We start from the raw sequence: 121,896 nt of genomic DNA, 5'->3' as shown, positions 1-121,896 counted from the left end.
ATGTGGCAGCCAATTTTGCACACAGCAAGCTCCCACAAAGAGCAGCTCGAAATTGTTATATTTTTGCTGGACAAGGGTATACAAGGATATGGAGTGAAGATGCAGATCAGCTGTAATCTCACTGAAGGGCAGAATAGGCTTGAGGGGCTGAATGGTCTCCTCCTGTCCCTAGGTTAAACAACCATGAAGAACTGAATCATTCATTTACCATAAAAGTACATCGAATTTAGCTCAGTTGCCTAGATGGCTAGTGTGTAGCTCAGTAGAATAACAATCGTGCAGGTTCAATTCCCATTCTAAGCTGAGGTAGGAAACCACCTCATATACTCTCTTCCCTAATCATACTCATCTCTCCTGGGTAGAGGAGAAAAAGGGGACTTGCTTTGGGCAGACCACCACTGCAGCATGTGCATGGAAACAGGATGCTTGGCTCAAATGGTGCTTATGCTCCGCACGAGCCTCTAACCCTATCAGCATAACCTTCTTTTCCTTTCTCCCTCATGTGTTTATCTAGCTTCCCCTTACATGCATCTAAGCTATTCACCTCAGCCACTTCCTGTGGTAGCGAGTTCCACATTCTAACCACTCTAATTATTACCATCCCCACCAGCAATCCAACAGTCCTGGCCAGGCAGTGGGGAAGATCTCGTTAATATTTAATCTGAGCTTGTTGGGGGGAGGTGGAGGTCAATGGTTATCAGTGAGAAAGGACTGAGGCGTGAGGCAGAGAAATGTACACCAGCTAGTTTAACATTAGAAAAAGGTGCTGAGTGCTTAGTGCAGGAGTCTGCATACCTTCACATGCTCTGGGTTGTGCCTCACTGATTCCCTGGAATTCTGTGAGGCAGCAGCCAAGGAGAGCGGTCTTGGGCCTTGCTACTAATGGGGATCTTCAGAAGACTTTCTATCCGTTCGCCCTCAATGACTTTGAAACTCTGGCCACGTTCTTCCACCCCATTCCCCGCCTGCACCCTGTCCCAGCCTCAAAAGCATTGAGGCTTGTAAACTGTACTATCCAAGCGCCCATTCTTCATGCCCGAACCCTGGATGCTGAGTGTTGTCCGGCTATTCGACAGGGACGGGCTTCACATCAAAGGCCTCACTCGACACCCGGCCAACCGGCACCTCCAGGAGCAATGACTTGCCTGGGATAGCAGTCTGTTACTGCAATGTCCCCAGATTTATTTGTTTCTGAGATTCCTGCGGTCTGTCTCACTGCAACTCAGATGCATTTCAACGCCTGAATTTCACACACGGAGACTGCATCCCTATCACTGGGCATCTTCCTGTCCCGAAAATAACCAGTGCCCAACTACAACAACAACAACAACTACAACAACAAGTACCTTAAACAGAATAAAAACATCACAATTTGCTTCATGGAAACATTTTCAAACACATAAGCAGATATTAAGGCAGGTAACCAGAAGCTTTTAATTTGTTCATGGGATGTGGGCATCACTGGCTAGGCCAGCATTTATTCCCCATCCCTAATTGCCCTTGAGAAGGTGGTGGTGAGCTGCCTTCTTGAACCGCTGCAGTCCTTTTGGGGTAGGTACACCCACAGTGCTGTTAGGAAGGGAGTTCCAGGATTTTGACCCAGCAACAGTGAAGGAACGGCAAAATAGTTCCAAGTCAGGATGGTGTGTGACTTGGAGGGGAACTTGCAGGTGGTGGTGTTCCCATTCATTTGCTGCCCTTGTCCTTCTAGTTGGTAAAGGTCGTGGGTTTGGAAGGTGCTGTCTAAGGAGCCTTGGTCAAAGAGGTAGACTTTAAAGAGCGTCTTAAAGCAGGACAGGGACGTGGGGGGTGGGGGGAGGGGGTGGTTGAGGGAGGGCATTCCAGAGCTTAGGCTCTCAGAGCTGAATGTAGAACTGTCAACAGTGAGTGATTAAAATCAGGGATGCAAAAGAGGCCAGAATTAGAGGAATGCAGATATCTCGGAGGGTAGTGGGGCTGGAGGAGATAGGGAGGGGCGAGGCCATGAGGGATTTGAAAACAAGGATCGAAATTTTAAAATCAAGATGTTGCTGAACCAGGAGCCAGTGTAGGTCAACAAGCACAGGATCGATAGGGGAACAGGAGCTGGAGCAAGTCAGGATATGGGCAATTCAAAACTAGCTTCAGAGTGCTTGGATTAGGGAGGAGAGATGATCAACCAAGAAGTTTCTGTTCATTAACTTACCCAACACTTTGTGTGGTCAGAGAACAGGGGGAGAAACCTGGACTCAGTTACAATGCCTTGCATAATAGATTTGCCACTAGCACTGTCTGGAACAGGAGGAGGCCATTCAGCCCCTCGATCCTGTTACACCAGGAACAGGAGGAGGTCGTTCCACCATTCAATTAGATCACGGCTGATCTGTAACTCAACGTCATTTTCCCACCTTAGCCCCATATTCCTTGGTACACTCACAGGTATGAAAGGTCCAATCATCTTCCAGATTCCGCTACAATTTGGTGGGAGAGAGAGAGTTCCAGATTTCCACTACTCTTCGTGTGAAAAAGTATTTCTCAATTTCCCTGCTGAACAGCCTGGAATTAATTTTAAGATTGTACCCCCTTGTTCTGCAGCACCTCTCTGGGCTGTCCATTCCACATCTTCACCGCCCTCTGCATCACCCTCTGAGCTGCCAGTTCCCCCTTTCCTTCCTTTAGATGTGTAGCCCGTGAACCTGCAGCAGATGCATTACTTGGTGCCAATCCCAGTGCGGGAGGGGAGCTGTTTGCAGGAAACAGGAGTCTCCTTCAGGAGAGCTGGGTTGAGGTCTGACAGAGGAAGGGACAGCAGGAGTCTGTCCCAAGCTTTCCCTGACCTTCTCTGACCGACACGCTGGAGAATGCAGTCCTACCCGGCCGAGATAAAGATCAAAGTTTACAGTAGAGAGCAGAATCCCTGCCTCAGTGCTTACAGTAAACAGATGCTGCATTTCAGTGACAGAACCCAGCAACACAGCTACACAGCTACAAGTTACAGGAGCCCGGCGGCATCAGACATAGCACAAATCCCACTGTTAAAAGCAGGTATCAGTGCAGCCAGAATCAGAGGCTCCTTCTGCATGATCATGGCAACTAAGGTACGCCTGAGAGTGAATGAACAGCAAGGAGAGCTGACTGCAGCCAGGGAGCATGTGTGTGCAGTGAGCAGGAACTACATCAATCAGCCCCGGCTCAGTAAGTAACTCAGAGAGAGAACAACAATCAGCGTGGACTCCAAAAACTCCACAATCTGTGTCAGGTTATGTGAAGGAGCGGGGAATGTGTTACAGGGTAACAGGGAGCTGGGAGTGTGATACAGGGTAACAGGGAGCTGGGAGTGTGATACAGGGTAACAGGGAGATGGGAGTGTGTTACAGGGTAACAGGGAGATGGGAGTGTGTTACAGGGTAACAGGGAGATGGGAATGTGTTACAGGGTAACAGGGAGCTGGGACTGTGTTACAGGGTAACAGGGAGCTGGGGGTGTGTTACAGGGTAACAGGGAGCTGGGAGTGTGATACAGGGTAACAGGGAGCTGGGAGTGTGATACAGGGTAACAGGGAGCTGGGAGTGTGATACAGGGTAACAGGGAGATGGGAGTGTGTTACAGGGTAACAGGGAGCTGGGAGTGTGATACAGGGTAACAGGGAGCTGGGAGTGTGATACAGGGTAACAGGGAGATGGGAGTGTGTTACAGGGTAACAGGGAGCTGGGAGTGTGTTACAGGGTAACAGGGAGATGGGACTGTGTTACAGGGTAACAGGGAGCTGGGACTGTGTTAACGGGTAACAAGGAGCTGGGAGTGTGTTACAGGGTAACAGGGAGCTGGGACTGTGTTACAGGGTTACAGGGAGCTGGGAATGTGTTAACGGGTAACAAGGAGCTGGGAGTGTGTTACAGGGTAACAGGGAGCTGGGACTGTGTTAACGGGTAACAAGGAGCTGGGAGTGTGTTACAGGGTAACAGGGAGCTGGGACTGTGTTACAGGGTTACAGGGAGCTGGGACTGTGTTACAGGGTAACAGGGAGCTGGGAGTGTGATACAGGGTAACAGGGAGCTGGGAGTGTGATACAGGGTAACAGGGAGCTGGGAGTGTGATACAGGGTAACAGGGAGCTGGGAGTGTGTTACAGGGTGACAGGGAGCTGGAAGTGTGATACAGGGTAACAGGGAGCTGGGAGTGTGTTACAGGGCAACAGGAACCTGGAAGTGTGTTTCAGGGCAACAGGGAGCTGGGAGTGTGTTACAGGGTAACAGGGAGCTGGGAGTGTGTTACAGGGTAACAGGGAGCCGGGAGTATGTTACAGGGTAACAGGGAGCTGGGAACATGTTAGAGGTTAACAGGGAGCTGGGAGTGTGTTACAGGGTAACAGGGAGCTGGGAATGTGTTACAGGGCAACAGGGAGCTTGGAGTGTGTTACAGGGAGCTGCGAGTTTCTCACAGGCTAACAGGGAGCTGGGAATGTGTTACAGGGCAACCGGGAGCTGGGAGTGTGTTACAGGGTAAAAGGGAGCTGGGAGTGTGTAACAGGGTAACAGGGAGCTGGGAGTGTGTTACAGGATAACAGGGAGCTGGGAATGTGTTACAGGGTAACAGGGAGCTGGGAGTATGTTACAGGGTAACAGGGAGCTCGGAGTGTGTTACAGGATAACAGGGAGCTGGGAATGTGTTACAGGGTAACAGGGAGCTGGGAGTATGTTACAGGGTAACAGGGATCTGGGAACGTTTTACAGGGTAACAGGGAGCTGGGAGTGTGTTACATGGCAACATGGAGCTGGGAATGTTTTACAGGGTAAAAGGGAGGTGGGAGTGTGTTACAGGGTAACAGGGAGCTGGGAGTGTGTTACAGGACAACAGGGAGCTGGGAATGTGTTACAGGGTAACAGGGAGCTGGGAGTATGTTACAGGGTAACAGGAATCTGGGAACGTTTTACAGGGTAACAGGGAGCTGGGAACGTGTTACAGGGTAACAGGGAGCTGGGAGTGTGTTACAGGGTAAAAGGGAGCTGGGAGTGTGTTACAGGGCAACAGGAACCTGGAAGTGTGTTTCAGGGCAACAGGGAGCTGGGAGTGTGATACAGGGTAATAGGGAGCTGTGAGTGTATTACAGGGCAACAGGAACCTGGAAGTGTGTTTCAGGGCAACAGGGAGCTGGGAGTGTGTTACAGGGTAAAAGGGAGCTGGGAGTGTGATACAGGGTAACAGGGAGCTGGGAGTGTGTTACAGGGCAACAGGAACCTGGAAGTGTGTTTCAGGGCAACAGGGAGCTGGGAGTGTGTTACAAGGTAACAGGGAGCTACGAGTGTGTTACAGGGTAACAGGGAGCTGGGAGTGTGTTACAGGGTAACAGGGAGCTGGGAACGTGTTAGAGGTTAACAGGGAGCTGGGAGTGTGTTACAGGGTAACAGGGAGCGGGGAGTGTGTTACAGGGCAACAGGGAGCTTGGAGTGTGTTACAGGGAGCTGGGAGTGTCTCACAGGCTAACAGGGAGCTGGGAATGTGTTACAGGGCAACCGGGAGCTGGGAGTGTGTTACAGGGTAAAAGGGAGCTGGGAGTGTGTTACAGGGTAACAGGGAGCTGGGAGTGTGTTGCAGGATAACAGGGAGCTGGGAATGTGTTACAGGGTAACAGGGAGCTGGGAACGTGTTACAGGGTAACAGGGAGCTGGGAGTGTGTTACAGGGCAACAGGGAGCTGGGAAGTGTGTTACAGAGCAACAGGGAGTTGGGAGTGTGTTACAGGGAGCTGGGAGTGTGTTACATGGCAACAGGGAGCTGGGAGTGTGTTACAGGGCAACAGGGAGCTGGGAGTGTGTTGCAGGGTAAAAGGGAGCTGGGAATGTGCTACAGGGTGAGGGAGCTGGGAGTTTGTTACAGGGCAACAGGGACCTGGAAGTGTGTTACAGGGTAACAGGGAGCTGGGAATGTGTTACAGGGTGAGGGAGCTGGGAGTTTGTTACAGGGTAACAGGGAGCTGGGAATGTGTTACAGGGTAACAGGGAGCTGGGAACGTGTTACAGGGTAACAGGGAGCTGGGAGTGTGTTACAGGGTAACAGGGAGCTGGGAGTGTGTTACAGGGTAACAGGGAGCTGGGAGTGTGTTACATGGCAACAGGGAGCTGGGAGTGTGTTACAGGGCAACAGGGAGCTGGGAGTGTGTTGCAGGGTAAAAGGGAGCTGGGAATGTGTTACAGGGTAACAGGGAGCGGGGAGTGTGTTACAGGGCAACAGGGAGCTTGGAGTGTGTTACAGGGAGCTGGGAGTGTCTCACAGGCTAACAGGGAGCTGGGAATGTGTTACAGGGCAACCGGGAGCTGGGAGTGTGTTACAGGGTAAAAGGGAGCTGGGAGTGTGTTACAGGGTAACAGGGAGCTGGGAGTGTGTTGCAGGATAACAGGGAGCTGGAAATGTGTTACAGGGTAACAGGGAGCTGGGAATGTGTTACAGGGTAACAGGGATCTGGGAACGTTTTACAGGGTAACAGGGAGCTGGGAGTGTGTTACATGGCAACAGGGAGCTGGGAGTGTGTTACAGGGCAACAGGGAGCTGGGAGTGTGTTACAGGGTAAAAGGGAGCTGGGAGTGTGTTACAGGGTAACAGGGAGCAGGGAGTGTGTTACAGGATAACAGGGAGCTGGGAATATGTTACAGGGTAACAGGGAGCTGGGAGTATGTTCCAGGGTAACAGGGAGCTCGGAGTGTGTTACAGGATAACAGGGAGCTGGGAATGTATTACAGGGTAACAGGGAGCTGGGAGTACGTTACAGGGTAACAGGGAGCTGGGAACGTGTTACAGGGTAACAGGGAGCTGGGAGTGTGTTACAGGGCAACAGGGAGCTGGGAGTGTGTGACAGAGCAACAGGGAGTTGGGAGTGTGTTACAGGGAGCTGGGAGTGTGTTACATGGCAACAGGGAGCTGGGAGTGTGTGACAGGGCAACAGGGAGCTGGGAGTGTGTTGCAGGGTAAAAGGGAGCTGGGAATGTGTTACAGGGTGAGGGAGCTGGGAGTTTGTAACAGGGCAACAGGGACCTGGAAGTGTGTTACAGGGTAACAGGGAGCTGGGAATGTGTTACAGGGTGAGGGAGCTGGGAGTTTGTTACAGGGCAACAGGGAGCTGGGAGTGTGTTGCAGGGTAAAAGGGAGCTGGGAATGTGTTACAGGGTAACAGGGAGCGGGGAGTGTGTTACAGGGCAACAGGGAGCTTGGAGTGTGTTACAGGGAGCTGGGAGTGTCTCACAGGCTAACAGGGAGCTGGGAATGTGTTACAGGGCAACCGGGAGCTGGGAGTGTGTTACAGGGTAAAAGGGAGCTGGGAGTGTGTTACAGGGTAACAGGGAGCTGGGAGTGTGTTGCAGGATAACAGGGAGCTGGAAATGTGTTACAGGGTAACAGGGAGCTGGGAATGTGTTACAGGGTAACAGGGATCTGGGAACGTTTTACAGGGTAACAGGGAGCTGGGAGTGTGTTACATGGCAACAGGGAGCTGGGAGTGTGTTACAGGGCAACAGGGAGCTGGGAGTGTGTTACAGGGTAAAAGGGAGCTGGGAGTGTGTTACAGGGTAACAGGGAGCAGGGAGTGTGTTACAGGATAACAGGGAGCTGGGAATATGTTACAGGGTAACAGGGAGCTGGGAGTATGTTCCAGGGTAACAGGGAGCTCGGAGTGTGTTACAGGATAACAGGGAGCTGGGAATGTATTACAGGGTAACAGGGAGCTGGGAGTACGTTACAGGGTAACAGGGAGCTGGGAACGTGTTACAGGGTAACAGGGAGCTGGGAGTGTGTTACAGGGCAACAGGGAGCTGGGAGTGTGTGACAGAGCAACAGGGAGTTGGGAGTGTGTTACAGGGAGCTGGGAGTGTGTTACATGGCAACAGGGAGCTGGGAGTGTGTGACAGGGCAACAGGGAGCTGGGAGTGTGTTGCAGGGTAAAAGGGAGCTGGGAATGTGTTACAGGGTGAGGGAGCTGGGAGTTTGTAACAGGGCAACAGGGACCTGGAAGTGTGTTACAGGGTAACAGGGAGCTGGGAATGTGTTACAGGGTGAGGGAGCTGGGAGTTTGTTACAGGGTAACAGGGAGCTGGGAATGTGTTACAGGGTAACAGGGAGCTGGGAACATATTACAGGGTAACAGGGAGCTGGGAGTGTGTTACAGGGTAACAGGGAGCTGGGAGTGTGTTACAGGGTAACAGGAGGCTGGGAACGTGTTACAGGGTAACAGGGAGCTGGGAGTGTGTTACAGGGAGCTGGGAGTGTGTTATAGGGAGCTAGGAGTATCTTACAGGCTAACAGGGAGCTGGGAATGTTTACAGGGCAACAGGGAGCTGGGAGTGTGTTAGAGGGTAAAAGGGAGCTGGGAGTGTGTTATAGAGCAACTGGGACCTGGAAGTGTGTTGCAGGGCAACTGGGACCTGGAAGTGTGTTACAGGGTAACAGGGAGCTGGGAGTGTGTTACAGGGTAACAGGGAGCTGGAAGTATGTTACAGGGTAACAGGGAGCTGGGAGTGTGTTGCAGGAAAACAGGGAGCTGGGAATGTGTTACAGGGTAACAGGGAGCTGGGAGTATGTTACAGGGTAACAGGGATCTGGGAACGTTTTACAGGGTAACAGGGAGCTGGGAGTGTGTTACATGGCAACAGGGAGCTGGGAGTGTGTTACAGGGCAACAGGGAGCTGGGAGAGTGTTACAGGGTAAAAGGGAGCTGGGAGTGTGTTACAGGGTAACAGGGAGCTGGGAGTGTGTTACAGGATAACAGGGAGCTGGGAATATGTTACAGGGTAACAGGGAGCTGGGAGTATGTTACAGGGTAACAGGGAGCTCGGAGTGTGTTACAGGATAACAGGGAGCTGAGAATGTATTACAGGGTAACAGGGAGCTGGTAGTATGTTACAGGGTAACAGGGATCTGGGAACGTGTTACAGGGTAACAGGGAGCTGGGAACGTGTTACAGGGCAACAGGGAGCTGGGAGTGTGTTACAGAGCAACAGGGAGCTGGGAGTGTGTTACAGGGAGCTGGGAGTGTGTTACATGGCAACAGGGAGCTGGGAGAGTGTTACAGGGCAACAGGGAGCTGGGAGTGTGTTACAGGGTAAAAGGGAGCTGGGAATGTGTTACAGGGTGAGGGAGCTGGGAGTTTGTTACAGGGCAACAGGGACCTGGAAGTGTGTTACAGGGTAACAGGGAGCTGGGAATGTGTGACAGGGTGAGGGAGCTGGGAGTTTGTTACAGGCTAACAGGGAGCTGGGAATGTGTTACAGGGTAACAGGGAGCTGGGAACGTGTTCCAAGGTAACAGGGAGCTGGGAACGTGTTACAGGCTAACAGGGAGCTGGGATTGTGTTACAGGGTAACAGGAGGCTGGGAACGTGTTACAGGAAAACAGGGGGCTGGGAGTGTGTTACAGGGAGATGGGAGTGTGTTATAGGGAGCTGGGAGTATCTTACAGGCTAACAGGGAGCTGGGAATGTTTACAGGGCAACAGGGAGCTGGGAGTGTGTTACAGGGTAAAAGGGAGCTGGGAGTGTGTTATAGAGCAACTGGGACCTGGAAGTGTGTTACAGGGCAACTGGGACCTGGAAGTGTGTTACAGGGTAACAGGGAGCTGGGAGTGTGTTACAGGGTAACAGGGAGCTTGGAGTGTGTTACAGGGTAACAGGGAGCTGGGAGTATGTTACAGGGTAACAGGGAGCTGGGAGTGTGTTACAGGGTAACAGGGAGCTAGGAGTATGTTACAGGGTAACAGGGAGCTGGGAGTGTGTTACAGGGCAACAGGGAGCTTGGAGTGTGTTACAGGGAGCTTGGAGTGTGTTACAGGCTAACAGGGAGCTTGGAATGTGTTGCAGGGCAACAGGGAGCTGGGAGTGTGTTACAGGGTAAAAGGGAGCTGGGAGTGTGTTATAGAGCAACTGGGACCTGGAAGTGTGTTGCAGGGTAACAGGGAGCTTGGAGTTTGTTACAGGGTAACAGGGAGCTGGGAGTATGTTACAGGGTAACAGGGAGCTGGGAGTGTGTTACAGGGTAACAGGGAGCTGGGAGTGTGTTACAGGGTAACAGGGAGCTAGGAGTATGTTACAGGGTAACAGGGAGCTGGGAGTGTGTTACAGGGCAACAGGGAGCTTGGAGTGTGTTACCGGGAGCTGGGAGTGTGTTACAGGCTAACAGGGAGCTTGGAATGTGTTGCAGGGCAACAGGGAGCTGGGAGTGTGTTAGAGGGTAAAAGGGAGCTGGGAGTGTGTTATAGAGCAACTGGGACCTGGAAGTGTGTTACAGGGCAACTGGGACCTGGAAGTGTGTTACAGGGTAACAGGGAGCTGGGAGTGTGTTACAGGGTAACAGGGAGCTTGGAGTGTGTTACAGGGTAACAGGGAGCTGGAAGTATGTTACAGGGTAACAGGGAGCTGGGAGTGTGTTGCAGGAAAACAGGGAGCTGGGAATGTGTTACAGGGTAACAGGGAGCTGGGAGTATGTTACAGGGTAACAGGGATCTGGGAACGTTTTACAGGGTAACAGGGAGCTGGGAGTGTGTTACATGGCAACAGGGAGCTGGGAGTGTGTTACAGGGCAACAGGGAGCTGGGAGTGTGTTACAGGGTAAAAGGGAGCTGGGAGTGTGTTACAGGGTAACAGGGAGCTGGGAGTGTGTTACAGGATAACAGGGAGCTGGGAATATGTTACAGGGTAACAGGGAGCTGGGAGTATGTTACAGGGTAACAGGGAGCAGGGAGTATGTTACAGGGTAACAGGGAGCTCGGAGTGTGTTACAGGATAACAGGGAGCTGGGAATGTATTACAGGGTAACAGGGAGCTGGTAGTATGTTACAGGGTAACAGGGATCTGGGAACGTGTTACAGGGTAACAGGGAGCTGGGAACGTGTTACAGGGCAACAGGGAGCTGGGAGTGTGTTACAGAGCAACAGGGAGCTGGGAGTGTGTTACAGGGAGCTGGGAGTGTGTTACATGGCAACAGGGAGCTGGGAGAGTGTTACAGGGCAACAGGGAGCTGGGAGTGTGTTACAGGGTAACAGGGAGCTGGGAATGTGTGACAGGGTGAGGGAGCTGGGAGTTTGTTACAGGCTAACAGGGAGCTGGGAATGTGTTACAGGGTAACAGGGAGCTGGGAATGTGTTCCAAGGTAACAGGGAGCTGGGAACGTGTTACAGGCTAACAGGGAGCTGGGATTGTGTTACAGGGTAACAGGAGGCTGGGAACGTGTTACAGGGAGATGGGAGTGTGTTATAGGGAGCTGGGAGTATCTTACAGGCTAACAGGGAGCTGGGAATGTTTACAGGGCAACAGGGAGCTGGGAGTGTGTTACAGGGTAAAAGGGAGCTGGGAGTGTGTTACAGGGTAACAGGGAGCTGGGAGTGTGTTACAGGGTAACAGGGAGCTTGGAGTGTGTTACAGGGTAACAGGGAGCTGGGAGTATGTTACAGGGTAACAGGGAGCTGGGAGTGTGTTACAGGGTAACAGGGAGCTGGGAGTGTGTTGCAGGGTAACAGGAGGCTGGGAACGTGTTACAGGGTAACATGGAGCTGTGAGTGTGTTACAGGGAGCTGGGAGTATCTTACAGGCTAACAGGGAGCTGGGAATGTTTACAGGGCAACAGGGAGCTGGGAGTGTGTTACAGGGTAAAAGGGAGCTGGGAGTGTGTTACAGGGTAACAGGGAGCTTGGAGTGTGTTACAGGGTAACAGGGAGCTGGGAGTATGTTACAGGGTAACATGGAGCTGGGAGTGTGTTACAGGGAGCTGGGAGTGTGTTACAGGGAGCTGGGAGTATCTTACAGGCTAACAGGGAGCTGGGAATGTTTACAGGGCAACAGGGAGCTGGGAGTGTGTTACAGGGTAAAAGGGAGCTGGGAGTGTGTTATAGAGCAACTGGGACCTGGAAGTGTGTTACAGGGCAACTGGGACCTGGAAGTGTGTTACAGGGTAACAGGGAGCTGGGAGTGTGTTACAGGGTAACAGGGAGCTTGGAGTGTGTTACAGGGTAACAGGGAGCTGGGAGTATGTTACAGGGTAACAGGGAGCTGGGAGTGTGTTACAGGGTAACAGGGAGCTGGGAGTGTGTTACAGGGTAACAGGGAGCTAGGAGTATGTTACAGGGTAACAGGGAGCTGGGAGTGTGTTACAGGGCAACAGGGAGCTTGGAGTGTGTTACACGGAGCTGGGAGTGTGTTACAGGCTAACAGGGAGCTTGGAATGTGTTGCAGGGCAACAGGGAGCTGGGAGTGTGTTACAGGGTAAAAGGGAGCTGGGAGTGTGTTATAGAGCAACTGGGACCTGGAAGTGTGTTGCAGGGTAACAGGGAGCTTGGAGTGTGTTACAGGGTAACAGGGAGCTGGGAGTATGTTACAGGGTAACAGGGAGCTGGGAGTGTGTTACAGGGTAACAGGGAGCTGGGAGTGTGTTACAGGGTAACAGGGAGCTAGGAGTATGTTACAGGGTAACAGGGAGCTGGGAGTGTGTTACAGGGCAACAGGGAGCTTGGAGTGTGTTACCGGGAGCTGGGAGTGTGTTACAGGCTAACAGGGAGCTTGGAATGTGTTGCAGGGCAACAGGGAGCTGGGAGTGTGTTACAGGGTAAAAGGGAGCTGGCAGTGTGTTACAGGTTAACAGGGAGCTGGGAGTGTGTTACAGGTTAACAGGGAGCTGGGAGTGTGTTATAGAGCAACTGGGACCTGGAAGTGTGTTGCAGGGTAACAGGGAGCTGGGAATGTGTTACAGGGTAACAGGGAGCTGGGAGTTCGTTACAGGGTAACAGGGAGCTGGGAATGTGTTGCAGGTTAACAGGGAGCTGGGAGTATGTTACAGGGTAACAGGGAGCTGGGAGTGTGTTACAGGGTAACAGGGAGCTGGGTGTGTGTCACAGGGTAACAGGGAGCTAGGAGTATGTTACAGGGTAACAGGGAGCTGGGAGTGTGTTACAGGGTAACAGGGAGCTGGGAACGTGTTACAGGGTAACAGGGAGCTGGGAGTGTGTTACAGGGAGCTGGGAGTGTGTTACAGGCTAACAGGGAGCTTGGAATGTGTTGCAGGGCAACAGGGAGCTGGGAGTGTGTTACAGGGTAAAAGGGAGCTGGGAGTGTGTTATAGAGCAACTGGGACCTGGAAGTGTGTTGCAGGGTAACAGGGAGCTTGGAGTGTGTTACAGGGTAACAGGGAGCTGGGAGTATGTTACAGGGTAACAGGGAGCTGGGAGTGTGTTACAGGGTAACAGGGAGCTGGGAGTGTGTTACAGGGTAACAGGAAGCTAGGAGTATGTTACAGGGTAACAGGGAGCTGGGAGTGTGTTACAGGGCAACAGGGAGCTTGGAGTGTGTTACAGGGAGCTGGGAGTGTGTTACAGGCTAACAGGGAGCTTGGAATGTGTTGCAGGGCAACAGGGAGCTGGGAGTGTGTTACAGGGTAAAAGGGAGCTGGCAGTGTGTTACAGGTTAACAGGGAGCTGGGAGTGTGTTACAGGTTAACAGGGAGCTGGGAGTGTGTTATAGAGCAACTGGGACCTGGAAGTGTGTTGCAGGGTAACAGGGAGCTGGGAATGTGTTACAGGGTAACAGGGAGCTGGGAGTTCGTTACAGGGTAACAGGGAGCTGGGAATGTGTTGCAGGTTAACAGGGAGCTGGGAGTATGTTACAGGGTAACAGGGAGCTGGGAGTGTGTTACAGGGTAACAGGGAGCTGGGTGTGTGTCACAGGGTAACAGGGAGCTAGGAGTATGTTACAGGGTAACAGGGAGCTGGGAGTGTGTTACAGGGTGAGGGAGCTGGGAGTTTGTTACAGGGCAACAGGGACCTGGAAGTGTGTTACAGGGTAACAGGGAGCTGGGAGTGTGTTACAGGGTAAAAGGGAGCTGGCAGTGTGTGACAGGTTAACAGGGAGCTGGGAGTGTGTTACAGGTTAACAGGGAGCTGGGAGTGTGTTATAGAGCAACTGGGACCTGGAAGTGTGTTGCAGGGTAACAGGGAGCTAGGAATGTGTTAAAGGGTAACAGGGAGCTGGGAGTTCGTTACAGGGTAACAGGGAGCTGGGAATGTGTTGCAGGTTAACAGGGAGCTGGGAGTATGTTACAGGGTAACAGGGAGCTGGGAGTGTGTTACAGGGTAACAGGGAGCTGGGTGTGTGTCACAGGGTAACAGGGAGCTAGGAGTATGTTACAGGGTAACAGGGAGCTGGGAGTGTGTTACAGGGTAACAGGGAGCTGGGAACGTGTTACAGGGTAACAGGGAGCTGGGAGTGTGTTACAGGGCAACAGGGAGCTGGGAGTGTGTTACAGAGCAACAGGGAGCTGGGAGTGTGTCACAGGGAGCTGGGAGTGTGTTACATGGCAACAGGGAGCTGGGAGTGTGTTACAGGGCAACAGGGAGCTGGGAGTGTGTTGCAGGGTAAAAGGGAGCTGGGAATGTGTTACAGGGTGAGGGAGCTGGGAGTTTGTTACAGGGCAACAGGGACCTGGAAGTGTGTTACAGGGTAACAGGGAGCTGGGAATGTGTTACAGGGTGAGGGAGCTGGGAGTGTGTTACAGGGTAACAGGCAGCTGGGAATGTGTTACAGGGTAACAGAGAGCTGGGAACGTGTTACAGGGTAACAGGGAGCTGGGAGTGTGTTACAGGGTAACAGGGAGCTGGGAGTGTGTTACAGGGTAACAGGGAGCTGGGAGTGTGTTACAGGGTAACAGGGAGCTGGGAGTGTGTTACAGGGTAACAGGAGGCTGGGAACGTGTTACAGGGTAACAGGGAGCTGGGAGTGTGTTACAGGGAGCTGGGAGTGTGTTATCGGGAGCTGGGAGTATCTTACAGGCTAACAGGGAGCTGGGAATATTTACAGGGCAACAGGGAGCTGGGAGTGTGTTACAGGGTAAAAGGGAGCTGGGAGTGTGTTATAGAGAAACTGGGACCTGGAAGTGTGTTACAGGGCAACTGGGACCTGGAAGTGTGTTACAGGGTAACAGGGAGCTGGGAGTGTGTTACAGGGTAACAGGGAGCTTGGAGTGTGTTACAGGGTAACAGGGAGCTGGGAGTATGTTACAGGGTAACAGGGAGCTGGGAGTGTGTTACAGGATAACACGGAGCTGGGAATGTGTTACAGGGTAACAGGGAGCTGGGAGTATGTTACAGGGCAACAGGGATCTGGGAACGTTTTACAGGGTAACAGGGAGCTGGGAGTGTGTTACATGGCAACAGGGAGCTGGGAGTGTGTTACAGGGCAACAGGGAGCTGGGAGTGTGTTACAGGGTAAAAGGGAGCTGGGAGTGTGTTACAGGGTAACAGGGAGCTGGGAGTGTGTTACAGGATAACAGGGAGCTGGGAATGTATTACAGGGTAACAGGGAGCTGGGAGTATGTTACAGGGTAACAGGGAGCTGGGAACATGTTACAGCGTAACAGGGAGCTGGGAGTGTGTTACAGGGCAACAGGGAGCTGGGAGTGTGTTACAGAGCAACAGGGAGCTGGGAGTGTGTTACAGGGAGCTGGGAGTGTGTTACATGGCAACAGGGAGCTGGGAGTGTGTTACAGGGCAACAGGGAGCTGGGAGTGTGTTACAGGGTAAAAGGGAGCTGGGAATGTGTTACAGGGTGAGGGAGCTGGGAGTTTGTTACAGGGCAACAGGGACCTGGAAGTGTGTTACAGGGTAACAGAGAGCTGGGAATGTGTTACAGGGTGAGGGAGCTGGGAGTTTGTTACAGGGTAACAGGGAGCTGGGAACGTGTTGCAGGGTAACAGGGAGCTGGGAGTGTGTTACAGGGTAACAGGGAGCTGGGAGTGTGTTACAGGGTAACAGGAGGCTGGGAACGTGTTACAGGGTAACAGAGAGCTGGGAGTGTGTTACAGGGAGCTGGGAGTGTGTTATAGGTAGCTGGGAGTATCTTCCAGGCTAACAGGGAGCTGGGAATGTTTACAGGGCAACAGGGAGCTGGGAGTGTGTTACAGGGTAAAAGGGAGCTGGGAGTGTGTTATAGAGCAACTGGGACCTGGAAGTGTGTTACAGGGCAACTGGGACCTGGAGGTGTGTTACAGGGTAACAGGGAGCTGGGAGTGTGTTACAGGGTAACAGGGAGCTTGGAGTATGTTACAGGGTAACAGGGAGCTGGGAGTGTGTTACAGGGTAACAGGGAGCTGGGAGTGTGTTACAGGGTAACAGGGAGCTGGGAGTATGTTACAGGGTAACAGGGAGCTGGGAGTGTGTTACAGGGTAACAGGGAGCTGGGAGTGTGTTACAGGGTAACAGGGAGCTAGGAGTATGTTACAGGGTAACAGGGAGCTGGGAGTGTGTTACACGCTAACAGGGAGCTTGGAATGTGTTACAGGGCAACAGGGAGCTGGGAGTGTGTTACAGGGTAAAAGGGAGCTGGCAGTGTGTTACAGGTTAACAGGGAGCTGGGAGTGTGTTACAGGTTAACAGGGAGCTGGGAGTGTGTTATAGAGCAACTGGGACCTGGAAGTGTGTTGCAGGGTAACAGGGAGCTTGGAGTGTGTTACAGGGTAACAGGGAGCTGGGAGTATGTTACAGGGTAACAGGGAGCTGGGAGTGTGTTACAGGGTAACAGGGAGCTGGGAGTGTGTTACAGGGTAACAGGGAGCTGGGAGTGTGTTACAGGGTAACAGGGAGCTGGGTGTGTGTTACAGGGTAACAGGGAGCTAGGAGTATGTTACAGGGTAACAGGGAGCTGGGAGTGTGTTACAGGGTAACAGGGAGCTGGGAACGTGTTACAGGGTAACAGGGAGCTGGGAGTGTGTTTCAGGGCAACAGGGAGCTGGGAGTGTGTTACAGAGCAACAGGGAGCTGGGAGTATGTTACAGGGTAACAGGGAGCTGGGAGTGTGTTACAGGGTAACAGGGAGCTGGGAATGTGTTACAGGTTAACAGGGAGCTGGGAGTATGTTACAGGGTAACAGGGAGCTGGGAGTGTGTTACAGGGTAACAGGGAGCTGGGTGTGTGTTACAGGGTAACAGGGAGCTAGGAGTATGTTACAGGGTAACAGGGAGCTGGGAGTGTGTTACAGGGTAACAGGGAGCTGGGAACGTGTTACAGGGTAACAGGGAGCTGGGAGTGTGTTTCAGGGCAACAGGGAGCTGGGAGTGTGTTACAGAGCAACAGGGAGCTGGGAGTGTGTTACAGGGAGCTGGGAGTGTGTTATAGGGAGCTGGGAGTAACTTCCAGGCGAACAGGGAGCTGGCAATGTGTTGCAGGGCAACAGGGATCTGGGAGTGTTTTACAGGGTAAAAGGGAGCTGGGAGAGTGTTCCAGGGGAACAGGGAGCAGGTAGTGTTTTGCAGGGTAACAGGGAGCTGGGAGTGTGTTACAGGGCAACAGGGAGCTGCGAGTGTGTTACAGGGCAACAGGGAGCTGGGAGTGTGTTGCAGGGTAACAGGGAGCTGGGAGTGTGTTACAGGGTAACCGGGAGCTGGAAGTGTTTTACAGTGTCACAGGGAGCTGGGAGTGTTTTACAGGGCAACAGGGAGCTGGGAGTGTGTTACAGTGTAACGTGGAGCTGGGAGTGTGTTACAGGTTAACAGGGAGCTGGAAGTGTGTTACAGATTAACAGGGAGCTGGGAGTGTGTTACCGGGTAACAGGGATCTGGGAGTGTGTTTCAGGGTAACAGGGAGCTGGGAGTGTATTACAGGGTAACAGGGAGCTGGAAGAGTGATACAGGGTAACAGGGAGCAGGGAGTGTGTTATAGGGTAACAGGGAGCTGGGAGTATGTTACAGGGCAAAAGGGTGCTGGGAATGTCTTATAGGGCAACAGCGAGCTGGGAGTGTCTTCCAGGCTAACAGGGAGCTGGGAATGTGTTACAGGGCAACCGGGAGCTGGGAGTGTGTTACAGGGTAAAAGGGAGCTGGGAGTGTGTTCCAGGGTAACTGGGAGCTGGGAACGTGTTACAGGGCAACAGGGAGCTGGGAGTATGTTACAGGGCAACAGGGAGCTGGGAGTGTGTTACAGGGTAAAAGGGAGCTGGGAGTGTGTTACAGGGTAACAGGGAGCTGGGAGTGTGTTATAGAGCAACTGGGACCTGGCAGTGTGTTGCAGGGTAACAGGGACCTTGAAGTTTGTTACAGGGTAACAGGTACCTGGAAGTGTGTGACAGGGTAACAGGGAGCTGTGAGTGTGTTACAGGGTAACAGGGAGCAGGGAGTGTGTTGCAGGGTAACAGGGAGCTGGGAGTGTGTTGCAGGGTAACCGGGAGCTGGGAGTGTTTTACAGGATCACAGGGAGCTGGGAGTGTGTTACAGGGTAACAGGGAGCTGGGAGTGTGTTACAGGTTCACAGGGAGCTGGAGGTGTGTTACCGGGTAACAGGGATCTGGGAGTGTCTTTCAGGGTAACAGGGAGCTGGGAGTGTGTTACATTGTAACAGGGAGCTGGAAGTGTATTACAGGTTAACAGGGAGCTGAAAGAGTGATACAGGGTAACAGGGAGCAGGGAGTGTGTTATAGGGTAACAGGGAGCTGGGAGTATGTTACAGGGTAACAGGGAGCTGGGAGTATGTTACAGGGCAAAAGGGAGCTGGGAATGTCTTACAGGGCAACAGGGAGCTGGGAGTGTGTTACAGGGTAACAGGGAGCTGGGAGTGTGTTGCAGGGTAACAGGGAGCTGGGAGTATTTTACAGGGCAACAGGGAGCTGGGAGTATTTTACAGGGTAACAGGGAGCTGGGAATGTTTTACAGGGTAACAGGGAGCTGGCTGTTTCTTACGGGGTAACAGGAAGCTGGGAGTGTGTTTCAGGAGAAAAAGGGAGCTTGGAATGTGTTACAGGGTAACTGGGAGCTGGGAATGTTTTACAGGGTAACAGGGAGCTAGCAGTGTGTTACAGGGTAACAGGGAGCTGGCAGTGTCTTACGGGGTAACAGGATGCTGGGAGTGTGTTGCAGGATGAAAAGGGAGCTGGGAATGTGTTACAGGATAAAAAGGGAGCTGGGAATGTGTTACACGGTAACAGGGAGCTGGGAGTGTGTTACAGGGTAACAGCGAGCTTGGAGTGTTTTACAGAGTAACAGGGAGCTGCGAGTGAGTTACAGGGTAACAGGGAGCTGGGAATGTGTTACAGGGTAACAGGGAGCTGCGAGTGAGTTACAGGGTAACAGGGAGCTGGGAGTGTGTTACAGGGTAACAGCGAGCTTGGAGTGTTTTACAGAGTAACAGGGAGCTGCGAGTGAGTTACAGGGTAACAGGGAGCTGGGAATGTGTTACAGGGTAACAGGGAGCTGGGAGTGTGTTACAGGGTAACAGGGAGCTGGGAGTGTGTTACAGGGTAACAGGGAGCTGGGAATGTGTTACAGGGTAACAGGGAGCTGGGAGTGTGTTACAGGGTAACAGGGAGCTGGGAGTTTGTTACAGGGTAACAGAAAGCTGGGAACGTGTTAGAGGTTAACAGGGAGCTGGGAGTGTGTTACAAGGCAACAGGGTCCTGGCAGTGCGATACAGGGTAACAGGGGGCTGGGAGTGTGTTACAGTGTAACAGGGAGCTGGGAATGTGATACAGTGTGACAGGGAGCTGGGAGTATTTTACAGGGTAACAGGGAGCTGGGAGTGTGTTACAGGGTAACAGGGAGCTGGGAGTGTGTTACAGGGTAACAGGGAGCTGGGAGTATTTTACAGGGCAACAGGGAGTTGGGAGTATTTTACAGGGTAACAGGGAGCTGGGAATGTTTTACAGGGTAACAGGGAGCTAGGAGTGTGTCACAGGGTAACAGGGAGCTGGCAGTTTCTTACGGGGTAACAGGAAGCTGGGAGTGTGTTTCAGGATAAAAAGGGAGCTTGGAATGTGTTACAGGGTAACTGGGAGCTGGGAATGTTTTACAGGGTAACAGGGAGCTAGCAGTGTGTTACAGGGTAACAGGGAGCTGGCAGTGTCTTACGGGGTAACAGGATGCTGGGAGTGTGTTACAGGATGAAAAGGGAGCTGGGAATGTGTTCCAGGATAAAAAGGGAGCTGGGAATGTGTTACACGGTAACAGCGAGCTTGGAGTGTTTTACAGAGTAACAGGGAGCTGCGAGTGTGTTACAGGGTAACAGGGAGCTGGGAATGTGTTACAGGGTAACAGGGAGCTGGGAGTGTGTTACAGGGTAACAGGGAGCTGGGAGTGTGTTACAGGGTAACAGGGAGCTGGGAATGTGTTACAGGGTAACAGGGAGCTGGGAGTTTGTTACAGGGTAACAGAAAGCTGGGAACGTGTTAGAGGTTAACAGGGAGCTGGGAGTGTGTGACAAGGCAACAGGGTCCTGGCAGTGCGATACAGGGTAACAGGGGGCTGGGAGTGTGTTACAGTGTAACAGGGAGCTGGGAATGTGATACAGTGTGACAGGGAGCTGGGAGTGTGTTACAGGGTTACAGGGAGCTGGGAATGTGATACAGGGTGACAGGGAGCTGGGAATGTGTTCCAGGGTAACAGGGAGCTGGGAGTGTGTTTCAGGGTAACAGGGACCTGGGAATGCGATACATGGTGACAGGGTGCTGGGAATGTGATACACGGTGACAAGGTGCTGGCAGTGCGATACAGGGTAACAGGGAGCTGGGAGTGTGTTACAGGGTAATAGGGAGCTGGGAGTGTGTTACAGGGTGATAGGTAGCTGAGAATGTGTTACAGGGTAACAGGGAGCTGGGAATGTGATACAGGGTGACAGGGAGCTGGGAGTGTGTTACAGGGTTACAGGGAGCTGGGAATGTGATACAGGGTGACAGGGAGCTGGGAGTGTGTTACAGGGTAGCAGGGAGCTGGGAGTGTGTTACAGGGTGACAGGGAGCTGAGAATGTTTTACAGGGTAACAGGGGGCTGGGAGTGTGTTACAGGGTAACAGCGAGCTTGGAGTGTTGTACAGAGTAACAGGGAGCTGCGAGTGTGTTACAGGGTAACAGGGAGCTGGGAATGTTTTACAGGGTAACAGGCAGCTGGGAGTGTGTTACAGGGTAACAGGGAGCTGGGAGTGTGTTACAGAGTAACAGGGAGCTGGGAGTGTGTTACAGAGTAACAGGGAGCTGGGAGTTTGGTACAGGGTAACAGGGAGCTGGGAACGTGTTAGAGGTTAACAGGGAGCTGGGAGTGTGTTACAAGGCAACAGGGTCCTGGCAGTGCGATACAAGGTAACAGGGGGCCGGGAGTGTGTTACAGGGTAACAGGGAGCTGGTCATGTGATACAGTGTGACAGGGAGCTGGGAGTGTGTTACAGGGTTACAGGGAGCTGGGAGTGTGTTTCAGGCTAACAGGGAGCTGGGAATGTGATACACGGTGACAGGGTGCTGGGAATGTGATACACGGTGACAGGGTGCTGGCAGTGCGATACAGGGTAACAGGGAGCTGGGAGTGTGTTACAGGGTAATAGGGAGCTGGGAGTGTGTTACAGGGTGACAGGTAGCTGAGAATGTGTTACAGGGTAACAGGGAGCTGGGAATGTGATACAGGGTGACAGGGAGCTGGGAATGTGTTACAGGGTTACAGGGAGCTGGGAGTGTGTTACAGGGTCACAAGGAGCTGAGAATGTGTTACAGGGTAACAGGGAGCTGGGGGTGTGTTACAGGGTAACAGGGGGCTGGGAGTGTGTTGCAGGGTGACAGGGAGCTGGGAGTGTGTTACAGGGTAAACAGGGAGCTGGGAGTGTGTTACAGGGTAACAGGGACCTGGGAGTGTGTTACAGGGTAACAGGGGGCTGGGAGTGTGTTACAGGGTAAACAGGGAACTGGGAGTGTGTTACAGGGTAAACAGGGAGCTGGGAATGTGTTACAGGGTAACAGGGAGCTGGGAGTGTGTTACAGGGTCACAGGGAGCTGAGAATGTGTTGCAGGGTAACAGGGAGCTGGGAGTGTGTTGCAGCGTAAACAGGGAGCTGGGAGTGTGTTACAGGGTGACAGGGAGCTGGGAGTGTGTTACAGGGTGACAGGGAGCTGGGAGTGTGTTACAGGGTAACAGGGGGCTGGGAGTGTGTTACAGGGTAAACAGGGAACTGGGAGTGTGTTACAGGGTAAACAGGGAGCTGGGAGTGTGTTACAGGGTAACAGGGGGCTGGGAGTGTGTTGCAGCGTAAACAGGGAGCTGGGAGTGTGTTACAGGGTAACAGGGAGCTGGGAGTGTGTTACAGGGTAAACAGGGAGCTGGGAGTGTGTTACAGGGTAACAGGGAGCTGGGAGTGTGTTACAGGGTGACAGGGAGCTGGGAGTGTGTTACAGGGTGACAGGGAGCTGGGAGTGTGTTACAGGGTAAACAGGGAGCTGGGAGTGTGTTACAGGGTAAACAGGGAGCTGGGAGTTTGTTACAGGGTGACAGGGAGCTGGGAATTTGTTCTTCTCGCTATACTCCATACCGTGTTCCCCTCGCTGTACCTAGCTGGACTAACACACTGCTGTTCCTCAGGGGAAATCGTATTGAAATGTTTTTACGTCTGCGCTGTTGCATTCACTCACTGAAAGAAGAGTTAGGATGTGCTGACAGAGACAGTGTGAATCATTGTTGAGGGAACCACAGCATGCTACTGTGCCTTTTAGCTCAATTAGTGACTGCCACATTGGGACTGAGACTCCAATGAAGAATATTCATCTGAAAATCTGTGAGTGTGTGCAGTCAGTCAGAAGTGTAAAACCTCAACAAAATCATCTTCTTTGGCCTCCTTGTCTCGAGAGACAATGTGTAAGTGCCTGGAGGTGGTCAATGGTTTGTGAAGCAGCGCCTGAATTGGCTATAAAGGCCAATTCTAGAGTGACAGACTCTTCCACAGGTGCTGCAGATAACATTGGTTGTCGGAGCTGTTACACAGTTGGCTCTCCCCTTGCGCTTCTGTCTTTTTGCTTGCCAACAGCTAAGTCTCTTCAACTCGCCACTCTTTAGCCCCGCCTTTATGGCTGCCCTTCAGCTCTGGTGATCACTGGCAACTGACTCCCACGACTGGTGGTCAGTGTCACAGGACTTCATGTCGCGTTTGCAGACGTCTTTAAAGCGGAGACATGGACGGCCGGTGGGTCTGATACCAGTGACGAGCTCGCTGTACAATGCGTCCTTGAGGATCCTGCCATCTTCCATGCGGCTCACATGGCCAAGCCATCTCAAGCGCCGCTGGCTCAGTAGGGTGTATATGCTGGGGATGTTGGCCACCTCGAGGACTTCTGTGTTGGAGATACCGTCCTGCCACCTGATGCCAAGGATTCTCCGGAGTGAATGGAATGAATTGAGACGTTGCTCTTGGCTGACATACCTTGTCCAGGCCTCGCTGTCGTAGAGCAAGGTACTGAGGACACAGGCTTGATACACTCGGACTTTTGTGTTCCGTGTCAGTGCGCCATTTTCCCACACTCTCTTGGCCAGTCTACATATTCTCAGTATAACACAAGGCCTGAGGGAACCGACAGCAGGACTAGTGAGCTGGGCAGAACAGTGGGAAATAGAGTTCAATCTGGAGAAGTGTGAGGTAATACATTTGTGGAAGGCTAACAAGGCAAGGGAATACACAATAAATGGTAGGATACCGAGAAGTACAGAGGAACAGAGAGACATTGGAGTGAGTCTCCACAGATCCCTGAAGATGGCTGGACAGGTAGATAAGGCAGTCAAGAAGACATACGGAGATCTTACCTTTATTAGCCAAGGCATAGACTATAAGAGCCGGGAAGTTATGATGAAGCTGTATAGAATACTAGTTTGACCACAGCTGGAGTACTGCGTGCCATTCTGGTCAATGAAATCTGTGATTGCATATAAGAGGGTACAGAGGAGATTTACAACGTTTTGTTGCTGGACTGGAGAATTTTAGTTCTGAGGAAAAATTGGATAGGCGAAGGTTGTTTTCTTTGAAACAGAGGACGTTGAGGGGAGACCTAATTGAAGTGTATAAAATTATAAGCGGTTTCGATAGAGTCGATAGGAAGGCCCTTGGTTGAGGGGTCGATAACCAAGGGGCATCGATTTAGGGCAAGATGTCGGAGTAGAGGGGGTTCAAGAAGAAATGTTTTCACCCAGAGGGTGGTGGGGATCATGAACTCACTGCTTGAAAGGGTGTTAGAGGCAGAAACTCTCAACACATTTAAAAAGTCCTTGGATATGCACTTGAAGTGCCATAACCTATTAGACTATGGACCAAAAGCTGGAAAGTGGGATTAGACTGGATGGCTCCTTGTCGGCTGGCATGGACACAGGGTACAGAATCCCAATGGACCCAAACCCCTTTCCATTCACTCCCCACTGCACAGAATCCCAATGGACCCAAACCCCTTTCCATTCACTCCCCACTGCACAGAATCCCAATGGACCCAAACCCCTTCCCACTCACTCCCCACTGTACAAAATCCCAATGGACCCAAACCCCTTCCCATTCACTCCCCACTGTACAGAATCCCAATGGACCCAAACCCCTTCCCATTCACTCCCCACTGTACAGAATCCCAATGGACGCAAACCCCTTCCCATTCACTCCCCACTGTACAGAATCCCAATGGACCCAAACCCCTTCCCATTCACTCCCACTATACAGAATCCCAATGGACCCAAACCCCTTCCCATTCATTCCCCACTGTACAGAATCCCAATGGACCCAAACCCCTTCCCATTCACTCCCCACTGTACAGAATCCCAATGGACCCAAACCCCTTCCCATTCATTCCCCACTGTACAGAATTCCAATGGGCCCAAACCCCTTCCCATTCATTCCCCACTGTACAGAATCCCAATGGACACAAACCCCTTCCCATTCATTCCTGTTGTTCTGTCTTGCAATGAACAATTATTGGAGGAATAAACATTCGTAGATTGGGATTGTTTTACAAAAAAGCAGAAGGAGTCTTGGTTTAACGTCTCATTCGACAGTGCAGCACCCCCTCAGTACTACACTGTACTCCAGCACCAGTGTGTCATCATAAGTTTGGATACTTGCCTTAGGTTTTCAAAGGATCAAAATGTGGCCAATGACAGTTTCTCAGTGGCCAATTTATTGACCAAATCTACCATCCAATGTGGTACACAGGGATCTGTCCTTGTATATGTATCTCAAAATGTTAGTATGCAGGTATAGCAAGTGATTAGGAAGGCAAATGGAATGTTGGTGTTTATTGCAAGTGGAATCTAGCATAAAAGTAGGAAAGTTACTCTACAGTAGGGCAGTTGTAGAGGCCTTAGATCACATCTGGAGTACCTTGTACAGTTCTGGTCTCCTTACTTAAGGCATGATATAATTGCATTAGAAGCAGTTCAGAGAAGGGTCACTCAACTTATTTCTGGTATGAAGGGGTTGTCTTATGAAACAAAGTTGAGCAGTTTGGACCTATACCCATTGGAGTTTAGAAGAATGAGAGGGGACTTGACTGAATGCTGAGAGGATTTTTCCCCTCGTGGTGGAGTCTAGAACTAGGGCACACCGTTTAAAAATTAAGGCTCTCCCATTTAAGACAGAGATGAAGAGAAATGTTTTCTCTTAGAGGGTCATTAGTCTGTGGAATTTTCTTCCCTGGAGAGCTGTGGAGGCTGGATCATTAGGTATATTCAAGGCTGAGTTAGATAGATTTTTGATAGACAAAGGAGTCAAGGGTTATGGGGGGCAGACAGGAGAGTGGAGTTAAGACTACAACCAGATCAGCCATGATCTTATCCAATGGCGGAGCAGGCTCGATGGGTCGAATGGCCTACTCCTGCTCCGAGTTCTTGTGCTCTTCTGCTGTGTGCTTGTAGCCAAAGTTCAACCTGTGCCGAGCTAATGAAGATAGCAGCCTGTGATTGGTCTTACTGACCAAAGCTCATCCAGGGTTCCTGATCCTTGTCACCATCCAGTGATGGTGGACACTGTCTGAGGACAGGATTGGGGGAAGCGGGGGCGGGGGGGAGGTCAACTGTGATATTCCCCCATGGTTAAATAGCTAACACTCGGTCTCGGGATGAGAGGAGTTATGAAACTATAACCACCCCCCCACCCATCAACTCCCACACCTCTCCGAGCCAGACCCGGCACCTTCAAGAGAGGAGTGAAGAGCAGAGGGTGCTCGATGGGTCAATGTCAGTGTACAGGAGAACTGTACGGAGTGCGTGGGGGGCTGGGAGTGGGCAGCGAGGTGATGGGCTTGGCTGCTCTCTGTTTAACTGGTCTAATGGCTGTTTGTTGGGGGAGATCAATCAGCCCTGTCATTGTGCTCTCTGGCATACCCTGTCACTCAATAGCCAACACTGAGTGACCGACACAAGGAGAACAGAATACTGCCAGCCAGGGAGCAAGACTTTTTCAGTATACATCCTCACTGCTTTCCCCAGAATCCCAACAAAAGCATCCTCCCTCATAAAGGACTGAGGTGGGAACACAGAGATTGTGCAAGTGAGGAGCTCGTAATTAGGAGCATACAGGGGACAGGATCTGTTCAGAGAATGGCTAATACACATGCCTCTGCTTCCTCTTAATACAATCATCATTACAGGCCCGTGTTTGAAAGGAATTGCTGACTGTTCTCTTTTTAGAAAAAGGGAATGTTCACAGCCATTGTAATTCACTGTGTGGAACATTTTAAGAAAGTGTTAACAACACACTGGTGCTGGAGTACAGTGCAGTACTGAGGGAGCACTGCACTGTTGGAGGTGCCGTCTTTCGGGCGAGACGTTAAACAAAGACCCTTTCAACCCTCTCAAGTGAATGTAAATGGTCCCACGGACACGATTTCAAAGAGGTTTATGGAAGTCCGCACCAATATTTATCCCTCAGCCAACATCACTAAAACAGATTATTTGGGAATGATCAAAGAAACATAAAAAAATAGGAGCAGGAGTAGGCCATTCAGCCCTTCGAGCCTGCTCTGCCATTCAATAAGATCATGGCTGATCATCCAAACTCAGTAATAAAAACAAGAAATGCTGGAAATCCTCAGCAGGTCTGGCAGCATCTGTGGAGAGAGAAGCAGAGTTAACGTTTCGGGTCAGTGACCCTTCTTCGGAACTCTTCCGAACTGTTCCGAAGAAGGGTCACTGACCCGAAACGTTAACTCTGCTTCTCTCTCCACAGATGCTGCCAGACCTGCTGAGTATTTCCAGCATTTCTTGTTTTTATTTCAGATTTCAAGCATCCGCAGTATTTTGCTTTTAATCCAAGCTCAATAACCTGTTCCCGCTTTCTCCCCGTATCCCTTGATCCCATTAGCCCCAAGAACTATATCTATCTCTTTCTTGAATATTTTTAATGATTTGGCCTCAACTGCTTTCTGTGGTAGAGAATTCCACAGGTTCACCACTCTCTGGGTGAAGAAATATCTCCTCATCTCAGTCCTAAATGGCTTACCCCTTATCCTTAAACTATGACCCCTGGTCCTGGACTCCCCCGCCATCCGGAACATCCTTCCTGCATCTAGTCTGTCCAGTCCTGTTATAATTTTGTAGGTTTCTATGAGATCCCCTCTCATTCTTCTAAACTCTAGCGAATACAAGCCTAATCGACCCAATCTCTCTTCATACGTCAGTCCTGCCATCCCAGGAATCAGCCTGGTAAACCTTCGCTGCACTCCCTCCATAGCAAGAATATCCTTCCTCAGATAAGGAGACAAAAACTGCACACAATTCTCCAGATGTGGTTTCACCAAGACCTTGTATAATTGCAGTAAGACATCCTTGTTCCTGTACTCGAATTCTCTCACTATGAAGGCAAATATACCATTTTCCTTCTTAACTGCCTGCTGCACCTGCATGCTTACTTTCAGCGACTGGTGCACAAGGATACCCAGGTCTCTCTGCACCTCCCCCTTTCCCAATCTATCGCCGTTCAGACAATAATCTGCCTTTCTGTTTTTGCCACCAAAGTGGAGAACCTCACATTTATCCACATTGTACTACATCTGCCATGTATTTGTCCACTCACTCAACCTGTCCAAATCACACTGGAGCCTCTCTGCATTCTCCACACAGCTCACACTCCCACCCAGCTTTGTGACATCTGCAAACTTGGAGATATTACATTTAATTCCCTCATCTATATCATTAATATATATTGTGAATAGCTGGGGTCCTAGCACTGATCCCTGCGGTACCCCACTATCCGAGCCTGCCACTCGGAAAAAGACCCTTTTACTCCTACTCTTTGTTTCCTGTCTGCCAATCAGTTCTCTATCCATGTCAGTATCTTAACCCCAATCCCATGTGCTTTAATTTTGCGCGTTGATCTCTTATGTGGGATCTTATCGAAAGCCTTCTGAAAGTCCAAATACACCACATCCACTGGTTCTCCCTTGTCTATTCTACTAGTTACATCCTCAAAGAATTCCAGTAGATTTGTCAAGCATGATTTCACTTTCGTAAATCCATGTTGACTTTGTCCGATCCTTTCACTGTTTTCCAAGTGCTCTGCTATTGCATCTTTTATAATGGACTCTCGCATTTTCATTATATTGCTGTTTGTGGGAGCTTGCTATGCACAAATTGGCTGCTGTGTTTCCTGTGTGACAATAGTGACTACACTTCAAAAAGTACCTCATTGGCTGTGAAGCACTTTGTGATAGCTTGAGGTTGTGAAAGGCGCTATATAAATGCAAGTTCTTTATTGCTTTTTACAGAAGTTTATAGGTGATGGCAGTGAACTAGTCACAAGTTCATAGAATTAAATAGAGTCCACAGCACAGAAACAGGCCATTCGGCCTATCTGGTCTATGCTGGTGTTTGAACTGCACACCACTCTCACCACTATTTCTCAACACTCTGTGTGTAAAGAAATTCTTCCTAAATCTGTATATTTATGGCCACCTTATTAGTAACTCACCCAACCTATCGAATGAAATCCCACCATGTACATTTCGTTAATGTGTTAGTTTGTGTGCTGGCAGCAGCAGAAAAACAATAGTCACAGAAACTCAACTGGTTCACTAAAATCCTTCAGGGAAGGGAAACTGCTATTCTATCCCAGTCTGGCCTTCGATGATTACATCATATGGGAGTCACTGGCAAGGCTGGTGGGATTGAAGGATTATTGTGAGGAGGGACTGAGGGATATGATGAGGGGAAGGGTAAGGGATATGGAGAGAGGTAATTGAGTGATATGGTGAGGATGTATTGAGAAATACTGTAAGGAGGGAATGACAGATATAGTGAGGACAGATTAAGGGATAGAGAGGAGGGATTAAGTGATGTGGAGAGGAGCATTTCAGGGATACGGTGAGGAAGGATGGAGGGATATGGTGGAGGAGGCAGGTAGATGGGGCTGATTGTGGTAATGTGGATGGATCTGCTCTGCCTGATAACTTACTCCTCTTCATAGAGTTTCTTGGTCAGAAAACTCCTGGAAGCTGGACTTGTCAGGATACTTGGGATAACTCCCCTGCTCTTATCAGAATAGTGGCCATGGGAACTTTTACATGCACCTGGGGAGAGCAGGCGGGGCCTTGGTTTAATATCTCACCTGAAAGGCGGCACCTCCGACAGTGCAGCACTCCATCAGTACTGCACTGGAGCGTCAGCCTGGATTTTGTGCTCAAGTCTCTGGAGTGGGACTTGAACCACAGCCTTCTGCCTTAGAGCTGAGAGTGCAACCCACTAAGGAACGGTAACAGCCAATAATCTCCTTCTCAGCTGCTCCAACCTCTCCAGAATTCCTCCAGCAGATCCCATCCGACCTGAGTCCCAATCACCAATCACCCAAGGCCTCTTCTTCCTTCTCATTCCTCAGCCCTTCTTTTAAATTTGTTTACGGCCACTCACTTAAACATCCTTCATTCCACATTTCCTCAGCCACCTCCTCCAGCCCTACATCCCATGCTTCTGACTCGAATCCACTCTGCATCCCCTCACCCTTCAGCTCAGTTTGAGTAGAAGCTTCACCCATCGCATACATGCCTTCATTCTGGAACCCTCCTCAAACCCGAGTGACATCTCTCCACACTTTCAAGAGCCTACCGCCCTTAACTCAGTTACGCGTAGCCTATACCACGCCAAGTCCCATTCTCACATCACCCCTGCACTCGGTGCCCTACTTTGGGTCATCAATGCCTCAAATTCAGAATTCTAATCCGCATCTTAAATTTATCTATGGTCTCGCCCTTCCCTATCTCTGTAATCTCCTCTGGCCCCACAACCCTCTGAGATCTCTGCACTCCTCCAATTCTAGCCTCTTGCACATTCCCAATTTTAATCACTCCACCATTGATGGCTGTGCCTTCAGTTGCCTGGGCCCTAAGCTTTGGAATACCCTCACTACACCTCTTTGCCTCTCTTTCCTCTTTTAAAACACACCTTAAAACTACCTCTTTGGCCAAGCTTTTGGTCACCTGCCCTACTTATCCTTGTGTGGCTCGGTGTCAAATTTTGTTTGATAATGCTCCATTCAAGGTACTATATAAATCCAAGTTGTTGTTAATTATTCCAATAATTCCAGCTCCACCTTTGACGCTCACCCTCCCTATCTTTCTATATAATTCGAGTCACAGAGGACCTTCCCAGCTACAATGCTCTCCATAGTTGAGCAGCCAGCCGATGCCCACTATCTGGCCTCACATGCAGATAACTTCTGTTGCCTACATCTCAACCCGAAATGGAGACAGTTTTCAGCAGAACAAAATGCTTGGGGGAAATCCGATTATGTGCTCAACAAGTTGCTTAAGGCAGTTTCAAGTAATTTAGAGACCGTTTCTTAGGTCCAGTGAGGCACAGGGGGGAATGTGGGGACTATGCTTAATTAAATCAATTATCTCCCATTGACCCAGTCTGATGAATTAGGAGATAACGTTGAGAGACAAAATGAATCACCCTGGTTATAGAACTCGACAGAGTCCATGCCATATCCAAGCATGTTACTCGAACAGAGGCAGAGCGAAATAAGTCAAAGGTTAAAGAGGATTGGGCACACAAAAGTGAAAGGCATTTAAGAGGCTTTAAAAGGAAAGATGCAGCTCAGAGAGAAAGAAAATGAGCAAATGTTGACACACAGATCGAAAGGTACCAATGACAACCCAAAATAAACTAACATGGTCCCAAAAAACTGACAAAATCTGCAAATTCAACTGACATGACCCCAGAAAACTGAAGACCCCACAAGAAAACCGACACAACCCCCAAAATAAAGCGAGACATTCCACAAAACAAACTGACACTCTCCCCTTTTTTAAACGGAGTCTTCAGAAAAAAACAATCTTCTAAGCACTTCAAAGCTTGTTTTTTTTTAAACCGGTATCCCTCGGCCATCAGCACAATGACTCACCTGGTCCATTTGCAGCCTGTCGTTGTGTGCTTTCTCTTCTACAGCTTGAGTAAAGTTCTCGTTCTTTCGTTGGTTGAGACAGTATTTTTTTGAACTTTTTCTCCCGTGGCTGTAGGAATGCTTGTTTTCAGAGCTGTTTTTCCCGTGGCCTGCAGCTTAGATTTTATCTTCTCACCACAGTTGCCACCATGTAATGTGTTTTTTTTTTAAATGTTGACTGATGCAACATAAATGAGATGCATGGAGTCCAGTTATGCTGAGGATCTATAACAGGTTTATTAACAGCTGAATAAGTATATACAGTACAGAGCAAACTATTTACAGAACCTTCCTCTAGGTGTTACAGTTGCAGAGTGACGCTGCCTTCGAGTCACATGACCACATCCTGGCACTCAGCTCATTAGCATACTGAGATCTTAAAGGGACATCACTCTTAAAGGCAATCATACAACAGTCCTCATACCTCCCTCCAGTCGAAAATAAAGCTATTCACCACAAGTCCTTCCTTTACTTGAAATGAGTCAGTTCCTCTGAAGAAACAGCAGCACAAATAGATTGTGTCTGAACATTCACACGCTGTCATTTTAAGGCCTGGCCACTGGGTTTGGAACAGAGTTGGGGGTGTTGGGAGTTGTGGTGAGGGAGGGGTGTTGTTGGTGGGGAGGTGGTATATTTAGTTGCTTACCCAGACAACAAAAAGAATACCAGCCATGTTCCGTCAGTCTGAAGGCTGCTGATTGTAACTCCCGTGGGTGCGTGTTGGAGTGATTGAGAATCTCCCCACAACTGGAGAAAACAGGCCCTGATTATATTAACTTCCAGGCCTCACATGCAGGCTGCTGTGCAGAATGATGGAAATAGCTGCCAGCCTGTGGAGACTGGCCAAAAGGCAGCAATGCAGGTCCTGAGCCTGGGGCAAGAGAGACCTGGTAGGGCCTAGCGAAGTGCAAACACAACTCACCTTGAATGGCCTCTTCAGGCTGCGGATCCTCTTTTTGTTCAATGTCTTGCTTGAGTTCTCGTGGTGTGTTCCACACTTCATCTAGTCTGATGCTCAATGAGTAGCATACCCACCCCTAAGTCTGAAGGCACAACCTTCATGCCCCCCCTCCAGAGACTTGAATGCATAATCTAACCGGACACTCCCAGTGCAGTACTGAGGAAGTGCTGCACTGTTAGAGGTGCTGTCTTTTGAATGAGATGTTAAACTGAGGCCCCGTCTGCAATTTAGGTGGATTTGACATGGCACTATTTGAAGATCAGAGGCGTTCTGTCTGGTGTCCTGGCCAATATTTATCCCTCAATCAACAGTACTAAAAACGGATTGGGCTGGATTTTGTTCCCAGTCCAAGTTCAGGTTCTGTGACGGGTGGGGGCTGGAGAATCGGAGCGGCAGAGACTGATGCTGGGATTGCCGGGCCTGATCTTCCCGGGGACGGGTTAGGCCGATATCGGCCAATTTCCCCCCAGAGGCCAATTGAGGCCCTTAAGTAGCCTATTGACATCCAATTAAAACCCAGGTGAGTGATAGCAGGGTGGGAATCACAGGGGAGAGGGTGTGGAGGGGATCGGCAACAAGGGCAGGGGTGTGGCTGTCAGCAGGCACCCCCCTCTTCCTGATGCCAGCTCCCTCGATCCAAGCCCTCTCGCGGTTGATTGGACTGACGAAAGTTCCAAATTGGATGCCATTCAGAGAAGATAGATAGATATCACAGACACAGCAGTGAAGGAGGCCATTCAGCCCATCGTGCCTGTGCTGGTTCTCACGCTTAGTCCCACACTCCCGCTTTTTTGTCACTAACCTTGTAAGTTCCTCATCATCAAATTCCTGTCCAACTCTCTTTGAAAATGATTTATGGAATCAGCTTCCAGCAAATTTACAGGTCAAGCATTCCTGATCCTGACATTTCTCGGAGTAAAACATTTCTCCTCATCTCCAATCCAGATCTTTTCCCAATGATTTTAAATCGATGACCACTGGTTATTGACCCACTGACCGGAGGGAATTGCATTTCTCTATCTACTCTATCAAAAGCTCAAATCATCTTGAAAACTTCTATTGGGTCACCTCTTAACCTTCTCTGTTCCAAGAAGGAAGTATTTATGGGAAAGTATTTTATGATATAAGGAAGGAAAGGTTCAGTGGAATAATTAAACCTCTTGTAGACACTCAGCCTTACAGACCACAGTGACCTGTGTGACACAGGGTCAACCAAACACAGCGGGGTTGAGGGGGGGGGTGCAAGAACTCAGTTTAAAGCTCTCTCAGATTATCCAGGATTCTCCAGTAATTGAAGATTAATCTTGGGCGAGAAACATACAGCCATTATAATAAAGCAGTGGGCTTCAAAAAAATTTCTTCGAACACATTTCTTTATTAGTTTTAAGATTATGAGAGATGGCAGGGAAACGACTATCTTTCTGAGGCTCTAGAATTGCCCAATCGTGCAACAAAGATCCTGCTTGCTTTCCGATTCGCTGGGAAGGAGGGGGGCCAAGAGGATGTCCGGGCAGGAGTGTGGGGGTGGGGAGGTTGGTCATGTGATGAAGCTCCCCAGAGAGGCATCCAACCAGAGTTGATAAATTGTTGGGATGCCACAATCGCAGTGCTTCCAGAAATCCAGGTGGTCATCTTCCCAGTCACTGCCCGTGCAGGCAACCGCATGTTGATGAGGACAGGATCAGTCACGATGCCCCCCAAGGTCAAATAGCCCAGCAACACCTGGGGGTGGGGGGGGGAATGCAGTAGATCTTGACTTTTTATGCCAGTGTATAATAGCTGTTTTCCAGATCCCCCAATTAAATCAAAAAATTACAAATGGGAAGAGATATTAAATGGGACTTGTACAGTCAAAATTCCCCCTCTCACTGACCAGCCCCTCTCGTAACGATTGAAGCTGAGGGGGAAGCACCTGAGGGAGGTTGTGAAAACTGAGCTCCACCCTCCTCCCCTCTCCTTTTCCCTCCCCTCAAGCCCCAAGTCGGCAGAGGTTGTGGTGCAGTGGGTAGCACTCTTGCCTTTGAGTCCGATAGACATGGGTTCGAGCCCCAATCCAGAGAGTTGAGTACATAACCCAGGCTGATACTGAGGAGGGGGCTGCATTATCAGAGATGCCGTCTCTCAGATGAGATGTTAAAATGAGGCAATGGGGCAATTTTGCGCTCTTGCCCTGCGGTGACGTGGGTGGTGAGGGGAATCCTGCCAATTGAAGCCCTGAAGTGGGCAATTAAGGGCCTCATTCTGCCAGTATTAGCCCAGCAGCAGACGGGCCTGTTGCTGCACAGGGAGCATGCCAAACAAACCCATGCAGATAGCTTGCTGACTCTGGGGTGTCCCTCGTTAAAAGGCACTTTAGTGCCTGATCGAGGAACCCAGCATCAAGAAAGGAGCCACCCCCCACTGCCCTTGTTGCGAACCCCGCTACACCCCGCACCCACCCCCCCCCCCCCCACCCCATGAAGCCTGTCCCGCCCTGACTTTCCAGGGACTAGCGCCTCCGGTGAGTCCAGTACCGGCAGCAGCCACTGCCTCCGTGGTGGCGCTGCTCAGTAAAAGAGCTGCCGGCCTCTGATTGGCCAGCGGCTCTCAGAAAGCGGGACCTCTGTCACCGGGGTCCTTAATCCTGCCACTGTTCACTTTAGTTCCTAACTGGCACACAATGCGGCAGGCCTTCCCCAGAGGTGGTAACGCCGGGGTCTCGCTGGCACTTTAGCTGGTGTCTGAGTACACCGTTGCCAAGATAAAAATCCCAGCCAATGTCTGTGAAGGTCCCGAGGCCAGTGTTTCACAGGCGAGGTCGCCCTGGCCAATATTTATCCCTCAACCGACATCAGAAAAAAACAGATTGTCTGATCGTTATCGCATCGCTGTTTGCGGGAGCTTGCTGTGCACAAATTGGCCTTTGCGTTTCCTACAGTACAGCAGCGAGTGAACTTCAAAAAACAAAAGTACCTAATTGGCTGTGAATTGTTTTGGGACATCCTGAGATGAAGGAAGGTGATGTGGAAATGCTTTTTTTTTTTTGCTATTCCATGAGAGGAAGGCAGAGAGCCACACACAGTAATTGCTCGGCGAAGGAATCACTCTCTGTGGCCTTTTCAGGAGTCCTGGGTTTCTTAAAAAAGCATTGATGGATTTTATAAAAAGCCGAGGCCAAGCAGGGGCTTGCTGAGTGGGTGGCCCTGACAACCTAGGCCCAACTGTGGCCCTGTCAGGCCTAACCTCCCTGCCCCAAACTCACAGCTCCTGTCACAGGCAATCACCACCACAACTTGACAGGCCCGTGTTAGTAACTGGCTCTGGAACAATGGGCCAAGGACACACCGAGTGGGCTGCGGCTTTCTGACCTGGCCTTGGCTCACATCTGTCAGTTGTTGGGGGATACAGAGAAGGCCGAGGCCATGTAGCTTTCTGTCCTCTTCAATCGTAAAGAACTGCACCCCTCTCCTCTTCCTTCCCACTCTCCCCCCCTCCCTACCCCCGCCCCAGAAACACAGCCATTGTCCAAAGTGTCAATGGCCGAATGGCATCAAGTGTTGGTGCTCGATGCGAGGTGACCGGCTGGGCGGAAAGCCCCGGCAGGGGAACTGACACAATGCTACTAATTAGGAGCCAGCCCACTGGGGTTCCCAAACACACCTGCGCAGTCACGTGAGCCAAGGGTCACTGAACTGTGAACCAGCCACACCAAGAATACAAGAGAAAGTGAAAGATGAAAACGTGAGGCTGTCAGTCACTGATTCAGCCAGACCTAATTAACCCCTTCCTAGAAACTGACTGTGCCCACCGGTCCTCCTCGCGTTCCACCAGTGTGCCACCTCACTGCCTTCATCTCGTAGTCCATCACTGCCCCTTACTCAGCACTGGCCTGGTGCCCAAAAATATAGATTTCTCAACCAACGTCACTAAAATAAAAACAGATTGGAAACATGGGAAGATGAGATTGTGAGAAATAAAGTGGGAGGAGAACGTGTGGAGCACAAAGATTGATACAGACCTAGTGGTGTAAAGAGCCTATTCTGTACTGCAATTCCATGTTATACCCAGTAACGCCCGGTGTGTCATTGTATAATAAACACTGTGTTATCCCCTTCTTAAACAAAGGAACAACATTGGCTATTCTCCAGTCCTCTGGGACCTCACCTGTAGCCAATGAGGATGCAAAGATTTCTGACAAGGCCCCAGCAATTTCTTCCCTTGCCTCCCTCAGTATTCTGGGGTAGATCCCATCAGGCCCTGGGGACTTATCTACCTTAATGCTTTGCAAGACACCCAACACCTCCTCCTTTTTGATAATGAGATGATTGAGACTATCTACACTCCCTTCCCTAGACTCATCATCCACCAAGTCCTTCTCTTTGGTGAATACCGATGCAAAGTACTCATTTAGCACGTTGCCCATTTCCTCTGGCTCCACACATAGATTCCCTTCTCTGCCCTTGAGTGGGCCAACCCTTTCCCTGGTTACCCTTTTGCTCTTTATATACGTATAAAAAGCCTTGGGATTATCCTTAATCCTGTTTGCCAATGACTTTTCATGACCCCTTTTAGCCCTCCTGACTCCTTGCTTAAGTTCCTTCCTACTGTCTTTATATTCCTCAAGGGATTCGTCTGTTCCCAGCCTTCCAGCCCTTACGAATGCTTCCTTTTTCTTTTTGATTGGGCTCACAATATCCCTCGTTATCCAAAGTTCCCAAAACTTGCCAAACTTATCCTTCTTCCTCACAGGAACATGCTGGTCCTGGATTCTAATCAACTGACGTTTGAAAGACTCCCACATGTCAGATGTTGATTTACCCTCAAACAGCCGCCCCCAATCTAAATTCTTCAGTTCCTGCCTAATATTGTTATAATTAGCCTTCCCCCAGTTTAGCACCTTCACCCGAGGACTACTCTTATCCTTATCCACAAGTACCTTAAAACTTATGGAATTATGGTCACTGTTCCCGAAATGCTCCCCTACTGAAACTTCGACCACCCGGCCGGGCTCATTCCCCAATACCAGGTCCAGTGCGGCCCCATCTCTAGTTGGACTGTCTACATATTGTTTCAAGAAGCCCTCCTGGATGCTCCTTACATATTCTGCCCCCTCCAAGCCCCGAGCACTAAGTGAGTCCCAATCAATATTGGGGAAGTTAAAATCACCCACCACTACAACCCTGTTACCTTTACATCTTTCCAAAATCTGTCTACATATCTGCTCCTCTACCTCCCGCTGGCTGTTGGGAGGCCTGTAGTAAACCCCCAACATCGTGACTGCACCCTTCCTATTCCTGAGCTCCACCCATATTGTCTCGCTGCATGATCTCTCCGAGGTGTCCTCCCGCAGTACAGCTGTGATATTCTCCTTAACCAGTAATGCAACTCCCCCACCCCTTTTACATCCCTCTCTATCCCACCTGAAGCTTTTAAATCCTGGAACATTTAGCAGCCAATCCTGTCCTTCCCTCAACCAAGTCTGTAAAAGCAACAACATCATAGTTCCAAGTACTAATCCAAGCTCTAAGTTCATCTGCCTTACCTGTTATACTTCTCGCATTGAAACAAATGCACTTCAGACCACCAGTCCCGCTGTGCTCAGCAACATCTCCCTGCCTGCTCTTCCTCTTAGTCTTACTGTCTTTATTTACTAGATCCCCCCCATTTATTTCACTTGCTGTCCTACTGCTCTGGTTCCCACTCCCCTGCCACACTAGTTTAATCCCTCCCGAGTGATGCTAGCAAACCTCGCAGCCAGGATATTTGTGCCCCTCCAGTTTAGATGCAACCCGTCCTTCTTGTACAGGTCCCATCTGTCCCTCAAGAGATCCCAATGGTCCAGATATCTGAAACCCTCCCTTCTACACCAGCTGTTCAGCCACGTGTTTAGCTGCACTATCTTCCTATTTCTAGCCTCACTGGCACGTGGCACAGGGAGTAATCCAGAGATTACAACCCTAGAGGTCCTGTCTTTTAACTTTCTACCTAACTCCCTAAACTCCCCCTGCAGGGCCTCGTCACTCTTCCTGCCTATGTCGTTGGTACCGATGTGTACCACAACCTCTGGCTGTTCACCCTCCCCTTTCAGAATGCCCCCTGTCCGTTCAGAGACATCCTTGACCCTGGCACCAGGGAGGCAACACACCATCCTGGAGTCTCTTTCACGTCCACAGAAGCGCCTATCTGTGCCCCTGACTATAGAGTCCCCTATAACTATTGCTCTTCTGCCATTTGTCCCTCCCTGCTGAACAACAGTGCCAGCCATGGTGCCACTGCTCTGGCTGCTGCTGTTTTCCCCTGATAGGCCATTTCCCCCCAACAGTATCCAAGACAGTATACTTGTTAGAGAGGGGGATAGCCACAGGGGATTCCTGCACTGACTGCCTGCCCCTTCTAGTGGTCACCCATCTTACTGCCTGCACCTTGGTTGTAACCACGTCTCTAAATCTCCTGTCTATGACGCTTTCTGCCACCTGCATGCCCCTAAGTGCATCCAGTTGCCACTCCAACCGATCCATGTGGTCTGTGAGGAGCTGCAACTCGGTACACTCCCTGCAGATGTAGTCATCCGGAATGCTGGAAGCGTCACGGACTTCCCACATCTCACAGGTGAAGCACTTCACCCCTCTAACTGTCATTTCTAGCACTAATTAATACATTAATTTAAAATAAATACTTATTCAATCCTTACTAAATTATGTTACAATTAACTATATGGTCCCTCGTGCTAGATTTCTACTATAAATACTAAATGCTAACTAAATACAGTAAACTCCTCCCTCTGGTTTAGGTACACTACTCCTGCTTCAGGCGGGATAGAGAGGGAGGTAAAAGGGGTGGAGGAGTTGCATTACTGGTCAAAGAGGATATCACAGCTGTGCTGAAGGAAGGCACTATGGAGGACTCGAGCTGTGAGGCAATATGGGCAGAACTCAGAAATAGGAAGGGTGCGGCAACAATGTTGGGGCTGTACTACAGGCCTCCCAACAGCGAGTGTGAGATAGAGGTACAAATATGGAAACAGATTATGGAAAGATGTAGGAGCAACAGGGTGGTGGTGATAGGAGATTTTAATTTTCCCAACATTGACTGGGATTCACTTAGTGTTAGAGGTCCAGATGGAGCAGAATTTGTAAGGAGCATCCAGGAGGGCTTTCTAGAGCAGTATGTAAATAGTCCAACTCGGGAAGGGGCCATACTGGACCTGGTGTTGGGGAATGAGCCTGGCCAGGTGGTTGAAGTTTCAGTAGGGGACTACTTTGGGAATAGTGATCACAATTCCGTAAGTTTTAGAATACTCATGGACAAAGACGAGAGTGGTCCTAAAGGAAGAGTGCTAAATTGGGGGAGGGCCAACTATACCAAAATTCGACAGGAGCTGGGGAATGTAGATTGGGAGCAGCTGTTTGAAGGTAAATCCACGATTGATATGTGGGAGGCTTTTAAAGAGAGGTTGATTAGCGTGAAGGAGAGACATGTTCCTGTGAAAATGAGGGATAAAAATGGCAAGATTAGGATACCATGGATGACAGGTGAAATTGCGAGACTAGCTCAGAGGAAAAAGGAAGCATACATAAGGTCTAAGCGGCTGAAGAAAGACGAAGCTTTGGAAGAATATCGGGAATGTAGGACCAATCTGAAATGAGGAATTAAGAGGGCTAAAAGGGGTCATGAAATATCTTTAGCAAACAAGGTTAAGGAAAATCCCAAAGCCTTTTATTCATATATAAGTAGCAAGAGGGTAACTAGAGAAAGGATTGGCACACTCAAGGACAAAGGAGGAAAGTTATGCGTGGAGTCAGAGAAAATGGGTGAGATTCTAAACGAGTACTTTGCATCGGTATTCACCGAGGAGAGGGACATGACGGATGTTGAGGTTCGGGACTGATGTTTGATTACTCTCGGTCAAGTTGGCATAAGGAGGGAGGAAGTGTTGGGTATTCTAAAAGGCATTAAGGTGGACAAGTCCCCAGGTCCGGATGGGATCTATCCCAGGTTACTGAGGGAAGCGAGAGAGGAAATAGCTGGGGCCTTAACAGATATCTTTGCAGCATCCTTAAACACGGGTGAGGTCCCGGAGGACTGGAGAATTGCTAATGTTGTCCCCTTGTTTAAGAAGGGTAGCAGGGATAATCCAGGTAATTATAGACCGGTGAGCCTGACGTCAGTGTTATGGAAGCTGCTGGAGAAGATACTGAGGGATAGGATCTATTCCCATTTGGAAGAAAATGGGCTTATCAGTGATAGGCAACATGGTTTTGTGCAGGGAAGGTCATGTCTTACCAACTTAATAGAATTCTTTGAGGAAGTGACAAAGTTGATTGATGAGGGAAGGGCTGTAGATGTCATATACATGGACTTCAGTAAGGCGTTTCATAAGGTTCCCCATGGTAGGCTGATGGAGAAAGTGAAGTCGCATGGGATCCAGGGTGTACTAGCTAGATGGGTAAAGAACTGGCTGGGCAACAGGAGACAGAGAGTAGCAGTGGAAGGGAGTTTCTCAAAATGGAGACGTGTGACCAGTGGTGTTCCACAGGGATCCGTGCTGGGACCACTGTTGTTTGTGATATACATAAATGATTTGGAGGAAAGTATAGGTGGTCTGATTAGCAAGTTTGCAGATGACACTAAGATTGGTGGAGTAGCAGATAGTGAAGGGGACTGTCAGAGAATACAGCAGAATATAGATAGATTGGAGAGTTGGGCAGAGAAATGGCAGATGGAGTTCAATCAGGGTAAATGCGAGGTGATGCATTTTGGAAGATCCAATTCAAGAGTGAACTATACAGTAAATGGAAAAGTCCTGGGGAAAATTGATGGATAGAGAGATTTGGGTGTTCAGGTCCATTGTTCCCTGAAGGTGGCAACGCAGGTCAATAGAGTGGTCAAGAAGGCATACGGCATGCTTTCCTTCATCGGACGGGGTATTGAGTACAAGAGTTGGCAGGTCATGTTACAGTTGTATAGGACTTTGGTTTGGCCACATTTGGAATACTGCGTGCAGTTCTGGTCGCCACATTACCAAAAGGATGTAGATGCTTTGGAGAGGGTGCAGAGGAGGTTCACCAGGATGTTGCCTGGTATGGAGGGCGCTAGCTATGAAGAGAGGTTGAGTAGATTAGGATTATTTTCATTAGAAAGGCGGAGGTTGAGGGGGGATCTGATTGAGGTGTACAAAATCATGAGAGGTATAGACAGGGTGGATAGCAAGAAGCTTTTTCTCAGAGTGGGGGATTCAAATACTAGGGGTCACGAGTTCAAAGTGAAAGGGGAAAAATTTAGGGGGGATATGCGTGGAAAGTTCTTTACGCAGAGGGTGGTGGGTGCCTGGAACGCGTTGCCAGCGGAGGTGGTAGACGCGGGCACGATAGCGTCTTTTAAGATGTATCTAGACAGATACATGAATGGGCAGGAAGCAAAGAGATACAGACCCTTAGAAAATAGGCGACAGGTTTAGGTAGAGGATTCGGATCAGGGCAGGCTTGGAGGGCCGAAGGGCCTGTTCCTGTGCTGCAATTTTCTTTGTTCTTTGTTCTTATTAATTGATTAAGTTAATTAGGGTTTTAATCAATTTCCTGGGTCCCGAACCCATGTCAGCTAAAATGGCTGATGTCGGGAATGGGGTCGGAAAGCTGGTGTGCAGGCCAGCCTCGGAATTTTCGGGCCCCTCTGAATCTGTTACTAACTTCGGCAGGGCCCAAAGATTCAGCCGATGGGAGTGAGAGTTCCACTCACTGAAGCTTAACCTGAACAGCTGTGCTGGTGTTGGACCATGTTGAACTATTGTGGTGTTGCCACACATTGATAATCATTGATAAGTGAAATCTTGGATAGCAAGTTGTTTGCCCTTCAAGTGTTAATGGCCCTTCACGCTGCATGGAATCACCGGTCAGGAAATCCTGTGCCAATCCCAACTCTCAACAATGCCGGCAGGTCTTTGGGAATTTCTTTGGGGAAAAGATCGGAATCGTTAGCGAGGCTGGATCGCGATGGGGTGCCGCACAGATGTGTGTGCACAAGAGGCCCTGTACTGAGAGGTCCTGCTGGGCAGTTCATGACCTTTACAGATATGGTGGCTGTGCATGTCAGATTGAATGGACGTTAAAACTGGCAGTGTGATGCTGCCTGTAACCTCTCTCTGCTATTCCTCCTCACCCTCCCAGAGAATTTAAACTCTTCCTCTTCCTCTCTGCAGCCTACAGAACCATCTCGGCGGTGAATGGACCATTGGTGGTGCTGGACAATGTTAAGGTACGGTGATGTTTCGACAGCTCAATCTGACCAGAGTGAAACAGTGCATGGAGGGCACAGGACAAACATTGTTTTTCTTCCCTGCGCGTCTCTGAGCCCAGAACTTCGACACGTTAGTTCGAGCTGTGGTTCCATTGTTCCGTTTTACTGTGCAGCTCATTCATTAAGGGGCCATAAGCAACATCACTTCCTGATCAAGAGGCGTTTGAGGTAATGATGCGTGAGGCAGGGGCAGCGAGGTAATTACTGGGCCAGTGTGAGAGATGTCACTCTTGTTTAGTCAGCAGGAGCAACTGTTGATCAACACAGTGTAAATCCTCAGCCAGGGCCTCACACACCGCAATCCTGAGAGGTACAGCAGCTGATAGCTAATTGGTGCACTGAGAAACAGTTTTATATTCTAATTCCATACTCCTAGTGCAGGTACAGCACGGGTTAGATACAGAGTAAAGCTCCCTCCACACTGTCCCATTAAACACTCCCAGGACAGGTACAGCATGGGGATTGGCTGGTCAATTTGGAACACTTCCTATCTGCAATCAGGGGGAGCAGCTGCACCTGTGTTGCTGCAACTGCAACTGGAGAGGAGAGAGGAGACTGGAGTTACTGCAGAGAGGTGACTGTAGAGTGGAGACAGCAGTATTTACTGTGGAACTGTTGCACTTTTTCAAGACTAAGAAGACCTGAGAGTCATTTTGGAGAGGTGGGTGTTGGAGCACCAGAGAACTGTTGGTTGTTTGGACTGTTGGGGGAGGGAGGAGGCACCGGAAGATCCAGGGGTGGGGCTGCCAAATCCTATAGGGAGCCCCTGTACTAACTCTTGTGTTTATCTGCCAGCCTGCACAAAAGGGGCTCCCTCCCCACCCCCAACTGTGTGGCTCGGGACGGCTGGAGCTGCCCGGCTGAAGAAAATCCTTATACAACAACAGAAAAGGGAGAGAACCGGGCGGCTCTAACCGACCCGGGTGAAGAGCCCTCCCCTAACTGGAAGAGTGGACTGTCGACTCTGCAGGAAGGTGCTCCAACCACCAATTGAAGTGTAACATCCTTGCAGCTGTTCTCTCTCTTCCATCACTCGGCCACCTATCCTTTCCTCTCCTTGTCCTTTTCAGCCCTATCCTCCTCTATTCCCATCCCCCTCTCCCCCATCATATTGCTTGTGTTAAAGAAAGCTGTCGTGTGCTTTGTTTCTTGGGGGTGGGCATAGCTCTGCGACCCCATGGCAAGCCCCTCTTCGCCGGTGGCGGGGCCTTCCCGTTCATATGCTGCTGCGGCTCCTGCAGCTGCACCTGTTGCCCCGTCACCATTTGCATTAATAACATCTAAGCATGGAGTCAAGAGCTGCGTCCACTCGAACATGACTATTGAGGCATGTGTGAAAGCAATGGCTGAGGTTGTCGGCCCTTCGGCCATTGTTGCAGCCTCTAAAATGTACGGGAAGGCAGTGTTATTCCTGAAGACCAAGCTGGCAGTGTCCCTGGCTTTGAGCAAGGGGATCACTGTGGGCGGGACCTTTCTGCCAGTGAACCCCCTGGAGGCCACTGCGCAAAGGGTCATTTTATCCAACGTCCCGCCCTTCCTTCCTGGTGAGCTCCTCCTTCCCCACCTGCACCATCTGGGGGAGGTAAAGACGGGGCTCACCCCAGTCCCGCTCGGTCTTCGGGAGAACAGCCTCCGACACGTGTACTCCTTATTCATGCAGCTGGCGCGGGAGGAGGTTACAGAGGGCCACTTTAATGTCGAGTTCCAGGGGACGGCCTACTGCGTCTTCTGGACCTTGGATGGGCTGCGGTGCCATGTCTGTAAGGGGGTGGGGCATGTTCGTAAGACCGGTTATAACTGAGAATGCTGCCCCATCTGCTGGGCCTGTGGGTGCTGGCGGAGCGGGAGATAGCCTCCTCCCTCCGCCTCCGGTCTGGGCTCCGGAGTCGGGAACGTCTGTCTCCCCTGGACCACTCATTGGCCTGGGGACGGAGGTGGAGGGGGGTCCTGGGCTGCTGGCGCCCACAGACCCCAGTTTTACAATAGAACCCAGAGAGGACTCCTCCGCCATCGATCCTGGGGGTGGGATCGTGACGGAGGCGGGACCAGCTGGCACGGCTGGGACGTCCGCCCCACAGTGTGTGGTGGATGTGTCGGCCGCTGGCGGTGACGACCCGGAGGAGGATGGGGATTCGCTGTGGGGCACGGAGGATGATATTGATTCCATCGCCAGTGAGGTGGTGGAGTCCCTCGTGCCTCCCACCGAATCTCCTCTCATCCCCACGGCGGAACTCCGGGATTTCCTCGCGGTTTGCAGGGGCTGCCGCAATAAAGTTCAGCTGGCCCTCGACCGTTGGTCGAATCTGGCGCTGATCATCCAGTCCGTCCGTGCTGCCCTGAAGATAACGGGCAAGCGCGCGGGCGTGAAACTGGTTGAGAGGCGCCGGTTTAATGTGTTCCTCAATGGGTTGCTGGGGGAGTGGAAGGCCAGGTGCACTTCCTCTCCCTCCTCACAGTGAGCTGTTGGTGATGGGTTTTAAGTACCTTTGACATGAAGATAACCAGAGCCAGCCTCAACATCAACGGCAGCAGGGGGTCTCACCGCAGATTTCACAATCTCTCAGTCCTTGGGGAAGGGAGATACGCGGTGAGCTTTCTGCAGGAAACCCACACCGTTCCGGGAGACGAAGCCACCTGGCTCCTGGAGTGGCAAGGTGGGGTCTACATGAGTCACCTCACCCCTATTTCTAGTGGGGTGGCTATCTTGTTGGCCCCGACTTTTCAGCCGGAGATCTTGGGGCTCAAGGAGCTAGTGCCGGGCCGCTTGCTCCACCTTGCCGTTCGCCTGGGTAGCGTGCCGCTCCACTTTGTGAACGTGTACGCGCCCAGGCCCGGCACGTTGCAAGCGCGCTTCTTTGAAGAAGCGTCCGCTCTCTTGAGCTCCATCGATAGCGGCGAGTGCATCATCCTTGGGGGGGGATTTTAACTGCACCCTCGAGGTGGGGGATCGCTCCGGTCCCCAGCGCGGCCAAGCGTCGGTGGAGAAGTTGAGGGGACTGATCAGCTCCCTTAACTTGGTGGACGTCTGGCGGAATCTCCATCCCGACTCCAGCGCCTTCACGTGGAGGTCTGGAGGAGGGGGGTCGCGAATCGACCGCCTCTACATTTCGCAGGCGTACGTCTCCCGCGTCTCGGCGGCATCCATGCGGCTGGTGCCGTGCTCGGACCACCACCTGGTGTGGGCGGAGTTCACTCCGCTACGCACGCGGGCGGGGTCCGCGTACTGGCACTTTAACAACCGGCTGCTGGAGGACGTGCGATTTCGGGACTCGTTCTGTCGATTCTGGGCCGACTGGAGAAGGAAGCAGGGGGGCTTCCCCTCCTTGAGGCTATGGTGGGATGTGGGCAAGACTCACATCCGCGTCTTCTGTCAGGAGTACGCGAAGGGGTCGACCAAGAGGCGGGAAGCCGAGATGGGGCGCCTTGAGAGGGAGGTACTCGACTTGGAGTCCCCCCTCTGTCATGCCGTCATGGACCCGGCCCTGTGGCAGGCGTACAAAGAGAAGAAGGGCACGCTGAGGGACCTGCAGCTCATAGGGTCCCGAGGCGCGTATGTGAGGTCGCGGATCCAGATCCTGGAAGATTTGGACCGCGCCTCACCCTTCTTCTACTAGCTGGAAAAATGGCGGGGGGTCCGTAAGCAGCTCGTCGAGCTGCTGGCCGACGACGGATCCTCCATCACGGATCCGGAGGGAATGGGCCTCCTGGTCCGTACTTATTACAGTGCGTTGTTCTCTCCGGATCCGTCCAGCGAGGATGCGCGCAGAGTTTTGTGGGAGGACCTGCCGCAGGTCAGCCCGGAGGGCGCCGAAGGATTGGAGGCTCCGCTCACGTTGGCGGAGCTGACTGGCGCCCTCCACCAGCTCTCGAGGGGCAAATCCCCAGGGCTGGATGGGTTGACCGTGGAGTTCCTCAGGGCGTTCTGGGACGTCCTGGGGGACGATTACGCGCGGGTCCTGGGGGAAAGCCTGGCGACCGGGGAGATGCCCCTCTCGTGGCGCAGGGCGGTCATCGTCCTGCTGCCGAAGAGGGGCGATCTCCACCTGCTTAAAAACTGGCGTCCGGTCTCCCTCCTCAGCACGGATTATAAGATCTTTTCCCGGGCTATGTCTCCCCGCCTGGGCTCCGTGCTGGCCCACATGATCCACCCCGACTAGTACTACACGGTCCCGGGCCGGTCCATCCAGGACAACATCCACCTGGTCCGAGACTTGATCCATCTTTCCCAGAGGACTGGTCAGTCGGTCGCCTTTCTCTCCCTCGATCAGGAGAAGGCGTTCGACAGGGTGGATCACGATTACCTTTTCGGGACTCTGCGCGCTTTTGGACTCGGGCCGCATTTTGTGGCCCGGGTCCGACTTTTATACGCCGCCGCAGAGTGTCTAGTCAAAGTTAACGGGTCCTTGACGGCGCCCCTTCGCTTTGGGAGAGGAGTGCGTCAGGGATGCCCCATGACCGGCCAATTGTATACCATCTGCGTGGAGCCCTTCCTGTGCCTGCTTCGCAGGAGGTTGACGGGATTGGCTCTGCGCGAGCCAGCCATGCGGGTCGTCCTCTCGGCTTACGCCGACGACGTGCTCCTCGCAATCACAGATCCCGTTGACTTGCGGAGGATGCGCGACTGCCAGCAGACCTTTTCTGCCGCGTCCTCCGCGAGGATCAATTGGGAGAAATGTTCCGGACTCCTGGTTGGTCAGTGGCGGGTGGACTCCCTGCCGTAGGCGATGACACCTTTTGCGTGGAGCACCACGCACCTCCTCTATCTGGGAGTCCACCTTAGCCCCGCTGAGGAAGCCTGGCCGGCAAACTGGCAGGTGTTGGAGGCGAAAGTCACCGCTCGGCTGGGGCGCTGGACAGGACTGCTCCGAGTGCTTTCCTACAGAGCCCGAGCGTTGGTCATAAACCAACTGGTGGCCTCCATGTTGTGGTACCGGTTGGTCACTTTGGCCCCGCCCCCTGTATTCGCCACCAAGATCCAGAAGAAACTCGTCGATTTCTTCTGGGGCAAGAGGAAACACTGGGTCTCTGCCGCGGTCCTGAGTCTCCCGATTGAGGAGGGTGGTCAGTCGCTGGTGTGCGTCCGCACCCAGGCTGCGACTCTCCGCCTTCGAACCCTGCAGAGATACTTGTACGTCAAGCGTCCTCCCAGATGGTGGGCGCTGGCGACGTATTTTTTCCGCCAGTGTCACTGCCTTCAAGACGACACGCAGCTCCCGGTGGAATCCGTTAGCCGCGCATCTCTGAGGGAGTTGCCTGTCTTTTACCGGGATCTATTCCGAGTCTGGAACATGGTCACCTCCAGTCAGGGTACTCCCCCGCGGCGGAGGAGAGCGCCTCGGCTGTCCGGGCGGCCGACTCCGGGGACGGTCCGCCGGGCAGAGGAGTAGCCAAAACCCCCGGGACGTCCCTCACTGCGGGTGGCGAGGGGGCTCGGGAGTGCGGAGCGATCCCGGCCGAGCTGACCCCCGCTCGGCCGGAACTGCTCATCGGATCCAGGCCCCGAAACCCTCCTCGGGAGCCGGTCCCGCACAACCCGAGCCGCCTCTCGGAAATGCCCTCCGTGCCATTCCAATCGGCGCGGAGGGGTTTCCTGTACGGGCTGCTCCTGCACACTCTCCACTTCCTCGCCCTCGTCAGCCGGCTGGACACGCCCTGGCGGTCCGCGTTGCCATCTGGCGGCGAGGGGAAACCCCGATGGAGGTCTCTCTACACGGGAGTCTTCCCCCTTTACATCGGGGACTTGGGATGGAGGGTGCTGCACAGAGCAGTCCCGTGCAATAGACTTTTAAGTAGGTTCACGGACTCCCAGGCCACCTGTACTTTCTGCGGCCTGGACGAGTCCGTGTTCCACATTTATATGGAGTGTGCGAGGTTGCAGCCCCTATTTGAGTATCTGAAGGGGCTGCTCCTCAAATTCTGGCTGCACTTCAGTCCCACGCTCCTGATCTTTGGGCACCCGGTGCGGAGGGGATTGGGCCGGGAGGAGGATCTCCTCATCGGTCTGCTCCTGGGCCTGGCCAAGGTGGCAATTCACAGGTCCAGGTTGCGGGCCGTCGGGGGGTCCGTCCTCCCCGATTGCCTGCCCCTCTTCCGCGGTTACGTTCGCGCCTGGGTGTCCCTGGAAAAGGAGCATGCGGTGTCCACCGGTACGCTTGAGGCCTTCCGCGACCGGTGGGCACCGCAGGGACTGGAGTGCATCGTCGACGCCGAGAATGGCATTTTAATTTGAGTTTTTTTTGTTTATTAATCTGGTTTTAATAAAGTTATTTTAAAAATATAAGTGTGTATATAAAGGGGGCCTGAGAAATAAAGGCCCCCTCGACATATAAAAAATATATAATGGGGGCCTGAGGAATAAAGGCCCCCTCGTCAAAAAATATATAAAAGAAAAAAAAAAAAAACGGGGGTTAGAGAAAAAAAAAACGGGGTTAGAAAAAAAAGAAAAAAAACCAAGGTTAGGTATATAACTGCCTGTCAGTGCCTCCATGTGGTTTCCCCCCTCTAGAGGATTTGCTTGTTGTTGAGAATCACCTCAGACCCTTCAGTACCTCCATATACTGGATAATTGCACAGTGCAGTTAAACTGTCAGTGTTGTCGGCCCATTCATTGCTGGAGTGCAGCTTAAATCTGTATGACTCCCAATGTCCAGTTTAGAGTTCGGACGCGAATAAAAAATGTTGTGTTCCATGTCCAACCCTTGCAATTCACACCTCTTTATTCATTCCTTTCTTGCAGTTCCCCAAATATGCAGAGATCGTTAACTTCACCCTCCCTGATAAGAGTGAGAGAAGTGGGCAGGTGTTGGAGGTGGTTGGATCTAAGGCTGTTGTTCAGGTAACTCAACAGTCGGCGTGTTGACCTATGACCTTCGCTTCCGGCATGGGGTTTCCACAGAATTAGCCATTGGTTCTCACGCACTGCTCACTCCCTGCTGGCAGCCAGGACTGGCAAGGAGACAGAGTTAACTGGAGAGGAGAGATTAAAACTGGTGCTGACCAATTCCAACAGGGAAGATTGCTGTCGATGTACTGAACCAGACAGTTTGCAAACTCTGTGTCCCATTTGACCCTGACCTGAGATTTTTAAAATTCATTTATGGGATGTGGGCGTCGCTGGCCAGGCCAGCATTTATTGCCCATCCCTAATTGCCCTTGAGAAGGTGGTGGTGAGCTGCCTCCTTGAACTGCTGCAGTCCATGTGGGGTAGGTACACCCACAGTGCTGTTAGGAAGGGAGTTCCAGGATTTTGACCCAGCGACAGTGAAGGAACGGCGATATAGTTCCAAGTCAGGATGGTGTGTGACTTGGAGGGGAACTTGCAGGTGGTGGTGTTCCCATGTATTTGCTGCCCTTGTCCATCTAGTTGGTAGAGGTCGCAGGTTTGGAAGGTGCTGTCTAAGGAGCCTTGGTGCATTGCTGCAGTGCATCTTGTAGATGGTACACACTGCTGCCACTGTGTGTCGGTGGTGGAGGGAGTGAATGTTGAAGGTAGTGGATGGGGTGCCAATCAAGTGGGCTGCTTTGTCCTGGATGGTGTCGAGCTTCTTGAATGTTGTTGGTTTCTAACCCCATACCCTCTCCATCACTACGACCACCTATTTCCACCTGCATAACATCGCCCTCTCTGCCCGTGCCTCAGCCCATCATCCATGCTTTTGTTACCTCACGGACTCGACCATTCCAATGTTCTCCTGGCCGGTCTCCCATCTTGTGCTCGCTGTCCTACGTTGGCTCGTAGGATGGCAAAACCTCAATTTTAAAATTCTTATCCTTGTTTTCAAATCCTTCCATGGCCTGGCCCCTCCCTATCTCTGTAATTTCCTCCAGCTCTCTGAGTTCTTTGTGTTCATCTAATTCTGGCCACTTGAGCAGACTCAATTTTAATCACTCCACCATTGGAGGCTGTACCTTCAGCTGCCTGGGCCCTAAGCTCCGGAATTCCCTCTCCAAACTTCTCCATCTCTATCCTCCCTTAAGGCATTTCTTAAACCCTACCTCTTTGACCAAGCTTTTGGTCACCTGTCCTAATATCTCCTTGTGTGGCTCAGTGTCTAACTTTGTCTGATAATGCTCCTGTGAAGTTGCTATATCAATGCGAGTTGTTGTTGTCGGGTGGGATAGTGGGTCAGACACAGTCCTTTTATTCTCTCTCTCTTTCTCTCTATTGTACTCTTGCAGCAGACTGCCTTGCCCTGGTGTTCACTTTTATCTGATTCACACTGACTGCTGCTTCCCTGCCTGGTCTCCCTCCCTCTTTCCCCACTACCCCACCACATGCACCCCAAGCTTTTTTAATGACTGATATTTTGTTCTGCAGGTGTTCGAAGGGACGTCTGGCATTGATGCCAAGTTGACAGCCTGCGAGTTCACTGGGGACATCCTACGTGCGCCCGTCTCGGAGGACATGCTGGGTGAGTTAGTCTTCATTGTCGGGCAAAAAAGGAAACCAACCCTCTAAATGGGGCCTAAAACAAAGGCTTCTCAAACCAACAGGCTGGGCAGGTGCTCCTGCGCAGTCCGTAGAACGAGGCATCCATGTTGTAAATCATTCAGACAACAGTAAGGTTGCCAGAACCTTCCGAATTGTCCTGGTGTCTCCTCGAATTAAAGCATAATTTCCCAAGCAAGAACTTCTCTGAGTCTGGTGGAATCTGTCCAATGCTGTGTACAGCTGATGTATAACTTCCTTCTGGTTATATTCCAGCTGCTTCAGATAAGGAACAACATTCCACTGGCCTTTTTGTTGGCTTTTTATACCTGTATCTCCTGCTCATCCACAATTCCCAGTCTCTCACCATTTAGAAAATACTCTGACCCATCTTTCTCATGTCCAAAGCAGATGACCCCACACTTCCCCCACGCTGAACACCAGCTGACACAACTCTACCCACTCAATTAATCTATCAATGTCCCATTGCAACTTTCTCCTCCGGTTGACACTTTATCAGACAGCTCAGGCGGGTGTAAATGATTCCACAGCCACAATTTTGAAGAAGAGTAGAGGAATTCTCCCCACTCTCCTGGCTAATATTTAGCCCTCAACCAACATCACTAAAAAAACAGGTCATTAACACATTGCTGTTTGTGGGATCTTGCTGTGTGCAAATAGGTTGTCTCGTTTCCTACATTACAACAGTGACTATGCTTGCAAAGGTACTCCGTTTACTGTAAAGTACCTCTTAATTTGAAACTGTGCCCCCTAGTTCTAGATTCCCCACGAGGGGAAACATCCTCTCAGCATCTACCCTGTCAAGCTCCCTCAGAATCTTATATGTTTCAATAAGATCACCTCTCAATCTTCTAAACTCCAATGAGTATAGGCCCAACCTGCTCAACCTTTCCTCATAAGACAAACTCTTCATCCTAGAATCAGCCTAGTGAACCTTCCCTGAACTGCTTCCAATGCAAGTATATCCCTCATTAAATAGGGAGACCAAAACTGTACTCAATACTCTAGGTGTGGTCTCACCAATGCCCTGTACAGTTTTGGCAAGACTTCCCTACTTTTATACTCCACCCCACCTCCCCGCTAGCAACAAAGGCCAATTTTCCATTTGCCTTCCTAATTATTTGCTGTACCTGCATGCTAACTTTTTGTGATTCCCGTATCGCAGATTTCTGCACTCTCTCTCTCTCATGTAAATAATATTCTGCTTTTCTATTCTTCCTGCCAAAGTGGACAACCTCACATTTTCCCACATTATACTGCATCTGCCAAATTTTCTCCCTGTGTCTGCATGGGTTTTCTCCGATGGTGCTCCGGTTTCCTCCCACAAGCCAAAAGACTTGCAGGTTGGTAGGTAAATTGACCATTATAAATTATCACTAGTATAGGTAGGTGGTAGGGAAATATAGAGACAGGTGGGGATGTTTGGTTGGAATCTGGGATTAGTGCAGGATTAGTATAAATGGGTGGTTGATGTTCGGCACAGACTCGGTGGGCCGAAGGGCCTGTTTCAGTGCTGTATCTCTAATCTAATCTAATCTATCTATATCTCTTTGGAGACACTTTGGGGAGACGGTGGCGTAGTGGTAATGTCACTAGACTAGTAATCCAGAAGCCCAGGCTAATGCCCTGGGGACATGGGTTCAAATCCCACCACAGCAGCTGGTGGAATTTAAAGTCAGTTAATCAACAAAAATTTGGAATTGAAAACTCATCTCAATAATAATGCCATGAAACTATCATCTATTGTCATAAAAACCCATCTGGTTGTCCTTTAGGGAAGGGAACCTGCCGTCCTTACTCGGTCTGGCCTACATGTGACTCCAGCCCCACAGCAAATGTGGTTGACTCTTAACTGCCCTCTGAAATGGTCTAGTAACCCACTCACGTCAAGGGCAATTACAGATGGGCAATGAATGTTGGCCTGGCCAGCGACGCCCACATCCGATGAAAGAATAAAAAACATTTTTTATGCTCCCCCCACAGCAGGTTTGGAGGTGGGAAGAGCATACCATCGGGGGTGGGGGGGGGGGGGGGGGGGTGGCGGAGGGGGGAGGGAGTGGAACCTGCCACCTTCCCACCTCTGGCAAAATCAAGTCCAGGGTGGGAAGGTCTGTGAAAGGCCTTCCCTCCCCACTGCAAATTGAGGCCGTTAACAGGGCAATGAATGTTCAATTAAGGGCCTTGTCCTATCGCTGCTGTAATTAACGGGATGCACAGCTGTTTGGGCTGCCTGATGGCTTCGGGGGAGGGTGGAAGTCCCTCGTTAAAAAGCACTTAGTGCCTGAAAAAGGGACCCAGCATCGGGAAGGGGGGGCCCACTGAGAGCCACCCCCCCGCTGCCCTTGCTAACGACCTCCCTACAACCCCCCTCTCCCGCAGCCCTCCCGTCTTGACCTACCTGTGCCCTGCACCCAGCACCGGTCCTGGGCCCCGGATAGCTGCTGCACTGGCAGCAGGGCGGGACCTCTGGTGTCAGGGTCCTTGATCCCATGGAAGGCCTGCCTCTGTCCACTAGATTCGGTGGACTTCCCACAGAAGAGGCAATGCGGGGCTCTCAGCGTCGCTTTTTCTGGAAGTCGAGACCCCCCATTACCCAGATAAAATCCTGGCCTTTATCTCCTCCTCACGCCTTGCTTTCCTACCTATCTTTGTATCATCCCCAAATTTGTCTACAATGCACTCAGTCCCTTCCTCCAAGTCATCAATATAGATCGTAAACAGTTGAGGCCCCAGCATTGATCCCTGTGGCACTGACTAGTTCCAGCTTGCCAACCTGAAAGTGCCCCATTTATCCTGCTAATATATTACCCCCAATATCATGAGCTCTTTTCTTGTGTAGTAACCTTTTATTTGGAACCTTATCGAATGCCTTTTGGAAATCCAAATAAACTACATCTACTGTTTCCCCTTTATCCACCCTGCTTGTTACATCCTCAAAGAACTCTAATAAATTTATCAAACACGACTTCCCTTTCATAAAACCATGTTGACTCTGCCTGATTGCATTACGATTTTCTAAGTGTCAAAGAACAACGAAAATTACAGCACAGGAAGAGGCCCTTCGGCCCTCCATGCCTGCGCCGATCCAGATCCTCTACCTAAACATGCCGCCTATTTTCTAAGGGTCTGTATCTCTTTGCTTCCTACCCATTCATGTATCTGTCTAGATACATCTTAAAAGACGCTATCTTGCCCGCGTCTACCACCTCCGCTGGCAACGCATTCCAGGCACCGACCACCCTCTGCGTAAAGAACTTTCCACGCATATCCCCCCTAAACTTTTCCCCTCTCACTTTGAACTCATGACCCCTCGTAATTGAATCCCCCACTCTGGGAAAAAGTTTCTTGCTATCCACCCTGTCTATACCTCTCATGATTTTGTACACCTCAATCAGGTCCCCCCTCAACCTCCATCTTTCTAATGAAAATAATCCTAATCTACTCAACCTCTCTTCATAGCTAGCGCCCTCCATACCAGGCAACATCCTGGTGAACCTCCTCTGCACCCTCTCCAAAGCATCCACATCCTTTTGGTAATGTGGCGAACAGAACTGCACGCAGTATTCCAAATGTGGCCGAACCAAAGTCCTATACAACTGTAACATGACCTGCCAACTCTTGTACTCAATGCCCCGTCCGATGAAGGAAAGCATGCCGTATGCCTTCTTGACCACTCTATTGACCTGCGTTGCCACCTTCAGGGAACAATGGACCTGAACACCCAAATCTCTCTGTACATCAATTTTCCCCAGGACTTTTCCATTTACTGTATAGTTCACTCTTGAATTGGATCTTCCAAAATGCATCACCTCGCATTTGCCCTGATTGAACTCCATCTGCCATTTCTCTGCCCAACTCTCCAGGCTATCTATATTCTGCTGTATTCTCTGACAGTCCCCTTCACTATCTGCTACTCCACCAATCTTAGTGTCATCTGCAAACTTGCTAATCAGACCACCTATACTTTCCTCCAAATCATTTATGTATATCACAAACAACAGTGGTCTCAGCACGGATCCCTGTGGAACACCACTGGTCACACGTCTCCATTTTGAGAAACTCCCTTCCACTACTACTCTCTGTCTCCTGTTGCCCAGCCTGTTCTTTATCCATCTAGCTAGTACACACTGGACCCCATGCGACTTCACTTTCTCCATCACCCTACTATGGGGAACCTTATCAAACGCCTTACTGAAGTCCATGTATATGACATCTACAGCCCTTCCCTCATCAATCAACTTTGTCACTTCCTCAAAGAATTCTATTAAGTTGGTAAGACATGACCTTCCCTGCACAAAACCATGTTGCCTATCACTGATGAGCTCATTTTCTTCCAAATGGGAATAGATCCTATCCCTCAGTATCTTCTCCAGCAGCTTCCCTACCACTGACGTCAGGCTCACCGGTCTATAATTACCAGGATTTTCCCTGCTACCCTTCTTAAACAAGGGGACAACATTAGCAATTCTCCAGTCCTCCGGGACCTCACCTGTGTTTAAGGATGCTGCAAAGATATCTGTTAAGGCCCCAGCTATTTCCTCTCTCGCTTCCCTCAGTAACCTGGGATAGATCCCATCCGGACCTGGGGACTTGTCCACCTTAATGCCTTTTAGAATACCCAACACTTCCTCCCTCCTTATGCCGACTTGACCTCGAGTAATCAAACATCTGTCCCTAACCTCAACATCCGTCATGTCCCTCTCCTCAGTGAATACCGATGCAAAGTACTCATTTAAAATCTCACCCATTTTCTCTGACTCCACGCATAACTTTCCTCCTTTGTCCTTGAGTGGGCCAATCCTTTCTCTGGTTACCCTCTTGCTCCTTATATATGAATAAAAGGCTTTGGGATTTTCTTTAACCCTGTTTGCTAAAGATATTTCATGACCCCTTTTAGCCCTCTTAATTCCTCATTTCAGATTGGTCCTACATTCCCGATATTCTTTCAAAGCTACGTCTTTCTTCAGCCTCCTAGACCTTATGTATGCTTCCTTTTTCCTCTTTGCTAGTCTCACAATTTCACCTGTCATCCATGGTTCCCTAATCTTGCCATTTCTATCTCTCATTTTCACAGGAACATGTCTCTCCTGCACGCTAATCAACCTCTCTTTAAAAGCCTCCCACATATCAAATGTGGATTTACCTTCAAACAGCTGCTCCCAATCTACATTCCCCAGCTCCTGCCGAATTTTGGTATAGTTGGCCTTCCCCCAATTTAGCACTCTTCCTTTAGGACCACTCTCGTCTTTGTCCATGAGTATTCTAAAACTTACGAAATTGTGATCACTATTCCCAAAGTAGTCCCCTACTGAAACTTCAACCACCTGGCCGGGCTCATTCCCCAACACCAGGTCCAGTATGGCCCCTTCCCGAGTTGGACTATTTACATACTGCTCTAGAAAACCCTCCTGGATGCTCCTTACAAATTCTGCTCCATCTAGACCTCTAATACTAAGTGAATCCCAGTCAATGTTGGGAAAATTAAAATCTCCTATCACCACCACCCTGTTGCTCCTACATCTTTCCATAATCTGTTTACATATTTGTACCTCTATCTCACGCTCGCTGTTGGGAGGCCTGTAGTGCAGCCCCAACATTGTTACCGCACCCTTCCTATTTCTGAGTTCTGCCCATATTGCCTCACTGCTCGAGTCCTCCATAGTGCCCTCCTTCAGCACAGCTGTGATATCCTCTTTGACCAGTAATGCAACTCCTCCACCCCTTTTACCTCCCTCTCTATCCCGCCTGAAGCATCGATATCCTGGGATATTTAGTTGCCAATCATTCCCTTCCCTCAACCAAGTCTCAGTAATAGCAATAACATCATACTCCCAGGTACTAATCCAAGCCCTAAGTTCATCTGCCTTACCTACTACACTTCTTGCATTAAAACAAATGCACCTCAGACCACCAGTCCCTTTGCGTACATCATCTGCTCCCTTCCTACTCTTTCCTTTAGTCACGCTGACTTCATTATCTAGTTCCTTACAGGCTTTAGTTACTACCTCCTCACTGTCCACTGACCTCCTCATTTGGTTCCCATCCCCCTGCCACATTAGTTTAAACCCTCCCCAACAGCGTTAGCAAAAGCACCCCCAAGGACATTGGTTCCAGTCCGGCCCAGGTGTAGACCGTCCAATTTGTAATAGTCCCACCTCCCCCAGAACCGGTCCCAATGTCCCAAAAATCTGAACCCCCTCCCTCCTGCACCATCTCTCAAGCCACGCATTCATCCTGACTATTCTTTCATTTCTACTCTGACTATCACATGGCACTGGTAGCAATCCTGAGATTACTACCTCTGAGGTCCTACTTTTTAACTTGGCTCCTAACTCCCTAAATTCTGCATGTAGGACCTCATCCCGTTTTTTACCTATATCATTGGTTCCAATGTGCACAACGACAACTGGCTGTTCACCCTCCCCCTTCAGAATGTTCTGCAGCCGATCTGAGACATCCCTGACCCGTGCACCTGGGAGGCAACATACCATTCGGGAGCCTCGTTTTCGACCACAGAACCGCCTGTCTACTCCCCTTACAATCGAATCCCCTATGACTATCGCCCTTCCACTCTTTTTCCCGCCCTTCCGAACAGCAGAGCCAGCCATGGTGCCATGAACCTGGCTACTGCTGCCTTCCCCTGGTGAGCCATCTCCCTCAACAGTATCCAAAACGGTATACCTGTTTTGGAGGGAGATGACCACAGGGGACACCTGCACTGCCTTCCTGCTCTTTCTCTGCCTTTTGGTCACCCATTCCCTTTCTCCCTCAGCAATCCTAATCTGCGGTGTGACCAATTCGCTAAACGTGCTATCCACGACCTCCTCAGCTTCGCGGATGCTCCAAAGTGAGTCCATCCGCAGCTCCAGAGCCGTCATGCAGTCTAACAAGAGCTGCAGCTGGACACACTTCCAGCACGTGAAGGAGTCAGGGACATCAGCCGTGTCCCTGAGCTCCCACATTGAGCAAGAGGAGCATAACACGGGTCTGAGATCTCCTGCCATTTTTAATCTTAAGCTTAACTTAGATAAATGAAAAGGGAACGACAAGTTTTTGCCAATCTCACGATAAAAACAAGAGAAATAGAAAAAGCCTTACCTTATCTACACACCATCGAGTCCTTTTTTTTGGTTAGAGGAGGAGGGCGGGTGGGAGACATTACAGGTGTAGTGGCTCGGGTTCAGAAACGGCCCAAATATATAGGGTTTTACTTGCCCAGCAGCCCCCTGGTCCGCCGAAAACAAAAGGAAATTTAAGTTTAAGTTGAAACTGACCTTCCCAGCTGATCACTCGCTCAGCACTCTCTGCTTCCGAATAAGCTGCTGCAATGAATGTCCCAGCTGAATGTCCTGCTAATACTTCCTTCATAATGCAATTTCCCAATGATAGAGCCCCTCTTGGTGATGGATGTTGAAGTCGCCCAACCAGAGTACATTCTGTGCCCTTGGCACCGTCAGTGCTTCTTTCAATTGGTGTTCAACATGGAGGAGTGCTGACTCATCAGCTGAGGAGGTGGGGGGGCAGTAGGTGGTAATCAGCAGGAGATTTCCTTGCCCATGTTTGATCTGATGCCATGAGACTTTCATGGAGTTTGGAGTCAATGTTGAGGACTCCCAGGGCAACTCCTTCCCGACTGTATACCACTGTGGCACCACCTCTGGTGGGTGTGTTCTGCCGGTGGGACAGGACATTCCCAGGGATGGTGATGGTGGTGTCTGGGACATTGTCTGTACGGTATGATTCCGTGAGTATGACTATGTCAGGCTGTTGCTTGACTAGTCTGCGGGACAGCTCTCCCAACTTTGGCACAAGCCCCCAGATGTTAGTGAGGAGGACTTTGCAAGGTTGCCCTGGCAGGGTTTAGAATCATAGAATCGTAACACAGAAGGAGACCATTTGGCCCGTCGTGTCTATGCTGGCTCTCTGCAAGAGCAACTCACCCAGTCCCACTCCCCTACCTTTTCCCCGTAGCCCTGCAAATTTTTTCTCTTCAGATAATTATCCAATTCTCTTTTGAAAGCCTCGATTGAATCTGCCTCCACCACACGCTCAGGGAGTGCATTCCAGATCCGAACCACTCACTGCATAAAAAGATTTTTCCTCATGACGCCATGACAATTGTCTTAAATCTGTTACCCAGATCGATGTTGGGTTTCCGTCCGGTTTTATTCTTTTTCGACTTTTCTGTGGCGGTTTGATACAACTGAGTGTCTTGCTCGGCCATTCCAGAGGGCATTTAAGAGTCAACCACATTGCTGTGGGTCTGGAGTCACATGTAGGCCAGACCAGGTAAGGACGGCAGATTTCCTTCCCTAAAGGACATTAGTGAACCACAACAGTTTCATGGTCACCATTACTGAGACTAGCTTTGTATTTCAGATTTATTAAACAATTGAATTTACACTCCCCTAGTGGCCATGGTGGGATTTGAAATCATCTCTCCTGCGTATTAGTCCAGGTTCCTAGATTTGTGATATTACCACTGCAGTACCATTCCCAGGAGCACCGACTACTGCAGGGACTGCACCCAGTGAGAGGCACCACAATGGACGCTGGCCTGGGGACAGATAAGTGGGGATCGGGCCTCACCGGGAACAATCAGCTGGGCACCAGTGATGGGTTTGGGGGAGGGTGTGTCGGAAAGCAGGGCGGGGGCAGTAGTTTTAGCAGGGTGACCCGTGCTGCTGGGGAAGCCCTCACCCCGACCCTGCAAGGAGGCTGCCAGGTGTTACTGGGTGACCTCCTCAGTTGCTGAAGTGCCCGTCTGCCACTGGCAAAGCAGCGAGAGGAGGCCCTCAAGTGACAGTTAATTGGCGGGGGGCAGTAGGTGATGGGCATGGCACTCCTCGCCTCCCAACCCGCTCCTTGGTCGGGAGGCGTTAAATTCCAGCCATAGAATCCAGGTCCTGGAAGATATACAGTTTCCAGGTCCTGGATGGTCTATAGTACCCAACCCCTGGATGGACTCTAGTACTCGGGTCCTGGATGGAGTATATTATCCACATTCTGGAAGGTATACAGTATCCAGATCTTGGATGATTTACAGTTTCCAGCTTCCTGTAGGTCTATCGCCCGGGTCCCAGTGGGTTGAAAGTTCCCAGGTCCTAGCAGGGATATTTTTCTTGTTACACCTGATTCTTTCTTGAACAGATTACATTCTTGTTGTTTGATATTTCAGGCCGAGTGTTCAATGGATCTGGGAAGCCCATTGATAAGGGGCCGGCTGTTGTAGCAGAGGACTTCCTGGATATAAATGGTCAGTGGCAGCATTCTACTCTCTATAGCAACAGGTGTTTATGGCTTGGACAACAAGCGTTCATCATGGGGGTGTTTGAGGTGACAATCTTTCTATCGATATTGGTGAATTGGAGTGGGTTCAGAGACGAGCAGTAGAGGAACCAGAGGCTGAAATGAGCAATCACACACTCTACTTTGCATTTCATTGGAGGAAAGTTCATCCAGGGGAGACATGGTTCATTTCTGTAAAGAACGTTAAAATTCAAGAACAGAAGAAATCACAAGAAATACGGCCCCTTGACCCAATCAATAAGTTCATACCTGATCTCCTCTGTCTACTCGACTTTCCCACCTTAACCCAAAGAGAGGGGAGAGTGAGATTGAATCCGATGTAATCAGAGCAAAGGGAGAGTGAGACTAATCCAGGTGTAACCAGAGTGAGACAGAAGTATTTTCATAATTGATATTAGGGGGAAAAAACTCCTTTATCAGGGGTTTTTATGGTTCTTTGGGGTGTGGGCATCACTGGCAAGTCCAGCAATTATTGCCCATCCCAAACTGCCATCTTAAACCACTGCAGTCCATGTGGGGTAGGTACACCCACAGTGCTGTTAGGAAGGGAGTTCCAGGATTTTGACCCAGTGACAGTGAAGAAACGGCGATGCAGTTCCAAGTCAGGATGGTGTGTGGCTTTGAGGGGAACTTGCAGGTGGTGGTGCTCCCATGTATCTGCTGCCCTTGTCCTTGTCGGTGGTAGAGATCGCGAGTTTGGAAGGTCTAAGGATGCTTGGCAAATTGCTGCAGTGCATCTTATAGATAACGCACTGCAACCATAGAGCCCCAATGGTGGAGCAAGTGAATGTTTAAGGTGATGAATGGGGTGCCAATCAAAGTAGAAAATATTTGCATAGTTATGTTGCTTGGGTAGTGTAGGGGAAACATTCTGGATGTTCATAATGAAGCTGGATGTAATAAGGGAAGTGGTATGGCACTGGAGGGATGGACTTTGATAGGAGAGTTAAGGTATTAGAGGGATGGATTTTGATAGGAGAGTGATGACTACAGATATATTTGCCCTACTCCTGGCTCATTCTCCTTCTATTTATTTTCCATTTACAATTCCCAGGACAGCCCATTAACCCACAGTCTCGGATTTACCCTGAGGAAATGATTCAAACAGGGATTTCACCCATTGATGTGATGAACAGCATTGCCAGAGGCCAGAAGATCCCCATTTTCTCAGCAGCAGGTCTCCCACACAATGAGGTAAACTTCACTGCGGAATCTCTCCCCACTCTCAGCACAATCTGGTAATCTTCACCGCGGAATCTCTCTCCACTCCCGCACAATCTGGTAATCTTCACCGCGGAATCTCTCTCCACTCTCGCACAATCTGGTAATCTTCACCGCGGAATCACTCTCCACTCCCGCACAATCTGGTAATCTTCACCGCGGAATCTCTCTCCACTCCCCCACAATCTGGTAATCTTCACCGCGGAATCTCTCTCCACTCCCGCACAATCTGGTAATCTTCACCGCGGAATCTCTCTCCACTCCCGCACAATCTGGTAATCTTCACCGCGGAATCTCTCTCCACTCCCGCACAATCTGGTAATCTTCACCGCGGAATCTCTCTCCACTCCCGCACAATCTGGTAATCTTCACCGCGGAATCTCTCTCCACTCCCGCACAATCTGGTAAACTTCACCGCGGAATCTCTCCCCACTCCCGCACAATCTGGTAAACGTCACCGCGGAATCTCTCTCCACTCCCGCACAATCTGGTAATCTTCACCGCGGAATCTCTCCCCACTCCCGCACAATCTGGTAATCTTCACCATGGAAACTCTGCAAGGCCACTCAGCCCCTCGAGCCTGCTCCACCATTCAACATGATCATGGTTAACCTGATTGTAACCTCAACTCCACATTCCCGCCTACCCCCGATATCCTTTCACCCCCTTGCTTATCAAGAATCCATCAATCTCTGCCGTAAAAACATTCAAAGATTTCCACCGCCTTTTGAGGAAGAGAGTTCCAAAGACTCACGACCCTCGGAATGAAATAATTTCTCCTCATCTCTGTCTTAAATGGGCGACCCTTTATTTTTAAACAGTGACCCCTAGTTCTAGATTCTCCCACAAGAGGAAACATCCTTTCCACATCCATTACCAAGACTAGCTTTTTATTCCAGATGTATTTAATTGACTGAGTTTAAATTGCACAGCTGCCGCAGTGGGATTGAACTCATGGTCATTAGTCCAGACCTCTGGATTATTAGTGCAGTAGCATAACCACTATAGAACTGAACTCTCAGTGTTATGTTTATTGGGATAAGTCACTGCCTGGTATCTCTGAGCCTTCGTGTGGTTGGGAAGTGGGAGATCACTGCTCATTCTGGTTGGTATCTGTGTCTGATTGTAACCTTATTCCAGATCGCTGCCCAAATCTGCAGACAGGCCGGGCTGGTCAAGAAGTCTAAGGATGTTGTGGATTATAGCGAGGAGAACTTTGCCATTGTGTTTGCTGCAATGGGGGTAAGTCCTGCAGTCAGTGGGATCTTTCCCCTGATACTCTTCAACAGTCTTCCAATTAATTCTCTCATCGGGGCTACAGAGCCAGAATGATGGTGAACATCTCACAAAAAGGCCGCGTGTGATTGGTAGCGTGTGATGTCTTCCCCAGTCCCGTTAAACATCAGGGAGAGCAAATTTCAATCTAGTTGTGAAGTAACTAGAGGAGCATTCCAGCAAGCTTAGATGGCAGATCGTTTTCCATGAGATGTGGGCGTCGCTGGCTAGGCCAGCATTTAGTGCCCATGAGAAGGTGGTGGTGAGCCACCTTCTACAACTGCTAGGGCACTTCAGCGGGCAGTTCTGTGGTCACATGTAGGCCAGATCGAGTAAGGACGGTTGATTTCCTTCCCCAAAGGACATTAGTGAACCAGATGGGTTTTTACAAAAATCTGATAGTTTCATGGCCACCAACACTGAGACTAGAATTTTATTCCAGGTTTGTTTAATTGAATTTAAATTCCCCAGCTGCTGTGGTGGGATTTGAACCCATGTCTCTGGATCATTAGTCAAGGCCTCTATATGACTAGTCCAGCACATAGCCACTACGTGACTGCACCTTCTAATGTTGATGGTAGAGGTCCTGGGGGAGGGGTTACTCGGGGGTGGGAGGGGGCGTGAGGATGGAAACACAGAGCAGTTACAATTCTCAGGTTAACTATTCCCAGCACAATCGCAGCAGAGACCAGTCAAAGATGGGACTTAGCCACACCGGTCTCGCAGGCCCCAATCTTAACCTGCACTCTGAGCAGACAAGACGAGCATCTGACAGAAAACAGCCGGGCCCTGCTTCAAAAATACAGAGAGGGTTCCCATGGCGACACTGGCGCCTGAGTGCCAATTTAATAAAGCTGGCTCCTCAGGGGCACTGACCCTCTGACTAAAGGCCTGCTCGGGTCTGCAAATGAGACGCAACCCCAGCCCGACAGAACCACTTCCGACCCTGAACCCAATCTGGCCCGAGTCCTTCCATTTTTTGTTGGTTACTGACCTCTCGTTGGTCACCGACCCTCTCGTTGGTCACCGACCCTCTCGTTGGTCACCGACCCTCTCGTTGGTCACCGACCCTCTCGTTGGTCACCGACCCTCTCGTTGGTCACCGACCCTCTCGTTGGTTACTGAATGTCTCGTTGGTCACTGACTCTCTTGTTGGTCACTGACTGTCTCGTTGGTCACTGACTGTCTCGTTGGTCACTGACTGTCTCGTTGGTCACTGACTGTCTCGTTGGTTACTGACTGTCTCGTTGGTTACTGACCCTCTCGTTGGTTACTCACTGTTACGTTGGTCACTGACCCTCTCGTTGGTCACTGACCCTCTCGTTGGTCACTGACTGTCTCGTTGGTCACTGACTGTCTTGTTGGTCACTGACTGTCTTGTTGGTCACTGACCGTCTCGTTGGTCACTGACCCTCTCGTTGGTAACTGACCCTCTCGTTGGTAACTGACCCTCTCGTTGGTAACTGACCCTCTCGTTGGTTACTCACTGTTACGTTGGTTACTCACTGTTACGTTGGTTACTCACTGTTACGTTGGTCACTGACCCTCTCGTTGGTCACTGACCCTCTCGTTGGTCACTGTCCCTCTCGTTGGTCACTGTCCCTCTCGTTGGTCACAGACCCTCTCGTTGGTCACAGACCCTCTCGTTGGTCACAGACCCTCTCGTTGGTCACAGACCCTCTCGTTGGTCACAGACCCTCTCGTTGGTGACTGACCCTCTCGTTGGTGACTGACCCTCTCGTTGGTGACTGACCCTCTCGTTGGTGACTGACCCTCTCGTTGGTGACTGACCCTCTCGTTGGTCACTGACCCTCTCGTTGGTCACTGACCCTCTCGTTGGTCACTGACTGTCTCGTTGGTCACTGACCCTCCTGTTGGTCTCTGACTGTTTCGTTGGTCACTGACCCTCTCGTTGGTCACTGACCCTCTCGTTGGTCACTGACCCTCTCGTTGGTCACTGACCCTCTCGTTGGTTACTGACCCTCTCGTTGGTTCCTGACCATCTCATTGGTTACTGACCTGCCTGTTGGTTACTGACCCTCTTGTTGGTCACTGACCGTCTCACTGAGACTATAAGGTGCTGAGCATTGTGGTCAGTTCCAGCTCCCACTAGCGTGCAGCGCCATCTATCAGTGTGCAGGTGCACTGTCACATGCCTTGTTATATTGACCAGCGTGTCTTGTCTGTCGATGTGTGAGTGACTGTCTTCATTTCTCTTCCGACTCACAGGTTAACATGGAGACTGCTCGATTCTTCAAGTCCGACTTTGAAGAGAATGGCACCATGGATAATGTCTGTCTGTTCCTGAATCTTGCCAATGACCCAACGTAAGATGCAAACTTTTCAAATACTACTCGGCAAGAATTATATTTTCTCTTTTAGGGAGACAGTGGCGTAGTAATGTCACTGGAGTGGTAATCCAAAAACCCAGGCTAATGCACCAGGGTTACAGGTTCAAATCCCACCACAGCAGCTGGTGGAATTTAAATTTAGTTAATTAGTAAATTCAATTAATAAAAATCTGGAATTGAACGCTAGTCTCAGTAACGGTGACCATGGAACTATCATTGATCGTCAAAAAACCCACTGGTTCACTAATTTCCTTTAGGGAAGGGAATCTGCTGTCCTTACCTGGTCTGGCCTATATGCGACTCCAGACCCACAGCAATGTGGTTGACTCTAATCTACCCTTTGAAATGGCCTCGCAAGACACTCAGTTGTCAAAGGTAATTAGGGATGGGCAACAAGTGCTAGCCTTGCCAGTGAGGCCCATATGCAATGAAAGAATTTTTTAAAATTGAATATTTTCTATTCAGAGACCCCAATGTCAACATCAAACACTCCCAGGGTAGGTACAGCACGGGGGTTAGATACAGAGTAAAGCTCCCTCTACACTGTCCCATCAAACACTCCCAGGACAGGTACAGCACGGGGGTTAGATACAGAGTAAAGCTCCCTCTACACTGTCCCATCAAACACTCCCAGGACAGGTACAGCACGGGGGTTACATAAAGCGTAAAGTTCCCTCTGCACTGTCCCATGAAACACTCCCAGGGCAGAAAAGGCACGGGGTTAGATACAGAGTAAAGCTCCCTCTGCACTGTCCCATCAAACACTCCCAGGACAGGTACAGCACGGGGTTTGATACAGAGTAAAGTTCCCTCTGCACTGTCCCATCAAACACTCCCAGGGCAGAAAAGGCACGGGGTTAGATACAGACTAAAGCTCCCTCTATACTGTCCCCATCAAACACTCCCAGGACAGGTACAGCACGGGGGTTAGATACAGAGTAAAGCTCCCTCTACACTGTCCCCATCAAACACTCCCAGGACAGGTACAGCACGGGGGTTAGATACAGAGTAAAGCTCCCTCTACACTGTCCCATCAAACACTCCCAGGACAGGTACAGCAGGGGTTACATAAAGCGTAAAGTTTGTTATCCTAATTGATAGAAGCATGAACATCTTTATGGTTTCAAATTAGCCAATGAAGATAAGTAAATGCAAGATTTTTTTCCCTTTTACACAGGCAACTATTGTAATTTTAACATGATCCCTGTGACAATCTGTGAAATTTCCTGCTGGGTTAGAGGTGGAGAAGATTTGATGGATTCCTCTGTACATTAATTTTAACAAACCTTTAAGTGGGATTACAATCAATGTAGTTCCATACCCGATCAATCGGCCCACTGAGAAGGATGTGGGAGGGTTTGTGAGGTGGAGAGTGAGGGGCAGTGTTCATCTCCTGCCTCTCGGGGTCACCATTGGTCTCTGTATCTGAATGGTGCACTAGTGACACCGATTGTTAGAGAGCAGGGACTGCAGGAAATTCCCCAGAGGAACATCATAACTTAGCCCCTTGAGCCTGTTCTGTCATTCAATCAGGTCACGCCTGATCTGCAACCAAACTCGGTGTCTTTGCCTCATATCCCTTGATGATTGCTGCGTTTGGGCCGCTAAGTGGCAAATAACATTTGCGCCACTCAAGTGCCAGGCAATGACCATCACCAACAAGAGAAAATCTAACCATCTCCCCTTGACATTCAATGGCATCACCATCGCTTGGGAATTTGGTGAGTGAGGGAATTTGGTGCAGTGAGGGAGCAGGTGCTGTGCTGACCTTTAGAAAAAAGGAGTGGGCAGAGTAGGGGAGTCAGAGACGAGCAGTGGGAGATGAGAGCTGAAACCCAGAAGCATTCATCAGGTGAGCAGATTGTGAGTAGCTGGTGAGTTTTTTTTCTCTCTAAATGGGGACAGTAGTTTCAACTGGTATTGGGGAGATATAAGTATTGTATTAAATTTATTGTTTAACTAGTTAAACCACTAGATGTAACTACAAATAATTGTTGGATGATATTTCTAAGCTTAATTAGCTGAATAAAATACAATAGATATGGCAGGAAAGTTGATGTATTGCAGCTGCAGTTGGTAGAAGCTGGTGAACACCAGTGTGATTCACTACAACCACATCTGCAGTAAGTGTCTGCAGCTCGAGGAACTTGGACTCAGAGTTGATGAGCTGGAGTCTGAGAATAGGATACTGAGATGCATCAGGGAGGAGCAAGTTACCTCGACACTTTGTTCCAGGAGGCAGTCACACCCCTTAGGCTCGGTACTTTGAATTTGGTCTGCGGTCAGGTACAGGAGGGAATGACTGTAGGGGATCGAGAAGGTACCACTGGATGAGATTCAGCCCTCGCTATTGTCCAACATGCATGAGGTTCTCGCAGTCTGAGTGGATGAGAGCAGAGACTGCATGGAGAATAACCAAACTGACCACAGCACTGTGGTACAGGAAGCAGGGGTAGTAAATAGGAATGTAGTGGTAGTAGGGACAGTATAGTCAGGGGGTAGACACAGTTCTCTGCAGCCAAGAGTGTGAGTCCAGAAGGATGTGTTGCCAGGGTTCAGGACATCTGCACAGGGCTGGAGAAGAACTTGCAGTGGGAGGGGAAGGATCCAGTTGTGGTCCACGTGGGGACCAACAGCATAAATAGGACTAGGTAAGAGGTTCTGCATCGGGAGCATGAGCAGTTAGGGGCTAAATTAAAAAGCAGAACCTCAAAGGTAATAATCTCTGGATTACTACCTGAGCCACAAGCAAATTGGCACAGGGTAAATAAGACGGTTGAATGTGTGGCTCAAAGATTGGTGTGGGAGAAATGGATTTCGATTCATGGGGCACTGACACCAGTACTGGGGAAAGTGGGAGCTGTACCATTGGGACGGTCCTCACCTGAACCATGCTGGCACCAGTGTTCTGGCGAGTCGTATAACTAGGGCGGTAGAGAGGGCTTTAAACTAAATAGTTGGTGGGGGGGGGCGGGGGAGGAATCATGTGAGGGGAGATGTGTTAAATTAAAGAGAAAGGACAAAGCTACAGAGCAAGGTAGCGATATGGTAATGATAACCAGAGGTGGTCGGAATGGACAGATCATACAAACATAAGAATGCACCAGCAGATAAGACCAGAGTTTGCAAGAATGGTAAAAAGACAGAATTAAAGGCTCTGTATCTGAATGCGTGCAACATTCGTAACAAAATGATTGCATAACAAATTGATAGCACAATCGAAATAAATATGTAAGACCTGATAGCCATTACAGAGACGTGGTTGCAAGGTGACCAAGACTGGGATCTAAATATTCAAGTGCATTTGACATTTCGGAGGGACAGGAAGCTAGGAAAAGGTAGTGGGGTAACTCTGTTAATTAAGGATGACGTTAGTACAGTAGTGAGGGATGACCTTTGTTCAGAAGATCAAGATATAGAATCAGTTTGGGTAGATATAAGAAATAGTAAAGTTAAGAAGTCACCTCTGGGAGTAGTTTATTGGCCTCCTAACAGTAGTTACACTGTAGGACAGAGTATACAGGAAGAAATAATGGGGGCTTGTAAGAAAGGCTTGTAATAATCATGGGGGATTTTTATCTTCATATAGATTGGACAAATCAGGTTGGCAAAGGTAGTCTGGAAGATGAGTTCATAGAGTGTATTCAGGGCAATTCCTTAGAGCAATATATTCTAGTACCAACCAGGGAGCAGGCTATTTCCCCAAATCTCCCACACCAGTCTGATAATGTGCAATGAGACAAGATTAATTAATGACCTCATAGTAAAGGAGCTTCTAGGCAACAGTGATTGTAACATGATAGAATTTCACGTGCAGGTCGAGAGTGAGAAATGTGGGTCTAAGAGTAGTGTCTTAAACTTAAATAAAGTCAATGACAAGAATATGAGGGCAGAGTTGGCTAAAGTGAACTGGGGAAAATAGGTTACAAAGGTAGAATACGAAAGAAGCAATGGCAGAGACATAAGGAGATATTTCATAACTCTCAACAAAGAAATATTCCATTGAGAAAGAAAGATTGAGAAGGATGTTCAATCGGTGCTTGACTAAAGAATTTAAGGGTAGTATCAAACTGAAAGAAAAAGTGTACAATACTGTGAAGATTAGTGGAGGGTCAGAAGATTTTGCAGATTTTAGAAACCAGATAAGAATGACAAAAAGAAAGATGGGTGAGAAATTACAGTATGAGAGAAAGCTAGCTAGAAATATAAAAACAGATAGTAAGCTGGGGGGCGGGGGGGGGGGGGGTGGGGGAGGGGGGAAGTGAGCTGTGAGGAGGATGCAACGAGCCTCCAATGTGATTTGGGCAAGTTGGGTGAGTGGACAAATGCATGGCAGATGCAGTATAACGTGGATAAATGTGAGGTTATCCACTTTGGTTGTAAAAACAGAAAGGCTGATTATTATCTGAATGGTGATAGATTGGGAAAGGGGGAGGTGCAACGAGACCTGGGTGGCCTTGTATACCAGTCGCTGAAAGCAAGCATTCAGGTGCAGCAAGCAGTTAGGAAGGCGAATGGTATGTTGGCCTTCATTGCAAGAGGATTTGAGTACAGGAGCAAGGATGTCTTACTGCAGCTATACAGGGCCTTGGTGAGACCACATCTGGAGTATTGTGTGTAGTTTTGGTCTCCTTATCCGAGGAAGAACGTTCTTGCCATGGAGGGAGTGCAAAGAAGATTTACAAGGCTGAATCCTGGGATGGCAGGATTGACATAAGAGGAGAGATTGGGTCGACTAGGCCTATATTCACTTGAGTTTAGAAGAATGAGGGGGGATCTTATAGAAACCTATAAAATTCTAACAGGACCAGACAGGCTAGATCCAGGGAGGATGTTCCCGATGGCTGGAAGCCCAGAACCAGGGGTCACAGTCTCAGGATACGGGGTCTGCCATTTAGAACCGAGATGAGGAGAAATTTCTTCACTCAGAGGGTGGTGAACCTGTGGAATTCTCTACCACAGAAGGCTGTGGAGGCCAAGTAATTAAATATATTCAAGAAGGGGAGATAGATATATTTCTTAATGCCAAAGGGATCAAGGGATATGGGGAGAAAGCGGGAACAGGGTACTGAATTAGACGATCAGCCATGATCTTTTTTGAATGGCAGAGCAGGGCCGAAGAGCCGAATGACCTACTCCTGCTCCTATTTTCCATGTTTTCTATGTAAGAGCTTCTGCAAGTATTTAAAAAGGAAATGAGTACCTAAAGTGAGGGTTGGTCCCATACAGAGTGAGACTGGGGAATTAATAATGGGAACCAAGGAAATGGCAGAAGTGTTGAGCAGGTATTTTGTGCTTGTCTTCACTGTAGAAGATACAAAAAACATCCCAGGAATACTTGAAAATCAAGAGGTTAAAGAGAGGGAGGAACTTAAAATAATCCCAAAAGGTACTGGGAAAGCTATTCGTACTAAAAGCTGCCAAGTCCCCTGGACCAGATGGCCTGCATCCTAGGGCCTTAAAAGAAGTGGCTGCAGAAATAGTAAATGCATTGGTTGTGATCTTTAAAAAAAATCCCTAGATTCTGGAAAGGTCCCAATGGATTGGAAAATTGCAAAGTAACAGCTCTATTCAAGAAAGGAGGGAGACAGAAAGCAGGAAGCTATAGGCCAGTTAGCCGAACATCTGTCATTGGGAAAATTCTAGAATCCATTATTAAGGAAGGAGTAGCAGGATATTTAGAAAATCATGATACAATCAAGAAGAGTTGACATGGTTTTCTGAAAGGGAAATCGTGTTTGACTAATTTATTAGAGTTCTTTGAGGAAGTAACAAGCAAGATGGATAAAGGGGAATCTGTAGATGTGGTGTACTTAGATTTCCAAAAGGCATCTGATAAGGTGTCACATCAAAGGTTACCCACAAGATAAGAGCACATGGTGTAGGGAGTAACATATTAGTATGGATAAAGGACTGGTTAGCTAAAAAAAAACAGAGAGTAGGGAAAATGGGTATTATTCGGATTGGAAAACTGTAACTAGTGGAGTGGCACAGGGATCAGTGCTGGGGCCTCAACTATTTACAATCTATATCATTGACTTGGATGAAGGGACCAAGTGTATGGTAGCTAAATTTGCTGATGACACAAAGATAGGTAGGAGTGTAAGCTGTCAAGAGGTCATAAAGAGTCTACAAAGGGATTTAAATAATTTAAGTGAATGGGTAAAGATTTGGCAGATGGAGTATAATGCAGGAAAATGTGAACTTTGGCAGGAATAATAGAAAAGCTGTACAGTATTTAAATGGAGAAAGATAGCAGAACTCTGCAGTACAGAGAGAGCTGTGTGTCCCTGGTACATGAATCACAAAATGTTAGTACGCAGGTACAAGTGATTAGGAAGGCAAATGAAATGTTGGCATTTATTACAAGGGGAAACAAGAATAAAAGTAGTGCAGTCTTGCTACAGCTGTACAGGGCCTTAGATCACATCTGGAGTACAGTGTACAAATTTGGTCTCCTCATTTAAGAAAGGATATAACTGCATTGGAAGCATTTCAGAGAAGGTTCACGCGACTGATTCCTGGGATGAAGTGGTTGTCCTATGAGGAAAGGTTGAGCAGGTTGGGCCTTTACTCATTGGAGTTTAGAAGAATGAGAAGGGATATTATTGAAGCATATTAGGGGACTTGACAGGGTGGATGCTGAGAGGGTGTTTCCCCTTATAGAGGAGTCTAGAACTAGGGAACACCGTTTAAAAATTAGGGGTCTCCTATTTAAGATTGAGATGCGGAGAAATTTTTCCTCCCAGAGGATCGATAGTCTGTGGAATTCTCTTCCCCAGAGAGCAATGGAGGCCATGTCATTGAATACATTCAAGGCTGAGTTAGGCAAATTTTTGATGTGTTATGGCAAGCAGGCAGGAAAGTGGAGTTGAGGCCACAATCAGATCAGCCATGATCTTATTGAATGGTGGAGCAGGCTCAAAGGGCCGAATGTTATCTAGAAGCATACAGAAATCAGAAAAAGAAAGCTGATGACAGTCACAAAAAACTTCATACTTTAGAAAGCCTAGAGGAGTATAGAAAGTGCAGGGGTGAGGTAAAAAATAAAATTAGGAAAGCAAAGAGAGGACATGAAAAATTATTGGCAGGTAAAATCAAGGAAAACCCAAAGATGATTTAACAGTACATTAAGAGCAAGAGGATAACTAAGGAAAGGGTGGGGCCTATCAGAGATGCACAGGGGAACTTAAGCATGGATGAAGATGTGGGCAGGGTTCTTAATTAGTTTTTTGTCTCTGTCTTCGCAAAGAGAGGGATGATGTAGACATTGTAGTAAAAGAGGAGGAGTTTGAAATATTAGATATGATTAGCTTAATGAGAGAGGAAGTAATAGAGGGTCTGACATCCTTGAAAGTGGATAAATCACCAGGGTCGGATGGATTGTATTTCAGGTTGTTAAAGGAAGCCAGGGAGGAAATAGCGGATGGTCTAAGGATCATCTTCAAATCCTCACTAGATACAGGTGAGGTACCAGAGGATTGGAGGTCTGTGAACATTATACCATTGTTTAAAAAGGGTGTGAGGTATAGGGCAAATAATTATAGGCCAGTTAGTCTGACCTCGGTGGTGGGTAAATTATTAGAATCAATTCTGAGAGACAGGATAAACTGTCACTTAGAAAGGCACAGATTAATCAGGGATAGTCAGCATGGATTTGTTAAGGGAAGGTTGTGTCTTACTAACTTAATTGAATTTTTTGAGGAAGTAATAAGAAGGATTGATGAGGGTAGTGCAGTGGATGTGGTCTACATGGATTTTAGTAAGGCATTTGACAAAGGCCCACATGGCAGACTGGTCAGAAAAGTAAAAGCCCACGGGATTCATGGGAATGTGATGAGTTGGATCCAAAATTGGCTCAGTGACAGGAAACAAAGGGTAATGTTTTTGCGAATGGCGTTCCACAGGGCTCAGTGTTGGGTCACTTGCTGTTTGTGTTATATATTAATAATTTGGACTTAAATGTGGGAGGCATGATTAGGAAATTTGCAGATGACACAAAAATTGGCCGTGTAGTTGATAGTGAAGAGGATAGCTGTAGACTCCAGAATGATATCAATGGTTTGGTTGAATGGGTGGAAAAGTGGCAAATGGAATTCAATCCAGAAAAGTGTGAGGTAATGCATTTGGGGAGAGCAAACAAAGCGAGGGAAAACACAATAAACGGGAGGATATTGAGAGGGGTAGAAGAAGTGAGAGACCTTGGAGTGCTTGTCCACAGGTCCCTGAAGGTGTCAGGACAGGTGGATAAAGTGGTGAAGAAGGCATATGGAATCCTTTCCTTCATTGGCTGAGGTATAGAATACAAAAGCAGGGATCACAGATTCACAGAATCGTTACAGCGCAGGAGGCCATTCGGCCCATCATGTCTGCACCAGCTCTCTGAAAGAGCAATTCCCTCAGTTCCAGTCCCCTGCCTTCTCCCCGTAACCCTGCACATTCTTCCTTTTTCATATAACTGTCTAATTCCCTTTTGAATGCTTCAATTGAACCTGCCTCCACCACGTTCTCAGGCAGTGCATTCCAGACCTTAACCACTCGCTGCGTGAAAAAGTTTTTCCTCGTGTCACTTTTGCTTCTCTTACCAAACACTTTAAACCTGTGCCCTCTCGTTCTCGATCCTTTCACGAGTGGGAACAGTTTCTCTCTATCTACTCTGTCCAGACCCCTCATGATTTTGAATACCTCTATCAAATCACCTTCTCTTCTCCAAGGAAAACAGTCCTAACTTCTCCGATCTATCTTCATAACTGAAATTCCTCATCCCTGGAACCATTCTCGTGAATCTTTTCTGTACTCTCTCCAATGCCCTCACGTCTTTCCTAAAGTGCGGTGCCTAGAATTGGATGCAATACTCCAGCTGAGGCTGAACTAATGTCTTATACAAGTTCAACATAACTTCCTTGCTCTTGTACTCTATGCCCCTATTAATAAATCCCAGGATACTGTATGCTTTATTAACTGCTCTCTCAACCTGTCCTGCCACCTTCAATGACTTATGCACATATACACCCAGGTCCCTCTGCTCCTTCACCCCCTTTAGAATTGTACCCTTTATTTTATATTGTCTCTCCATGTTCTTCCTACCTGGTTAGGCCACAGCTGGAGCATTGCGTACAGTTCTGGTCACCACATTACAGGAAGGACATAATTGCTCTGGAGAGAGTACAGAGGAGATTTACAAGAATGTTGCCAGGGCTTGAAAAATGCAGCTATGGGGAAAGATTGGATCGGCTAGGGTTGTTTTCCTTAAAACACAGGAGATTGAGGGGTGACTTAATTGAGGTGTACAAAATTATGAGGGGCCTAGATAGAGTAGACAGGAAGGACCTGTTTCCCCTAGCGGAGAGGTCAATTACCAGGGGGCACAGATTTAAGGTGATTGGTAGAAGGATTTGAGGGGACATGAGGAAAATATTTTCACCCAGAGGGTGATGGGTATCTGGAATTCACTGCCAGGAATGGTGGTGGAGGCAGAAACCTTCAACTCATTTAAAAGATACCTGGACCTGCACCTGAAGTGCTGTAACCTGCAAGGCTACAGACCAGTTGCTGGAAGGTGGGATTAGAATGGGTGGCGTAGTCACGATGGGCTGAATGGCCTCTTTCTGTGCCATAACTTTTCTATGATTCTATGGCCTACTCCTGCTCCAGTTCTTGTGTTCTTGTGTGTTCTGAATGTCAACATCCTGATTTGGTCTTCCAAACCCGTAACCTCTAGCACCTAGAAGGACAAGGGCAGCAGATGCATGGGAACACCAGCACCTGCAAGTTCCCCTCCAAGTCACACACCATCCTGACTTGGAACTATATCGCCGTTCCTTCACTGACGCTGTGTCAAAATCCTGGAACTCCCTTCCTAACAGCACTGTGGGTGTACCTACCTCACATGGACTGCAGCGGTTCAAGAAGGCAGCTCACCACCACCAGGGATGGATAATAAATGCTGACATTACCAGCGATGCCCACATCCCATGAATGAATAAAAAAAAATACCTTTGGTGAAAAAGAATCTAGCAATCTCTGTTTTAAAATTAACCATTGACCCAGCTTCAATTGCCCTTTGTGGAAGAGAGTTCCAAACTTCTATTACCCTTTGTGTGTAGAAATGTTTCACTCCTGGAGCGACGGAGGTGGAGGGGCGACATGATAGAGGTTTACAAAGTTATGAGCGGCATGGACAGAGCAGATAGTCAGAAGCTTTTTCCCAGGGTGGAAGAGTCAGTTACCAGGGGACATAGGTTTAAGGTGCGAGGGGCAAAGTTTAGAGGGGATGTGCGAGGCAAGTTCTTTACGCAGAGGGTGGTGAGTGCCTGGAACTTGCTGCCGGGGGAGGTGGTGGAAGCAGGTACGATAGTGACGTTTAAGAGGCATCTTGACAAATACATGAATAGGATGGGAATAGAGGGATATGGGCCCCGGAAGTGCAGAAGGTTTTAGTTTAGACAGGCATCAAGATCGGCGCTGGCTTGGAGGGCCGAATGGCCTGTTCCTGTGCTGTACTGTTCTTTGTTCTTTGAAAGTTCTGGCTCTACCTTTTAGACTGTGCCCCCTGGTTCTAGACTCCCCGACCAAGGAATTTCTTTATTAGTAACAGGAGGAGTCCATTCAGCCCCTCAAGCGTACTCCATCATTCAATTAAATCATGACTGATCTGTACCCCAATCCCATTTACCATCCTTTGCTCCATTTCTCTTAACTATCAATCTCAGTCTTGGAAGCTCCAGTTGACCCCCAATTCCACAGCAATTTGGGGGAGAGGGTTCCAGATTTCCACACCTCGTAGTGTGATGAAGGGCTTCCTGACATCACCCCTGAATGGGCTAGCTCTAATTTGAAGGTTCTGCCCCCTTGTTCTGGACTCCCCCCACCCCATCAGCGGAAATAGTTTTTCTAACGACCTATCAATTTCTGCAATCGTCTTAAACACCTCAATTAGTTCATCCCTTAATCAATACTCAAGGGAATACAAACCTGGTCTGTGCAATCTGTCCTCATAATTTCACCCTTCTAACCACAATATTGATAGCACTGGTATCATTCTGGTGAATCTGCACTGAGCTCCCTCCTTCCTGAGCCTTGGTGCCAGAATTGAATGGAATGCTGCAGATGTGGGTCTAACCAGAACTCTGAACAGCTGTAAAAAAAAAACTTCCTCCACTTTGCATTCCAGATCCACATTAATTTGTGTTTGCCATGTCTCCCCTGCAGCATCGAGCGGATCATCACTCCACGCCTGGCACTGACTGCAGCCGAGTTCCTGGCCTACCAGTGTGAGAAACACGTGCTGGTCATCCTGACAGACATGAGCTCCTACGCAGAGGCCTTGCGCGAGGTGAGCAGCCACGGGCGCCATTTTAAATCGAGACGCATGGCGAAAGGTTCAAAGTGCCGGACAGGATTGGAGGTGAAAGGCAGTTGGAGAGAAGCCAAAGCAAAGTGTGGGTAGGGCGGTGGTGTAGTGGTAATGTTACTCGAATAGCGATCCAGAGGCCCAGGCTAATGCCCTGGCATGGGTTCGAATCCCACCACGGCAGATGGTGAAATTTTAATTCAGTTAATAAATCTGGAATTAAAAAGCTAGTCTAATGGTGACCATGAAACCATTGTCGATTGTTGTAAAAACCCATCTGGTTCACTAATGTCCCTTAGGGAAGGAAATCTGCCGTCCTTACCGGGTCTGGCCTACATGTGACTCCAGACCCAGTGTGGTTGACTCTTAAATGCCCTCTGAAATGGCCTAGCAAGAAACTCAGCTCAAGGGCAATTAGGGATGGGCAATAAATGCTGGCCTAGCCAGTGACGCCCACATCCCATGAACGAATAAAAAAAAATCTGTGAATAGGGATTTAATTGAAGTTAATGACCGAAGGAGGTTTCAGGTAGACTTGCAGTTTTGAGACTGGACTAGTAATCTCAGATATTGTGAGTCTAAATTCGCCCCCCAGAGCAAGTTGGGAAATAAATCTAGTCACGTGGAGGCCAGAGCCAGGTGAAAGAAAGACTTGCATTTGTATAGCGCCTTTCACAACGTCAGTATGTCCCAAAGCACTTTACAGCCAATGAAGTACTTTTGAAGTGCAGTAAACAAGGCAGACAATTTGTTCAAAGCAAGATCCTACAGACAGCAATGATTGGACGATAATGATCAGATCATCTCCAGGGAACAGGGAATGCTGATAATACTCAGCAGGTCAGTCAGCATCTGTGGGGAGAGAACTTGCACCAGAACTGGAAAAAGTTAGCAATGTGACAGGTTTTAAGCAAATACAGAGGCTGGGAAATGAGAAGAGGGGAGGAAAGAACAAAGGGAAGGTCTGTGATCGGCAGGAAGTCAGGGATGATGGCACAAGGCAAGCAGGGATGGAAATGGGACAAGTAAGGAAACAAAAACAGGGTCTAGAGGAGTTATTGGAAGCAGTAATGAGGATATTCAATTATTGCAGGGATACAGGGAAGGATATTCAGTTAATGGAGGAGATGCAGAGATGGATATTCAGATATTGCAGGAATAGAGAGAAGGATATTCTTTTATTGGAGGGGATACAGAGAAGGATACTCAGTTATTGTTGTAATCGAGCGAAGGATATTCAATTATTGGAGGGGATACAGAGGATATTGAGATATTGGAGGGGTACAGAGAAGGATATTCAGTTATTGCAGGATACAGGGAAGGATAAGGAGAAGAAAACACTCAAGGGAATAGTCAGCATGGTTTTGTGAAAGGGAGATTGTGTTTAACCAATTTATTGGAGTTCTTTGAAGGAGTAATATGTGCCGTGGATAAAGGGGAGCCCGTTGACGTACTGTACTTGGATTTCCAGAACGCATTTGACAAGGTGCCACATAAAAGTTATTGTGCAAAGTAGGAGCTCATGGTGTAGGTGGTAAAATATTAGCATGGATAGAAGACTGGCTGGCTGGTAGAAAACAGAGTATGCATAAATGGGTCCTTTTCTGATTGGCAGGATGTGACAGATGGGGTCCCACAGAGGTCTGTTCTTGGGCCTCAACATTTTACAATTTCTATCAATGACTTAGATGAGGGGAGCGATGGCATGGTAGCTAAATTTGCAGATGACACAATGATAGGTAAGAAAGTATGTTATGAAGAGGACATAAGGCCGATATAGATAGGTTGAGTGAGTCTGAAGTATAATGTGGGAAAATGTGAAGTTGTTCGCTTTGGCAGGAAGAATAAAAAAGCAGAGTATTACTTAAATGGAGAACGGCTGCAGAGCTCAGAGGTTCTCTAGTGCATGAGTCACAAAAAGTTAGTATGCAGGTACAGCAAGTAATAAAGAAGACGAATGGAATGAGAGGAATTGAAAATAAAAGTAAGGATGTTATGCTTCAGTTATACAGGTCATTGGTGAGACCACATCTCAAATACTGTGTGCAATTTTGGTCTCCTTATTTAAGGAAGGATGTAAATGCTTTGGAGGCGGTTCAGAGGAGGTTTACTAGATTGATACCTGGAATGAGTGGGTTGTCTTATGAGGAATGGTTGGACAGACTGGGCTTGTTTTCACTGCAGTTCAGAAGAGTGAGGGGAGACTTGATTGAAGTTTATAAGATACTGAACGGTCTTGACAAAGTGGATGTGGAAAGGATGTTTCCTCTTGTGGGGAGTTCAGAGCTAGAGGGCACTGTTTTAAAATTAGGGGTCGCCCTTTTAGGACAGAGATGAGGAGAAATCTTTCTGAGGGTTTTGGAACTCGCTGTCTCAGAAGATGGTGGAGGTGGGGTCATTGAATCATTTTAAGGTGTGGGTAGATAGATTCTTGTTAGGCAAGGAAATCAAAGGCTATCAGGGGTAGAGGGAGTGTGGAATTCGAGACACAAAAAGACCAGCCATGATATTGAATGGTGAGCAGGCTAGAGGGGCTGAATGGCCTATTTCTGCTCCTAATTTGTATGTTCATATGATACTCAGTTATTGGTGTGATGCAGAGAAGGATATTCAGTTATTGGAGGAGGTACAGAGAAGGATATTCAGTTATACAAATCTAAGAGTAAATCAGCAGACAAGGCTAGAGGTTACAAAAATAATAAAAAGACAAAACTAAAGGCTCTGTATCTGAATGCATATAAGCATTTGAAACAAAACAGATGAACTGATCATGCAAATACATATAAATAAGTACAATCTGATAGCCTTTACAGAGACATGGCTACAGGATGGCAAAGATTGGGACCTGAATATTGAAGGGTACATGACATTTAGGAAGGGCTGGAAGTTAGGAAAAGCTGGAGGGTTGGCTCTGTTAATGCATGATGGTATTAGCACAATAGAGAGGGATGACCCAAGTTCAGGAAACCAGGATGTAGAAGTGGTTTGGGTCGAGATGAGAAATGATAAAGGCAAGAAGTCACTTTTGGGAGTGGTGTACAGGCCCCCGAACAGTAACCACACCATAGGACAGGGTATAAAGGAAGAAATAATGGGTGCCTGTCAGAAAGGTACACCAATAATCATGGGGGATTTTACTTTACCTATAGATTGGAAAAAATCAGATGGGCAAAGGTAGCCTAGATGGAGAGTTCATATAATTTTTTCAGGACAGTTTCGTAGAACAGCACATTCTGAAGCCAACCAGAGAGCAGGCTATACTAGACTTGGTATTGTGCAACGAGATAGGATTAATTAATGACCTCATAGTGAAAGAACCTCTAGGCAGCAGCGATCATAATATGATTGAAGTTTACATTCAGTTTGAGGGAGAGAAGGTGGGTCTCTGACTAGTATTTTACACTTAAAGGCAATTATGAGGGCATGAAAGCAGAGCTCGCAAAAGTGAACTGGCAAAATAGCTTAAGGAATAGGTCAATAGAGATGCAGTGGCAGACATTTAAGGGGGTATTTCAGAATACACAGAATAGATACATTCCAATCAGAAAGAAAAGTTCCAAGGGGAGGACCCACCATCCGTGGTTAACCAAAAAAGTTAAAGACAGTATCAAACTTAAATAAAAAGCATATAATTGCGCAAAGGTGAGTGGCAGGTCAGAAGATTGGACAGAATATAAAAAGCATCAAAGAACGACTAAAAGATGAATAAGGATGGAAAAATTAGAGTACGAGAGAAAGCTGGCGAGAACTATAAAGACAGATAGTAAGAGTTTCTATAGATATTTTAAAAAGAAAAGAGTTAACAAAGTGAGCATTGGTCCTACAGAAAGTGAGTCTGGGGAATTAATAATGGAAAATAAGAAGGTGGCAGATGAATTGAAAGGTGTTTTGCATTGGTCTTCACCATAATGGATACAAGTAACATCCCAGAAATAGCTGTAAATCAAGAAATTGAAAGGAGGGAGGAACTCAAGAAAATTACAATTACCAGGGATGTGGAACTGAGCAAATTGTTGGAACTGTGGACTGACACGTCTCTGGGTCCTGATGGACCTCATCCTAGGGTCTGAAAAGAAGTGGCTAGTGTGATCCCACAAGAAATCTCCCAGAATTAACGATCCAAGGGACTAGAGTGAATGAAGATTTGAAGGAAATTAGTATTCGTAAGAAGGTTGTATTGGAGAAATTAATGGGGCTGAAGGTTGATAAGTCCCCAGGACCCGATATTCCACTTCCCAGAGTGTTGAAAGAGGTAGCTATGGAAATAATGGATGCATTGATGATCATCTTCCACAATTCTGTAGAATCTGGAACAGTTCCTACAGATTGGAAGGTAGCAAATGTCACCCCACTATTTAAGAAGGGCGGGAGAGGGAAAATAGAGAACTACAGACCTGTTAGCCTTACATCAGTAGCAGGGAGAATGTTAGAATCTATTCTAAAGGATGTGATGAATGGACACTTGGATAATAATGATCTGATTGGGCATAGTCAACATGGGTTTATGAATGGGAAATCATGTTTGACGAAACTGTTGGAGTTTTTTGAGGATATTACTAACAGAATTGATAAAGGGGAGTTGGTGGATGTGGTATACTTGGATTTTCAGAAGGCTTTTGAAAAAGTCCCCCACAGAAGGTTGGTTAGCAAAATTAAAGCACATGGGATAGGACCTAATATACCGGCATGGATTAACGATTGGTTAACAGGCAGAAAACAGAGAGTAGGAATAAACGGGTCATTCTCGTGTTGGCAGGCTGTGACCAGTGGGGTACCGCAAGGATCAGTGCTTGGGCCCCAGCTGTTAGAAACAGGGGAATTTATTATGGGGAATAAAGAAATGGCTGACCAACTAAATGCATACTTTGGTTCTGTCTTCACAAAGAAGGACACAAATATCATACCAGAAATGTTGGGGAACACAGGGTTTAGTGAGAAAGAGGAACTGAAAGAAATCAGTATTAGTAGAGAAATGGTGTTGGGGAAATTCATGGGATTGAAGGCCGATAAATCCCCAGGGCCTGATGGTATGCATCCCAAAGTACTTAATGAAGTGGCCCTAGAAATAGTGGATGCATTGGTGGTCATCTTCCAAGATTCTATAGAATCTGGAACAGTTCCTACAGATTGGAGGGTAGCTAATGTAACCCCACTATTTAAAAAGGGAGGTAGAGAAAAAGCAGGGAATTATAGACCAGTCAGCCTGACGTCGGTAGTGGGGAAAATTCTAGAGTCTATTATCAAAGATTTTACAGCAGAGCACTTGGAGAACAGTGGTAGAATCAGGCAGAGTCAGCATGGATTTACGAAAGGGAAATCATGCTTGACAAATCTACTAGAATTCTTCCAGGATGTAACTAGTAGAGTTGATGAGGGGGAGCCAGTGGATGTGGTTTATTTGGACTTTCAGAAGGATTTTGACAAAGTCCCACATAAGAGATTAGCATGTAAAATTAAAGCGCATGGGATTGGGGAAGTGTATTTCAATGTATAGAAAATTTGCTGGCAGACAGGAAACAAAGAATAGGGATAAATGGGTCTTTTTCCGAATGGCAGGCAGTGACTAGTGGGGTACCGCAGGGATCGGTGCTAGGACCCCAGCTATTCACAATATACATTAATTATTTAGATGAGGGAACTAAATATAATATCTCCAAATTTGCAGACGACACAAAACTGGGTGGGAGGGTGAGTTGTGAGAAAGATGCAGAGAGGCTTCAGGGTGATTTGGACAAGTTGAGTGAGTGGGCTAACGCATGGCAGTTGCAGTATAATGTGGATAAATGTGAGGTTATCCACTTTGGTAGCAAAAACAGGAAGGCAGATTATTATCTGAACAGCTATAAACTGAGAGATGGCAATATATAGCGAGACCTGGGTGTTCTCGTACACCAGTCACTTAAGGTAAGCATGCAGGTGCAGCAGGTGGTAAAAAAGGGCAAATGGTATCGGCCTTCATAGTGAGAGGATTGGAGTACAGCAGCAGGGATGTCTTGCTGCAATTATACAGGGTCTTGGTGAGGCCACACCTGGAATACTGTGTGCAGTTTTGGTCTCCTTATCTGAGGAAGGATGTTCTTGCTATAGACGGAGTGCAGCGAAGGTTTACCAGACTGATTCCTGGGATGGTGGGACTGATGTATGAGGAGAGATTGAGTCGGTTAGGATTATTAAAGATGTTATAGCAGGGCACTTAGAAAACTTCAAGGTAATCTGGCAGAGTCAATATGGTTTTGATAAAGGAAAATCATGTTTAACCAATTTATTGGAGTTCTTTGAAGAAGTAACATGTGCTGTGGATAAAGGGGAACCAGTGGATGTACTGTACTTATATTTCCTGAGGCATTTGATAAGGTGCCACATCACAGGTTTATTGCACAAAATAAAAGCTCATGGTGTAAGGGGTAATATTTGGCATGGATAGAAGATTGGCTAGCTAACAGGAAAAAGAGAGTAGGTATAAATGGGTCATTTTCTGTGTGGCAAGATGTAACGAGTGGTGTGCCACAGGGCACAGGGGTCAATGCTGGAGCCTCAACTTTTAACAATTTATATAAATGACTTGGATGAAGGGACTGAAGGTATGGTTACTAAATTTTCTGATGACACAAAGATAGGTAGGAAAGGAGGTTGTGAAGAGGACATAAGGGGGCTGCAAAGGGATATAAATAGGTTAAGTGAATCAGCAAAAAATCTAGCAAATGGAGTATAATGTGGGAAAATGTGAATTGTCCATTTTGGCAGGAAGAATAAAAAAAGAAGCATATTATCTCAATGGTAAGAGATTTCAGAGCTGTGAGATGCAGAGGGATCTAGGTGTCCTAATGCATGAATCGCAAAAGGTTAGTATGCAGGGATAGCAAGTAATTAGGAAAGTTAAAAGAATGTTATTGTTTATTGCGAGGGGAATTGAATACAAAAGTAGGGAGGTTATGCTTCAGCTATACAGGGCATTGGTGAGACCACATCTGGAGTGATGTGTAGAGTACTGGTCTCCTTATTTAAGGAAGGATGTAAATGCGTTCGAAGCAGTTCAAAGAAGGTTTACTAGACTAATACCTGGAATGGGTGGGTTGTCTTATGAGGAAAGGTTGGGCAGGCACGGCTTGTATCCGCTGGAGTTTAGAAGAAACATATAAGATTCTGAGGGGTCTTGACGGGGTGGATATGGAAAGGATGTTTCCTCTTGTGAGATAATCTCGAACTAGAGTCACTGTTTAAAAATAAGGGGATATCCATTTAAGACAGAGTTGAGGAGAATTTTTTTTTCTCAGAGGGTCGTGAGTCTTTGGAATTCTCTTCCTCAAAAGGTGGTGGAAGCAGAGTCTTTGAATATTTTTAAGGCAGAGGTAGATAGATACTTGATGAGCAAGGGGGTAAAAGGTTATTGGGGGCAGCTGGAACGTGGAGTTGAGGTTACAATCAAATCAGCCATGATCTTCTTGAATGGTAGAGCAGGCTCGAGGGGCCGAGTAGTCTCCTCCCGCTCCTCATTCATATGTTCGTATGTATTGGAGGGAGTACAGAGAAGGATATTCAGACTTTGGTGTAGAGAGGAGGGAACAATGAGGATAGGTGATCTGGAAGGGCTGAAGGGAATACAGCTGATAGGAGAACTTGATGGGCTGAAGGGAACAATGGGCTTGCGAGTGTAGCTGGGCCGAATGTCTGCTCGTCTTTTTATTCATTATTCGTTCCTGGGATGTAATCATCACGAGCAAAGAAGGTTTTGTTGCTCATTCCTAATTGCCCATGCAAAGGTGCTGGTGAGCCACCTTCCAGGACTGGTGCAGTCCATCTGGTGAAGGTACACCCATTACCATCCAATTTACATTTGATGATTGACCTGAAACGGAGCCAATGAAATGTGGTATGTAGTCAGGTCTAATACCCTGTGTTTGACTTTACCTTCACCCTCTCCATCCCCCTCTGCCTCCCTCCCTCTCTTCCTCCCCCTCGCCCCTACCACCCAACCCCCGCCCCCCCCCCCCCCCCCAGGTATCTGCAGCCCGTGAGGAGGTTCCTGGGAGACGGGGATTCCCTGGTTACATGTACACGGACTTGGCAACAATCTACGAGCGAGCGGGCCGAGTGGAGGGAAGGAATGGTTCCATCACACAGATTCCCATCCTCACCATGCCAAACGATGGTCAGTGAGCAATTGTGGGGGGGGCATGACCTCAGTGCAATTTTGATATTGCATAGGAACAGAGGAAATAGGAGCAGGAGCAGGCCATTCGGCCGCTCGAGCCTGCTTTTCCATTCAGCTAGATCATGGCTGATATTGTCCCTAAATGCCATTTTCCTGCACTAACCCCATATCACTTGATATCTTTACTATCTGAAATTTATTGATCAATACAAAAAAGAGGTCTGAATTTCCTTGGACTTTCTGTCATAGCTTCACGTTAAGTGAGTCAGAAGGCTTGAGAAAACTCTGGTTCAAGAACTGTCTCCCAACTAATTCCCCAAGGGGTAGAGACTGAGGGAACTGGAGGGCAGTGAGGCATGGACAACCAACAGTGCCACACAACCAGTCACACACAGTCCGGACAGTCTCTCTCAGACCGGACAGTCTCTCTCAGACCGGACAGTCGCTCTCAGACCGGACAGTCGCTCTCAGACCGGACAGTCGCTCTCAGACCGGACAGTCGCTCTCAGACCGGAGAGTCACACTCAGACCCGACATTCACTCTCAGACCCGACATTCACTCTCAGACCCGACATTCACTCTCAGACCCGACAGTCACCCTCAGACCGGACAGTCACCCTCAGACCGGACAGTCACCCTCAGACCGGACAGTCACCCTCAGACCGGACACTCCCTCTCAGACCGGACAGTCTCTCTCAGACCCGACATTCACTCTCAGACCGGACATTCACTCTCAGACCGGACATTCTCTCTCAGACCGGACATTCTCTCTCAGACCGGACATTCACTCTCAGACCGGACAGTCTCTCTCAGACCCGACATTCACTCTCAGACCGGACATTCACTCTCAGACCGGACATTCACTCTCAGACCGGACAGTCACTCTCAGACCGGACAGTCTCTCTCAGACCCGACATTCACTCTCAGACCGGACATTCACTCTCAGACCGGACATTCTCTCTCGGACCCGACAGTCTCTCTCGGACCCGACAGTCTCTCTCGGACCCGACAGTCTCTCTCGGACCCGACAGTCACTCTCAGACCCGACATTCACTCTCAGACCCGACATTCTCTCTCAGACCCGACATTCACTCTCAGACCCGACATTCACTCTCAGACCGGACAGTCACTCTCAGACCGGACAGTCTCTCTCAGACCCGACATTCACTCTCAGACCCGACATTCACTCTCAGACCCGACATTCACTCTCAGACCGGACAGTCTCTCTCAGACCGGACATTCACTCTCAGACCGGACATTCTCTCTCAGACCGGACATTCTCTCTCAGACCCGACAGTCACTCTCAGACCGGACAGTCACTCTCAGACCGGACAGTCACTCTCAGACCGGACAGTCACTCTCAGACCGGACAGTCACTCTCAGACCCGACATTCACTCTCAGACCCGACATTCACTCTCAGACCCGACATTCACTCTCAGACCCGACAGTCACCCTCAGACCCGACAGTCACCCTCAGACCGGACAGTCACCCTCAGACCGGACAGTCACCCTCAGACCGGACACTCCCTCTCAGACCCGACAGTCACTCTCAGACCCGACAGTCACTCTCAGACCTGACAGTCATAGAACATAGAACAGTACAGCACAGTACAGGCCCTTCGGCCCATGATGTTGTGCCGAACATTTAACCTACTCTAAGATCAAACTAACTACCTACCCTTCATTCTACTATCATCCATGTACCTATCCAAGAGTCGCTTAAATGTCCCGAATGTATCTGCTTCTACTACCACCGCTGGCAGTGCATTCCACGCACCCACCACTCTCTGTGTAAAGAACCTACCTCTGACATCTCCCCGAAATCTTCCTCCAATCACCTTAAAATTATGCCCCCTGCTGATAGCCCTTTCAACCCTGGGAAAAAGTCTCTGGCTATCCACTCTATGCCTCTCATCATCTTGTACCCCTCTATCAAGTCACCTCTCATCCTTCTTCGCTCCAATGAGAAAAGCCCTAGCTCCCTCAATCTTTCTTCGTAGGACATGCCCTCCAGTCAAGGCAGCATCCTGGTAAATCTCCTCTGCACCCTCTCTAAAGCTTCCACATCCTTCCTATAATGAGGCGACCAGAACTGAACACAATATTCCAAGTGTGGTCTAACCAGGGCTTTATAGAGCTGCAGCATAACCTCGCGGCTCTTAAGCTCAATCCCCCTGTCAATGAAAGCCAACACACCATACGCCTTCTTAACAACACTATCAACTTGGGTGGCAACTTTGAGCGATCTATGGACATGGACCCCAAGATCCCTCTGTTCCTCCACACTACCAAGAATCCTGTCTTTAAGCCTGTATTCCACATTCAAATTCGACCTTCCAAAATGAATCACTTCACACTTTTCCAGGTTGAACTCCATCTGCCACTTCTCAGCCCAGCTCTGCAACCTGTCAATGTCCCGTTGCAACCTACAACAGCCCTCCAAAGAACAAAGAACAAAGAAAATTACAGCACAGGAACAGGCCCTCCGGCCCTCCAAGCCTGCGCCGATCCAGATCCTCTATCTAATCCTGTCGCCTATTTTCTAAGGGTCTGTATCTCTTTGCTTCCTGCCCATTCATGTATCTGTCTAGATACATCTTAAAAGACACTATCTTGCCCGTGTCTACCACCTCCGCTGGCAACGCGTTCCAGGCACCCACCACCCTCTGCGTAAAGAACTTTCCACACTATCCACAACTCCAGCAACCTTCGTGTCATCAGCAAACTTGCTAACCCAGCTTTCCACTTCCTCATCCAAGTCATTTATAAAAATCACAAAGAGCAGAGGTCCCAGAACAGATCCTTGTGGAACACCACTGGTCACCGAGCTCCAGGCTGAATACTTTCCATCTACTACCACCCTCTGACTTCTATGGGCCAGCCAATTTTGTATCCAAACAGCCAACTTTCCCTGAATCCCATGTCTCCTTACTTTCTGAATGAGCCTACCATGGGGAACCTTATCAAACGCCTTGCTAAAATCCATATACACCACATCCACTGCTCTTCCTTCATCAATGTGTTTTGTCACATCTTCAAAGAATTCAATAAGGCTTGTGAGGCATGACCTGCCCCTTACAAAGCCATTCTGACTGTCTCTAATCAAACCATGCCTTTCCAAATAATCATAAATCCTGTCTCTCAGGATCCTCTCCGATAATTTGCCCACTACCGACGTAAGGCTGACTGGTCTATAATTCCCAGGGTTATCCCTATTCCCTTTCTTGAACAAGGGAATAACATTTGCCACCCTCCAATCATCTGGTACTACTCCAGTGGACAGTGAGGACGCAAAGATCATCGCCAAAGGCGCGGCAATCTCTTCCCTTGCTTCCCGTAATATCCTTGGGTATATCCCGTCTGGCCCCAGGGACTTATCTGTCCTCATATCATTCAAAATTTCCAGCACATCCTCCTTCTTAACATCAACCTGTTCGAGCATATCAGCCTGTTTCACGCTGTCCTCACAAACGGCAAGGTCCCTCTCACTAGTGAATACTGAAGCAAAGTATTCATTTAGGACCTCCCCTACCTCCTCCGACTCCAGGCACAAGTTCCCTCTACTATCCCTGATCGGCCCTACCCTCACTCTGGCCATCCTCTTGTTCCTCACATAAGTGTAGAACGCCTTGGGATTTTCCTTAATCCTATCCGCCAAGACTTTTTCATGTCCCCTTCTGGCTCTCCTAAGTCCATTCTTCAGTTCCTTCCTGGCTACCTTGTAACCCTCTAGAGCCCTGTCTGATCCTTGCTTCCTCAACCTTAAGTAAGCTTCCTTCTTCCTCTTGATTAGCTGTTCCACGTCTCTTGTCATCCAAGGTTCCTTCACCCTACCATCCCTTCCCTGCCTCATCGGGACAAACCTATCCAGCAGTCTCAGCAAGTGCTCCCTAAATAACCTCCACATTTCTGTCGTGCATTTCCCTGAGAACATCTGTTCCCAATTTTTACTCCCCAGTTCCTGCCTAATAGCACTGTAATTCCCCCTCCCCCAATTAAATATTTTCCCATCCCGTCTGCTCCTGTCCCTCTCCATGACTATAGTAAAGGTCAGGGAGTTGTGATCACTATCACCGAAATGTTCTCCCACCGAGAGATCTGCCACCTGGCCTGGTTCGTTGCCAAGCACCAAGTCCAACATAGTCTCCCCTCTAGTCGGCCTATCTACATATTGAGTCAGGAAACCTTCCTGGATGCACCTGACAAAAACTGCTCCATCCAAACTATTTGCACTAAGGAGGTTCCAATCACTCTCAGACCCGACAGTCACTCTCAGACCAAAGTGTCAGACTGAACTGGTATCTTTTAATTCCAACTGATAGAGTAAGGGGAGCTGTGGTTTAATGCTTCCCCCTCCCTCGGGTAGGACACCCTCACTACTGCACTGAGGTGTAAGGCTGGATTACATCCTCCAGTCTCTGGATTGGGGCTCAATCCCATCACCTTCTGATTCAGAGGCAACAGAGTTAACCACTGAGACACGCAAGGGGCTGAATTTTACTGGCACTCCGCATTCTCCGGCCACCGGAAGTGTCAGTGCAGAGGCGACGGGCTGCATAATCAGCAAAGTTACTCTTTACCATATATTAATGGTGGTGCTGCCGCCGTGTGGATTGGGCCCACACCGAGGTCCTGCTGCCGCTGGTAATATGCGGCGGGCTCTTCTCGACATCGCGGGCCGACGCGGGCCTCTCCCTGCAGCATTTCACCGTCCCCCGCGCCATGACCTGCAGTGTCGAGGGGCCAGTAAAATTCAGCCCAAGATGTGTAGCTTCCCCCACTACTGGATGGAGCAAATGTCCGGAGGCTAGGGTCAGTAGTCTAAGCTTGTCCGCGCTAGATGGGATTTAGCTGGATAAAAGGCTGGAATTTTTTGGTCTCTCGGAATCAAGGAATATTGCGAATGGGCGGGAAAGTGGAGTTGAATCTAAGATCAGTCCTGATGGTTTTGAAAGGCCGAGCAGACTCGATGTGCTGAAGGGTCTACTCCTGCTCCTATTTCTTGCGTTCTTGTGAATTTTCCCAGCTCTGTGGAGGCAGCTTTGGCAGTGGGATGGGGAGGATTCTGGAAATTTGGAACGCAGCTTGTCGGGTGGGCTGTATGTGCGCTTTCCCAGAGGCAGGTACCCACCCATCCAGCAGCAGCAGGCCGCCAGTTAGGGTATTTAAAAGCTCAATTAGCCCCTATTTTCTGAACGTCTCATGGGCCCCGCATTGTTTCAGGAGCCAGCAACACATCAGAGGTGGCTTCATAGTGGGAGCTCAGAGTGCTATCTTTGCACATTCTTGTATAAAGAAGCAGAAGGGTTGAATGCGGCACATCTGCAGCTAAATGCATTCACCGAGAGGTGTTTTCCCTGCAGACTGATGGCCCTTACGGTTCTGGCCTTAGAGTCAGAATGCCATTTGGACCATTCGATGAGTGACTCCACCTTGTGGCCCCCTCTCGCTCTCCGTCTGCCTGAGCAGTGAGGCTGCTGGTCGAACCTCCCTTTGGCCCCTCCGATTGGCCCTCCTGTGTCCATATAATGCCCGCTGACCCTAACCCCATAAAATTAAGCCGGTGGGCGTGCTACCGAAACACACGGGCTCGTTATCCAGAAATTGTCCCGGCATCAGGTTCCTGATGACAGCGGGAAAATTCAGCCCATTGTATCCGGCACCTCAGTCTAGATGTGGAAATTGGGCAAATGGTTTCAAAGTGGATTGTAAAGCCATGGAGAGAAGGTTGTGGGACAGTTAGTGCAAGTGAGGTGGCTGGTCACAGGGGAGAGAGAGAGGTGACAATTGGCATGTCGAAGAGCTGAGCAAGGAGCATCCCCTCATCATGCCCTGCTTCATCTCCTCTGCCTTCCTTAATTCACATCATTCTCTTCCTCTGGAGACCTTCTACATTCTGTCCCTTTCAGGGAGTAATGCAAGACGCAGCAGCCACTGTTAGAGGGACCACATTCTGCAAGCCTTGTCGGTACAGGGAATCCAGTGCTCTCTGTGAGCTCTCTAACTGTGTAGAGACTTCAATCTGTTACAGATATTACCCACCCCATTCCGGATCTAACTGGATTCATCACTGAAGGCCAGATCTATGTCGACAGACAGTTACATAACAGGCAGGTGAGTGACGTCACTCCAGACCAGACTGTATTCTAGGGTCTTAAAAGAAGTGGCTGCAGAGATAGTTTGGTTATAATCTTCCAGAATTCCTTAGATTCTGAAAGGGTCCCAGCAGATTGGAAAATAGCAAATGTAACCCCTTTATTCAAGAAAGGAGGGAGACAGAAAGCAAGAAACTATAGGCCAGTTAGCCGAACATCTGTCTTGGGGATATTACTGGATTCCATTATTAAGGAGGTTATGGGAGAATACTTTGAAAATCATAATGAGATCAGACAGAGTCAACATGCTTTTGGGAAAGAGAAATCGGGTTTGACTAATTTCACAGAATCACAGAATTGATACAGTGCAGAAGGAGGCCATTCGGCCCATCGTGTCCGCACTGGCTCTCTGAAAGAGCAATTCCCTCAGTTCCATTACTCCGCCTTCTCTCCGTAACCCTGCACATCCTTCCTCTTCATATAACTGTCTAATTCCCTTTTGAATGCTTCAATTGAACCTGCCTCCACCACATTCTCAGGCAGCGCATTCCAGACCTTAAACACTCGCTGCGTGAAAAAGATTTTCCTCATGTCACTTTGCTTTTCTTACCAAATACGTTAAATCTGTGCCCTCTCGTTCTCGATCCTTTCACAAGTGGGAACAGTTTCTCTCTATCTACTCTGTCCGGACCCCTCATGGTTTTGAATACCTCTATCAAATCAAATTTAAAGAGTTCTTTAAGGAAGTAACAAGCAAGGTGGATAAAGGGGAACCTGTAGATGTGGTGTACTTAGATTTCCAAAAGGCATTTGATAAGATGCCACATCAAAGGTTCCCCTTTATCCACCTTGCTTTATCCAGACAAGATAAGAGCACATGATGTAGGGGGTAACATATTAGGATGGAGAAAGGACTGGTTAGCTAACATGAGGCAGAGAGTAAGGATAAATTGATCTTTTTCAAGTTGGCAATCTGTTACTAGTGGAGTGTCACAGGGATCAGTGCTGGGGCCTCAACTATTTACAATATATAGCAATGACTTGGATGAAGGAACTGAATGTATGGTAGCTACATTTGCTGATGACACCAAGATAGGAAGGAAAGTAAGTTGTCAAGACAAAGTACAGAGTCTAAAAAAGGATATAAATAGGTTAAGTGAGTGGGCAAAAATTTGGCAGATGGAGTATAATGTGGGAAAATGTGAACCAGTCCACTTTGGCAGGAAGAATAGAAAAGCTATTTACTATTTAAATGGAGAAAGATTGCAGAACTCGGTGGTGCAGAAGGATCTGGATGTCCTGGTACATGAATCACAAAAGGTTAATATACAGGTACAGCAAGTGATTAGGAAGGCAAGGGAATGTTGCCATTTATTCAAGAAAGGGAATAGGGATAACCCTGGGAATTATAGACCAGTCAGTCTTACGTCGGTAGTGGGCAAATTATTGGAGAGGATTCTGAGAGACAGGATTTATGATTATTTGGAAAAGCATGGTTTGATTAGAGACAGTCAGCATGGCTTTGTGAGGGGCAGGTCATGCCTCACAAGCCTTATTGAATTCTTTGAAGATGTGACAAAACACATTGATGAAGGAAGAGCAGTGGATGTGGTGTATATGGATTTTAGCAAGGCGTTTGATAAGGTTCCCCATGGTAGGCTCATTCAGAAAGTGAGGAGGCATGGGATACAGGGAAAGTTGGCTGTCTGGATACAAAATTGGCTGGCCCATAGAAGACAGAGGGTGGTAGTAGATGGAAAGTATTCAGCCTGGAGCTCGGTGACCAGTGGTGTTCCGCAGGGATCTGTTCTGGGACCTCTGCTCTTTGTGATTTTTATAAATGACTTGGATGAGGAAGTGGAAGGCTGGGTTAGTAAGTTTGCCGATGACACGAAGATTGCTGGAGTTGTGGGTAGTCTGGAAGGCTGTTGTAGGTTGCAACGGGACATTGACAGGATGCAGAGCTGGGCTGAGAAGTGGCAGATGGAGTTCAACCTGGAAAAGTGTGAAGTGATTCATTTTGGAAGGTCGAATTTGAATGCGGAATACAGGCTTAAAGATAGGATTCTTGGTAGTGTGGAGGAACAGAGGGATCTTGGGGTCCATGTCCATAGATCGCTCAAAGTTGCCACCCAAGTTGATAGGGTTGTTAAGAAGGTGTATGGTGTGTTGGCTTTCATTAACAGGGGGATTGAGTTTTAGAGCCGCGAGGTTATGCTGCAGCTCTATAAGGCCCTGGTTAGACCACACTTGGAATATTGTGCTCAGTTCTGGTCGCCTCATTATAGGAAGGATGTGGAAGCTTTAGAGAGGGTGCAGAGGAGATTTACCAGGAAGCTGCCTGGACTGGAGGGCATGTCTTACAAAGAAAGATTGAGGGAGATAGGGCTTTTCTCATTGGAGCGAAGAAGGATGAGAGGTGACTTGATAGTGGGGTTCAAGATGATGAGAGGCATAGATAGAGTGGATAGCCAGAGACTTTTTCCCAGGGTGGAAAGGGCTATCACCAGGGGGCATAATTATAAGGTGATTGGAGGAAGGTTTCGGGGAGATGTCAGAGGTAAGTTCTTTACACAGAGAGTGGTGGGTGCGTGGAATGCGCTGCCAGCGGTGGTAGTAGAAGCAGATACATTAGGGGCATTTAGGGGTAATGCTGTCCTTTCCAAGGGCTTTTCCATTGGCTAGAGAATCAATGGCATCACTGAGTTCCGATTTTGTTGGCTGTTCGTCCAGCTTATCCATGACTGGCAGAGATTGGGCTGCATTGAGGGCGGTCTCAGCGACAACATTTTCCCTGGAGTACAGTTCTCGGTAGTGCTCAACCCAGTGGTCCATTTGCTTGCGTTGGTCAGTGATCGTGTCCCCTGATTTAGACTTGAGGGGGGGCGATCTTCCTGATGGTTGCCCAAAAGCTCTCTTAATGCCATCATACATTCCTCTGATGTTTCCGGTGTCTGAGGCCAGCTAAATATGACTGCATAGGTGTTGCCAGTAGTCATTTGCGCAGCGCCTGGCTGTTCTTTGTGCAGCACTTCTGGCTGCTTTAAGTGCTACGGATGTTAACTCGCTGGGGGCTTTGTTGTAGTTCAACAGTGCAATGCGCTTAGTGGCTATGACAGGTTCCAGCTCTTCAAAGTGAGATTGAAACCAGTCTGCATTCTGCTTCTCACGTTTGCCATAGGTGGTCATTGCTGAGTCATAGATGGCGTCTCTGATGTGGGCCCACTTGGTCTCTGCATCACCTGTAGGAGTGTTTTGAAGGGCTTTGTCAAGTGAGTTTGGAAATGTATGTAACATCTATTACATTATAATATACGATCTAATTACGTTAGAAGCAGCTCAGAGAAGGTTCACTCAACTAATTTCGGGGATGAAGGACTTACCTTCTGAAGAAAGGTTGAACAGGTTGGAATTTAGAAGAATGAGAGGTGATCTTATTGAAACATATGCGATCCTGAGGGGACTTGGTAGAGTGGATACCGGGAGGATGTTTCCTCTTGTGGGGGAGACTGGAACTAGGAGGGACACAGTTTAAGATTAAGAGGTCTCCATTTTAAGACGGAAATGAGGAGAAGTTGTTTTCTCTCAAAGAGTCGTTAGTCTGTGGAATTCTCCCCCAGAAAGCAGTGGAGTCTGGGTTATTGAATTTATTCAAGACTGAGTGAGATGAATTTTTGATAGACAAGGGAGTAAAGGGTTATTGGGGTGGGGGGGAGCGGGGTGGGGGTGGGGGGCAGACCACCAAAGTGGAGTTGAGACCACAACCAGATCAGCCATAATCTTATCAAATGGTGGAGCAGGCTCGAAGGGCCCAATGGCCTACCCCTGTTCCTACAAGGTCAAACTTGACAAATTTCGGACAAGGAATTCTTCATAGAGTGTGAACAAAACTTTTAAAGTGTCACTGGAGGCAAAATTGAGGTGTTTAAGATGATTACAATATTTAATAGGGTAGATAGAGAGAAACCATTTCTTCTGGTGCGTGGTGAGATGGAGTCCCGAACAAGGAGGCTGAACCTTAAAATTCGAGCCAGGCCGTTCAGGGCTGATGTCAGGAAGCCCCTTATCACACAAAGGGCAGTGGAAATCTGGAACAAAAACAAGAAATGCTGGATTCACTCAGCAGGTCTGGCAGCATCTGTGGAAAGAGAAGCAGAGTTAACGTTTCGGGTCAGTGACCCTTCTTCGGAACTGACAAATATTAGAAAAGTCACAGATTATAAACAAGTGAGGTGGGGGTTGGGCAAGAGATAGCAAAGGAGAAGGTGCAGATTGGACCAGGCCACATAGCTGACCAAAAGGTCACGGAGCAAAGGCAAACAATATGTTAATGGTGTGTTGAAAGACAAAGCATTAGTACAGATTAGGTGTGAATATACTGAATATTGAACATCAGCAAGTGCAAACCTGAAGAAAAACAACCTGAAAAAAAGTGGGTAAGCAAACTGAACAAACTAAGATGAAATGAAATAAATGCAAAAAAAGATTGTAAAAAATGTAAAAAGGAATGCAAAAAAAAGGAAGAAAAAATGACTAAAAATGAAAGTAAAGTGGGGGGCTGTCATGCTCTGAAATTATTGAACTCAATGTTCAGTCCGGCAGGCTGTAGTGTGCCTAATCGGTAGATGAGATGCTGTTCCTCGAGCTTGCGTTGATGTTCACTGGAACACTGCAGCAATCCCAGGACAGAGATGTGAGCATGAGAGCAGGGGGGAGTGTTGAAATGGCAAGCAACCGGAAGCTCAGGGTCCTGCTTGCGGACTGAGCGCTTTGCGGAACATCTCCGCTCAGTCCGCAAGCAGGACCCTGAGCTTCTGGTTGCTTGCCATTTCAACACTCCCCCCTGCTCTCATGCTCACATCTCTGTCCTGGGATTGCTGCAGTGTTCCAGTGAACATCAACGCAAGCTCGAGGAACAGCATCTCATCTACCGATTAGGCACACTACAGCCTGCCGGACTGAACATTGAGTTCAATAATTTCAGAGCATGACAGCCCCCCACTTTACTTTCATTTTTAGTCATTTTTAGTTATTTTTTCTTCCTTTTTTTTGCATTCCTTTTTACATTTTTTACAATCTTTTTTTGCATTTATTTCATTTCATCTTAGTTTGTTCAGTTTGCTTACCCACTGTTTTTTTCAGGTTGTTTTTCTTCAGGTTTGCACTTGCTGATGTTCAATATTCAGTATATTCACACCTAATCTGTACTAATGCTTTGTCTTTCAACACACCATTAACATATTGTTTGCCTTTGCTCCGTGACCTTTTGGTCAGCTATGTGGCCTGGTCCAATCTGCACCTTCTCCTTTGTTATCTCTTGCCCAACCCCCACCTCACTTGTTTATAATCTGTGACTTTTCTAATATTTGTCAGTTCCGAAGAAGGGTCACTGACCCGAAACGTTAACTCTGCTTCTCTTTCCACAGATGCTGCCAGACCTGCTGAGTGAATCCAGCATTTCTTGTTTTTGTTTCAGATTTCCAGCATCCGCAGTATTTTGCTTTTATTTTAGTGGAAATCTGGAACTCTCTCACCCAAAAAAAAGCTTTTAGGCCTGCGGGGGTCAGGGTGGGTCAATTGAAATTTTCAAAACAGAGATTGATAGATTTTTGTTGGGTAAGGGTTATAAGCGGATAAATGGAGTTAAGACATAGATCAGTAATGATTTCATTTAATGACAGTACAGGTTTGAGGGGCTGAATGGCCTCCTCCTTTTCCTATGTTCTTAAAATAACTTGAATTCATATAACAAACAGTGGGTCAGTACAATGGGAAGATAGTAAGGTCTCTCTGGATGGCCTACCCCTCTGTGATTGTGCCTTGTGATTCTGTATGTTTGGAACTGGATGAATCAGTGTGGTTGGGGTGTTGCAATGAGGATGGTGAAAGAAGCTGTGTTTCTATACAACCTGTCATAACCCCATGACGATCGACGATGATGATGGTGCAGTTACACGGAGTAATCTAGCACTGTGTCCGGTACAAATACTCTCAACTTACACTAGTGTAAATCACTCTCCAGGAGTTGTGTTTTGTAAACATTTAGTCACGCGCTCAGGAACCAGTCCATCTCAGGTAATTCTTGCTGTTGATTATTGTCAAATATCCTCAGCTCCACATAATACATAAAACATCGAATCACACAGCATGAAGGGAGGCCAATTGACCCTTGACCCTTTGCTAGCTCTTTGAAAGAGCGATTTATTTAGTCCCACCACCACCCCCCACACGCCCCCTTCTCTTTCCTCACAGCCCTCCAACCTTTGCCTTTTCAGGTATGGTACACTAGCACAGTGGTTAGGTTTACTAATCCAAAAGCCTGGACTAATGACCCAGGGGACATGAGTTCAAATCCCACCACTGCAGTTGGGGAACTTAAATTCAATTAATGATATAAATCTGGAATAAAAAGCTCTTCTCAAGAATGGTGGCCTTGTAACTATTGGGTTGTCATAAAAACCCAACTGGTTCACGAATGGTCCTTTAGGGAAGGCAATCTGCACCCTTACCCAGTGTGACCTATCTGTGATCCCAGAACCACAGCAATGTGGTTGACTCTTAATTGCCCTCTGACATGGCCCTTCAAGTCACTCAGTTGTATCAAACTGCTATGACAAAGGAGTGCAATGGCTGAAGAAGGCAGCTCATTATCCTCTCAAGGGCGGTTACGGAGGAACAGGAAATGCTGGCCTTGCCAGTGATGCCCACATCCTGTGAATGAATAAAAAAAAAAATCCAATTCTCTTTTGAAAGTTACGATTGAATATGCTTCGACCTTCCTTTCAGGCAGTGCATGCCCAACTATAACTCGTTGCGGAAAAAAACATTTCTTCTCATTTCACCGCTGGTTGTTTTTGTAAATTACCTTAAATCGGTGTGTTCTGGTTACTGACCCTCCTGCCAGTGGAAATAGTCTTCATTAAGTTTGAGAATTGCATTGTATGCAGTGATCGAATGCCGACACTCTACAATTCCTTTGGTCAGAGTGTTTTTTTTATTCGTTCAGGGGATGTTGGTGTCGCCTGTTAGATCAGCATTTATTGCCCCTCCCTAATTGCCCTTGAGAAGCTGGTGGTGAGCTGCCTTCTTAAACTGCTGCAGTCCTTGGGGTAAGGACTGTGGGTTTGGGACAGGCTAATTTAATAGATTCAGTACATGTTATCCGTAAGTTAAGAGCTCACTAATTTGTACATCTCACTCCAAGTGTGTTTGATCCACCTCCAGATCTACCCGCCAATCAATGTGCTCCCCTCACTGTCCCGCCTGATGAAGTCAGCTATTGGAGAAGGGATGACACGAAAAGACCATGCGGATGTGTCCAACCAGCTGGTAAGGACAGGAACTTACAGTGGACCAAGGCAGTGACGGCTAGAAAAATTACCCAACGGAGAAAGCAATCCAATGGGATTGGGTAGAGGCTGAGATGGGATTGGATACAGAGATATCATTGTATGGAGAGTGTGATGGGATTGGGCCAAGGGAGAGATGTGATTGGGTAGACAGTATGATGGGATCTTTCTCTCTATCCATCACTATATCTCTGTTTTTCTCTCTCTGCCCTTGTCCATTATCCCTCCTTCCTCTGACAGTACTCTCTCAGTATCCTTCCTTCTTTTTTATTTTAATTGATACAGCACTGAAACAGGCCCTTCGGCCCACCGAGTCGGTGCTGACCAACAACCACCCATTTATACTAACCCTACAGTAATCCCATATTCCCTACCACCTATCTCCACTAGGGGCAATTTATAATGGCCAATTTACCTATCACCTGCAAGTCTTTTTCTGTGGGAGAAAACCGGAGCAGTCACAGGGAGAACTTGCAAACTCCGCACAGGCAGTACCCAGAATCGAACCCGGGTCCCTGGAGCTGTGAGGCTGCGGTGCTAACCACTGCGCCACTGTGCCGCCCCTGTCGGCTGACAGTATTCTCTCTCTCTTTATTTCTCTCTCTCTAACTGTTCCCATTATCCCTCCTTCCTCCAACAGTACTCTTTCTCTTTATCTCTCTCTCTCCCCAACCATTCAGATTATCCCTCCTTCCTCCGACAGCACTCTCTCTCTCACTTTCAGTCACATCAGCCCTCCTTCCTCCGTTAGTCCTCTCTGTCTCTGGCTAACCATTCACATTATCCCTCTGTCCTCCGACAGTATGCCTGTTATGCCATTGGGAAGGATGTTCAAGCCATGAAGGCAGTGGTTGGTGAAGAGGCCCTGACCTCCGATGACCTCCTGTACCTGGAATTTCTGCAGAAATTTGAGAAGAATTTTATTGCCCAAGGTAAGGAAACCGCATGCTCGGGTGAGTCCGTGAAAATGAAGAGGAGCCGAGTATGGCATCAAGGAGCCCTCGCAAAACTGAAGTCAATGGGCATCAGGGGAAAACTCTCCGCAGGTTGGAGTCATAACTAGCGCAAAGGAAGATGGTTGTGGTAGTTGGAGGTCAATCATCTGAGCTCCAGGACATCACTGCAGGAGTTCCTCAGGGTAGTGTCCTAGGCCCAACCATCTTCAGCTGCTTCATCAATAACCTTCCTTCAATCATAAGGTCAGAAATGGGGATGTTCGCTGATGATTGCACAATGTTCAGCACCATTCGCAACTCCTCAGATACTGAAGCAGTCCTTGTAGAAATGCAGCAAGACCTGGACAATATCCAGGCTTGGGCTGATAAGTGGCAAGTAACATTCGCGCCACACAAGTGCCAGGCAATGACCATCTCCAACAAGAGAGAATCTAACCATCTCCCCTTGGCATTCAACGGCATTACCATCGCTGAATCCCTCACTATCAACATCCTAGGGGCTACCATTGACCAGAAACTGAACTGGAGTAGCCATATAAATACCGTGGTTACAAGAGCAGGTCTGAGGCTAGGAATTCTGTGGCGAGTAACTCACCTCCTGACTTCCCAAAGCCTGTCCACCATCTACAAGGCACAAGTCAGGAGTGTGATGGAATACTCTCCACTTGCCTGGATGGGTGCAGCTCCAACAAGACTCAAGAAGCTCGACACCATCCAGGATAAAGCAGCCCGCTTGATTGGCACCCCATCCACTAACATTCACTCCCTCCACCAATAACGCACAGTGGCAGCAGTGTGTACCATCTACAAGATGCACTGCAGCAATGCACCAAGGCTCCTTAGACAGCACCTTCCAAACCCGTGACCTCTAACAACTAGAAGGACAAGGGTAGCAAATGCATGGGAACACCAGCACCTGCAAGTTCCCCTCCAAGTCACACACCATCCTGACTTGGAACTATATCGCCGTTCCTTCACTGTTGCTGGGTCAAAATCCTGGAACTCCCTTCCTAACAGCTCTGTGGATATGCCTACCCCACATGGACTGCTGCGGTTCAAGAAGGCAGCTCACCACCACCTTCTCAAGGGCAATTAGGGATGGGCAATAAATGCTGGCCTGGCCAGCGACGCCCACATCCCATGACTGAATTTTTAAAAAACCTCAATGGTCTCAGGACTGGGCTCTTAGCCCCACGCCGTTAACCAATGTTGCTCTTTACTCCCAATTCCCAGTGATACCAAACCAGGCACGGGGGATGTCCCCAGGCTCAATCCCTGGCTTCCATCTTTCCCAAAGCAACCCTCTCTGACACACACCTGGACTCTCTCTCCATGGGCTAGGGGGAATCATGTTGCCAACACTCCAGGGATTGTTCCGGAGTCTCCAGGAATTGGAAATTAACCACCTGGACACAAAGGGGTTTAAAAAATAGTGGGGGGTTTTTCATTTCCTTTGAAAATTTTCATTTATTAATTATAAAAATATTGGAGATGGGGAATAAAGTACTGTTTTACTGAGCATGGGCAGGAGGACACGTGTTAAAATCTCCAGGAGTACGCCCAACCAGAGTTGCAAACCCTACAGGGAGAAGCAGGCTGGGTGGGAGGAGGGGGGCAGAGGTGAAATCAGCCTGAGTTCCCAGTTTAAAGGACACTGCTGGAAAGACCTAGTTGCTCTGAGGGCATTAAAAGTCACCCACGTGGCTGTGGGACTGGAGTCACATATAGGCCCGAGGGGGTAATGGGTGACAGGCTCCCTTCTCTAAAGGGCATCGAGTGAATCAGTTGGGTTTTTACAACAATCCGACACTTTCGAGGTCACTTACTGTGGTGCCAGTCCACGAATGACTGGTTTTATTGAATTCATTTTCACAAATTATTATAGTGGGCTTTGACCCCATAACCTCAAAGTTGCTAGTCCAGGCCCAGAGCTACAAGGTTACTGGACCCCTGAGTTTTTGGGGGTGCTGGGCTCCGATGTAGAAGGCGGGTTACTTGATCGACAATGTAATCCTGCAAGTAGAGCTCGGTCGTTCAGGAGTGAAGTCTTCACACAATGGTTAGTGGAAATCTGGGGCTCTCAACCCCTCCCAAAAAGCCGGGAATGCTGGGGGTCAGTTGGAAATTTCAGGACTGAGATTGATGGATTTTTGCTGCATAAAGTTAGCAAACAAATGGGCTTGAGGTACAGATCATTCATGATGCAATAGAATGACAAAACAAAGCAGCCTCCTCCTGTTCCTATGCAACAGGCTCGAGGGGCTGAATGGCCTCCTCCTGTTCCTGTGTAGCAAGCTCGAGGGGCTGAATGGCCTCCTCCTGTTCCTGTGTAGCAAGCTCGAGGGGCTGAATGGCCTCCTCCTGTTCCTGTGTAGCAAGCTCGAGGGGCTGAATGGCCTCCTCCTGTTCCTGTGACCCTCTCATGTGCGTTTTGTGTTTCAGGTCCGTACGAGAACCGGTCAGTCTTTGATTCGCTGGACATTGGGTGGCAGCTGCTGCGGATTTTCCCCAAGGAGATGCTGAAGAGAATCCCAGCGAGCACTGTGTCCGAGTTTTACCCCCGAGAGCCTCGGGAAAACAAGGAGGAGGCTGGAACTCACTTGTGAGCAGTCCCCTTCCCCTCCCCCCTCCCCTGAACACTCCACCCCGCTCACTCAGTCCCTGCCCCTAGCCCCCGCCCTTTGTCCCTCCCAGGCCCCACCCTCTAATCCCACCCCACCACCACCTCCCCCTCTCGCCCATTACCCTCGGCCCCTTCTGCCCAGCTTCGCCCCCTCCCCTCGCCCCTTCCCTTGCAACCCCTCCTCACTCCTCCAAATCCCACTACCCCCTTCCCTCACCCTCTCCCCTTGTCCCCCACTCCTGGACCCCGCCCCCCCCACCCCCCCCACCCCCAGCTCTGTCCTTGAACACCCCTTGCTCCCTCACGGCTGGTCAGGATTACAAAGGAAGTTTAATGTGAAGCTCCCAGCCTCATTATAATATTTAAATGACCTCCCTTCCCCCATTGAACCCAGAAGTGGGCAGGGTGGAGGTGCACTGGGTCATGGTTGAGATTTTTAAAGTTTTTACATCTCACCCGACCCCAAACCCACCAGTTTTTGGGGTTATAATTCACCCCCCCCCCCCCCGCCCCACACCATGGTCACTTCGACTAAGACCAGCTTTCAATTTCTATGTTTGTTTATAAACTGATTTTAAATTCACCGCAGTCCAAGGTGAGATTTGAGATCACGTTCCCTTCATTACCCATCTAAAAATCCAAACCTCGTTGAGCCACTTTCAAATAAGATGACGTGTGGCTCTTTATAACTTATAACAATCTTTTCCTGAATACATGGCCTTTAATCTATATTTGAGTGTTTTGTTAAAAAACAATCTTCACTTCAACAAATGATTGTGTGATAGTGGAAAACTCTGCTGATTTGAAACTGATTTTTTGATGCCACACTTTAAGAAACAATAAACTCCTTTGCTGACTTGCTCTTGTCTCTGTGCTACTGCAGGGATCGAGGAGTGTGTGCACCTGTAATATCCCGTCTTGCAGTAACCCAGATTGTTATGTTTTATCAAGTTTTTGAACTCAGGAAAATGATGAAACACGAACTTTAAATCTCAATATCAAACTGTGTCAGAAATAGAGAGTTTCACAGTCACCACTTCTCGTAAAGCATCCTGGACCCCTTTGAAGGGGGATTCCCCTCCATTGGGATCTCACTGAGAGGTTGGGGAAATCTTGCATGAGGATATCATTTAAAGGGGTAGTCACTCGACTGAGATCCCATTTAAAGGCACAGTCCCTCCATTGGGACACATTTAAAGTGGCCGTACCTCCATGTGGATTCCGTTTCAAGGGACAGTTCCTCCATCAGGATCCCATTTAATGGGGCAGCCCCTCGATTGGGTCTCACCAATCCTTACAAAGTGATGCCCAGCTGCCCAGGGCCTCGGTTATAATATGACCAGTTTGGCTCTTGCCCAGTGTTAGGTTGCAGAAAAATGCTGCCAGTCCATTCTCCCATCCAGAAGTGGTGGGGAAGGAGCTGGAAAGTGGCTACTCAGAAAATCAGACAGCCCTTGGCTGCCAAACTGCACTCAGATGAGGGAGTGTATGGTTTACAGCGAGAAGGGGGTCTTGTGGTGGGGAGGAGAGCAGGGACAGATCGAAACCATTCCCTGGGAGGATCTAGAGAAACATTCCTGTTCCACCTGATAGCTCCCTCACAAAAGGAAAGGAAAGAGTAATGATAATGAGGGGCTTTACTTATCCTAATATAGAATGGGATAGTAATGGTGTAAAGGGCAGAGAGGGGGAAGAGTTTCTAAAGTGTGCTCAGGAGAATTTTTTTGATTAGTATGTTGCTGGCCCATCAAGGAAGGAGGCATTGCTGGATCTGGGTTCGAATCCCACCACAGCAGAAGGCACAATTGAATTTAATTAATAAATCTGGAATTTAAAGCTAGTCTAATGATGGCCATGAAACCATTGTCGAATGTCATAAAAACCCATCTGGTTCACGAATGTCCTTTCGGGAAGGAAATCTGCTGTTCTTACCTGGTCTGGCCTACATATGACTCCAGGCCCACAGCAATGTGGTTAACTCTATATACCCTCTGAAATGGCCTAGCAAGTCACTCAGTTGTACCTAACCGCTACGAAGTCAATAAAAAGGAATGAAACTGGACGGACCACCCAGCATCGACCTAGGCACCAGAAACGACAACGGCAAACCCAGCCCTGTCGACCCTGCAAAGTCCTCCTTACTAACATCTGGGGGCTTGTGCCAAAGTTGGGAGAGCTGTCCCACAGACTAGTCAAGCAACAGCCTGACATAGTGGGTAAAATGTTGGAAAAGGTTATAAGAGACAGGATTTATAATCATCTTGAAAAGAATAAGTTCATTAGCGATAGTCAGCACGGTTTTGTGACGGGTAGGTCGTGCCTCACAAACCTTATTGAGTTTTTCGAGAAGGTGACCAAACAGGTGGATGAGGGTAAAGCAGTGGATGTGGTGTATATGGATTTCAGTAAGGCGTTTGATAAGGTTCCCCATGGTAGGCTATTGCAGAAAATACGGAAGTATGGGGTTCAAGGTGATTTAGAGCTTTGGATCAGAAATTGGCTAGCTGAAAGAAGACAGAGGGTGGTGGTTGATGGCAAATGTTCATCCTGGAATTTAGTTACTAGTGGTGTACCGCAAGGATCTGTTTTGGGGCCACTGCTGTTTGTCATTTTTATAAATGACCTGGAAGAGGGTGTAGATGGGTGGGTTAGTAAATTTGCGGATGACACTAAGGTCGGTGGAGTTGTGGATAGTGCCGAAGGATGTTGTAGGGTACAGAGGGACATAGATAGGCTGCAGAGCTGGGCTGAGAGATGGCAAATGGAGTTTAATGCGGAAAAGTGCGAGGTAATTCACTTTGGAAGGAGTAACAGGAATGCAGAGTACTGGGCTAATGGGAAGATTCTTGGTAGTGTAGATGAACAGAGAGATCTTGGTGTCCAGGTGCATAAATCCCTGAAGGTTGCTACCCAGGTTAATATGGCTGTTAAGAAGGCATATGGTGTGTTAGCTTTTATTAGTAGGGGGATCGAGTTTCGGAGCCACGAGCTCATGCTGCAGCTGTACAAAACTCTGGTGAGACCGCACCTGGAGTATTGCGTGCAGTTCTGGTCACCGCATTAGAGGAAGGATGTGGAAGCTATGGAAAGGGTGCAGAGGAGATTTACTAGGATGTTGCCTGATATGGAGGGAAGGTCTTACGAGGAAAGGCTGAGGGACTTGAGGTTGTTTTCGTTGGAGAGAAGGAGGAAGAGAGACATATAAGATAATCAGAGGGTTAGATAGGGTGGATAGTGAGAGTCTTTTTCCTCGGATGGTGATGGCAAACACGAGGGGACATAGCTTTAAGTTGAGGGGTGATAGATATCGGACAGATGTCAGAGGTAGTTTCTTTATTCAGAGAGTAGTAGGGGCGTGGAACGCCCTGCCTGCAGCAGTAGTAGACTCGCCAACTTTAAGGGCATTTAAGTGGTCATTGGATAGACATATGGATGAAAATGGAATAGTGTAGGTCAGATGGTTTCACAGGTCGGCGCAACATCGAGGGCCGAAGGGCCTGTACTGCGCTGTAATGTTCTAATTCTAATGTTCTAATTCTAATAGTCATACTCACGGAATCATACCTTACAATGTCCCAGACACTGCAATCACTATCGCTGGGTCTGTCATGTCCCATCGGCAGAACAGACCCACCAGAGGTGGCGGGACAGTGGTCTACAGTAGGGAGGGAGTTGGGAGTCCTCAACATCGACTCCGGACCCCATGAAGTCTCATGGCATCAGGTCAAACATGGGCAAGGTAACCTGCTGCTGATTACTACTGACCACTCTCCCTCAGCTGATGAGTCAGTACTCCTCCATGTTGAACACCACTTGGAGGAAGCACTGAGGGTGGCAAGGGCACAAAATTTACTCTGGGTGGGGGACTTCAATGTCCATCACCAAGAGTGGCTCGGTAGCACCACTACTGACCGAGCTGGCCGAGTACTAAAGGACATAGCTGCTCAACTGGGTCTGCGGCAGGTGGCGGGGGAACCAACACGAGGGAAAAACATACTTGACCTTGTCCTCACCAATCTGCCTGCCGCAGTTGCATCTGTCCATGACTGTATTGGTAGGAGTGACCACCGCACAGTACTTGTGGAGACAAAGTCCCGCCTTCACATTGAGGATACCGTCCATCGTGTTGTGAGGCACTACCACTGTGCTGAATGGGATAGATTTTGAACAGATCTAGCAATGCAAAACTGGGCATCCATGAGGCGCTGTGGGCCAACAGCAGCAGCAGAATTGTATTCAACCACAATCTGTAACCTCATGGCCTGGCATATCCCCCAATCTACCATTACCAACATGCCAGGAGACCAACCCTGGTTCAATGAAGAGTGCAGGAGGGCATGCCAGGAGCAGCACCAGGCATACCTCAAAATGAGGTGTCAGCCTGGTGAAGCTACAACCCAGGACTACTTGCATGTCAAACTGCATAAGCAGCATGTGATAGACAGAGCTAAGCGATCCCGTAACCAACGGATCGGATCCAGATCCAGCCGTGAATGGTGGTGGACAATTAAACAACTAACTGGAGGAGGTGGCTGCACAAATAACCCCATCCTCAATGATGAAGAGCCCAGCACATCAGTGCGAAAGATAAGGCAGAAGCATTTGCAACAATCTTCAGCCAGAAGTGCCGAGTTGATGATCCATCTGGGCCTCCTCCTGAAGTCCCCAGCATCACAAACGCCAGTCTTCAGCCAATTCGATTTACTCCGTGTGATATCAAGAAACGACTGAAGGCATTGGATACTTCAAAGGCTATGGGTCTTGACAATATTCCGGCAATAGTACTGAAGACCTGTGCTCCAGAACTTGGCGCACCCCTAGACAAGCTGTTCCAGTACAGCTACAACACTGGCATCTACCCTGCAATGTGGAAAATTGCCCAGGTATGTCCTGTACACAAAAAGCAGGACAAGTCCAACCCGGCCAATGACTGCCCCATCAGTCTACTCTCAATCATCAGCAGAGTGATGGAAGGTGTCATCAACAGTGCTATCAAGCGGCACTTGCTAAGCAACAACCTGCTCAGTGACACTCAGTTTGGGCTCCGCCAGGGCCACTCAGCTCCTGCCCTCATTACAGCCTTGGTTCAAACATGGACAAAAGAGCTGAACTCAAGAGGTGAGGTGAGAGTGACTGCCCTTGACATCAAGGCAGCATTTGACCGAGTATGGCATCAAGGAGCCCTAGCAAAACTGGAGTCAATGGAAATCGGGGGGGAAAACTCTCTGCTGGCTGGAGTCATACCTAGCGCAAAGGAAGATGGCTGTGGTTGTTGGAGGTCAATCATCTGAGCTCCAGGACATCACTGCAGGAGTTCCTCAGGGTAGTGTCCTGGGCCCAACCATCTTCAGCTGCTTCATCAATAACCTTCCTTCAATTATAAGGTCAGAAGTGGGGATGTTCGCTGATGATTGCACAATGTTAAGAACCATTTGCAACTCCTCAAATACTGAAGCAGTCCTTGTAGAAATGCAGCAAGACCTGGACAATATCCAGGCTTGGGCTGATAAGTGGCAAGTAACATTTCCGCCACACAAGTGCCAGGCAATGACCATCTCCAACAAGAGAGAATCTAACCATCTCCCCTTGACATTCAATGGCATTACCATTGCTAAATCCCCCACTATCAACACCCTAGGGGCTACCATTGACCAGAAACTGAACTGGAGTAGCCATAAAAGTACCATGGCTACAAGAGCAGGTCAGAGGCTCAGAATCCTGTAGCGAGTAACTCACCTCCTGACTCCCCAAAGCCTGTCCACCATCTACAAGGCACAAGTCAGGAGTGTGATGGAATACTCTCCACTTGCCTGGATGGGTGCAGCTCCAACAACACTCACGAAGGTCAACACCAACCAAGACAAAGCAACCCACTTGATTGGCACACCATCCACAAACATTCACTCCCTCCACCACTGACACACAGTGGCAGCAGTGTGTACCATCTACAAGATGCACTGCAGCCATGCACCAAGGCTCCTTAGACAGCACCTTCCAAACCCACGACCTCTACCACCTCGAAGGACAAGAGCAGCAGATGCATGGGAACATCACCACCTGCGCGTTCGCATCCAAGTCACACACCATCCTGACTTGGAACTATATCGCCGTTCCCTCACCGTCGCTGGGTCAAAATCCTGGAACTCCCTTCCTCACAGCACTGTGGGTGTACCTACCTCACATGGACTGCAGCAGTTCAAGAAGGCAGCTCACCACCACCTTCTCAAGGGCAATTAGGGATGGGCAATAAATGCTGGCATAGCCAGTGATGCCCACATCCCATGAATGAATTTAAAAAAAAAATCTGGTGCTGGGAATGTGGTGGGTCAAGTGGATCATGTGTTAGTAGGGGAACATTTAAGCAACAGTGATCATAATACCACAAGGTTTAGGGTAGCTAGAGAAAAGGACAAGGAGCTATCTCGAGTAAAAATACTTAATTGGAGGAGGGCCATTTTAAGTGGGCTGAGAAAGAATCTGTCCCAGATAAACTGGAATCAAAGATTGTCAGGCAAAACTGTAACGGATCAATGGGCTGCCTTTAAAGAGGAGACAGCTCGGGCTGAGTCGAGGTATATTCCCATGAAGGGGAAAGGTGGGACAAATGAGACCAGAGCTCTCTGGATGACAAGAGAGATACAGAGTAAGATGAAACAGAAAAATGGTGTCAGCTGGATATTACAAATGAGAAATATAGAAAGTTCAGGGGGAAATGCAAAAGGCAATGAGAAGCAAAGAGACAATTTGAAAAGATACTGGTGGCCAACATAAAAGTGAATCCAAAAGTCTTCTATTGGCATAAATATAGTAAAAGATGGTAAAAGGAGGAGTGAGGCCAATTAGGGGCCTAAAAGGCGATTTGGTCATCGAGGCAGACGGAATGGCTAAGGTACTAAATGAGTATTTTGCATCTATCTTCACCAAGGAAGAAGATGCTGAACAGGTCATAGTGAAAGAGATCTTTCTGAAAAATACCACACCTGTGGAGCATCATCCAGACACATTTGTTCAGTTTCCATAGTCTCCCTTCTGTATCTGCTGCCTCTTTGGGTGGTTGCAGAAACACTTCTCTCTGAACAGTATCACCCTGCCGAAATGCAGCTTTTATGTCAATTGGTCTATACTCCCATGAATATATACTCCCAAAAGACCAAAAAAAAATTCAAGATTGCTTCTCCTGCAGTGGGGGAGTCCACTCTAAAATAAATATCACCCAGTCGCTCTTCAAAGTCCAGAGCAACTAGCCTCGCTTTAGCCTTATAAGTCCCATCTGCAAGGTCTTTTTCAGTACAAATCCACCAATGTGACAAGGGTGGCTTCCCCTTCTCTGGCAGCTCACAATAAACTCTAAATCTCCAACTATCTAATTCCCAATGTTCTGACTCAAGTTTATTGGACGCCACCAAAACCTCATGATCATGAGGACTTCTACTTTTAGTTCTGTCTGAGTCTGTTCTGTAACCCTCAGTTCACTGTGTAATCTATTCAAGTATGGCATCCAATTGCACTTGGATATCTGTCCGGACTACCTCCCTCTCACACTATTAGAGGTTCTTTCTCCAGTAGGTGATCATTTTCTGATGCAAGAGTCACTTCCAGACCCTCCATTAGAACTTGCACTGTACTTTCCTACTCTCCACTCTTTCACCCCATTCTACCAGTCCATGAACATCACTTCTTGGCCATCATCCTGAACATTCAACCAATATTTAAACATGCCAGTAGCTTTTCCTGCATGTCTCATAATTGTCACATCCCTCCATTCATTAGACCCTTCTGGAATATATGTTACCTGAGTACCTATTCTGGGCAACTGGCGATAGCTCTGAATGGTGTGTCACGATCACTCACATTACCAGTATCCAGTCCTTGATCTACTGTATTCTGTTCCTCAGGATCTTCATCACAAAACACATCAGCATTTGAGGTACAAAGTGTCTCGTTTACTTCAATCAGCTGCTTAGCGTCTGATATTTTGTAATTAATCCCAATTAATCATGAGGAATGAATCTGTAGAGTTTAGTTGCCATATTTGATAATTACTGATACCATCACAACCTATTACCACACAAGGGCATTCCCATTCCCTATGATCCTTTATAAGAGGTGTAGAGGAAGTGAGGGATCTTGGAGTGAATGTCCACAGATCCCTGAAGGTAGCAGGACAGGTTGATAAGCTGGTTAAGAATGCATATGGAATCCTTTCCTTTATTAGCTGATGTATAGAATACAAGAGCAGGGAGGTTCTGCTGGAACTGTCTACCTCATTGGTTCGGCCACAACTTGAGTACAAAGAAAGAACAAAGAAATTACAGCACAGGAACAGGCCCTTCGGCCCTCCAAGCCTGCGCCGATCCAGATCCTCTATCTAAACATGTTGCCTATTTTCTAAGGGTCTGTATCTCTTTGCTTCCTGCCCATTCATGTATCTGTCTAGATACATCTTAAAAGACGCTATCGTGCCCGCGTCTACCACCTCCGCTGGCAACGTGTTCCAGGCACCCACCACCCTCTGCGTAAAGAACTTTCCACGCATATCCCCCCTAAACCTTTCCCCTCTCACTTTGAACTCGTGACCCCTAGTAATTGAATCCCCCACTCTGGGAAAAAGCTTCTTGCTATCCAACCTGTCTATACCTCTCATGATTTTGTACACCTCAATCAGGTCCCCCCTCAACCTCCGTCTTTCTAATGAAAATAATCCTAATCTACTCAACCTCTCTTCATAGCTAGCGCCCTCCATACCAGGCAACATCCTGGTGAACCTCCTCTGCACCCTCTCCAAATCATCCACATCCTTTTGGTAATGTGGCGACCAGAACTGCACGCAGTATTCCAAATGTGACCGAACCAAAGTCTTATACAACTGTAACGTGACCTGCCAACTCTTGTACTCAATACCCCGTCCGATGAAGGAAAGTACTGTGTGCAGTTCTGGTTACCTCATTACAGAAAGGATGAAATTGCACCAGAGAGGGTACAGAGGAGATTTACAAGAATGTTGCCAGGACTGGAAAAATGTAGCTATGAGGAAAGATTGGATAGGCTGGAATTGATCTCCTTGGAACAGAGGAAGCTGAGGGAAGATTTGATTGAAATGTACAAAATTGTGAGGGGCCTGGATAGTGAAGGGTCTATTCACCTTAGAAGAGAGGTCAGTGATGAGGAGGCATAGATTTAAAGTGATTGGTAGAAATATTGGAGAGATGAAAGGTTTTTTCACCCAGAGGATGGTAGGGATCTGGAACTCACTACCTGAAACAGTAGTCGAGGCAGAAACCCTCAACGCCTGCATAAGCACCTCAAGTGCTGTAACCTGCTGGACTACGGACCAAATGCTGGAAAGTGTAATTAGGCTGGGTGGCTCTTTTTTTCAGTTACTGCAGACCTGATGGGCCAAGTGACCTCTTTCTGTGCCATAAACATTCTATGATTCTATGATGCAACACCAAATCTCCAGAATTAAATTCTGACTTGGATGTCTTATTTTGAGTTTTCTCCGAGACCTCAGCCTCGATGAAAGCCCGTCTCTCTGAATGAAAAGCATTCAAATGTGCAGAACACAATGGAACTAATTGTAGTACCTGTGAGAGCAGGAGCACTAACACAGGTCACAGAAGGCAATTTGGGATTTCGCCCAAAAAACAATTTATAGGGACTATGGCCGGAATTCTATGTGGAAGCGGAGGCCCCACACACTGGCTTAAAAGTCGGGGGAGACCCCGTCTCCACCGGGCCTGGAAGCCACGCAGCGATTTTGCTTGGCTCAGGCCCTTAATTGGCATTGGGCAGGGTTTCCACCCCCTGAGGCAGGAAGTCCCACCTCCAAGAGCTGCCAGCCAATCAGTGGGCTGGCAGCTCTTCAGTCTCAGCAGTGCTCCCAGAAGCAGTCGCCGCTGCTGGGACTGCACCCAGCGTGAGGAGCAATATGGATGCCGGCCCCGAAAAAGTGGGGTTTCGGGCCTTGCAAGGGAGGTGGGGGTCAATCTGGAGGGCGGAGGGCGGTGCTGTAGCGGGGGCGGCTTGAGTTGTTGGGTGGGGGGGGGGGCGCTTTGTGGGGCATGGCATCCCCAATCAGGAGGGATCCCCCCCACCCCCGAGCCCGCAAGCAGGCCGCTTAGTGTTACTGGACGACCTTCTCAGCTGTCAAAGTGCCTGGCCACAGCTGGTAAAATATCAGTGGCGGTGGGAGGAGGCCCTTAAGTGGCAATTAATTGGGCACTTAATGGCCTAAGTTGGCCTGGGCCAGGCAGGACATTTGCCACCTCCCCCGCTGCTGGTAAAATGGCAGCCTGGGTGGGTAGGCGATGGGAATGGCACCCCTGCCTTCCACTCGCTTTTATGCCCCGACCCCTCTTGCCTCCAACCCGCTCCTGGGAGGGGCGTAAAATTCCGGCCTATATCTTCCAACCGTCTGAAGCGTATTTTTGGTCACCCACACCAGGGCAGTTGTCAACTTGCAGTCTGGTTGATCAGCTGAAATTTTATGCACCATTTCATCAATCAGCACATGATTCCTTATTGCTGAGAGGACTTTCAGCTGTAGTATAAATAACCATGATGTCATGACCGTGTTGGGGGGGGGGGGAATGGCCTCTCAGGGGAAAACAACAGCAGCAGCCAGAGCATTTAATCTTTATAGTAGAAATCTAGCGCTAGGGACCATATAGTTCATTGTAACTTAATTTAGTAAGGATTTAATAAGTATTTAAGTATTTATTTTAAATTAATTTATTAATTAGTGATAGAAATGTCAGGTAGAGGGGTGAAGTGCTTCACCTGTGAGATGTGGGAGGTCCGTGACGCTTCCAGCGTTCCGGACGACTACATCTGCTGGAAGTGTACCCAGTTGCAGCTCCTCACAGACCACATGGATCGGTTGGAGCGGCAACTGGATGCACTTAGGAGCATGCAGGTGGCAGAGAGCGTCAGAGACAGGAGTTTTAGAGAAGTGGTTACACCCAAGGTGCAGGCAGTAAGATGGGCGACCGCTAGAAGGGGCAGGCAGTGAGTGCAGGAATCCCCTGTGGCTATCCCCCTCTCTAACAAGTATGCCGTTTTGGATACTGTTGGGGGGAAATGGCCTATCAGGGGGAAACAGCAGCAGCCAGAGCAGTGGCACCACGGCTCGCTCTGTTGTTCAGCAGGGAGGGACAAAGCGCAGAAGAGCAATAGTTATAGGGGACTCTATAGTCAGGGGCACAGATAGGTGCTTCTGTGGACGTGAAAGAGACTCCAGGATGGTATGTTGCCTCCCTGATGCCAGGGTCAAGGATGTCTCTGAATGGGCAGGGGGCATTCTGAAAGGGGAGGGTGAACAGCCAGAGGTTGTGGTACACATCGGTACCAATGACATAGGCAGGAAGAGTGACGAGGTCCTGCGGGGGGAGTTTAGGGAGTTAGGTAGAAAGTTAAAAGACAGGACCTCTAGGGTTGTAATCTCCGGATTACTCCCTGTGCCACGTGCCAGTGAGGCTAGAAATAGGAAGATAGTGCAGCTAAACACGTGACTGAACAGCTGGTGTAGGAGTGAGGGTTTCAGATATCTGGACCATTGGGATCTCTTCAGGGACAGGTGAGACCCAGACAAGAAGGACGGGTTGCATCTAAACTGGAGGGGCACAAATATCCTGGCTGCGAGGTTTGCTAGCGTCACTCGGGAGGGTTTAAACTAGTGTGGCAGGGGGGGTGGGAACCAGAGCAATAGGTCAGCAGGTGAAATAACTGAGGGGGAACTAGTAAATAAGGCCAGTAAGAGCCAGTAAGACGAAGAGGAAGAGCAGGCAGGGAGATGTTGCTGAGCACAGCGGGACTGGTGGTCTGAAGTGCAATGCAAGAAGTATAACAGGTAAGGCAGATGAACTTAGAGCTTGGATTAGTACTTGGAAATATGATGTTGTTGCTATTACAGAGACTTGGTTGAGGGAAGGACAAGATTGGCAGCGAAATGTTCCGGGATTTAGATGCTTCAGGCGGGATAGAGGGGGATGTAAAAGGGGTGGGGGAGTTGCATTACTGGTTAAGGAGAATATCACAGCTGTACTGCGGGAGGACACCTTAGAGGGGTCATGCAGTGAGGCAATATGGGTGGAGCTCAAGAATAGGAAGGGTGCAGTCACGATGTTGGGGGTTTACTACAGGCCTCCCAACAGCCAGCGGGAGGTAGAGGAGCAGATATGTAGACAGATTTTGGAAAGATGTTAAAGCAACAGGGTTGTAGTGGTGGGTGATTTATCTTCCCCTATAACAACTGGGAAAGTCTTTGCTCGAGTCGCTCTGAACAGGCTCCAGAAGCTGGCCGAGCGCGTCTACCCTGAGGCACAGTGTGGCTTTCGTGCAGAGAGATCGACTATTGACATGCTGTTCTCCCTTCGTCAGATACAGGAGAAATGCCGTGAACAACAGATGCCCCTCTACATTGCTTTCATTGATCTCACCAAAGCCTTTGACCTCGTCAGCAGACGTGGTCTCTTCAGACTACTAGAAAAGATCGGATGTCCACCAAAGCTACTAAGTATCATCACCTCATTCCATGACAATATGAAAGGCACAATTCAACATGGTGGCTCCTCATCAGAGCCCTTTCCTATCCTGAGTGGTGTGAAACAGGGCTGTGTTCTCGCACCCACACTTTTTGGGATTTTCTTCTCCCTGCTGCTTTCACATGCGTTCAAATCCTCTGAAGAAGGAATTTTCCTCCACACAAGATCAGGGGGCAGGTTGTTCAACCTTGCCCGTCTAAGAGCGAAGTCCAAAGTACGGAAAGTCCTCATCAGAGAACTCCTCTTTGCTGACGATGCTGCTTTAACATCTCACACTGAAGAATGCCTGCAGAGTCTCATCGACAGGTTTGCGTCTGCCTGCAATGAATTTGGCCTAACCATCAGCCTCAAGAAAACGAACATCATGGGGCAGGATGTCAGAAATGCTCCATCCATCAATATTGGCGACCACGCTCTGGAAGTGGTTCAAGAGTTCACCTACCTAGGCTCAACTATCACCAGTAACCTGTCTCTAGATGCAGAAATCAACAAGCGCATGGGTAAGGCTTCCACTGCTATGTCCAGACTGACCAAGAGAGTGTGGGAAAATGGCGCATTGACACGGAACACAAAAGTCCGAGTGTATCAGGCCTGTGTCCTTAGTACCTTGCTCTACGGCAGCGAGGCCTGGACAACGTATGCCAGCCAAGAGCGACGTCTCAATTCATTCCATCTTCGCTGCCTTCGGAGAATACTTGGCATCAGGTGGCAGGACTATATCTCCAACACAGAAGTCCTTGAAGCGGCCAACACCCCCAGCTTATACACACTACTGAGTCAGCGGCGCTTGAGATGGCTTGGCCATGTGAGCCGCATGGAAGATGGCAGGATCCCCAAAGACACATTGTACAGCGAGCTCGCCACTGGTATCAGACCCACCGGCCGTCCATGTCTCCGTTATAAAGACGTCTGCAAACGCGACATGAAATCGTGTGACATTGATCACAAGTCGTGGGAGTCAGTTGCCAGCATTCGCCAGAGCTGGCGGGCAGCCATAAAGACAGGGCTAAATTGTGGCGAGTCGAAGAGACTTAGTAGTTGGCAGGAAAAAAGACAGAGGCGCAAGGGGAGAGCCAACTGTGCAACAGCCCCAACAAACAAATTTCTCTGCAGCACCTGTGGAAGAGCCTGTCACTCCAGAATTGGCCTTTATAGCCACTCCAAGCGCTGCTTCACAAACCACTGACCACCTCCAGGCGCGTATCCATTGTCTCTCGAGATAAGGAGGCCCAAAAGAAAGAATATTGACTGGGACTCACTTCGTGCTAGGGGCTTGGATGGGGCAGAATTTGTAAGGAGCATCCAGGAGGGCTTCTTGAAACAATATATAGATAGTCCAAATAGGGAAGGGGCCATTCTGGACCTGGTATTGGGGAATGAGCCCGGCCGGGTGGTCGAAGTTTCAGTAGGGGAGCATTTCGGGAACAGTGACCATAATTCCATAAGTTTTAAGGTACTTGTGGATAAGGATAAGAGTAGTCCTCGGGTGAAGGTGCTAAATTGGGGGAAGGCTAATTATAACAATATTAGGCAGGAACTGAAGAATTTAGATTGGGGGCGGCTGTTTGAGGGTAAATCAACATCTGACATTGGGGAGTCTTTCAAACGTCAGTTGATTAGAATCCATAGCTCGGTCATAGAAGACAGAGGGTAGCAGTGGAAGGATGCTTTTCTGAATGGAGGGATGTGACTAGTGGTGTTCTGCAGGGATCAGTGCTGGGATCTTTGCTGTTTGTAGTATATATAAATGATTTGGAGGATAATGTAGCTGGTCTGATCAGTAAGTTTGCGGACGACACAATGGTTGGCGGAGTTGGGGATAGTGATGAGGATTGTCAGAGGATATAGCAGGATATAGATCGGTTGGAGACTTGGGTGGAGAAATGGCAGATGGAGTTTAATCCGGACAAATGTGAGGTAATACATTTTGGAAGGTCTAATGCAGGTGGGAGGTATACAGTAAATGGCAGAACCATTAGGAGTATTGACAGGCAGAGAGATCGGGGCGTACAGGTCCACAGGTCACTGAAAGTGGCAACGCAGGTGGATAAGGTAGTCAAGAAGGCATACGGCATGCTTGCCTTCATTGGTCGGGGCATAGAGTATAAAAATTAGCAAGTCATGTTGCAGCTGTACAGAACCTTAGTTCGGCCACACTTAGAATATTGCATGCAATTCTGGTCGCCACACTACCAGAAGGATGTGGAGGCTTTGGAGAGGGTACAGAAGAAGTTTACCAGGATGTTGCCTTGTCTGGAGGGTATTAACTATGAGGAGAGGTTGGATAAACTCGTATTGTTTTCACTGGAATGACGGAGGTGGAGGGACGACATGATAGAGGTTTACAAAGTTATGAGCGGCATGGACAGAGTGGATATTCAGAAGCTTTTTCCCAGGGTGGAAGAGTCAGTTACTTGGGGACATAGGTTTAAGGTGCGAGGGGCAAAGTTTAGAGGGGATGTGCATGGAAAGTTATTTACACAGAGGGTGGTGAGTGTCTGGAACTTGCTGCCGGGGGAGGTGGTGGAAGCAGGTACCATAGAGATGTTTAAGAGGCATCTTGACAAATATATGAATAGGATGGGAATAGAGGGATATGGGCCCTGGACGTGCACAAGATTTTAGTTTAGACAGGCATCAAGACCGGCGAGGCTTGGAGGGCCGAATGGCCTGTTCCTGTGCTGTACTGTTCTTTGTTCTTTGTTCTTTGATGTTCATGTTTTCACACATGAACTCGTCATTGGCAAATTCCCCTCCATTATCAGTCAGAAACTTCACTGGTGCCCTGAACTAAGTCCCTATCCGTTTCGCCATGATTTTGTCTAAAATCACCAGGTTGCCAGGTCGCCAACTTTAAGGGCATTTAAGTGGTCATTGGATAGACATATGGATGAAAATGGAATAGTGTAGGTCAGATGGTTTCACAGGTCGGCGCAACATCGAGGGCCGAAGGGCCTGTACTGCACTGTAATGTTCTATAAAGTGCAGAAGCTATTGTCGACAGTGCTATCAAGTAGCACTGGCTCAGCAATAACCTGCTCACTGATGCTCAGTTTGGGTATCGCCAGGGCCACTCAGCTCCTGACCTCATTTCAGCCTTGGTCTAAACATGGACGAAAGGGCTGAACTCCAGAGGTGAGGTGAGAGTGACTGCCCTTGCCATCAAGGCAGCATTTGACCGAGTATGGCATCAAGGAGCCCTAGAAAATCTGGAGTCAATGGGAATCAAGGGGGAAAACTCTCCGCTGGCTGGAGTCGCACCTAGCACAAAGGAAGATGGTTGTGGTTGTTGGAGGTCAATCATCTCAGTCCCAGGACATCACATCACTGCAGGAGTTGCTCAGGGTAGTGTCCTAGGCCCAACCATCTTCAGCTGCTTCATCAATGACCTTCCTTCAATCATAAGGTCAGAAGTGGGGATGTTCGCTGATGATTGCACAATGTTCAGCACCATTCGCAACTCCTCAGATACTGAAGTAGTCTGTGTCCATATACAGCAAAACCGGGACAATATCCAGGCTTGGGCTGATAAGTGGCAGGTAACATTCGTGCCACACAAGTGCCAGGTAATGATCATCTCAAGCAAAAGAGCATCTAAACATCTCCCCTTGACATTCAATGGCATTACTATCACTGAATCCCCCAATATCAACATCTTGGGGGTTGCCATTGACCAGAAACTGAACTGGACGAGCCACTTAAATACTGTGGCTACAAGAGCAGGTCAGCGACTGGGAATTCTGCAGCGAGTAACTCACCTCCTGTTGCCCCAAAGCCTGTCCACCATCTATAAGGCACAAGTCAGGAGTGTGATGGAATACTCTCCACATGCCTGGATGGGTCCAACACTCAAGAAGCTCGACACCATCCAGGACAAAGTAGCCCGCTTGATTGGCACCCCCATCCACTACCTGCAACATTCACTCTCTCCACCACCGACGCACAGTAGCAGCAGTGTGTACCATCTACAAGGTTCACTGCAGCAATGCACCAAGGCTCCTTAGACAGCACCTTCCAAACCCACGACCTCGACCAACTAGAAGGACAATGACAGCAGATGCATGGGAACACCACCATCTGCAAGTTCCCCTCCAAGTCACACACCATCCTGACTTGGAACTATATTGCCGTTCCTTCACTGTCACTGGGTCAAAATCCTGGAACTCCCTTCCCAACAGCACTGTGGTTGTACCTACCCCACATGGACTGCAGCGGTTCAAGAAGGCAGCTCACCACCACCTTCTCAAGGGCAATTAGGGATGGGCAATAAATGCTGGCCTGGCCAGCGACGCCTACATCCCACGAACAAATAAAAAAAGAATGAAAATCTTTCTTTCTTTCTTGCATACCTTTAGATCAGGGCGTGTCCAACCTTTCTGCATAAGAGGCCACATTACAATTGTTCTCCTACATAGGGTGGGTGGTGAGAAAATTTCGGAAAGAGAAAGGCATTAAAAGTTATTTTACTATCAAAACAACAAATATGCATTTTTGTGAAGAAGCTTTAAATGAGAAAATTAATTTATTGACTTACTTTCTTGTCACTATATTGAAAACTGATTTAGTGACATACCTGGCATTGTTTTTGCTTACATAAGTAGTCAGTCTCTCCCTGCACACTTGACGTAGTGATGCAGAGTATTCTGGATAGATATCCACCTGTCAGGAGTGATCTTGATCTTTTTCTCTTTCCTCTCTGTCTCTCTCCCTCCCCGCTCTGCATCCCTTGCCCTCTTTCTTTCCCCCACTCTCTCTCACTCCCCCTCCCTCTCTCCCCCTCACTCCCTCACTTTCTCCCCCTCTCCTCCTCTGTGTCTCTCTTTCTCCCTCTCTCTCCCCCATCTCTCCCTCTCTCTCTATCTCTCTCTCCCCTCTCTCTGTCTCTCTCTCCTCCACTTCTCTTTCTTTGTCTCTCTCTCTCTCCCACCCTCTCCTCTGTCTCTCTTCCCCACCCTCTCTGTCTCTCTCCGCATCCCTCTCTCTCTCCCCCCATCTCTCTCTCTCCCCCTCTCTCTGTCTCTCTCTGCCCTTCCTCTCTCCCCTAGCCCTACTCTCTCTCTCTCTCTCTCTCTCTCACTCCATTGCTGAGAGCGGGAACAGTGATTTCCAAACTTCGGACAGATGTGTGCTTGTCTGACAGGGTTTTAAAAAAGCAGTCGAGACCCATGGGAAGCTGAAGCTGTCCTAACAGGTGCTGGGAGTGGGAATAGTGGTTTCCGAACTTCAGACAAATTTGGGATTTTCCACGGCTTCCAATATTTTTTAAAAGCCCTCCGGAAATCTGAAGTTCAGAAATTGCTGTTATCATCCCCAGCACCTATCAGCTGTGAATATGGAAAGGAATGTTAATGATGAAGAAAGCTTAGAAATTCCAATTCAGCTGTGAAACGGTCAGTGTGATTTTTTTAAAAATCCAATCTGATCAGAAAGAAGAAGCCAATGGGAAATTTGTCAACCCTGAAATTACCATTCATGGACCTCAATTTTTTTTATCATTACAGATATGTTGCCAACCCCTGGTAAGGATGAGGAACAGCCAGGTACAGCTTACATCTGTGGGCTAGATGGAAACCTTTGGCAGGCTGGATCCTGGCACACGGATTGTATGTTGGGCAACCCTGCTTTAGATCCATGCCAACTACCTCGTTAAAGTCACATGTCAATAGAAGACTTACAATAGTACATGGTGGCCCTCTCCAATACTTTTTGCAGATTTCACACTTCTCATTCACTTCCTCTATTAGCCTCGTACATTCTTCATCAACCACAGCTGCATCCTTTAGCAGGGTTTTTAACCTTTGACAAGAAGGGTGAGCAAATTGTCTATTTAACTATAAGACACTATAAGACAATTTGCTTTTTTTCTCTCTGATTTTTATCACCTGGTTCCCTTAATACTTGTCTAACATGCTAATGAGAAACATCAGGTTTTGTTATGGGGATACAATAATGTCCTGATTAGGTAAACTGCAGATCCACTAACTTTCCAAAAATAATTGCCTTATCATGCTCCATGTCAAGTTTTATTTGTGCCTTGTTCATAGAAGGTTTACAAAACAGTAAAGGTATCTCACTAGAGACTACATCAGTCCTGATAAAGTGGCTTACCCCAGCTATTTTACATGGAACTACAACTCTCTTTAGTACCCTCAATGTGTTGTCATCACCAAACCTAAAACAAATGGTACTTTTATACTTTAGTACTTTAACCTTAGATTGATCCTCACTACCTAGTGAATCCAGATAACATTTTAACCAATCTGTTCCACATACTGTCAAAGTGCAAGCACTATCTAGCACAGCACCGTTGAATAAGTCTTTGACTGACACATTCATCATAGGACTAAAACTCCTTGTGACCAGTTCAATTTGTTCAGATCCATCATTATCTTCATCTTCTACCTCAGAATTCTCGATGCCATGCGTCATTTTGAGGACCCGGCCTTTCTGCTTTGGGAAGTTCATCATATACCGGTACTTTGAGTTACACCTGAAGAACCTATTGACTGTTTCTTGGGCATTCCTGGGATTCCATGGGATCCAATTCAGTCTTCTGCTCATATTTCTATGTTCATATGTCATAGCCAGATCTGCTAAAGCTGCTTCGATCCTTCTTCCACCTGTCTGTAACCTTTTCATTGTACTAATGCCTGTGTCCAATTTCTGGACCATTTTGAAATCCGGTAATCATTGAGTCTTCTGTCCTTTGCCTCACTGTGGGATATACCATCTGTTCCACCAAGGCTGAAGGAAATGACTGTTTCCCCAAGAATATTTCAAGGCAACAGACATTTGATCCAATAGGATCTACCTCTTCAAGAACAGTTATGAACATACACACATCGGAATTAGGAGCAGGATTAGGCCATTCGGCCCTTTGAGCCTGCTCCACCATTTAATAAGATCATGGCTGATCTGATTGTGGCCACAACACCACTTTCCTGCCTGCCCCCGATACCCCTTGATTCCCTTGTTAGTCAAGAATTTATCTACCTCTGCCTTAAAAATACTCAATGACCCTGTCTCCACCAATCTCTAGGAAAGAGAGTTCCAAAGACTCACAACCCTCAGAGCAAAAATATTTCTCCTCATCTGCATCTTACTTTTAAACCGTGTCCTCGTGTTCTAGTGTCTCCCATAAGGACTGTTACCAAAAAATGACGAAAAAAGACCACTTTGGCCAAATACTTGCTAATTCTTGAAGAAAAAAAGAGAAGATATGGAAAGATGTCAGTTGTCCCTTTTTTTAATTCTTTCATGGGATGTGGGTGTCGCAGGCCAGGCCAGCATTTATTGCCCATCCCTAATTGCCCTTGAACTGAGTGTCTTTCTAGGCCATTTCGAGGGCATGTAAGAGTCAACCACATTGCTGTGGATCTGGAGTCACATGTAGGCCAGACCAGGTAAGGACAGAAGATTTCCTTCCCTGAAGGACATTAGTGAACCAGATGGGTTTTTACAACAATCGACAATGGAGACTAGGATTGCAGTCTTGTTTCAATAAAAAAAAATATTTTTAACTGTCTTGAGTTGGAGATCTGAAACAGATGCTTTTAAAATCTGGACGGGGTCAAGCAAGGTGGTATGATAGCCCCCATACTATTTACAATCTACCTGATAGTGACTGTTCACCTCATCTAAGATCAACAGCCCTCTGGTGTGATTATTAGCACAAGAACACGAGAAATAGGAGCAGGAGTAGACCATGTGGCCCATTGAACCTGCTCCGCCATTCAAAATGATCATGGCTGGTCTTAGGCGTCAACTCGACCTCTACCATATCCTTTGATTCCCTGCGAGACTAAAAATCTGTCTATCCCAGCCTTAAATATATTCAACGATGGAGCATCCA

The 121,896-nt window shown here is 48.6% G+C and overlaps 1 protein-coding gene across 3 annotated transcripts; it reads left to right on the top strand.

Moving 5' to 3' along the window:
- Positions 1–2,703: 2,703 nt before the first annotated feature.
- On the top strand, positions 2,704–102,361 carry LOC137367617 (V-type proton ATPase subunit B, brain isoform-like). 3 transcript variants are annotated; one of them, XM_068028660.1, is made up of 14 exons: positions 2,704–3,174; positions 42,271–42,326; positions 49,105–49,203; positions 50,686–50,779; positions 59,996–60,073; positions 61,181–61,320; positions 62,488–62,589; positions 64,852–64,949; positions 76,185–76,380; positions 84,325–84,475; positions 90,511–90,593; positions 97,799–97,903; positions 98,726–98,855; positions 101,322–102,361. In XM_068028660.1, the coding sequence occupies exons 1-14, from the start codon at positions 2,841–2,843 to the stop codon at positions 101,483–101,485; spliced, it is 1,830 nt and encodes a 609-aa protein (XP_067884761.1). In that variant the 5' UTR covers positions 2,704–2,840; the 3' UTR covers positions 101,486–102,361. The 3 variants fall into 3 exon arrangements, with proteins under 3 accessions (XP_067884761.1, XP_067884763.1, XP_067884762.1); XM_068028661.1 differs by having other exon boundaries at positions 2,706–3,174; positions 76,185–76,308; XM_068028662.1 differs by lacking the exons at positions 84,325–84,475; positions 90,511–90,593 and having other exon boundaries at positions 76,185–76,308.
- Positions 102,362–121,896: the final 19,535 nt, after the last annotated feature.

The sequence above is a fragment of the Heterodontus francisci genome, chromosome 1 (genome assembly GCF_036365525.1).
Source record: "Heterodontus francisci isolate sHetFra1 chromosome 1, sHetFra1.hap1, whole genome shotgun sequence".
NCBI classification, from domain to species: Eukaryota; Metazoa; Chordata; class Chondrichthyes; order Heterodontiformes; family Heterodontidae; genus Heterodontus; species Heterodontus francisci.
This window is presented reverse-complemented; position numbering and strand designations above follow the sequence as displayed.

Excerpts from the sequence above, each read along its gene's own strand:
- LOC137367617 (XM_068028660.1), top strand. The coding sequence starts at position 2,841 with ATGCAGTCCTACCCGGCCGAGATAAAGATCAAAGTTTACAGTAGAGAG. Across the intron at positions 61,321-62,487 it reads CAGGTCTCCCACACAATGAG|ATCGCTGCCCAAATCTGCAG; the intron begins GTAAACTTCACT and ends ACCTTATTCCAG. Across the intron at positions 97,904-98,725 it reads CGGATGTGTCCAACCAGCTG|TATGCCTGTTATGCCATTGG; the intron begins GTAAGGACAGGA and ends GTCCTCCGACAG.